At 41.3% G+C, this 144,179-nt stretch overlaps 2 protein-coding genes across 2 annotated transcripts; one reads left to right on the top strand and one right to left on the bottom strand.

The window, feature by feature from the left end:
- Window positions 1–41,689: 41,689 nt before the first annotated feature.
- On the top strand, window positions 41,690–85,991 carry fancl (FA complementation group L). Its single transcript, XM_060926062.1, has 14 exons — window positions 41,690–42,063; window positions 42,229–42,287; window positions 46,529–46,589; window positions 46,855–46,911; window positions 47,070–47,167; window positions 56,393–56,489; window positions 59,975–60,043; window positions 81,219–81,369; window positions 81,454–81,537; window positions 82,490–82,535; window positions 82,646–82,727; window positions 83,564–83,680; window positions 83,824–83,895; window positions 85,321–85,991. The coding sequence occupies exons 1-14, from the start codon at window positions 41,977–41,979 to the stop codon at window positions 85,354–85,356; spliced, it is 1,116 nt and encodes a 371-aa protein (XP_060782045.1). The 5' UTR covers window positions 41,690–41,976; the 3' UTR covers window positions 85,357–85,991.
- On the bottom strand, window positions 85,226–103,459 carry vrk2 (VRK serine/threonine kinase 2). Its single transcript, XM_060926061.1, has 13 exons — window positions 103,051–103,459; window positions 100,011–100,066; window positions 97,107–97,176; window positions 96,469–96,556; window positions 96,267–96,375; window positions 95,682–95,774; window positions 95,339–95,471; window positions 89,458–89,578; window positions 88,955–89,013; window positions 88,000–88,160; window positions 86,293–86,397; window positions 86,056–86,214; window positions 85,226–85,823 (listed from the first exon to the last, which is right to left on the bottom strand). Exons 1-13 carry the CDS (start codon window positions 103,175–103,177, stop codon window positions 85,437–85,439), a joined length of 1,668 nt encoding a protein of 555 aa, XP_060782044.1. The 5' UTR covers window positions 103,178–103,459; the 3' UTR covers window positions 85,226–85,436.
- Between the last annotated feature and the right edge of the window lie 40,720 nt (window positions 103,460–144,179).

Below are 144,179 nucleotides of genomic sequence, written 5' to 3'. Positions count from 1 at the left end.
AAAAGGGGAGAAAACACACACACACACACTTGTATTTATATGCATTTATACCTGTACTAACTCCTGCCCTGCAGTAAAGACCACGGAGCAACTGTGGAGGAAATGTGTCCTTACTGTTCATCAAATTACCCTTATGTCTGTTTAGCAGAGACTGAGGGGTGTGTGTGTGTGTGTGTGTGTGTGTGTGTGTGTGTGTGTGTGTGTGTGTGTGTGTGTGTGTGTTTTCAGAATCACCTATTTATGCCCAGTAAATATATTTTGAATTGGTACAGAGTAATTCTGTATGCCACTGTCACTGCTTTGTAGCAAAATGTTATTAAACGATGATATCTACCTGCCTCACTTGCATGAAAATGTCCATTTATTTTATCATAGTTTATTCTATTCTATTCTTTTTATTGCATCCTATTACCTGTATCCCGTATCGAATCCTGAACGATATCCTGTATCGTTCTATTCTATTCTATTCTATTCTATTCTATTCTACTGTTTTCCATTCTGTTCTATTAATTTTTGTTCCCTCCAATTTCACCCAATTCTATTTTGTTCTATTCTATGATATTAAATCCCATTTTTATCCATTTTAGCTGATTGTTTTCTATTCTATTCTATTGTATCATATTTCATCATATTCTGTTATCCATCCATCCATCTGTAGCCGCTTATCCTGTGCAGGGTCGTAGGCAAGCTGGAGCCTATCCCAGCTGACTATGGGTGAGAGGCAGGGTACACCCTGGACAAGTCACCAGGTCATCACAGGGCTGACACAGAGACAAATAACCATTCACACTCACATTCACACCTACGGTCAATTTAGAGTCACCAGTTAACCTAACCTGCATGTCTTTGGACTGTGGGGGAAACCGGAGCACCCGGAGGAAACCCATGCAGACACAAGAAGAACATGCAAACTCCACACAGAAAGGCCCCCGTCAATAGAATTATCTCTGTTATTTCCTGTTCTATTCTATGATATTATACATCTTATATTTTATTCATTGTATCCCTTTTATCCTATTCTATTGTTTTCCATTCTGTTCTATTTTATCATATTTTATCATATTCTGTCATCTATTCTATTCTATTCTAATACTGTATATCTTCCATTTTATCATTTTTATTCTATTCTATTTTATTCTATCATTTTCCAGTCCATTCTATTCTATTCTATTACATCATATTGTCATCTCCAATTCTATTCTTTGATATTCTAATATATCTCTCATTTTATCCCTTTTAGCCTATTCTATTCTCTTGTTTTCCAGTCTATTCTCTTCTCTTCTATTGTTTTCCAGTCTATTCAATTATATCATATTTCATCATATTCTGTCATCTCCTATTCTATGATATTCTAATATATCTCACATTTTATACCTTTATTCTATTCTATTGCTTTCCAGTCTATTCTATTCTATCATATTTTATCATATGCTGCCATCTCCTATTCTATTCTATGATATTCTAATATATCTCCCATTTTATCACTTCTATTCTATTCTATTCTGTTTTCCAGTCTATTCTATTATCATATTTCATCATGTTCTGTCATCTCCAGTTCTATTCTGTGATATTCTAATATATCTCCCATTTTATCCCTTTTGTCCTATTCTATCCCATTTCCTCCTATTATATTATGTAATATTCTATTCTATGATATTAAATCCCATTTATCCATTCTAGTCTATTGTTTTCTTCTTCTATTCTACTCCCTACAGACTATTTCCCACTATTTTGTTATGTCCTATTCTATTCTATGACATTAACTCCCATTTATCCTTTATTCTATTCTATTGCTGCAAATAAAAGGCATGCCCACTATAAACAACACATAAGTAAATACCCAGTGACAGCACTAGCACTGGACAGCACCAGCTTTAGAGAATGATCAAATGTGGCAAAAGCCATCTGAAGCTTGTCCACTCTATTCAGAACCTCAGCCACAGTGCAATGTTCGGCACTGGCAAATGTCACTGGCAAGGAGAAGTGATTCTATATTGTTTCTCTCTCTTCAGCTTTTCGTCAGCTTGTCAGGGAGCAGTCTGGTCACTCTAAATGGAGAAATTCCCTGCTTACACATGCATACCACTGGCAAATTGTCCCCCTCAGATCCTGGCCCTGGCGTGTGATTTGCACTAGACAGCGTGACACAGAGAGTCTCTGCCTCATTGGAAAAGGGCAGCACAGAAATAGACAAACTAGTCCAAGAGTTGCATTTGAAGAAAATTGTATCTTTCAGAACTAGGCAGCGCGCTGGAGCAGGAAAGAAGACACCAGGAGAGGAGTAAGATGCCTTTTAGTGTTGACCTTGGCAAGGGAGTGGGTGGCCAGCAGCATTTGGAAAGGTTTCACTGAGGCTGTCGTGCATGTTATTGTCATCATACTTTGAATTAGGAGGTGAGAGAGAGAAAGGAGCCAGGGAGAAAAAGAGCGAGCAAAATATCAAATAACTTTCACAGAGGTAGCAAATAAGCGCTATCTGATGAGATGCTTCACCAAACTCCAGACAATACTGTATACGGAAACAAACTGGACACCATTATTCAAATAAAGTGTTGCTGAATGGATACTAAGCAAAACAGTGAATCACGTATATCATATCTGTCCATGTGGAATGTGTAGAGGAGAAACTGCATGATAAGGCATTAATGGGACACCCACCAACAGCCTCTCATTTACATTAGGTGAGTGACTCTGTGCAGAACAATCATCTTTAATATTAATAATGGCTTCATGCGCCCCCTATGGACCATGTGATTTCCATCCGTGCATGCTCAGCCATGCTGCGCCACTGCAAAACAGGCAGGTTATTAATGCTTTTACCAACTTTGCCTTCAAGATCATCTGTAATAACAGAGAACACACGTTAGCGGTGAATTAGATCAATGAGACAGCACTCTTAAAAGAGGTTATGGAGCAATTCATAAATTGAGCTATAAGGGAAGGGGAGATGCCTTATCACGCAAAAAAAAAAACCTCATCTATGTCACAGCCCATGAATAACAATGAGAAGGTATCAGCTGGTATAACAGCATGAGATCACGTCGAGACCTGTTGAGAGCTTCAGCTACAGTAGTGCTAAGATAAACTTCTGGCTTGTTACTGATGAGAGGAAAGCAAAATGCAAAAGTAAAAGTACCCACATGTATAGAAAACAGTGTGTCCACACACACACCTTCAGCAAAAGCTGCTTTTTAGCTTTCTTCTGTGTGGGTGTGTGTGTGTATATATATATATATATATATATATATCATCTCTAGCCGCTTTATCCTTCTACAGGGTCGCAGGCAAGCTGGAGCCTGTCCCAGCTGACTACGGGCGAAGGGCAGGGTACACCCTGGACAAGTCGCCAGGTCATCACAGGGCTGACACAGAGACAAACAACCATTCACACTCACACCTACGGTCAATTTAGAGTCACCAGTTAACCTAACCTGCATGTCTTTGGACTGTGGGGGAAACCGGAGCACCCGGAGGAAACCCACGCGGACACGGGGAGAACATGCAAACTCCACACAGAAAGGCCCTCGCCGGCCCCGGGGCTCGAACCCAGGACCTTCTTGCTGTGAGGCGACAGCGCTAACCACTACACCACCGTGCTGCGCATATATATATATATATATATATATATATATATACACACACACACACCGATCAGCCATAACATAGTGACCATTTAGAGGTGAAGTGAATAATATTAATTATCTCATTACAATGGCACCGGTCAAGAGGTGGGATATATAGACAGCAAGAGAACAGTCAGTTCTCGAAGTTGATGTGTTGGAAGCAGGAAAAATGGGCAAGCGTAAGGATCTGAGTGACTTTGACAAGGGCCAGATTGTGATGGCTAAATGACTGAGTCTGAGCACCTCCAAAATGGCACATCTTGTGGGGTGTTCCCGGTATGCAGTGATTACTACCTACCAAAAGTGGTCCAAGGAAGGACAACCGGTGAACTAGAGACAGGGTCATGGGTGTTGAAAGCTCATTGATTCGCATGGGGCACGAAGGCTAGCCCATATGGTCCAATCCCACAGAGGGCTACTGTGGCACAAACTGCTGAAAATGTTAATACTGGCTAAAACAGAGGTGTCAGCATTAACTTTTTCAGCAGTTTGTGCAACAAATATATATATAAAACATACACACACCACATAGGAAAACGTTGCCTCTTTTTTTCAAAGTGTGCAGCTTTCTTGCCATAAATTCCCCAACAGAGAGATCTGATACATCACAAACCACATTAAACATGTTTACTTTGGGAAGAACTCTGGCCTGCAGTAGCCAAACTTTTATTTCTACTCTCCTCTTTAATCTCTCAGCCAGCGTCTGGTAGACAAATTATCACAACAGCTACTGACAACTCTGCTACATTTTAGATCACTGATAAAGCTCACGAATAACTGAGAATTATCCTCCAAAGAGAAAACATTTTATTAACAGATGCTTTGAGGAAAACTTCTTCTTCCTGGCCCGGTGACCACACCAAAGAGACCAGCTGAAAATGTTCCTCTCCATTTGTGCAGAAACACCACAATATTATTACTAAAGCCTTAACTAACAGCAATGGAACCTTCCAGGACTTTTTATATCCATCCCCTGAATTAAATCCTGTAAGAAATACAGTATTTTACTCCTTATGATCAGTGTCTCAAAACTATACACAAAAACTGTTCTAAGATACACTTTCGGAAAATAAAGGGAACTAAACTGTACCTTTGCTTGTCACTGGAGTGTTGCTTTATTTTAATATTATTTACGCTTCTTCAATTATTATGAAACGTACACTATAATCATGTTGACAAGTGAAAGATACAAATTTAAGGTACACAAGGTGCAGGCTTGAGGCTACCACCCCAGCAAGCAGGAAAGTACTGATGTGTTTTGTTTTGGGCTTTATTTTCTGCGAGAATAAAGTTAGTACTGGCATAATTTTAAAAATGTTTTCATTGTGTATTTTTTTTGTATGTACTGACTTTGTGCTATTGTCACCTTGTTTACTTTTCCTCTTGTCTGTTGCTATTTCATGTTAAGTGTAAGACTATGATTAAATCTATGATTCTGGGAGAACGATATTTAATTTTGAACATTGCATGACACGAATGACAAAAGAAACTGAATTTTAAATTGCGACAGTTTGTCACTGTGACTCATCACAAAGGTTCATGGGTATGCTCTAATATATTGCAAAGGATATCACCATTTTAGCGAGCATCTATATAATAGCAACCTTTGATTTCTGTCCAAACTCCCAACCCTACAATAGACTCTAATAAGACTGATTATATAGGCTGTTTTCTATTTAGCGCATTAAGGAACATCCCATTGACTCACCTCTGCTGGTTTTATAACAAACTCTTTGGACAAATTCTTCATATATCCTATGTCCACCACATTCATTCGAAAATATTTGTGCTCATTTGAGAAATTAATCCATTCACATTCAAAAAGTTTCAATAGTCACTTTGAGTTCAAGTCTGAGGCCTAATTCAAAGACTAATCCCTACCTACAGTAGAAGTTAAATAGTGCTATTGTCTCTGACTATCCATGTGTCCACTCATTTGAATATCATGACTGGTGTATCATGTCTGAAGACGTGGCAAAATATAAATAAACAGTAAGCGTGATACCATGACGCCTGCTTAGTCCACTTAACACACACTGCAGGCTGACTAATTACCATGGGGCTGTGTGTAGCAGCAGCCCCCCCCAATCTGCCCACCCCAACACACAACACCTAACACTCTCCGCCCGAGCTCAGCACACCCCCACATCCCCCGCGGCCACGGGACACACTGACAGTAATCTCACAGTGACAGCGCGTGGACGTACCGTCATTAAGCTGCCTGTGTTATTGAGATGATAGCCCTGAGAACACGGCCACCATGCCAAAGACACTGAAGCTTCGAGCTCTTCCTCTCCCAAAGACAATGCGATAGAAAGAAAAAAGGGGAAGAAGAAGAAAACACAGCAAAAACCCCTTCCTATGAGCCACACCGTCCACACACAGCTCTGACTCTGTGCCTTGAAATGCAACGTTGCCAAGGGATATTCTACCGTCTGTACGTTGGATTTAATTAAATATAAAACCAAGTTAAATATATCTCTGACTGGATTTCTTTTCTTTCTTTTTTTTTATCTGGCACCAAGACGTGGAACGAGCTTGGACAAGCCAGAACGATTTAAGCATGCGGGAGAGCTTGCTGTGTCCCTTCTACATAAATTTAAAAAATTCACATCCTCCCTGAGCAAAACAGAAAAAATATGTATGATCAGAAGAAGAGAGAGAGAGAGAGAGAGAGAGAGAGAGAGAGAGAGAAGAAAAGAGAAAAACTTTCCTCCCCCCACCTCCCTATCTCAGAGTGGCCTGACAGGGGAACAGATGGCAATTTAAGCGGAGAATTTATGAGCGCCACAATCTTAATGTTGCATAAAGAAAAGAAAAAGACTCGCATCAAACCCACTGACAAATGTACTTGCTAATATTAATGCGTTCCTCATTCATCCAATATGCTTCCTAATTGCTTTTCTGTACACAGTAATATGGCACCTGCTGCTCAGCCCGTGCTCCGGCGTTCGGGAACGAGGCATGGCGGCCGGCGCCACCGGCCCTCTCGCCGTGATGAATGCAGGGCCGTGCATCACGCACTGCGCCTGTCAGGCAGCGTAATTAAAATTTTAGACTTACAGCCGTGGGGGGGGGGGGGGGGGGGGGGACGGGGGGGGGGGTGTAGCACAAGGAGCAGTAAACAATCAACACACAAACACGGCCACTGCTCAGAGACATCTTTACAATTAGACCACTCACTCTGTATGTCTCAGGAGCAAAGACACACACACACACACACACACACAGAGAGAGAGAGAGAGAGAGAGAGAGAGAGAGACTTAAAAATATATCCAACAAACGACTTAAAATAGCCTGCACTGAAAGTTGAAAGTGTGCAAACTGCAGAAATTAAGATCTGCTAAAAGTAAACTTGTGAGTGCTTCTTGAAGTCTCACTTAAAAAGTCATTTTTGCCATCACTGTACCAGTTATAAAGCTGTTACGGTTCACCTCCACTCACTTACAACACTTTCTAACCTACTGCAAAGAAATACATTCATTTAACCCAAGAAGCCATTCATAGTGATGGCCATAATTAGGATTAGGCATCAAACGAAGAAAAAATAAAAGGCTGAACACCCCCCGTATGTCTTACTATGCACACCAGATTTACAGTAGACATCGGGTCCTTTGACATTTCCTGAATTAGGCCTCATAGTTAATATGTGGAATTACACCTTGTGCAGAGTCATTTGGGATCATGTGAGCGACTCCCTATAGCTCCTGTCATTAACTCTATAACAGCTGCTGTTAAATGCACTAAATTGTAATATAATGAGCATGTGAATTGCAGGCAATTACAGAGTTAAATTGAATAAATCCTTAGAGCAATAAAGTGTCCTTTTCCTTTAACATCAAGCCTAATTGATGCATATTCGTACATGCATTCTGTTCACAGGGATAAGATAGCACATAACAATGATGCTAAGTCAAGGAAGTAATTTTGACATGCTTGTCACAGTGTAGAGATTTAGTAGATATTGATCTATCAGTGATCTTATTATTGCTTATTGGAGGTGTATGTTGATATATATATATATTTCTATCCACATTCACTGGATATGAGCAATCGCGCACTTTGGTTAGCTACTCTACTACTAGGCTATCAGCTCATATACCATGAGTAGAGAAAAACAAAATGGAGGAGCGTGTTGCTGAACCAACCGAGGACGAAATAAAACCTCTACTCGAAAACAAAACCCCAAAAAATACAAAAAAAGCAACAAAATATGGAATGAAGGTATTTGATGGGAAGAACGTATCTTTTTTATTTTTCAAGAATTATTATTATTATCGCATTTTTCACAAATTGCTGCTGTCATTTCACCGGTTTGTTTAGATTCTAAGCGGAAATTATTTTGTCGGATGTTTTGTATAAAGTTTTTATTTATCGAATTTGCAAAAAAAATAAAATAAAAGTGCTCTGTTTCTCAAAATCCAGTGAATGTGGATAGAATAAAACATTTATTCCACTCAATATCATCGTACATGGCTTATAGCCAACTCGGCGCTACACGCCTTATTGGCTATCAGCTCATGTACAACTCAATTTCGTGGAATAACACACACGCACATATATATATATATATATATATATATATATATATATATATATATATATATATATATATATATCACTCATATTTTTCATACGAACTACATCTGGGACATGGAGTAACTTTTTTTTTTGTTTGTGAATGTGTCTATATAATAAAAAGAAAATCACATGTTGGCTTGAAGATACTGTATGAAGTTTATCTTCTTTCATTGAAAAACACATATTTTTCATACAAAATACATTGCGGATCTGAGTGACATATTTCCCGATATTTCATGCCGATGACGTCACTCCCAGTGTTTTCCCACTGACTGGACACACATTGTTAAAATGGCACATCAGTTCAAAGTTAAAATTCTTTTGATGAGCTCATCAAAAGAATATATCGCTCCGTTCACTCATGAAATATGCCTTCATCACTCAAAGATAAACTTCATATCTTCGCACTACCGTGTAATACCCTCTATATCTAACTTTTTTTGCACTGGCTAAATACATTTGCAAATTAGTTATTAAAAACATACGATATATATCATGTATTTCTTTACTTTCTATATTCAAACACCACGCAGCAAATTCATCATTGTTAAATTACGTATTATTACATATTGTTATTTAGCATACTTATATATTATCTAGATTAGCATATAGCATATTTATTTTTGTATACCTCAGGTACACGTCTCATACATGTCAACCTATACGGAATGTCCGTATTTTATATGGATTTGATTCAATAAACATAGTATACGGGCGTATAAATAAAGTTATACGGATTCTTTAAAAAAACTTCCATATTTATTTAGAGCTATAATCAATTCCCACGATGATAAAAGAGCGCATAACATTTACAAACGTACTGTACACCACAGACAGCCAGTAAAGAGTCTTATGAAATCATGCGTTATCTTGTGGTAGCGAGACTTCATTCCACTTTTGATCATGCGCACACCGCATTGCGAGAATCCCGCCAACTGTGAAGTCATAGACATATAAACATAGCGTCTATGTTTATATGTCTATGACTTCACAGTTGGCGGGATTCTCGCAATGCGGTGTGCGCATGATCAAAAGTGGAATGAAGTCTCGCTACCACAAGATAACGCACGATTTCATAAGACTCTTTACTGGCTGTCTGTGGTGTACAGTACGTTTGTAAATGTTATGCGCTCTTTTATCATCGTGGGAATTGATTATAGCTCTAAATAAATATGGAAGTTTTTTTAAAGAATCCGTATAACTTTATTTACGCCTTCTGCGTAGAATCATACGTCATCCTCGCCGCCATATTGGATGTGGCAAAGTGGAGATTCTTCAACCGTCTCTGGTATAGCATCTAGACAGTAGCCGAGAATAAAGATGCCTCATTCATGTGCTGCGTTTAACTGTACCAACAGGTTTACCGTCCAAACGAGATCACATGGGATTACCTTTCACAGGTGAGACTGGAAAAATACTTTTCATTGTATTTGGTCATTATAACTTAATTTTACGAACAGATTTTCCTGACTTTGTGGCTAATATGAAGTCTCGTGCATAATAGCCGCTCGGTGAAACCTGTCTCCAAACAACGAAGTATTTCCTTCGTAACTACGCTGATAACACTTTGTGTTTTTGTCAAACATTGGAGCTTTGTATTCATTCTGAAGGTTTATTGTTATTAATATTGAATAAAAAGTAACTGGGATATATCATTGTTAATTATCATTCAAATTTTAGTTAAATTATTTTAATTTGCATCTTATACGGATTTTATAAGGGAAATACAGATTTTGGAGGTTGGTTATGCAGGTTTGATTGACCAAAGGTTGACATGTATGATGCCTTTTCTTGTGCCTTGGATACTATACCTGCTTCATTTCATTGTAGCAGCACACACAGTGAGTGAGGGAGTTAGTGAGTAAGTGAGAGAGAGAGAGAGAGAGAGAGAGAGAGAGAGAGGCTTGTACGCTGTGGCGGGGCATGCTTGTTGTAAGGGAGGAATTGTGTTAGGCATGTAATGGGGGGTGTTGTGCACCTGAAGGCACATGTCAACACGGGATCCCAGGAGCTGGCAGCAGCCAAGGGCCTCAGCTCAACACATCTGCTCTGCTTATTTCCAGTGGGCAAACTGCACATGCGCACACTGACACACACACACACACACACACACACACACACACACACACACACACACACACCTCCTGCCCAGATATACCACTCACCACACAATCTGTATGACAAATAGCACTTTCTAATGATTGTCTTGTTAGCATCTACGTCAGACAAATGTCTAAAGTTTAAATGCTGGCTACACCGTACCCTGTGTGTAATGTGTTTCCGAATGCAGGAAATGTTCAGTAGTTTGTTAAAGTGCCCTGTTAATGTGCATGTAGTCAGCGTCTGCTTGGTTGCAGTTCTTTCTTCAGCACCTGAAAAGCCCGGCACACAGCAATTATGCATGCAAGGAGTCAGAAAACCTCATGTGCAGCGCATTCACACCAGCGTACAGACAGCATTTAACACAGCATGAGAGCTCACACGCGAGCCTCAACACCATCCATTACTGCACTCATCCGCGTGATCCACGTCGCAAGACAGCTGTGAGTTCCTCCCTGCTTTTGCCTTGTTTTGCTCATCAAATGCAGCTCTTCTCGTTCAATGTCACTCCGAATCCATTGCACACGCGCGTGGACCTGCCCAGGGCCTGCTGCAGCCACGTAATAATTGGGCTGTATTTTATGGTTTGTGTATTTTAAGATTGTGAGAAATGGCTCCACTGAATAAATCATTCATACATTTAGAGTGATTACCGGAGCGGGAAGTGGGAAGCTGGATCGCCCAAGATAGATTACCCATAATGCATTTCAAGAAGGCAACTAATTAGCAGAAGAAAGGTCAAGTAAAACCAGAAAGTGATTAGAGAGAGGAGAGAAAAAGGAGAGAGTGGCAGAATGAGAGAGTGCCAGGGAGAGAGAAAGAGCATGCTCACATACATTTAGTCACTTTTGGAAGGATGCCAAATGTCTTTTTTTCCGCCACTGTAACTGAAAGCGCTTGCTTCAATATTTAATGAAATGCTTATGTTGCGGCACCTGGACACATCCGCAGCTACACTGAACTGTTGCCTCCCAAGTGGGTCATTACTGTAGCCATTTGCAAAGGGCGCGGGCCTCTCTCTGCCCGCAATGATGCCAGGCTTCAGGAATCTGCTGCAAAACAGCAGGGGACAGTGGGAGGGAGGCGGTGCTACTGCTCACCTACAGGGAGGACAGAGTGCAGGGTGAAAAACAAGCTGCAGAAAAGAAAAAAAAACCTACAGCACAACACCATAACCTAGGCATACCGTAAGCTACTCCCACAGAGGCCTGCGATTGCAGCGCCTGCAGCCAGACCCCTGCTAGCGGGGACATCCGGAGCCTGCAATCCTTTCTCCAGAAGGTCTGTTTGATGCAGAGTTTTTTTATTTTTTGCATCTTAGACCTTCATTTTCATTTCACAAACCCCCCCCACACACACACACCCTCCACTCCCTGTTAATGATTGAATGCATCAATACCATCAGCCATCAACGGGGAGCAGATGTCCTGTGTTAGCGCACGTTTCTCCAGGGCTGCAAGTGGCGCTTTAAAAAGCATTAGTGTGTGGAGTCCTGGCTGGCTCGCTCACTATGGCCTGCCACACGCTTCCACACACAGGTAATCCCAGGGCCTAATGGAATTTAATTACTCCAACCACATTAATCATGCCTACAGTGGAGCACCCACTATTTTATCATCGCTCTAAGGGGTTATTAGTACAAATACACTGTCAAACTGCATTATGCGGCCAGCATTTTAGGTGCCATCCCTCACACATTTATTAAAATCTATATCAATATCTATCAGCAGGCACTTTCTTCAAATGTGCATTAAGGCTTGTGAGAAAGTTTCCTGCCAGCAGGTGACTGTGGCCTGTGAAAGTTTCAGTTCATTAACTTTTTTTCCTGCCACTTCTGCCCATCACCAGCGCGATTGATGGGACGAGACTGGCAAGGACAGCCATGGCAGAGCTTAAAGACAACACTCTGAAATGCATTAGCACAGAGGAGTCCAGAGCATTAGTCAGTACATGCCATTAGAGATGATATAAAGGTGAACAGTTTTTCCGGTTGCCATTTAACTCTGCCAAAGTAGCACAGGTAATGTTTCACAGATAGAAGTTAAAAACCACAGCAATGGCTTGGTATCTCTTATGAAGCAGTCATTTACTTTTTTTTTTCTTTTCCCAGGAATTTTACTGAAATATGAAGTGCAAATTACAGGCAGAAAAATACCATGTGATGCGTCATTAATCCATTAAATGTTTCAGATTACGGCGCAGTATGAATTCAGCTGAGAGGGATCGTATTCACACTTCTGTATTGCCCTTCCATATGAACCGCTGTAAATTTACACACCAAACACATGTCCATTCCAAGAGAGCAAGAACGATGACATTTATAACTTGAACAACTTTATATTCATCCCTAAAGTCACTAACCTAAGAACCAGGTGTCGGTTTGTTCTGTTTTAATTATTATTTCAAGCCATGAAATGAAAATCAGTAAGTGGGTTCTCGGGTCCCTCGTTATCCTGGTGCACATATTTTATAGTAAAATAAAACGGTGCAATAATAAAGTGTGGAATTTGAGCCCTGCTGCTCTGGATACTCAAAGGTCAGGGAAATTAATTTTACAGGAAATAATGGAAGGGGAAAAAAGAAAGAAGTAAAGCCACAATAAAAGGTGTGTAATAGGAAACATTTCAAGCAGCAGGTATTTCACTTTTCATCCTGTCGCATGTAATCTTCATTTCCAGTGAACACGGGGTTTACCTGCACAGCAGTCAGGTTTTAGATTTTAGCTTATCGGAAATAGATATTAGAACATTGCTTTAGATACAGAGTTTTGCTTCTTAAATGAACCAACAGCAGTCTTTGAAGTGATTTTTTCCCCCCAAGGCTTTAATTTATGATCACTGCTTTGACTTGTAAGAAGTTGTGTTCGGTAATTCCGTACATTTTACTAAAGTAGATTTAACATAAAACATTCTCAAAAGACACCAATAAGGATTCAAATCAATCTTTCTGGTTTCTGGGCAAGTATGTACGATGTACTGTACCAAAGCACAAAAGATTATTGAGCTTGACATAAAATCTGACTGCATTCAAAACGGCGTAGACGTAACCAAAAAAACAAGCATCAATGCAAAGGCCTTCAGCTCTGCTTTGATCTGGATACAGCTATCAATATGAACAAATACTGTAATCTGGATCTGAAGCCTAGTTAGCCATCTTGCAATCAGTAAACACTGAGCCAGGCTTCGCCGATGGCATGTGCAGAAATAAGATGGGTACTTTTAACAGAAGTGTATGAGGAAAAAGACATGAAGAGTCAAGCTCAAGGCTATAGAACTGAGATTATTGGTGCATGTATGAGGGAGTGTGTTGGGTGGGTGGAGGGTGACAAACATAGTTGGGCTGTTGCACAAGCAGAGGATTCTGCATGTGAGAATGTGAGGAACTGTGAGTGGTGGAACCCTCTGGATCTCTGCCACTCATCTGGCCACCTTCCTAACCAGGGCAGAAAATCAAACAAGTAGGAAAGAATTAAATAAAAGCGAGAAGAAAAATGATTTCTTATAAATAGCCCAGTTGGCCAGAAGGCATAGGAAATGAGAGCAGTGAGACGCAGGAGACGAGTCTGAGCTTGACACGGGTCTTAAAATCGAGAGGGGGCGGAATCAGGGACCTACTGCGCAAAATGGCTCCAACCAAAGTGAGGATTAGTGTTTCTGCTTCCATGGCCAAGATTCTCCAGAACAACTAATCACCAAGTTCTCTCCTGTTTTTTTCTTCCTCCTCCCCTCTCTCTCTCTCTCTCTCTCTCTCTCTCTCTCCTTGTCTCCGCCTCTTTTAAAGTATCATTTCACCCCTCTCAGTCATTATGGCTAAAATTAAGCAGGGAATGTTCTGCCAGCGTCGATTAGACCCATCTCTGGCTCGGAGCTCGTGTGTTGGGTGTTGTGTCAGTTAGTGCCGAGCAGCAAATTCGCTCACCGGCATCAACGCAGGCAGGCGGGTAAAAAAGTGGGCACATCTGTGCCATGCTGTCTCACTCTCCTCTTCCTACTTACACTGGTGAGGGGAGAAAAAAAAAACGTATTGATGAGGTGGAGAACAAATAACCAGCAGCCATTAGAAGTAGAGAAAGACTCACTACACAAAAGCACACAGGCTGCTTTGTGTGAACGTGGTAACAGATGCCTAGCACTTCGGCTGACTGCAACGCAAGTCGAGTTATAAATATCAAATGAAAATTGGTGCGCACACAAACATAAGACAATTAGAAACACTGCGGGGGAAACCAACTCATGTTTACAACCTTAAAAATGTTGTACTAATAAAAATGAGTCTGAATGTATTCGAAGCAAAAGAGCAGATTTCTGTATCAGTGATGGTGTGTACTAAACAATTAGCTTAGAAACACTGGAAACACACAGCTCTTTGTTGTTGCTATTTACAACAACACAAAATGTCTGGATCAGCAAATCTCCGCAACAAATATTCACACTGTAACCCAGTTATGGGGGGGGGGGGGGGGGGACAGTGAAGAAAGAAAAACAAGTTTGGAATGGGTTATTGCAGGGAAGCATTAAAGTTGAGCAGTTTGCATTCATAAACAGATCAGGGGATAAACACACACAGTGCAACACACTTAATGCAACATTTAGCAAAACAAGAATAGCATCTAGCACGCACACACACACACACACACACACACACACACACACACACACACACACACAGAGTACTGTGCAAAAATCTTAGGCACCCTATTTTTTTTTTTTATTACAAACTTTTTTATGCCTTCCACATTAACATATTAGTCCAAAATCATTTTAGATTTCCGAACATTAGCTTTTCACAGCACAAAATTAAATGTTACAGAAACAAATGTTTGTATGTCAGTAAAGAAAGCAGCATTTTATCTAAGAGACACTTTTCACATAAAAGAACGGAATGAAGGCTGTTGGATTTTGCTGTAAAAATAAGAAGCAAGTGTGACAAAGTGTCCAGAAAAACTGTGGCTGGTTCTGTAAGATGCTCAGTAAAACTTAATAGATAATTTCTTTTTAAAGTGTACAAATTGTACTTGAACCTAATATTTTTTAAAGCAAAGGGTTGTTTCACACCAAATATTGACTTTGTTTCGTTTATTACTGTTTACTGCTCTTTATAGTATTTTTTAATGTAGAAATATTTCATTTCCTTCTATTTGAAGGCCTCTTTGCTCTACAGCATTTATTTGCATGTGCCTAAGACTTTTGCACAGTAGTGTGTGTGTGCGCGCACGCACACACACACACACACACACACACACAGATGTACTATATATTTTATTTATGTCTCCAGCAATGGAAAAAAAAATTAAGAGACCATTTTGAATGTTGACCACTATTAAAAGTGGTCTCTTAGCTTTTTCCAAAGCTGTATATATAAACGAAAGCACAGAACTCTACATCAACCTCTCTCCAACACGGAGAGCAGAGAGTCAAATGAATCAGACCACACTCACAAATGACTGGCAAATATGCAAGTAATTTACCGTTAAATTCTGTAACAGGAAAGCCTAATTGTACAGCATGTCCAGCCTAATTGAATTGTGCTACATTGTGCACTGCTGTTATGGAAGTAAAAGTGACAGGAGTGATCCCAGATTAAGAGCCGGGTGAGGGAGAGTCAAAAACATATAGATAGATAGATAGATAGATAGATAGATAGATAGATAGATAGATAGATAGATAGATAGATAGATAGATAGATAGATAGATAGATAGATAGATTTGTTGTACAGAAATCAGGAAAATATGGTTACTATCATCCAAAGAAAATGGATCTGAGTTGAGCAATTTGTTTTGTCTCAACTGTATTATTATTATTATTAGTAGTAGTAGTAATAATAATAATAATAATAATAATAATACGGTACTAATAATAGCAATAATAGAATTTACTGTGAAGGAGAAAAAGTTCTAGTTCAGTTAGCTTCATGGTTGCGTGTCTGAGGAGGCCTCCCTCTATCGGCTATTCACTGAAGTGCACTAGATCCTCTAACGCTCACTGATCCTGCAACAACTTCTACCAAAATAAGACCACCATCTCGGTAAGAGGTACGTTTAACACACACACACACACACACATACACACACACACGTTTGTCTCACTATCCTTGTGAGGACCTTCCACTGACATAATTATAATTGCAGTTAACTAATGCTGTGCCTGCACCTAAACCTAACCCTAACATCAGTAATGAAAAGGAAACTTTTGGCTCTTTTGTTTTTTTTTTAATCACAACAACAGCAGTTTCCTAGTGGGGACCATCCAAATGTTCCCACAAGGTTGAAATTGTCAGGTTTTACCATCCTTGTGGGGACATTTCGTCCTCAGTAGTATTTAACATGCACACGCACACACGATTGTCTCACTATCCTTGTGAGGACCTTCCATTGACATAATTATAATTGCAGTTAGTTAATGCTGTGCCTGCACCTAAACCTAACCCTAACATCAGTAATGAAAAGGAAACTTTTTGACTCTTGTATTTTTAAATAAATAAATAAATAAAAACAGCAGTTTCCTAGTGGGGACCATCCAAAGTCCCCACAAGGTTGAAATTGTCAGATTTTATTATCCTTTTGGGGACATTTCATCCTCGGTAGTATTTAAACACACACACACACACACACACACACACACACACACACACACACACACACACACATGATTGTCTCACTATCCTTGTGAGGACCTTCCATTGACATAATTATAACTGCAGTTAGTTAATCCTGTGCCTAAACCTAAACCTAACATCAGTAATGAAAAGGAAACTTTTTAACTCTTGTATTTTTAAATAAATAAATAAATAAAACAGCAGTTTCCTTGTGGGGACCATCCAAAGTCCCCACAAGGTTGAAATTGTCAGATTTTATTATCCTTGTGGGGACATTTCATCCTCGGTAGTATTTAAACACACACACACACACACACACACACACACACACACACACACACACACACACACACACATGATTGTCTCACTATCCTTGTGAGGACCTTCCATTGACATAATTATTATTGCAGTTAGTTAATGCTATGCCTGCACCTAAACCTAACCCTAAGCCTAACATCAGTAACGAAAAGGAAACTTTTGGCTCTTTTATTTATTTATTTATTTATTTATTTATTAAACACAACAGTAATTTCCTAGAGGGGACCATTCAAATAACCACACAAGGTTGAAATTGTCAGATTTTGCTATCCTTGTGGAGACATTTCATCCTCAGTAGTATTTAAACACACACACACACACACACACTCACACTCACACACACACGTGTTTCCCTTACTATCCTTGTGGACCTTCCACTGACAAAATTATTAAAGCAGCTTATTAATGCAATACCAATACCTAAATCAAACCCTAAACACAGCAATCGAAAAGAAACCTACTGTATTGGGAGTTTTGGTAAAAGCAAATACAGTTTTCCTCATGGGGATTAGCCAAATGTCCCCAAAGCTGTAAGATGTTCCTATCCTTGTGCAGACATCTGGTCTCCACCAAGACATACAAACGTGTACACACACACACACATACACACACACTGAAAAATCCACCTGAGAATGTCTGGACTAATTCAGCACATCTTTATGATTGTATCTATCTCCCCGGTTTTCATGCAGCGATATAAGCAATACAGAAATGCAGCACTTTTATGACTTTCTGCTTATAATCCTCAGCTGTGAAGATGATTTCTCATTTATGAAGATGGTTTACAATTCAAATTATTAAGACTATTCTTAAGCCTATTCCCTGCCAATCAGTGAAGTGATTTTAAACTGAAACTGTTTTTTCTTTCCTCGCAACACATTATAATATTATCATCAGGATCTCTGGGAGCAGCATGATGAGTGAAGATGTCTGTTCTCCAGGAGACAGGTGCTTTTAATGTCCCCTTTGTTTTTATTTGGCTGCCACCAGGGCAAGGTCCTTTCATAGACACCTTGACTGCGGAGAACTTTCTTCCAGCACGCGAGATCTCACACTTGTGACAATAGCCTCCTTTGTTGCCAAGCGTGCAGACCTGCTTTGAACCTCAGACTGACGGCACAGACGAGCTGTTCCAAGTGCAAATGTAAATTATTGTTACTTACACGTTTAACCTGCCATCTACAAGATCGCTCGGGCAAGCAGAGGAATTCTGCAGTCATGTTGCCCTCTTTTGGTTGGTATGTGCAACTGCAGCTGGTTAGGAGGGCTTTTTTTTTTCCTAGCAAGAATTTCAAAAGCTGGCAATTGTGTGAGAACAATAATATTCTTGTAATAAATATACACTAAACATACACCGTTGCTTTGCTTTTTTTTATATAAATACACCACAAATCTCAAGGGCAGTGTGGAAATGCAATCCCAGTGCAATAAATTCAGCAGGGAAAAGAAAATGATGCATGTCCTAAAAATTAAGCTAAGCGGATAAATCAGCAAAAAAAAAATGCAAGAGAATTTGACACATACAGAGAAGTAGAATCAACACTGCTGAAATTACACATTAGTGAAAGAGAGCATCACGTTCCAAAAAGCAGTACAATTATAGCTGGCTTATCAAGATGACCTGAACCTTTTGACAGCTGCTTCTCGACTGGTCTCAGCTCCTTGATAAAGCAATCATATTGTGTGGAATATTCCCCTCTCTCTCTCACTCCCCTCCTGTACCCATGCTTTCCCTTTGTTATTTCATACTCACTCTCTCTCACTCACTCTCTCTCTCTCTCTCTCTTGCTCGCTCTCTCTCTCTCTCCCTCTCCCTCGCTCTGTCTCTCGCTCCTCCTCAGACCTGCGGGTCACTCCAGCAGGAACAGGAAGTAGCCGTCCTCCATTGCAGAGCTCACCTCTCCGTCGGTCCCTCTCGGAGCCCTCGCTGCTTTGATTTCCCCCTTCTTCTGCAACGAGAACACACAAAGCCTGGCAATGTAACTCGCACTGTACATCCCTTTTCAGCCTCCACACCTATCTGCTTTGCTTTCTCTTTTTTCTCCTTTTTTTTCTCCTCTCGGAGCTCGGCGAAGAGAAGAGGTGGGTAGTTTATTCAGTAATCTCCAGAATGACTGTTCTAAATAAAGATGCTCTTCAAATTCCATTATATGTCTAATGGTCTATCACTGAGGGAGCACTACAGATCTGATTTAGGCTGGGAACAATGCGGAAAGGAAAAGGAGGGGAGAGAAAGACAAAGCTTTCTTGGGTGACAGGTTTCACTGGTGAGAATTATGCTCTCATATTTCATGCTGGTTGGGAAAAAAAAAGACTTTCTGAAAAGGCCTGGGCTGTATAACAGGCAACAACAAATTATAGCAAATATCATCTCCACAATAAACCCAATTAAGCAAATCTTCATCTTCATAGCACCTTGGAGTGAAATCAATACTGCCTATGCAGCATATTCTTAATCTGCAAAGTGTAATAATTACTTGTGTTATTAATCTCGTCTTAATATGAGCGTAATGTGATGGGTTTTCGGCTTGGTCGAAAATAAGCAAAAATAATACAATCACAGCTGCATTTCTCTGAAAAATCGATTCGAAGAGACAAGCAGACTCCAATTTCTATATGAATTTACAAAGCTCTCATACCATCGCACAACAACAACAACATTCTTCTCCACTCATCTGACCGGCATATAAATACATAAATGGCGTCACAGGCTTTTTTTTTTTTCTTTCTCCACAGAACAATATGGATTTTTATTTCCTTGCAAACAATTTTAATAAAAAGGTATTGATGGGCTATTGATTGGTTGGCCCACGGGCACTGCTCATAGCTCATAGAGCCAGTTCACTGCGATCATTATGTCCTGAACTCTTGCATTCCTTTTCGCACTGTTGGTCAATACAAGCTGCATACGCTTCAGGCCTTTTTACTGCATCACTATACTGTTTTTTCTTTCATCCCTGCCCAAAAAAATCAAACTCCATCATCAAGAAGTGCAGCAGGCTTCACCGCTCACTGCTCACAACACTACCCAGTACAGTACACTGGACTTAGTTTAAGGTCATGAGATTTATAAGAAAGAGGATGTTTTGCGTCTTGTGTACTGGAACACAACTGCTGTAGTGAAGCTAATCATGCATTAAAGATGTGATGGTGAGGACAAAGCATCATTCAAGAATCCCCAACATGTCTCCAACACTGAACATGCTTTATAAGATTATTTATCTTTCTGTCACTTTGTAAAATCTTTATTCCTGTGAACATATCTTTTAAATGTGAGAGCCTCTGGAGTAATGGCAATAAAAGGTTGGAGGGAGATCAATGCAGAACGCATTACTCTGCACCGCAGAAGCTTGGCTTTAATAATCAAAAAATTGATCCATTAAGTTGAACCTAATTCTTTGACAAAATGACAGAGTCGCTGAGTTTCTACATGTGGTTACATGAAGAATAGCAATATCTCTCTGCCACTCATATGAAGACCATATTGAAGATGAAATGGCCTCATTAATCAATAAACATTTCTTTATCTCTGCTTTACTTCATGCTGCCTTAAAGGTGCTATTTTACACTAAACAGAGGTTTACTGCTTTTGTTTGTGTGTGTGTGTGTGTGTGTGTGTGTGTGTGTGTGTGTGTGTGTGTGTGTGTGTGTGTGTGTGTAGGACATGCAGCATGGAATAATAATAACTGGAAAATGCAAAAACAAGTTGTGAATTGTGATTTGCAATCCACATCACCACCAAATTAAGATTGGCTGCTTAAAAGAAATAAAATTATATATATATATATATATCTTCGAGTGGACGGCACAGTGGTGTAGTGGTTAGTGCTGTCGCCTCACAACAAGAAGGTCCAGGTTCGAGCCCCGTGGCTGGCAAGGGCCTTTCTGTGCGGAGTTTGCATGTTCTCCCCGTGTCCGCGTGGGTTTCCTCCGGGTGCTCCGGTTTCCCCCACAGTCCAAAGACATGCAGGTTAGGTTAACTGGTGACTCTAAATTGACCGTAGGTGTGAATGTGAGTGTGAATGGTTGTCTGTGTCTATGTGTCAGCCCTGTGATGACCTGGCGACTTGTCCAGGGTGTACCCCGCCTTTCGCCCGTAGTCAGCTGGGATAGGCTCCAGCTTGCCTGCGACCCTGTAGAACAGGATAAAGTGGCTACAGATAATGAGATGAGATGAGATATCTTCGAGTGGTGAATATTTTCACGAGTGAGTAAAACAAACGAGTAAAAATATTTTCAACACGAAAAGATAAACTTCATATCTTTGCACCATTGTGTAATGTTTGTTTGTCGCATCTCATCTCATTATCTGTAGCCGCTTTATCCTGTTCTACAGGGTCGCAGGCAAGCTGGAGCCTATCCCAGCTGACTATGGGCGAAAGGCTGGGTACACCCTGGACAAGTCGCCAGGTCATCACAGGGCTGATGTTTGTTTGTTTATTTATTTATTGTATAGACAGATCCACAAAAAATGCATAAGTTAATCAAAAGAATTTTGAACCGGTTTGCCATTTTGACAACGTGCCTCTGGTCAGCGGGAAAACACTGGGAGTAACATCACCGAAGTGAAATATCAGAAAATATGATACATACAGGACACTTTTTCAATGGAATAAAAACGTGTCCTATTCCCTTCTAGTGGGTTTCATTAATTTGGTTTGATAGCATGCAATATTGTTAGCATATCGCTTATCCTATGTGGATTATGTCACTCTACCTAATGGAGAATGAGCGTTGAATATGGTTTACGATATTCCATGGTTGTCAAGACAACATGATGTCATACCTCGGAAACATAAAACTTCTGCACTAGTGAGCAACTGTGACAATTTGTAAACAAACATGGCCGCTAGGTTTGCTTCATTAAATACGGAAGATTTTGAGAGAATTTTGAAAAAGAAAGACGTGTTGAACACCCAAAAGGAATGTCAAGTCAAGTCAAGTTTATTTGTATAGGGCTTTTAACAATAAACATTGTCGCAAAGCAGCTTTACAGAATTTGAACAACTTAAAATATGAGCTAATTTTATCCCTAATCTATCCCTAATGAGCACGGCTGTGGCAACGGTGGCAAGGAAAAACTCCCTCAGACGACATGAGGAAGAAACCTCAAGAGGAACCAAACTCAAAAGGGAACCCATCCTCATTTGGGCAACAACAGACAACATGACTATAGCATTAACAGTCCCAACATAAAGTCAGCTTCATAGATGCTATAAACCCCCCACCGACGGAAACCCGAGTACAAAACTGTTCACGACCACTGCAGTCTCAAAGTCAGCAAGTCAACTGCAGTACCCAGCCACAAAAGCACCACTGCAAGAGTCCAGAGTGTCCTCCAGGCGTGACCCCCAACTGTCCACATGGGGCCGCCCTACACAGTAGCAATGCGATGAGACTCCAACCAGACACAGGGCACTAGGATGGATCAGGCAGGTCCAAGGAGCTCATCTCATCTCCCATCTCATTATCTGTAGCCGCTTTATCCTGTCCTACAGGGTCACAGGCAAGCTGGAGCCTATCCCAGCTGACTATGGGCAAAAGGCGGGGTACACCCTGGACAAGTCGCCAAGTCATCACAGGGCTGACACATAGACACAGACAACCATTCACGCTCACATTCGCACCTACGGTCAATTTAGAGTCACCAGTTAACCTAACCTGCATGTCTTTGGACTGTGGGGGAAACCGGAGCACCCGGAGGAAACCCACGCGGACACGGGGAGAACATGCAAACTCCGCACAGAAAGGCCCTCACCGGCCACAGGGCTCGAACCCGGACCTTCTTGCTGTGAGGCAACAGCGCTAACCACTACACCACCGTGCCGCCAGTCCGAGGAGCTGTGTATGTATAATAATAATAATGGCTTTTTTTCATGGTATATCAGATATATTCCATTCAGCTAGCATGATACTGAACTCGTCTTTGACTTATTCAGTATCACGCTAGCTGAATGGAATACATCTGATATACCATGAAAAAAAGCCAACCAATATTATTTAAACATATCACTTATATCTGTGATGTATTTTGAAAAAAATGCGACTTTTTCAACACAAGAAGATAAACTTCATATCTTCAAGCCAACGTGTGATTTTCTTTTTATTATAAGACACATTCACAAACAAAAAGGGCCCAAATTCATTAAAACAATTTGATTTCCTCATGAGTGACATATAGAGATTTAGGTCACGGTTTTAGTTCTCCATGTCCCGGATGTAGCTCGTATGAATAATACAGGTGGCGTATTTCCCAGTAAAACACTCGTGTCCATAGAATACACACACACACACACACACACACAGCAATCTCTAAAAATCATAATCAAGAGCAACGACTGATACATAACAAGAACTCACTCTTCACAATATAATGAGATGAAGTGCACTTTGAGGCTGCCCTGTGCAGTCTTTAATCAGCTCTTATTATCATCTATGGCTAATAAATCAATTAGAAAATGTACTTCATGTAATTAATAAAATCAACATACCTTTGATCTTTGTCAGGTCTTTGTTTCTGACAGATAAAGGTGTGCTTGTAATTGCATGTGCTTTTGTGATAATCATATGATACGACATGACATGAAATATGACATATGATATATGATATGATAGATGTAAATGTGTCCAAAAATTTCGATGAAACAAATTCATTTTCAGCTCAGCTCATTTCACAAATACTCCTGGCTAGCAAAATACTACAGAATAGACAACATTTGTTTTCTTTTTGAAGAATTTCTAACAGTGATGCAGTATTTATTTACAGACTTTCTTACAGTATCGAGTGGCTGTGTGTCAGTATAAAGCTGAGTGAGTAGGATATCATAAGCAACGGAAATTGGTCAGTGATCTGCGTGGGTTTCTTCTCAGTTCTCAGGTTTCCTCCCACCTCCCAAAAACATGCCAGTCTGCATTGGCTCAGGTGTGTGTGTGTGTGTGTGTGTTTTATATACTACTGATGACCAAATGTCCCCACAAGGATAGTAAAATCTGACAATTTCGACCTTGTGGGGACATTTGGATGGTCCCCACAAGGAAATTGCTGCTGTTGTGTTTTTAAACAAAAATTTAAAAATAAATCAATAAATAAAAGAGCCAAAAAGTTTCCTTTTCATTACTGAGGTTAAGGTTAGGTTTAGGTGCAGGCAAGGTCCTCACAAGGATAGTGAGAAAAACGTGTGTGTGTGTGTGTGTGTGTGTGTGTGTGTGTGTCTTATATGAGCCATTCCACTGAATCGGTGCCATTTCCGTCCCTAGAAAATTATATGTACAGGTAGTCGTCGACTTACGACCTATGCGACTTACAACCGATCGACTTTACGACTGTCTGGTTATGACTGGCAAATGTTTCCCAGCTGAGCATATGACAGTTTCCGCCCCAGCTCCCAGCAGCGCCTCTCGCTGCAAACAACAGTTTCCGCCCCAGATCCAGGCACATGCGCAGTCTCTCTCGTGCTCCCTCGCGCACTCCGTCATACAGTTTCCGCCCCAGCTCCTGGTTTATGAAACGAGCAAATGCTCCCGCCAGCCCGAGCGCTGCAACAGCTGATGATGATGTAGACGACCCACAGCCAAGCACCAGTGATGCCAGTGGTGACTAAATTTTGTATTTTGCTATGTTTTACATTTGTATTTTAGTATGTTTCAAACTAAAATTTTTCTATTTTTCACACCTGTATTTCATATTTTTTGTTTTGCACATATTAAACGAATTGTACTGTACGCAGTGTAGTATGCAGTGTTTGACTTAAACCAAATAATGAGCCAAGGTAATGAAATAAGAAAATGTTGATAAAATAAGACTTTAAGATGATTACAATATCATTACACATCACAATATACTTACGTTCATTTAACATAGGCTGACTTACGACCAGATCGGTTTACGACCGGTCAGTCGTAACCAAACGCAGTCGTAAGTCGACGACTACCTGTATAAATGCACATAAAAATGTACTTTAAAATACATTTCCTTATTACGCAGAATGTCCTGCACATTGATCTGATTTCAAATTGAAGATATATAATTGTAAGGATTAATAAAAACTACCTAAAACACTGAAAAATAGCATGTGTTACCTGTCCCCGCACTCTAACTTTATACTTAACTATGAAATATTATGATTAAAATCCTTCAGAAACAGTATTTCTTTTGCACTGCTGTGTGACTCCATATCCTACCGTATCCATGGTTTAAATATATTTTTTTCATAAGAAATCCACAATATCTTAGTTAAAATATACATTTTAGTCATGTCCCTGGGTTTTCACTCAGTCCTGTTACCCAAACATATTACCCCATCTGACAAATTTGGAACATTCCATAAATCACATGCTCAACAGGAAGTTACATCAGTTGTGTCTTCTGAAGGCCATGGGAAGACCAAAAGTTAGTTCTCTCATTTACTTTTCTGTATATTTGATGATTTTTTAACTTTGACTGATAAGGTCAATGTCAACATACTGTCCTGTTACTTACATTATTTCTTAGATGATATTTGTTTATTTTAAAAATACAGATTTTTGGTAAATCACTAGAATGTGCTAAGTGTGGTCATGCTATTAGCGATGACGCCATGTGGCTTAATTCCATGTATTAGCTAATCCTAGGCTAAAAACTCAGTCCTGTTACTTTCAGAGTTTTGGTAACAGGACTGAAAAAAATGCAGCCATCTTTGATTTCCAAACCTTGTAACGTAGCCTGAGGTTGACCAATACACATTTTGAATAGTTAAATATGTGTGTTATTATAATCAGTGTTGAAAAGATATAACAAATTAAGTTTAATTTGGGAGTGGTACAACAAGCAAATGGCACCCATTCGGTGGAATGTCCCATATACTACTGAGGATGAAATGTCCCCACAAGGATAATAAAATCTGACAATTTCAAGCTTGTGGGGACATTTGGATGGTCCCCACAAGGAAACTGCTGTTGTTGTGTTTTAAAAAAGAAAAAAAGACCCCAAAAGTTTCCTTTTCATTTCTGAGATTAAGGTTAGGTTTAGGTTTAGGTGCAGGCACAGCATTAATTAACTGTAATACTAATTATGTCAATGGAAGGTCCTCACAAGGATAGTGAGACAAACATGTGTGTGTGTGTGTGTAGTGCACTGTGATGGACTGGCGTCCCATCCAGACTGTATCCTCATCTCACACGCAGTGTTCCTGGGACAGGCTCGGCATGCTGACCAGGATAAAGTGATTACAGAAGATGAACGAATGAATGAAACCTAAATGGAGGCGCCAGAAAAGAAGAAGACAATAAATCTTGGCTCGTGTGTGAACCCTGATGGAAATTGACTTTTTGAACAAATAATATTTGTAGTGTATTCTCTGAAAATGCATAATGTGAGCAGGAAAGTGAGAAAAATGGAAGAATTTCTTCTGCAACATTAGAAAAGTACTGACAGCAACAGCAATATCTTAGAAGAGGGGATCATGCCGTATAATTTATTGCGATATCAATATTGTATCGCCGTATTGACCCAGCCATACTATAGATTACACAAAACTTATGCCCTGAAAAGGAGGAAGCTTGAGAAAATGAAATAAAACCAAGTCTGTGTGAGTGTGATGAGCTGCTTTTGGAGTGTTTGTTTCTGCTACACTCAACAGAAGCACACGGCCCTTCTGCAGATAAGCAAGAGGAGCCGAATCACAATCAGATTTACTGGCCAAGTAAGATATCACTTACAAGGAATGTGAGTTGGCAGTTTCTCACTTTGGCACACACAATTTAACAATGTTTTGATCAAAAATTAAGGGCCATGGGGTAAAAAAGAGTTAGTTCAATAAATATATATTAAATAGTTGAGGGATTGGAGCTGAAAAGGGAAACAATGAAAGCTTCATCTGGCACAAAGACCTGTACAACCACCAGATGTCTGTTTCAGGCACGACAGTGTTGAGAAACACACACACACACACACACACTCTATGTGCTGTATCCTTGAGTTGCAGCTATAACTCAACACTGTGCTATTGATCCTCAAGCCTTTGGCCATCTACCCAAACCTTGGCCCTTTCTGATATTTACCCTATGAGATGTTCGCCCTGCCCACAAGACATAGGGGGTAAAAAGTCAATTATATACAACTTGCTTGCTTTCCCCTCAGGGATGGAATCCACACGCTCTAATCCGATCAATCCGTGTTCGACAGGAAGCTGGGTTCAGTGATATCTCGTAGGTCCTGTAATCCAGGCTAAGTCTTCACACCACCTGCTTTCATTCGGAGGAAAGCGTTCGGTCTGGTGCGTGACACAGAAAATTTGCCACGTTTGTACTTTCACACCCACTGACATGAGTGCCAATGTGGTAACAGCTGAGCGTAACAGGGTGAAATGCAGTTACTTGTCTCCTGTGACACACAGTCCTGTAAAGCTGCTGCGTGTCAGTGACTCTTGTGTAAAGCGCTATATACATACAATTGAATTGAAACCGTGGCACGGTGGTGTAGTGGTTAGCACTGTCGCCTTACAGCAAGAAGGTTCTGGGTTCAAGCCCAGTGGCCGACGAGGGCCTTTCTGTGTGGAGTTTGTATGTTCTCCCCGTGTCTGCATGGGTTTCCGCCGGGTGCTCCGTTTTCTCCCACAGTCCAAAGACATGCAGGTTAGGCTAATTGGTGGCTCTAAATTGACCATAGGTGTGAATGTGAGCGTGAATAGTTGTTTGTCTCTGTGTATCAGCCCTGTGATGACCTGAAGACTTGTCCAGGGTGTACCCCGCCTCTCACCCATAGTCAGCTGGGATAGGCTCCAGCTTGCCTGCGACCCTGCACAGGATAAGCAGTTACGGATAATGGATGGATGAATTGAAACCCGCTGGGATGAATTCCTTAGAAGTGTTCAACAATTTGCTACAGCTTATACACATTTTCAGAATGTATTTTCAAATTTTGATCATATTTTGAAGTTAAAAAAAAACCCTCATTTTATACGTGTGTTTGTAATTTTAGATACTTTGCAGTCTTATAAGACATTGTGAAATATGGTCTAGATCATATGGTCATTAAAACTGTGTCACTGTGTTATTACCATGTTATTATTACCATATAGCGCAAAATACAGTTGGATTTATATTACTATATCAGTGTAAATATTTATTAGGTATGAATTTCCTTCAGTACAATTAAGATTTTTAAGAAAAAAGTTTATTTCTAAATTTGACTGCACTTTCCATCATTGCACATTGTTGCCATTTTGCAACAATTTACCAACTAGCCCCGTTTAAAAAAAAAATCAAATAGAACAATTTCAATTTTTCCCTTATTTAAGCCATATTAAGTAATAATACATTAAAATGCTTTAATGTCCAGGGATTAATTCATGCAGTAGAGGGCTAGCAAGAGAAAACAAACCTGTTCACTAATTATCAGTGGATGTCCTACTGACCCAGGTCATCGATTGGATTTTAAAATGTCTCACCTTTATCTCACTTATCAACAAAATTAAAAATATGAATGAAGAAAAGTATGAGCCCTGTGATGACCTGGCGACTTGTCCGGGGTGTACTCCACCTTTCACTCATAGTCAGCTGGGATAGGCTCCAGCTTGCCTGCGACCCTGCGCAGGATAAGCGGTTACGGATAATGCATGGATGGATGGATGGATGGATGGATGGATGAAAAGTATGAAAATAGACACACAGAAGGTATGCTTCTGATCATGAGAGGGGTGTTGTTTGATACATTGGGTTCAGAATGCAGTGTCAGATGCTAGGGCATTGGTCTATTTTTTTCTGTTATTTTGTCCTTTAAAAACTGTCAAAAGGTTAGGGACCTAATAATTATATCAATGACATGAACATAATATGATGATAATAATAATGAATAATGTGAGCCACAAGCTGTTGAGCCTCAGCACATGCTGTCAATGATGGGGAACGAGGAGAACGGCCTGGGACACATTTACGTCCTCTGACATATTGTGCTTCATGTACAGTGCCAATGGCTCCATAAAAAAGGGCTGAATCCAGGACCATAGCCAAATTTCTGACATGCATGGCATCTCTGGTCAGCCCTGAACTAGGTTTGATCCATTTCATTCCATCATTACGTGATGCATTCAAACCACATGAAGAAAAAAAAAAAGAATGTTCAGATATTCACTGTACAGGATTACACACACAGCCAATAACAGTGTAATGTCAGTAGTTCTGTATATAACGATATAGTAGAATATCAACCTTCTGTTATATAGAAAACTGCAAACATAATATGATAAAGTTTCTACTGCATGAGCTAAACAAGGAAAAAACTGATCCATCTCTTCAACCCAGGTAATAAACAATAACAGCTGAAAAGAGTTCCATGAATATAAAACTCAATTATACATCCGCAATACAGTGCTTTCTTTTAAGAAATAAGTTAAACTACAGTTGGTGCACTCTGACATGAACAATGGTCCCCTATTCGTATTCACATGCACACAGAGAGAGAGAGAGAGAGAGAGAGAGAGAGAGAGAGAGAGACATGATAAACCGGCACCCCTGCTCTTCTCTCACTTCAAAGGAATCTCTTAGAGAGAGAGAGAGAGAGAGAGAGAGAGAGGAGGAGGGAAAAATGCAGGGAGCAAGACCCACACGACGTAGTTCCAGCCAATTGCATTCCAGAGAAGTGACCATGGCTGGCGATAAACAAGACACAATAGATCACTCTGCTCAAATGCTATAAACAAACGCTAGACGTCAGAACCGAAGAAGAGCGCAGAGAATAGAAATAGTGCACACTATTCAGAAAAGGATAACTGCATAAACCTTTAACTCCAAAATGCCATTTGACTTACACCGTGCACAGCTGTAACAATCTGCATGTCAGGGTGAGGGAAGCATTGCTGAGTGATCCAGGCTTACCCTCACAAAACCAGAGCCCAAGTCGCCTTAAATTGTTCCCCGCTGCAGCAAACAAAAAAGGCATTTAACACTCACCCGTCACGCAGGGACCGAAATCTCTCAACCATTCTGGCACTACATCAGCACAAGCCCACATATCCCTCCACTGATATGTAAACAGCCCACTAAGATTTCTTTGTTTGGATTTGGAAGCCGGGTAGGTTTGCCTTTGCTGCAGCTGCTTTTACAGCTTTGAAGCAGGTGGATGACAAAACATCAATCTCTCCAGGCACAATGTGTAGCATACACGGCTGACACACTCCTCGCAAGCAACAGCATATACAACAGCACTCTCTTCACTGCTTGCCTATAGAGATAATTAGACATAGTATATAGCTTTAACACTGCCAGGAGATTTAAACGCATTTGCAAATAAAGGACAAAGGGATTCGAGGTTCCCAGCAATTGCAAAAGGAAAAAAAAAAAGATTAGAATGAATATCAGAAATTTACGCGGAGTAGACTGCATGTTGTAATTGTTCTAATGCTGTATGCTGTAATGTGGACATCAGTTGTGCAGTCCAGTCCAATTAGCTGGTGTATTGTCAATAAACACTGCAATTAAAATTGGATTGATTTAAAAGGAAAAAGAAGAAAGAAAGGTGGCATAAAAACTAATGTATGCATAGATACGTTTAAAAATGTTTTTTATAAAAAAAAAAATTCGAGACACTTCAGTAATGTGTATATCTTCAGTAATGTTTCTCCTCTGTGTCACAGGTATACTGTCATTATAATTATTTGAATTCAAACAAACCAGTTAAACAAACAACAGTACAACTAAGATAGACATACACATCAAATCTAACTCATTAAAACACGCACCCATACAGCCGGTTCACCCTTCCCAGAATCCAATTCGTTGTTTTTATTTTGAAAGAATGTGACAGCTACCTGTTAGCTCTCTGTGCAGCAAAACCTCTGCAAATTCATTGTTAGTGATCCCTTTGAAACCGGTCTCGAGCTTTTTTGTCAATGTGTCATAAGGGGAAGCTGTGAACACAGTATACCTTGTCTTTTCTTTCCTTCGTGGCTGTCCATGAGATGGCTAAAGCCGGTTCTGGTCCATTACAAAGAAGTAACCATATGAAAATGGAGCAGATCAGGCAATAGAATTTAAAATATAGATGCTTTGACAAAATATATTCAATTTCATGTAACAGTTAAAGGGCAGCCATGGCTTGAAGGTTAAAGAAGCAGCCTTGGGCCCAAAGGGTCGCTGGTTTGATTCTCAGAACTGGTAGGAAAAATGTGAGGGGAGTTGAGTGAATGAACAGCACTTCCCTTCCCTCTGTATCATAACTTCATAGCTAAAGTGTCCTTGACCAAGGCACCTAAGCCTCAACTGCTCCCTGGGCACTGTAGCATAGCTGCCCACTACATGCACATGCATGTGTGCGTGCATGCGCGCACACTTGTTTCTCACTTGTGTGTGCATGTGTGTGTTCACTGCTTCAGATGGGTTAAATGCAGAGGTTAGATTTGAGTGTACATGTGACAAAAATAAAGGTTTCTTCTTATTATCTTAAGATTTATGGCCGAGATTGTTGCAGATTGTTTTTGGAACATCACGAGCATCAAAAATGACAACTCATTACTTGCCACAGAGGATTCTGGGAAGGGACAGCTGGCCCCTTTAAACCATGGCACGATGATGATGACGTTTAAATCATAAATACTGTGAAGAAGAAGAAGAAGAAGAAGAAGAAGAACTTACTGAACAAGAAAGAAAACAGATGTTATATACGGTATGTGAAATTCTGTGATCTGAGTAACAGGTATCTTGTAATGTTTTCAAAAGAATATTACGAATAAATTTTTATAAACAAAATTTTCATTTGAGTCGGTAATTGTTGTGTAAAACATTGCATGCTATAATGTGGATCAATATGGTCTGAGTCGCAGGTAGCAGGGAAACTACTGTCAGTACAAATATTTCACATCATTGTATTTAAAATCCCTGGTATGTATGCATGTATGTATGTAAAGTGCTCAGCGTAAATGAGTACACCCCTTTTGAAAAGTAACATTTTAAACAATATCTCAATGAACGCAAACAATTTCCAAAATGTTGACAAGACAAAGTTTAATATAACATCTGTTTAACTTATAATGGGAAAAAGTAAGGTTAATAATATAACTTAGATTACACATTTTTCAGTTTTACTCAAATTAGGGTGGTGCAAAAATGAGTACACCCCACAACAAAAACTACTACATCCAGTACTTTGTATGGCCTCCATGATTTTTAATGACAGCACCAAGTCTTCTAGGCATGGAATGAACAAGTTGGCGACATTTTGCAACATCAATATTTTTCCATTCTTAAACAATGACCTCTTTTAGTGACTGGATGCTGGATGGAGAGTGATGCTCAACTTGTCTCTTCAGAATTCCCCATAGGTGTTCGATTAGGTTCAGATCAGGAGACATACTTGGCCACTGAATCACTTTCACCCTGTTCTTCTTCAGAAATCCAACAGTGGCCTTAGACGTGTTTAGTCATGTTGGAAAAGTGCACGACGACCAAGGGCACTGAGTGATGGTAGCATCTTCTCTTTCAGTAGAGAGCAATACATCTGTGAATTCATGATGCCATCAGTGAAATGCAGCTCCCCGACACCAGCAGCACTCATGCAGCTCCACATAAGGACACTGCCACCACCATGTTTCACTGTAGGCACCAGGCATTTTTCTTTGTATTCCTCACCTTTGCGATGCCATACAGTTTTGAAGCCATCAGTTCCAAAAACATTTATCTTGGTCTCATCACTCCAGAGTATAGAGTCCCAGTAGTCTTCATCTTTGTCAGCATGGGCCCTGGCAAACTCTAGGCAGGCTTTTTTGTGCCTGGGCTTTAAGAGAGGCTTCTTTCGTGGACGGCATCCATGCATGCCATTCCTCTGCAGTGTACTCCATATTGTGTCACGGGAAATAGTCACCTCAGTTTGGCTTTCTACTTCTTTAGATAACTGCAGTGAACTCGCATGCCGATTTTCTTCAACACTTCTCATCAGAAGACGCTCCTGTCGAGGTGTTAACTTCCGTGGACGACCTGGATGTCTCTGTGAGATGGCTGCAGTTCCATCTTTCTTAAATTTTTGTACCACTTTTGCTACAGTATTCTGACTGATAAGTAAAGCTTTGCTGATCTTCTTGTCGCCTTCACCTTTGTGGTGTAAAGAAATTATTTTCTTTGGGGAATTCTGAAGAGACAAGTTGAGCATCACTCTCCATCCAGCATCCAGTCACTAAAAGAGGTCTGAAGAGAATGGAAAAAGATTGATGTTGCAAAATGTCGCCAACTTGTTCATTCCATGCCTAGAAGACTTGGTGCTGTCATTAAAAATTATGGAGGCCATACAAAGTACTAGATGTAGTAGTTTTTGTTGTGGAGTGTACTCATTTTTGCACCACCCTAATTTGAGTAAACTGAAAAATGTGTAATCTAAGTTATATTATTAACCTTACTTTTTCCTGTTATAAGTTAAACAGTTGAGCTTATAGGACTTGATGGTACAATCCCTTAACTAATCAGCACTTGGTGAGTGGTTAGGGCTAGAGGGGTAAATGCTTCACGAGGGTCTTCAGGTGGGCACCCTCCTTCATTGGTGTTTCGTTGAAAGGCCCACGACACCTCCAAAGGGTTCAATGGCAACATCTGGCATCCCAGATGTGCCCCCCTCTGCTTTTACCCCTCGATGGTCATCTTGCAGCCCAGTTGCAGTCCTTTCTCTTCATCCATATCCAGTTGCTGCTCCTTTCAGCAGCTCCTGACAGTGACTTGACAGCTTGTTGGAAGGCTTGTCCTCTCACTCCCATTACCTTCAAAAGCTTGGTTGTAGATGTAGCAACAAATCCTCTACAGCCAACCTCGACAGGAAGCACCTGGGCATGCCACCCACGTTGTTCGGCGTCGGCTATTAAGTCGGAATACTTCAGTCGTTTCCGCTCATATGCTTCACCAACTGCACCTTCCCAGGGTACAGTTAGCTCCACAATGAAAACCGACTTCTGTGAGGTTGACCATAAGACCAGGTCTGGCCTGAGATTAGTTGTAACAATCTCAGGTGGAAAGATGAGTCTCTGGTCCAAGTCAACCTGCATTCTCCAATCCCGGGCACTATCCAAGAGGATTAGTTCCACTCTTGCTGCAGGTTTTGCTGGGAGTTGTCCTGCTCTCACAAATGTTGTGGTAGTTATACGTCCAGGCACTGAGGGAGGGAGGGCGTTGGTGCTGATTCTCCTTCCTTCCAGAGAGATGGCCAGTTGTTGTAACACCTGGTTGTGTCTCCAAGTATAGCGGCCCTGGGCTAAGCTGGATTTACAGCCAGTGAGGATGTGCCTCAGAGTTGCAGGAGTTTGACAGAGCACACAAGAGGGATCTTCACCAAACCACTGGTTGAGGTTTGTGGGTGTGGGAAGAACGTCATAGGTGGCTTTGACGATAAAGCTGATTTGGCTCCCTTCCATTTCCCAGAGATCCCTCCAGTTGAGCTTCCTATGTTCCAGGCTGTCCCAGCTAGTCCACTGGCCCTGTTTGGACTGCGAGACTGCCTTTGCGCATCTGTCTGCCTCCTCTTGTTGCCACACCTCGGCCACAACCAGCTTTCTCTTCTGGGTTGACGTTGCTTTGTGCCATGTGGGTCTGCTTGTCCCAAGCCCAAACCCACCTCTTCCATGCTGTATCTGGCCTACAATGTCTCTATGCCTGAGAGCAGATTTCGCTTGCTCTACAGCTTCAGATGGGATCCATTTCCTCCCAGTTGCCAATCTGGGAGCAGCCAACTGAATCCTGTCATCTTGGGAGTCGATCAGGGTCATATTTAGCCTCACTTTGGTGCATTTAAACTCCTCTGTGAGGCTAGAGATGGGCAAATCCAGGGCACCATGTCCATATAAGTTGATGTTACTGAGGCAGCGTGGGAGGCCAAGCCACTTCTTGATATATGATCTGACTGTCCTCTCAAGCTTCTCAACTTTGGTAATGGGAATCTCATATACTGTCAGGGGCCACATCAGGAGAGGGAACAGTCCAAACTGCAGGCACCACAGTTTTAACTTCCCAGGAAGCAAGGTCTTATCTATGCTGGCCAGGCCTTTGATGGTTTCTTTCCTCAGCTGGTCAGCCTGGTCAAAGTCTTTTAGGCTGGCATCGTACCAGCGCCCCAGGCTCTTCACAGGCAGTTCTGATACCAGCGGAATGGGTGTCTCCTTGATGTAAAACCTCTGGTCCACAAGTTTTCCCTTGACGATGGATATGCTCCTGGACTTACTGGGTTTAAACTTCATCCGTGCCCAGTCAATGTTGACCTGAAGTTTTCCCAATAATTGCTTTGTACATGCCACAGTCGAGGTCAAGGTGGTCAAATCATCTATGTATGCATGAATGGGGGGTAGCCGATGTCCAGATTGCAGACGTTCTCCTCCAACAACCCATTTGGAGGCTCGAATGATCACCTCCATTGCCATGGTGAAGGCTAGAGGGGAGATGGTACATCCAGCCATTATTCCCACTTCCAAGGATTGCCATGCTGTTGTGTATTCTGTTGTTTGGATACAGAATTGCAGATCTTGGAAGTAGTTCCTCACCAGGTTTGTGATGGTATTTGGGATGTGGAAGAAGTCAAAGGCTGTCCAGATGAGAGAATGGGGGACAGATCCAAAGGCATTGGCAAGGTCCAGGAACAGGATGTGCAGGTCTCTTCCTTCCCTTCTGGCTGATTGGATCTGGTGCCATATCATGCTTGTATGCTCTAAGCATCCTGAGAACCCAGGTATCCCAGCTTTCTGCACAGATGTGTCTATCATGTTGTTTTCATTCAGGTACATTGTCAATCTTTTAGCAACAATGCTAAAAAAGACCTTTCCTTCCACATTTAGCAGGTTAATCTGCTGGAACTGGCCGATGTTTGAGGCATCCCTCTCTTTGGGAATTAGCACTCCTCCTGCTCTTCGCCATGCCTTTGGGATGGTCTGCTTTGTCCACATCACCCTCATTTGTTTCCACAGCAACCGCAAGACGTTTGGGGAGTTTTTATACAGCTGGTATGGAACTCCGTTAGGTCCTGGAGCTGAGGCTGCTCTTGCCTTCTTCACTGCTTCCACAACCTCACCCCACCTAGGGGGACTATCGTCAAGTTGGTATCCTGGTTGAGGAATGGGCGTCATGTCTGGTGGTATCTCCCGCTGTTCAAACCTTTGGCTGTCTGTGTGAGTTGTTTTCAGGTGGTCTTCTAACTCCTGTTTGGGGACCATTAGTGACCCACTCTTCTCCTTTGTGAAAAGCCCTTTCACAAATCTGAATGGATCACTGTAGAATGATGTTCTCGCCTTTTCCTTCCTTTTGCATCGAGTTCTGAGATTTTCGGCTCTCCGCAATCTTCCCAGGCGCCCCTTCAGGTCTATTTGCAGGAAGTCGATGCCCATTCTCTCATCTGGTGACGTTTTCTTCCAGCGCTTCCTCAGCTCCCTTCTTTCTCTAACTAGGAGCTGGATCTCTTTTTGCCGTCTGGACATGGGAGGGATTATTGATGTCCTATTCTTCTTTCCTTTCACTTTTGTTCCAAACCTTTCTGCTCCGTAGAAGTAGATCAGATCTCCCATTTTCTCCAGTTTCTTTTCCACTGTTCCGCTGGTTCCGTCAAGGATCTTGATTAGGTCTGCATCAATTGTTTCCCACTCTTTCTTGCTGTTGGACTTCGGCCACTTAACCTGAGGTTTGTAGCCTTGAATGTTCTTCTCCAATGCTGGTTGCAAGTGACTTGGTTCCAAGTTCTCTGATGTTGTGCTTGAGGTACATTCAGCCTCTGGGGTACTGATGCTCATTGGACTATGGGTTGAGTCCTGCCGCTGAGCTTCACTCGCCTGACTTGACCTGTCTCTCAGAAGATACTGGTCAATGCGAGGTCCCGGACTCACATTCAAGCACTTCATCCGCCCTTGATGTATTCTTAGGCCTCTGATAGATGTTACCTTGGACCAGCCACAGCTACATACATGGAGTTCTAGTCCTTCAGCTGATAGTACTTGTTTTGTGCTGATTCTTTGATTCGTCATCTTGTTCATTCCAGGGTCATGTACCGAGCTGCCAGCCGATGAGTCTTCTTCCGCCCCCGCTCTCGCAGACTCTGGGGGTGTTTTCCTCTTTGGACTTTTCGTAGCAATGAAGGGTGGCCTTTGTTCACTTAACAAGTGACGGAGCCTGCCGTCATGGATAGCTAGTCCATGATAGCCCCGTGGAGTCTTTCCTTCCTGTCAGCTGTCTTTCCAAGCCATCACATGGTCTTTCCCTTGTTGTCAGCTGCCCTTTCACAGCAGTCACTGGATTTCTCCAGCTTTTCAGTTGAGCTTATAGGACTTGATGGTACAATCCCTTAACTAATCAGCACTTGGTGAGTGGTTAGGGCTAGAGGGGTAAATGCTTCACGGGGGTCTTCAGGTGGGCACCCTCCTTCATTGGTGTTTCGTTGAAAGGCCCACGACACCTCCAAAGGGTTCAATGGCAACATCTGGCATCCCAGATGTTCCCCCCTCTGCTTTTACCCCTCGATGGTCATCTTGCAGCCCAGTTGCAGTCCTTTCTCTTCATCCATATCCAGTTGCTGCTCCTTTCAGCAGCTCCTGACAGTGACTTGACAGCTTGTTGGAAGGCTTGTCCTCTCACTCCCATTACCTTCAAAAGCTTGGTTGTAGATGTAGCAACAAATCCTCTACAGCCAACCTCGACAGGAAGCACCTGGGCACGCCACCCACGTTGTTCGGCGTCGGCTATTAAGTCGGAATACTTCAGTCGTTTCCGCTCATATGCTTCACCAACTGCACCTTCCCAGGGTACAGTTAGCTCCACAATGAAAACCGACTTCTGTGAGGTTGACCATAAGACCAGGTCTGGCCTGAGATTAGTTGTAACAATCTCAGGTGGAAAGATGAGTCTCTGGTCCAAGTCAACCTGCATTCTCCAATCCCAGGCACTATCCAAGAGGGTTAGTTCCACTCTTGCTGCAGGTTTTGCTGGGAGTTGTCCTGCTCTCACAAATGTTGTGGTAGTTATACGTCCAGGCACTGAGGGAGGGAGGGCGTTGGTGCTGATTCTCCTTCCTTCCAGAGAGATGGCCAGTTGTCGTAACACCTGGTTGTGTCTCATTTTTGCACCACCCTAATTTGAGTAAACTGAAAAATGTGTAATCTGAGTTATATTATTAACCTTACTTTTTCCTGTTATAAGTTAAACAGATGTTATATTAAACTTTGTCTCGTCAACATTTTGGAAATTGTTTGTGTTCATTGAGATATTGTTTAAAATGTTACTTTTCAAAGGGGGTGTACTCATTTACGCTGAGCACTACATGTATAAACAAACAAAGAAACAAACAAATAGCATTAATCTGTACATAAACATCAAATGTTACTTATTTAAACCCAACTTCAAAAATGAATAGAGTAATTATAATAATAATTTGAAGTGATAAACACATTTGGGGCGGCACGGTGGTGTAGTGGTTAGCGCTGTCGCCTCACAGCAAGAAGGTCCGGGTTCGAGCCCCGTGGCCGGCGAGGGCCTTTCTGTGTGGAGTTTGCATGTTCTCCCCATGTCCGCGTGGGTTTCCTCCGGGTGCTCCAGTTTCCCCCACAGTCCAAAGACACACAGGTTGGGTTAACTGGTGACTCTAAATTGACCATAGGTGTGAGTGTGAATTGTTGTCTATGTGTCAGCCCTAGGGTTGCCACCCATCCCGTAAAATACGGAATCGTCCTTTATTTGGCAATTAAATCTTGGGTCCCGTATTGAACCAATACGGGACGCGATTTGTTCCATATTTTCATAAATGTCCAATACACATGTCTATCTCACACATATCAACACTAAATCTAACAATAATGAACAAAATAAAACAGGAAATACTACGTTGCGGGATCTACCCAGGACACAAACCCCTCCACTCTGTGTCACGCTCTGTGCGTCTGTGCCTGGCTGCCTGCGTCACTGCGTGTGGCCCTGTCACGGTTGCCTAGAGACAGACAACACACACTCAAAAAACCCGGGCCTTTTAAAAATGTCTGCTGCACCCGGGACTCTACCACGTCCTCAAAAGCGTAAACGCTTACAAAAATACAGACGTGAGTGGGAAGAGGCACATCCTTGGCTGGACAGCGTGAGTGGAGATGACTACAGAGCAAACTGTAAAGTCTGTCGGTGAGTGTTTTCAGTGGCGTACGGTGGGCTGTCTGACATTAGACAGCATTCGTCAGGAATGATGATCCAGTGGATCCCAGCATCCACTGGATATGTGGAAAGGGTATTTTCAAGAATGGCCAACAAATGGAGTGTCTGCAGGAACAGGTGCTCCATGGAGCTCATAAGGAGTGAGCTCCTGATCACTCTAAACTTTGAGCAGTCCTGTTCAGAGTTTTACAACAGCGCTTTGAAAGACAAAGAGTTACTCAGTGCAGCAAGGAGTAACAAGAAGTACACTTGGAAAAAGAAGTGAGGGAAATCTGTTGATTGTTTAAATCTGGTCTACTCCACAGACAAGAGAAACACATACATGTCAACCTTTGGTCAATCAAACCTGTATAACCAACCTCCAAAATCCGTATTTCCCTTATAAAATCTGTATATGATGCAAATTAAAATAATTTACCTAAAATTTGAATGATCATTAACAATGATTTATACCAGTTACTTTTTATTCAATATTAATAACAATAAACCTTCAGAATGAATACAAAGCTCCAATGTTTGACACAAACACAAAGTGTTATTAGCGTAGTTACGAAGGAAATACTTCGTTGTTTGGAGACAGGTTTCACCGAGCGGCTATTATGCACGAGACTTCATATTAGTCACAAAGTCAGGAAAATCTGTTCATAAAATTATGTTATAATGACCAAATACAATGAAAAGTATTTTTCCAGTCTCACCTGTGAAAGGTAATCCCATGTGATCTCATTTGGACGGTAAACCTGGCAGCGAGGATGACGTATGATTCTACGCAGAAGGCGGCGTCTATGTTTATATGTCTATGACTTCCCGGTTGGCGGGATTCTCGCAATGCGGTGTGCGCATGATCAAAAGTGGAACGAAGTCTCGCTACCACAAGATAACGCGCAATTTCATAAGACTCTTTACTGGCTGTCTGTGGTGTACAGTACGTTTGTAAATGTTATGCGCTCTTTTATCATCATGGGAATTGATTATGGCTCTAAATAAATATGGAAGTTTTTTTAAAGAATCCGTATAACTTTATTTATACGCCCGTATACTACGTTTATTGAATCAAATCCGTATAAAATACGGACATTCCGTATAGGTTGACATGTATGGAAACACAACAGTTCCTGATGAACTCAGGACTGTTGAGGGAAGGAGTAATGTTTTGCACTTTCTTGTTTTCTGCATTCTTGAATAAGCAGACATACATGTTTGTTGTGTTTTTGTTCTCTTTTTTCCTCTCTAAGTAAAAATGTCCTCAAGGTTCACAAAGAGAGTCCCTACACCAAGAACAGTTATGCACTTACATTTACAGTGATATTAAGTTCTCAATATATTTAGATTATCTCTCATCTCATCTCATTATCTCTAGCCGCTTTATCCTTCTACAGGGTCACAGGCAAGCTGAAGCCTATCCCAGCTGACTACGGGCGAAAGGCGGGGTACACCCTGGACAAGTCGCCAGGTCATCACAGGGCTGACACATAGACACAGACAACCATTCACACTCACATTCACACCTACGGTCAATTTAGAGTCACCAGTTAACCTAACCTGTATGTCTTTGGACTGTGGGGGAAACCGGAGCACCCGGAGGAAACCCACGCTGACACGGGGAGAACATGCAAACTCCGCACAGAAAGGCCCTCGCCGGCCCCGGGGCTCGAACCCAGGACCTTCTTGCTGTGAGGCGACAGCGCTAACCACTACACCACTGTGCCGCCATATTTAGATTATATTTTAAAAGTTCATTGTTGCCTACTTGTACATTATACATTTTTACAGCATTGGCAATAAAGCATTTCAAGCTTTAAGTATGAGTAATTGCTTTCTTGATCACGCCTTTACTAAAAACACCTACAAAATAAAGCCTACCACTGCTGCGGGCAGCCCACCCCATGGGAGTCGTGCCCGTGGTGGTCATGGCCCCAAGGAGCCGTGGTGGGCATCCCTTATTTTCATTTCTGAATGGTGGCAACCCTAGTCAGCCAATTTATGATGACCTGGCGACTTGTCCAGGGTGTACCCCGCCTTTCGCCCGTAGTCAGCTGGGATAGGCTCCAGCTTGCCTGCGACCCTGTAGAACAGGATAAAGCGGCTACAGATAATGAGATGAGATGAGATGAGATGAAACACATTCAGGCCGACCATCACTGCTCCATGACCTCAGCCTAGTGTGTTCAAAATAAATAAAATATATAGTTTATATACTTATATTTGTAGGCAACTACAAATTTAATTATTTTAAGACGTCTTTTTTTTTTTGCATGACAGTGAGAAAACTTTTCATTTCAGCTGGAAAAAAGCGCCATGTATTGAAGCTTTGTTGAAGCGTTTTAAATAAAGTTTTGTAGTGAGGGAGTGATGACGTAGCGCTGGTTTGATTCCGTTTTGCGGGAAACAGCTGCAGTAACTTTTAGTTTCATGTTCAGGAGAGAAATCAACTTTATGCCTGTAGAATGTCGGAACCGAACAATAGTTAGACGGTTTTCCGTCTCTGTTTGCTTCTCTAACGAGTATTAGGTGTAAAAATCGGAGTGGCTATGAGTGAGTTAGCAGGCTGGCTAGTTTAGCAGTAGCAGCACTGTAGTAGTGTTTAGCTTGTTAGCTTCATTCAGTGGCACAACATCAGCTCATTCACTTGTTTGTTTGACAATGACTCAAGGCTTGCTTAAAGAGTTTCCTTTATTAGTTGCGCTGGATAAAGAGCAAACTATTTACGATGGCTTTGTCTCAGTACAGGTAAGCGATTAAAACTGATATAACTGATAAAAGCGATTAAAACTGGTACCAGACAAAAGTTTGGACATTTCTTCTCCTCATTAACTTTTTCTTTATTATTGTTTAAAAACGCTTCATGTATAAAAGCATGTGTATCCAGAATTATAGCATTGTGTGTTTTGACAGGAAAGAGACTTCAGGTTAAGAATAACGCTGCCTCCAGACCATCAGCTGAAACAGGCAAAGTATATATATATATAAAAAACAACCTTTTTTAATTTAACCTTTATATATTTTTAAGTGCCCCTGAAATCCAAAGGACATTTTATACCTGTCTCCACATATTATGTACATCAATATTATCGTATGTCTAGAAAATTTGATTTTATTTATCCTTTATTTTACCAGGAATGTCCCATTGAGATCCATTATCTCTTCTTTCCAGGGAGTCCTGGCCAAGGTGGCAGCAAATAAAGTTTCAATATACACTACCGTCCAAAAGTTTGGGGTCACCCAGACAATTTTGTGTTTTCCATGAAAAGTCACTTTTATTTCCCACCATAAGTTGTAAAATGAATAGAAAATATAGCCAAGACATTTTTCTGGCCATTTTGAGCATTTAATCGACCCCACAAATGTGATGCTCCAGAAACTCAATCTGCTCAAAGGAAGGTCAGTTTTATAGCTTCTCTAAAGAGCTCAACTGTTTTCAGCTGTGCTAACATGATTGTACAAGGGTTTTCTAATCATCCATTAGCCTTCTGAGGCAATGAGCAAACACATTGTACCATTAGAACACTGGAGTGAGAGTTGCTGGAAATGGGCCTCTATACACCTATGGAGATATTGCACCAAAAACCAGACATTTGCAGCTAGAATAGTCATTTACCACATTAGCAATGTATAGAGTGGATTTCTGATTAGTTTAAAGTGATCTTCATTGAAAAGAACAGTGCTTTTCTTTCAAAAATAAGGACATTTCAGAGTGACCCCAAACTTTTGAACAGTGGTGTACATAAACAACATACACATAGAACATGCAATATTAAAACACATAAGCGCACAGGCATTCCGAAAAATGAAAATAAAATAAACACAGACTAAGCACATGACATCTGGAATGTCTAACATTCCAGATGTTGTGGACAAAAAAAATAAAAAATGAATTAAAGATATAAGGGTTAAACATTCTGAAAAACAATGGCACTGTTGTGTGAGAACTGAGTTTAAAAGGTTTTTAAAGACATTTAGGGAGGGTAGGGAGTCCAAATTTAAAGTACTTTTGTAATGTATTCCACTTGTGCTGCGTATGAACTAAAGGCAGATTTGCCCGGTTCTGTCCGTGTAGGTGGAGACTGAAGGAGGAGTTTTACTGATGAACGTGTACTGTAAGTGTTAGTGCAGAATGTCAGTAAATTGCATATGTACTGAGGTAGTTTACCCATTAAAGCCTTTGCAATAAATACTAGGCTGTGAGATTTCCTTCTAAGCTGTAGTGATATCCACTGCACCATGTCATATAGATTACAGTGATGTGTTCCTGCTGCAGCACCAGTTACTCAAAGCAGAATGATAAACAACATCCAGCTTTTTCAGATAGGATGAAGATGCATGCATGTATATTATATCGCCATAATCTAATACATAAAATAAATACGAAGGAATAATATATACGTGTGTGCGCGCGCGCATATTGTTGCCTCACAGCAAGAAGGAAGCAAGTTTTCTTCCAGGATAACCTTGTACATGGCTTGATTCATGTTTCCTTCACCAACATAAATCTGCCCCATTCCAGCCTTGCGGAAGGCCCCCCCCAGATCCTCCACCAAACTCCACAATGGGTGTGAGACACTCGGTGCGTTTACATGCACATAGAGAAAATCGAATTTCTGCCGTTGCTCAGTTCAGTTCAGTTGGTCGGGTTCAATGCCCGAACTGATGATCACATCATCAGTTTTTCTTTGGCTAATCAGACACAAGGTACGCCACCACTCTTGCCAGAGCGGTTGGGGGTTAGGTGCCTTGCTCAAGGGCACTTAAGTCAATCCTGCTAGATTTCTCGGAATCAAGCTACACGACCTAGATTATGCGATTTCTGCCGAGCTACTTATTGCATGTAAACCCTGTTGAGCTACGTATTCGAGCTACTTACTTCAGCACTGCCCCTTCCGGAAGTGACGAGTGACGAGACCACAAGCGGGAAGCACAACAGCCTCGGTCGGCATGACAACGGCATGAATCTTTTCTTTTTGTGGCATTGTTTGCACTGTTAAAATTTAGCTCACTTACTGTATCACCAAATACATCTGTACAGCTGTTGCATAGCTGTGAATTGTGTACATAAACAAGTCACTGTATTTGTGTGTGTGTATATATATGTCCAACATCTGAACAATGTCAATAAAAACAAAACAATTGAACTTTGTGTGTTTATTAAGACACAAGTTAAATTGTAAGCAAAAAATGGACTTTAGAAAAATATACAATTGTGCAAAATAAGTTGTCTTACAAAACAGTGGTCTGCACAGGACAGTTTGTAGCCATACAGTCTGTTAGAGCAAGCCTAACAGCTTGAGCACGGAACTTGTGAACACAGAACTGCCAGTGTTGCCAGATTGGGCGGTTTCAAGTGCATTTTGGCGGATTTGAACATGTTTTGGGCTGGAAAACGTCAGCAGTATCTGGCAACACTGCTGATAACTTTGTTTATACTCTTGAATAGCTCTTCTTCATGACGACAACCGGAAGTGTACCAACACGATGGGGCGTGTAGCGCCACCTGTGGCTCGGGTGCACAATGCACCTCACACAATAGCTCGATTTCATTGTGTGCATGTATGATTGGATTTCTCTGGCACCCTGCTGGGACCTTCAGCTCGATTACCGACAGCAGCTTGATTTGGATGTGCATGTAAACGTAGTCACTGTGGCTTGTAGGCCTGTCCAGGTCTCTGTCGAACCATTAGAAGACCAGGTGACGGAAAAAGCTGAAAATTGGACTCCTCAGAGAAGATGACCTTCCTACAGTCCAATCCTTATGGTCTTTAGCAAACCTCAGCCTGGCTCTTCTTTGCTTCTCATTGATGATTTTTTTTTCTAGCTTTGCATGACATCAACCCTGCCCGGAGGCATATGTTTCGAACCGTTCTTACCGTGCACTTAACCCCAGCTGCCATTTGCTATTCTTTTTGTAGTCGCTTGATGACCTTCAAAGGAGCTGATGATCATACCGGTCAGTGGAGAGACGTTTTCACCCTCTGCCAGTCTGTAACTTTGTTGCCCCCAATATCTGCTTCTTGACCTTGTGTTTTTTATTTATATATATATATATATATATATATATATATATATATATATATATATATACACAAAAAAAAAATGAAAAAGTATGTGGACACCTGACCGTCACAGGTATATATGGGTCTTTTGGTCATACAGAATGTCTTTGTATGTTGTAGCAGGACAATTTCCCTTCCCTGGAACTAAGAGGCCCAGATGTGCTTCAGCATGACGATATCACTGTGCACACAGTAAGCTCCATGAAGACATGGTTTGCCAAGGTTGGAGTGGAGGAACATGAGTGGCCTCCACAGAATCCTGACCTCAACCCCACTAGACTCCTTTGGGATGGACTGAAACACTGACTGCACCCCAGACCTCCTTGCACAATGTTTAAGGACTGACCTAATGCTGTTGTGGCTGAATGAGTGTAAATCCCCACTGCCATGTTTCATAATATAAGCCTTCCTCAAAGAGTGGAGATGATTAGAACAGCAAAGGGGGCTAAATCTGGAATGGGATTTTCAACAAGCACATATCGGCGTGATTGCATTGTCTGCAAAATTTTGGCTATATGGTATATTCTGTATGTCCTGCCCTCGGGAGCAGGTCTTGCTCAACAGTAGCAGCTTGTTTGTAACAAACATGGTTCATTGACTGTGCATCTTGCCACACGCTGTTCACTTTTCCAAGCGTCCCTTAGTGGAGGGGGGGGGGTTGCAGTTTATTCATTTGGAAGACGGTGAATTTTGTCCAAGGGCAGTTCACTGGTGAAATGTCTCACTACTTTACGCTGATCAAGAATGTGATTGTGTCTTTAGACGCTGTCAGGGCTTCTCTATCAATAAGAGTAAGTAATATAATTTTATCTACCACGTTGAAGTGTCCGATGCCCCCCAGTGATGACCCTATGGCTCTCCATGACCATCGGTGCCACTGACGGTCAACCTCAGCACAAACATGCGTCCATCTCGTCATTGCAGATATTGTGGTGCATCGTTATTGGCTGTTGTGTAAATCAGCCAAGCATTTAAACATGGTATGACTGATTCTTGTTTCAAAAGGAAATGCGTCAACATACAGAATCAAATCAGCTCGTAAGTCATTTCTTGGGCACTTTAAGCAGGAGCTTTATCGATATGATTTTATGGAATAGCTGGGTGTTAATGTTGGGTTGTGAAAATTGACCATGGTTGCTGCTTTACAGACTGCACTGCTGCTGGGAACTGAAACAGCTGCTGAAAAACCATCAGCACATCCTAAAGCAGGTCTGTATAATCACAAGGCTTGACATTATTGTTAAATTTTTCATTAGATCGGTTGATGGTTTAATTACTTTCCAATATTTGATAGTGATACAAAGCTCACTGATGAGCTGCATTTAGGCACATTTTGTTTTTAGGAAATCTTTGAATAAGCTCATTCATTAATGGTGAGGACTATGCTCATTAATCATTTGCCAGGGTTGGAGTTGCTGTTGGGTTACAGCAATAATAATGATGATGATTATTGATTTTTATTCTGTTTCTACAGAGGTTACAGCATTCTTCAGATTTGTTCGGGTTTCTTCTGGAGCTGAGGACCATATTGGTAATTTATAGTATTTTTATTTTGCCACGTTTCTCGTTTCACTCGTCATATCATTGCTACATGTTGACATTATCTCATAGTGAATGCATGAATGACTGTATAAACATACTGTTTTACCTTGTTCTGAATGTTCCTTTGTTTTCATTACTTTTGATCAGGAAGTGGCACTGAAGAGCCAGCCAGGCTGGCCGTCCATCCCACCACCTCAGTACTATTCACAGCTCATCGCAGAGATCGAGAGTTTAGGATGGGATAAGTATGACATGCTTGCATCTTATTATTTTGGACCCTGTTTACATCTGGGTGTTTCATGCATCTTGTCCCTTAGTAAGTTTCTAACCCAAGGGTGTCGAACCCAAGAGTGTTCTGTCTGGGCCACGTTGGCATTTTTGTGAGCCCTTGCAGGGCTATAAACTAAGGTCATTATGTGTGAATCTATTCTCTAAGCTTCTTTACTGCAGCAGTAAAAAAAAGAAATTAGTCAGGCTTATCGTTGCCGAGAACATGCATGTCCTTCATCTCCTGCCGCTCTTGTTTTTGTTCATTTTTATCCCCCACTGGTCGAAAGGCCCAAAGGGGGATTACGTCATGGTGATGTCCGTCTGTCCGTCCATCCCGGGAAGGGTACTCACCTTCTGAAATCAACTCCTCTCACAGTTTTTGGAGGAATTTCAAGAAACTTGACAGGATTCTTTGTTATATTTTGGTAATACGCATATTAAAATTTCGTTCAACTCAGTCGCATTTTACCGGAGTTATGGCCCTTGATTACCAAACTTGTACTTTGACAATTTCATGAGGGTGTATTAAGCATTTCTAGTATAGAGAGAGTTGCCAGTGGGGGATATTGTGCTCTCTGAACACTCTTGTTGTAGGTTACTACACCGGTCAGTGCATTTTAACATTTGGAGTCGGTCATTATAACGAAGTTCAACTAACACCAGACATGTTTCTGAAGTGTTTTAGACCAATATGAAAATAAGATAAGATGCGTATAAAATGCAAGCCCGTGAACCCAGTTGCGTTTGTTTTACACTTAGCTGAATATTTAGACACAAAATACAAATATTAGTTCTTTGATACAATTTTGTGATTGTATTTTATGTACAGCGGCTCTGTCTTTCACATTTCTGTTTGTGGCGAAACATGGCGTATCTGGTACCTTAATAAATATAGTTTGGTTCAAGATACCAACTTCATATTTTGTGAAAATATTAATGAAGGCATGCTCTTTCCAGTGGTATAATTGTTTTTATGGTTGACCTTGTCATACATGAGCAATATAGGTGTGAAATTATTTTTTTTAATGCCTCATAAATCAGAATTTTATTTCTTTTTGAAAAAACTTAGTACTATAGCATGAGAAATAAATGCCAAAATTTGAAAGATTGTGCTTCAATGTGGAAATACAGAGGGCCAAAACTGCTCCAAAGCACAAACGATTTTTTTTCTTTTTAAATACAGTATTCAGCAAGCTATAAACTGACAAATATGCAATTGTGGATCTTAATTAAAGACATCTAGTACCTCAGAACAACTCCTGAAAATTTCATGCATCTAGCATGAATAGTTCAAAAGTAATGACTTATTGAACTTTAGCATCTTTTTTCTGTACCACTCGTTTTTACAGTAAAATCAGTGTAAGGCTGAAATTTTGTATGGTGTTTACTGGGAATAATAACATTAGTTTGTGAAAGTATGAAGGAAATCGGAGATGGTCAGTCGGGAGGCCTCCGGTGATTTCATATGGACTGATCCATGTTCTCATTCTCATTGTGTCTCAGTGGGTCCCCCCTAGCCTGGCTAACGCGACTGCAAAGCTCTACGAGCTATTGGTCTGGCAAAGATATTAAGCCCAACTGTTTCCCAGAGCCCGTGGTTGACCCGCCTCCCTGAAATGCCTCAGTTTGCTACTGGTCGAAGCCAGAAAAGGCTGTGACGAAGCTTAAACCACATCACTCTTTCCTCTGACGTATGCGACGCGTCGGGGCTAACTGGTAGATTAAACTCTTACCGAAGCCGGTTGGGAGCAAGGCAAAAACGTCCTTCCTTTCAATAAATACCTCCAGGGCTGCTCTTTGCTCCGTTTTCAATGAGAACTTCCCGTTGAATGCTTTCAATACAGCACCTATGCGTAATAGATGCGGAAGCGTGAATGAAGCGCTTCCGGCATAGATTCTGCAAACAATCTATGGCTTCCGGTCGCAGTTCTACTACGTCAGTGCCTTGAACACGCCTCTACCCAGGGCCGTTGGAGATGCTCAAAGTTGATTGGTTCCCAATTTTTCGGGAGCTTGGAAGAGCTGTAGATAGCTTGCCTGGCCAGACTAAGCTCGCAACAGGCCCTCATGTTGCGTCACGCTTAGGATGGGCGGGCCCAGGCTAGGTCCCCCCCCCCACCCCACCCCGGGTTCTCTGGATTCTTCCCTGAATTAAATAAATAAATATTTTATTTTATGTCATATTTCTAAGTGAACTGTATGGTAACTGTATGGAACTGTATGGTCCAACATCATTTCTCTGCATGACTCCCGGATGTGAGCTGGTCGTATGCTTGAGCATTATTGTTCTTTATAAAAACGGAACACGTACATGTGCAACGTAGATTAGACGTATTGCCGCTATACTCTTACGCAGCGTGTCCGGAGTGAATGCTAGGCAATGCTGCTCTTGTGTGAAAAATATTGGCTCGGAGTGAACTCCAGACAGATTAGATTAGATTAGATTAGATTAGATTAGATTAGATTAGATTAGATTAGATTAGATTAGATTAGATTAGATTAGATTAGATTAGATTAGATTAGATTAGATTAGATTAGATTAGATTAGATTAAACTTTATTGATCCCTTTGGGAGGGTTCCCTCAGGGAAATTAAGAATTCAGATTCAGTTTGTTGATATTTGCTCCATTTGGCTCACAGATAAGTTTGACATCTGTGTGTTAACTGCACTCCTTTACAGTTGCAGACACAGTAACGGTGGAATATGCAAATTAGCTCATTATTTGTTTGACCGCCAACAACTTCTTTTTTTTTTATGCTTTTTTCTGTCTTCTGTTCTTTTATGCAAACCATGATTTATGATTCAAAAATTGCAGATTTCTGTGCTGTTGTTCATCAGGTATGGAAAATGTGAGTTCGGATGAAATATAGCAGGTAGGTTTGGTTATTAAACGTGGCCTGGAGAGACAGCTGCATTCACACCTGTGGCTATAATGCATCTCAAAGTATTTGGAAATTAAAACGGGGTTGGTTTTTTTATTTTTATTTTTTGGGTTGATGATCCCTAAATGAGAGAGAATACTGAAAAACAAGATGCATGAAACAACTGCATGTAAATGTGGGCTTATACTATATGCCAACCCCAGCACTTCTTGACTATTTATAACATTTTTGTATTTCATTTCTGTGATTGAAATATCCTGAATGGAGTTGTAGAGCACATACTGTACACTGATGATAGCTAAGATGTTTATCTATATGATACAGATGTGTACTTCAGCTATGTAGTTCTCCCTACACAGAGACCGTTTGTGGCTTGCGGACCATGTGTCACATTTTGATTCTTTCTGTTAATGGTCAGAGATGTAATTATGATATTAGCAAATGCAAATTGGTCTGTTTGGGCACCCACTTTTAAGCTTAATGGGGAAGTGTAGGAGTTATGAGCGGGAGATGAGACAAGGTGCACATTTCCATTTTTGACTGCTGAATTGTGGTCAGAAGTATTACACAGCAGCTCTATCGGTAAATGTACTTGAGATTAATTAAGATCCTTAATTTGTATTAGTGGTTATAGCCTCAAGTCTGACATGGTAGTGAACTGTGATTGGATTAGGTAAGGGGGGTACGCTGCAGAACCTGGTCATTTTAATGAGTTTTAGTTGCCTTAAAGAAGGCACATTTAGTGTTAATTGCTGTAAAGATGGGGTCACTTTTTTCACTATGGTTTTATCCTCAAAAACAGCTTAAAGATATCAGTCTTTAAGACAAATGATCACTCCTTTTGATCACTACTCAGCTAGATTTATTAAAAGATGCAGTGTAGGGTATGCAATAAGGTGTTGCGCTTCTTTTCCTTTCTTTCTTTCTCTTCTCCTTTCTTTTCTTTCTTTTTCTTTTCTTCTTTCTTTCTTTTTCTTTTCTTCTTTCTTTCTTTCTTTCTTTCTTTCTTTCTTTCTCCTTTTTTTCTTTCTCTTTTCCTTTCTTTCTCCTTTTCTTTCTTTCTTTCTTTCTTTCTTTCTTTCTTTTTCTTTTTTCTTTCTCCTTTCTTTTTCTTTCTTTCTTTTCTCTCTCCTTTCTTTCTTTCTTTCTTTCTTTCTTTCTTTCTTTCTTTCTCTTTTCTCCTCTTCTTTCTTTCTTTCTTTCTTTCTTTCTTTCTTTCTTTCTTTCTTTCTTTCTTTTTCTCTTTTCCTTTCTTTCTTTCTCTTCTCCTTTCTTTTCTTTCTTTTTCTTTTCTTCTTTCTTTCTTTCTTTCTCCTTTTTTTCTTTCTCTTTTCCTTTCTTTCTCTTTTCCTTTCTTTCTTTCTTTTTCTTTTTTCTTTCTCCTTTCTTTTTCTTTTTTCTTTCTCCTTTTTTCTTTCTTTCTTTTCTCTCTCCTTTCTTTCTCCTTTCTCTCTCCTTTCTTTTCTTTCTTTCTTTCTTTCTTTCTTTCTTTCTTTCTTTCTTTCTTTCTCCTTTCTTTCTTTCTTTCTTTCTTTCTTTCTTTCTTTCTTCCTTTTTTCTTCCTCCTTTCTTTTCTCTCTTCTTTCTTTCTTTCTTTCTTTCTTTCTTTCTTTCTTTTCTTTGCACCAGGGTCTTCGTGGGAGGTTATCACTGCTTTCACATTATACAACAGATAGAATCTGAGCCTCTCTATAGACTTTTAACACCCCACCAGGGTAATGACACTTGAAAATGCTTCCTATTGGCTGCCCCCTTGCCATCTATATCAAACTGGCACTTTATACTTTAAAACCCATGATCTCTGGTGTCACCTCAAAAAATGGAATAATATTCTCTCTTTTTAGCACCTGGTTCCAAACTCCTGGATCCTTGACCATATTGCAGCTTACGTTTTTATGCTATATTTCTTTCAGCCAAACGTTTTATACTATTGTCTCTTCGTCCATGGGCTGTTTGTATGCATACACACCAAATGTTCCGTCCAACGTTTATGAGCGCCGCTGATTTTGTAGTTGCAAATGTAATGTTCTCATCAATCCTCCCAGCAAGACATCAAGCTGTCAAGCTGTTTCAATCATCTGAAGTGAATGCCAGCAAGCCCCAATACTTCGCTCGGTGATCTCAGTGGAATGCAGAACAGAAAGGGTTTTCTGTTTGTCGGAAATGAAAGAACCGTATGTTTTAAGGCATCAGTTCATGTGACTGAATGTAATATGTATCCTCTTGCTTGATTGAATGTAAAGGAAGGTGCCTAAGAACGAGAGATGAGACTATTTGGAAAATGTAGGAATTCTGATTACATAATATTACAAGATGAGAATGTTGATGAGAGGTATAGAATGTGGTTGTGCTAAAGGTTTCAGATAAAAGATTTTCAGCCTTTCTAGACAATAGCAAAATACCTGCTGGTTCTGTGCTGTCATGAGGAAAATTAATTAGTCTCAGACGTTCTATGTTCGAGTCTAGGTAAAGCTCAACTGTTAGTAAAAAAAAACCACTGACAATCTAAATTCTGCCCTGTAATTCCTTTTATCAGTGAACCTTTTCCAGAAAACCTGCACCTGAATAACAGATTAAAGGAAAAACCGATATAAGGTCTTAGCAAGGTATTGGGCCACCATGAGGCACCAAAACTGCTTTAATACAAAGTACCTGTCAAAAGTTTGGACACATCTTCTTCTAATTCAATGTTTTGTTTTTTGTTTTTCTTTCTTTTCATTAATTAAAAGACCCTTCATGTCTTCAAGGCAAGTTTATTTATATAGCACATTTCATACACAGTGGCAGTTCAATGTGCTTTACAGAAGTAAAAGCAGAACAGTAAACAATAGAAAATAAAATTACATAAAATAATTGGAGTAAAGTAACAATGGATGTTGTTTCTCTTTACTGAGTCAGAGATGTTCACAAGCGCCGGCGACCGACAGATTGCTCCGCCCACACAGACGGTCTGTGCCGGCTACTCGATCCCAGGAAAAATAAAAACTTGCCTTTCAATGTTCAAGCAATTTATATCATCTCTGCTGTCCATAATTTGCTGCAAATCCAATTATTCCACCACAAAACTGTCTTCGATTCGGGCTTAGCATGACCGGAAGCGGCGCCATAGTTGTTGATCGATTCTTGCGCTCTGATTGGCTGAGCCGGACCACGTGACCACGCTGTAGCATATGTAGTTATGTTACAGAGCCACGCAGTGTACTACAGAGGGTAACGGAGAAAGCCAAGCCCCGCATGCATCTGGAGGGAAATTTCATACATATTTTGCAAGTAGGGCAGCACGGTGGTGTAGTGGTTAGCACTGTCGCCTCACAGCAAGAAGGTCCGGGTTCGAGCCCCGTGGCCGGCGAGGGCCTTTCTGTGTGGAGTTTGCATGTTCTCCCCGTGTCCGCGTGGGTTTCCTCCGGGTGCTCCGGTTTCCCCCACAGTCCAAAGACATGCAGGTTAGGTTAACTGGTGACTCTAAATTGACCGTAGGTGTGAATGTGAGTGTGAATGGTTGTCTGTGTCTATGTGTCAGCCCTGTGATGACCTGGCGACTTGTCCAGGGTGTACCCCGCCTTTCGCCTGTAGTCAGCTGGGATAGGCTCCAGCTTGCCTGTGACCCTGTAGAACAGGATAAAGCGGCTAGAGATAATGAGATGAGATGAGAAATTGCACTAATTAACTTTTGACGAGGCAGACCTGTTGACTGAAAAGCGTTCCAGGTGACCTCATGAAGCTGGTTAAGATAATGCCAATAGTGTGTAACGTCATCAAAGTAAACGCTGGCTACTTTGAAGAATCTAAAATATGAAACACATTTTGTATTTAGCACTTTTCTTTGGTTTACCACATAATTCCATATATGTTCCAGATGTTATTTCATAGTTTTGATGTCCAGTCGTGTTCTCCAGTGTAGAAAATACTGAAAAACCTGTGAAGGAGTCGGTGTGTCCAGACTGTTGACTGGTACTATATGTTATAGATTCTCTGGAAGTCTGTAGTCATTGTAAATACACTGGAGGGAAGAACACCATCTTTCTAAAAGATCTTCCCTCATTTGGTGTTTTGATGATGGTGGTGGTAGAGATCGCTGTTTAACACATCACTCCAAAATCTCTTACTGGTGTTCAGTTGGATTGGGATCTGGAAACTTTGTAGGCCGTAGCGCATGATTTACATCGTGTTCATACTCATTAATCATTCAGTGAGCCCTCGTACACTGTGGATGGGGGTGGAATTATCCTGGGGTGAACTGCTTCCATCAGGATTGAAATGTTTTGCATTGATCCTATTATGAACAGTCATGGACCCAAACCATGCCATCAAAATTCCCCACAGAGCATAACGGAGCCAACACTTTTCTCCTTTACTTTTTCACCTATCTGTGTTTGTTCTACAAATTAAGGAAAGCCTTGTATCTGCATGAGGCCTCTTTAAGGATACGTTTAACAGTTATTCCACAAAATCGAGTCATACATGAGCTGATGGCCGATGAGGCGTGTAGCACTGAGTCAGCTATAAGCCATGTATGACAAGATTGAGTAGAATAGCTGTTTTATTATATCCATATTCAGTGAATTTTGAGAAATGGAGCATTTTTATTTTATTTATTTATTGCAAATTCAATAAATAACTTTTATACAAAATATCCGACAAAATCATTTCTGCTCAGAATGTAAACAAACCGGTGTAATAACAGTAGCAATTTGTGAAAAATGCAATAATAATTCTTGAAAAAAAACGAAATGTTCTTACCATCATTTTTATTCCATATTTTGTTGCTTCATATTTTTTGGGGGTTTTGTTTTCAAGTAGAGTTTTTATTTCATCCTTGGTTGGTTCAGCAACACGCTCCACCATTTTGTTTTTCTCTACTCACGGTATATGAGCTGATAGCCTAGTAGAAGACTAGCTAATCAGACTGTGCGATTGCTCATATCCAGTGACTGTGGGTAGAATAATTCTAGATGTGCATAATGGACACTTTTTTTCAAGAAAAACCTTAATGCTGTATGGTTTTACCTGTTAAAAAAAAAAAAGAAGCAAGTGTTGGGCTTGACATTTAACTTTTAAACTCACGTGCCCTGGGGGGGCAAGTGGGGGTTAATTTCCACTCCCCCCCCCCCCCCCCCCAAATATTAGCACTTGCCCCTATTTTGCGAGTACTATTTTTATTTGATTTATTTTTAGGAAAACCATAGAATAGTTGTGAATTGGGTTGAAGTTCTTATTAAGTTTGGTTATTGGTTACTTTTTACTTGTAACAGACAATAACAATTTTATCCGAGATAGTTTTTCCTGCCTTAGTCGGTTTATTTCCATTTCACATGCATGCAGCTGTCGTAAAGTTCAGTGTGTTTGTGTAGAACTCTCTCTGACTGTAGATTCAATCCTCGATAATGTAGAAATCTCTAACAAAGTTTGCATGAATGCCAAGACTTTTGAACAGTACTGTTTGAGAATATATATATATATATATAATTTATTTTTATATATAAAATTTATTTATTTTTTTGTTATATCATCCACCTCTAGGTTGAAAACAAAAAAAAAACCCGCGATACGTCATGGCAGACAGGATAATGTTTGAGTTTAAAATTATTGTTTAGTGTGTAGGTTGTGGGTGTTTTTCTACAGACCTGGCAACCTGTAACTGAATCGGCGTCTGTCATGAAGCAGTGCGCTTTTTTTTTTTTTTATTTAAACCTAGAGGTGGATAATATAAAAAAATATATATATATAATTTTTTTTTTTTTTTGCACAGGATTGTGTTCCTCTGATAACAGAAACAAAGCTCAGCTTTCTCTGCTCTTAATCTGTTCTGTTCTTTCAGGATTAAGAAAACAGCCAAGACATAATGGTGGATGCGTAGTGAGGGATGCTTTTAGGAACTGAAATAAAAGATCAAAAAGCCTAATTTTTGTGGTGCTAGTTCGTAATATATGCTCATTCCAAATTGCCCGATCGGGCATGTCGGGGACATATCCCACTTGCTCAAATGCGTGTTTCACTTGCCCCGGGCAATCGGGCAGTCCTTAATGTCGAGCCCTGAAGTGTGACAAAGTTTCTGGAAGAAGTGTAGCAGATTGTACAGCCTGCCTTGAAAAAGCTCAATCCAGTACACACGTACTGTAAAACTGACCAAAATGTACCGATGCATTTTTCAAGACAAAGGATTGTCCCACCAAATATTGGCTTTGTTTAGGTTTGTACTGTAGTACTAATTATTTAATTCTAAGCTGAATCCGGGCTACTATTTTACTGATGAATGATTTAGATGTAACTGCATGAGCATTCCCAATCACACTTCCTGTTATTGTGTTAAATTGCAGGCTGATGTTCATCGACACTGACTTCCACACTCTTAAGTTGAAGGCAGAGGACTCCTCTCATCGTCAGCATGTCTTTACAGTCATGCTTAAACCAAAGGTGATGATGCAGAGCAAGCTTATCTTTCAAAACCTACATCACATTCATTTCTTTTTTACTTGCATTTCCTAAATCTTGGATTAACTGATGGGTTTGCTAGAAAATTAAACTTTTGAACTCAAAGCTATATCCGTCAGGTGGATTCAACCCTAGACTGAGAATTAATCGTGTTTGTTTATATACTAAATTTGGTTACGTTTATGTGATATCCTGTGATTTGTAAGAGTTTTTTTCCCCCCCAGAGATCTGAAAATTTAAATGAACTAGCCCTATAAGAGAGAGAGAGAAGCTGAGATGTGCGAAGGGAGCGATAAGGCCATAAATGATCTCTCTAAAATGATTACAGGGGCCACAGCAGAAGCAGAAAATTGAGCAGTTGCAGCATAGTATTTCAGTGAGAGAAGCAGCTCCGGATTTGGAGCAATAGTGGGTCAGAAATGCCAGTGGCGGGTCGCTAGCACCGTGCAGGGTCCTGATGAGATTCAGCAGGGCGTGAGGAACACTTCTTACCCACCTACTTGCTGAGGGTTAAAAATAGCAGCGAGGCCCCTGCTTCATGTTTGCTCACCCTCCCAGGGGAAGGCGTCTCTCTGTCAGGACCTCCAATAGTTGTACCTCCGCTTGGAGCTACGCTGCTGACATGGATACAGTTAGATGACCTCCGGTTTAACTTTAACGGCAAGGGAGTTGTATGAAAGTAGTAACGTGAAATTCCTAGCATTTTCCAACACGTTCAACAAAGTCGTTGGATTATAGTTTTTCATTTTAGGAGTGTGTAACATAAATTTCAAGTACATACAGTATTTCCTATCTAAGCTGCCTCTCTCGTGTGTGACTGTAAGAGCATTTTAATGCCAAATATATACTTTTTTCAGAATTTCACTGCATTCCTTTCTGCATTATAGGCTCTTCTGTGGAGGAACTCTATTTACAGTAGAAGTGACCTTAGGAATCGGATCCTGCGTGAACCTACAAAAAAAAAGTTTCAGGAGTGGGCAGTTTTTACATTTATGTAGACAGCGGCAGGCAGGCAGATTTAACGCCCAAGAGACAAAGCAAGCCATTAATATGGGAGTTGAGTGGATAAGACTGGTTGCTCACATGGTGCCGCATGACATGTTTACTTCAGCTGAATGAATGCTGTAAATACTTCCTGGTCAGACTCTATAGCCCCTTTTACACAGCCTTTTCAAGGTGGAAATTTTACGCCTTTATCCCACCTCGCGTTCTCTATAAGATGTCCGAATGAGGGGTCCACCTCTGAGCTGGAAATATCGGTAGCAACAGAGCCAGAATCGACGTCTATGTAAAAGGTACAGCCGGCATAGCGGGACAGCGTGTGATGGTTTTGACATTGACGGTCTTCTTTCCGAGATCAGCGTGAATTGAAATGTCGCCATCTAGAGCGTCTGAGATCTGCGCACCCTTCTGCCTCAAATTGTTAACTACTTCTCTTCATGTTCTCTTCAGCATATTTCTGATCCCACAAATTGCTTGCATAAGTCTCTACACTCCTCTCTTCCTCGTTAATTTTTACTCTGATTCCCTCCCCCCAATTTGCAATTGCAGTTTTCTGTGACCTTTTTTTTTCTTCTTCCCCAAAAAGCCGGCTCGAATAAAGGACACAAGCACAGTCTATAGATTGAGGCAGTTACTTCCCTTAAACGTGAATTAGTTAATGGAAGTGATTTACATGTTGCGTATGATGCTCAGCAGCTTTGCTTGTGTTTTGAAGAGTGGTATAAAAGTGCACAGCTAACAAAAGCATCTCAACACTCAGTTCACCCGCCGCTGTCTTGAAAGCAGCACAAGTATGCTCGGGGTATTTGTATTTCTGATGCGTAGATACGTCACCCAAGACCCTGATGCTCCATTGTGATGCATCATGCCTCTGGTTGCGGAACATCAATGCAATGTAGAAAAATACGCTGGCTTTTTGTCAGCTTTATTTTGGTTCAGTGTAAATCACTAAAGCTGGAATATCGAGTTGCTAATATTACAGGATATCTGTGTAAAAAGGGCTACTGTAGCTTAAGTCGGTTGTCCTAAGAGTCAAATTTAGTTCGTATTAGTTTTTGTTAGTAAATCACAACCCACCATTATCAGATTTACTGTATTTACACTACCGTTCAAAAGTTTGGGGTCACCCAGACAATTTTGTGTTTTCCATGAAAAGTCACACTTTTATTTCCCACCATAAGTTGTAAAATGAATAGAAAATCTAGTCAAGACATTTTTCTGGCCATTTTGAGCATTTAATCGACCCCACAAATGTGATGCTCCAGAAACTCAATCTGCTCAAAGGAAGGTCAGTTTTATAGCTTCTCTAAAGAGCTCAACTGTTTTCAGCTGTGCTAACATGATTGTACAAGGGTTTTCTAATCATCCATTAGCCTTCTGAGGCAATGAGCAAACACATTGTACCATTAGAACACTGGAGTGAGAGTTGCTGGAAATGGGCCTCTACACACCTATGGAGATATTGCACCAAAAACCAGACATTTGCAGCTAGAATAGTCATTTACCACATTAGCAATGGATAGAGTGGATTTCTGATTAGTTTAAAGTGATCTTCATTGAAAAGAACAGTGCTTTTCTTTCAAAAATAAGGACATTTCAAAGTGACCCCAAACTTTTGAATGGTAGCGTATGACCAAGTTCTTTAAACTAGTAGCCTTTGCTGGTCATTTGAATTGAATGAATTTAATACAAACGTCAGTAAGGCAAAAACAATACACGTTATTTTCTATTATGAATTTCAAGAATAGAAAACACTAACTCCAATAATATCTGTATATTTATTAAGCACATTAAAATAATGGATAGAGGAGTCTGTTTAATGTACTGTATTTTACAGTTAAAGTGGTCTCCAGCTACAAGAATCTTGAGAAACTCTGGTTTAAATTATATATTTATTTACATTTTGGGAAATAGAACTAAAACAAGTGTTGCCAGGCAAAACAAACCTTGCCCGGTAGCACTTATTTTTTGTTTTTAAGTGCAACTAAAGAGTGATTCAGAGGCGCTAAGATTTCCTTACATACAATCGTAGTAAATCTGTAATAACTATGATTTTGACCTTTTTGGTGACCTTGACCGGATGACCCTTAAAATGTTGAGGTTCTGTTTGAGACCAATGCCCATCTATCCTGAAAGTTTCATTAAGATCGGTCCAGGCGTTTTCTCGTAACGTTGCTAACAAAGAAACAAACATACAAAGAAACCCCACCGAAAACAATACCTCGGCCCAGGTGGACTCCGTCCCGGGCGAGGTAGTTAGTGCATTCGAAAATATTGTGGGCAGGTGTAAATAATAACTGTAGGATGAAGGGCAGTATTGAGGAGACTTTCTGCGGGTGAGTGTGGGGTTTAAAAATAAAAATTGCTCCTGCATGCACCACTAACTTATAACTTTAATGACCATCAATCACAAGAAATGAAGAATTTTGTAGTAATGTTGTTTCCCTGTATCCTGCTGTTCTCAGTACCCAGCAGAAGCTCCAGAATGTTCCGCAGATCTGCCTGTCCCACTGGTCGTTCCATGGACTCCACAGGTACAATGTTTTGGTCAAACACCGGATCTTTAAAATGCATTTTTTTCCCCCCCCATTTGATGTGTGAGGCACTGCAGCTTATCCACACCCTTGTGTATTCTGCGGAGATTTTTATTTATTTATTTTTTAAATTGGCCTCTTTTTACTCAACAATGCGAACACAGTGGTGCTAATTACTTTAAGGTTGGCAGTTGAAGACATGTTTGTGTTGATGATGAAAGGTGTTTTTGTACAGAAGTGTTGCTTTTTTTTTTTCTTGGAGCTTACAGCTCTCGGAGGCTTCAGGTTTGCCAGATTTGAGAGGACAGATGAGCTGGTGTGATGAAGGAAAACAAAAAAAAAAAAAACACTAAGAAGACATTACTACTAAGTCTCATAAAGTAGAAGTTTGCATAAACTTCTGTGCATAAAACTAAAGAATTGTATCACAATTTTATATTTCATAATCAGGCAGCACATGAGAGGATTCTACAGTAGCGTAGTGTAAAGCGGTGAAGGTGAGAGAGAGAGCTGGATTGTTTTGTTGCATGTGCAGCATGGCAGTAGTACACAGCTCTCTGACTGTGAAGGCCAGCTCAGCACCTTCTGCTTCCTGCTGCCCTGCTGGGATGCTGATGTCTTGATGTATCTTCTCTGTTCTGAGAAAAATCTGCCTCCTACCTTTTCCAGCTGATTTAGATGAGTAATTATACTGCATGTCATCGCAAGGCCATAATGCACGCTTGTGTATGATAGATCTACAGTCCTGATAAGAGGCTTTTGCTCTTCTGGGCTCTCTGTACGACGGCACATGCAGCAGTGCAGGTGTGGCTCTGCAGGAACACGGCTCAGTCAGTCACCCAGCCAGCGTCCTGGGGACTCGTTCATCAAACTCAACAAGCCTGAGTGCACACGAAATGTGCCATAATTGTGCATATGGTAATAAAGACTAATATTAAAAGTGAAGCTTGTGATATTGCCTCAGAACTGAAGCCATGCATACACACTCTTCTTTCTCATTCCTCTCAGATTAATCAAGTACGCCATTGGGTGATTAACACAACTATATACTATGGCAGATATTAAAGGGTATGGTTAGGAGCCCAAGGTACAGTACTTGCATTAATCCCTTAGTGGTTTTAAAGGTCTCCTTGCATCGTTTTTTCATTAATTGTGCGGTGGTCTCTAGTATGAATGAATGCCCTGTGAGCTGGTTTTGGTGAAAAAAAAAAAATGCTGTGGTTCTCCTGTTTCAGGCTGTTCTAGTTTGCTGGAGGAGTGGGTGGCGGGAGAACGACAGGATTTCAGCTCTTACTCATTAATATTCATGACGTAAACGTGTTACCTCTGATTGGCTAACAGCACTGTGACGCTACCTCCAGTGAGTCAGAACAAGCGGATGTGGGTGTCTTACTACGGCGAGAGAGAAGGAACAAACCGCGAAGGGAAAAATACTGCGCGCTGACGTCATTGAGGTGCGACGCGAGGAAATAAGAAAAATTCAACAAATCTTTGGGTTTTTACTGAACAAACAAACGAATAAAATGAACGAGTGACTTAAAAAAAAAGTGGGTGTCTTTGTAAAAACTGTTTTGATTGGCTATTATGGTCTCGATGTCGATGTTTTGACCAATAACAATGTAGAGAACACGAATTTTACATCACATTCAACGAGATTTAAATGAGACTAAAGATGCCGACTTACAAATAATGTGTAAACATCGTTGGAGTTAATAAAGTTTGAACAGCATGAAGGAACATACCCCCAACCCCCCGAAATTAATTAAAAACAAATTTCTCAACGGATTTGGCATAATATAAAAAGGTCGTTTTTACTCAGAAAAAGCGGAAAACTCTCATCCCTGCCTAGCTTGTGATCATGTCATGCATGCTAATGTGGAGAATATGAACATGCTATTTTGTAACAAAAACCTTCGAGCAAAAAGTTTGTTTTACTTACAGCTTGTGAGCTGGCGGTCGATCGTCTTGACGGCGCAGATCCAGGGATTAAATGCAACCTCGAAGCAAAACCACTACTGAAGGCGCCGAAGTTTGAAAAGTCACTGTGGTTGAAATGATCAAAACACAGTACTAACGCTGCATTATACTTCGCTGGTGGCGTTCCAAAGATAAATTCCAACCATTTATTCTTCACCTCTTCTATCTTGGGCAAGAAATGCAATGCTGATGTCTTACTGTCACAAATAACACAGGCACGAACTTGTTCAGACATGTTTTCAACTTGCTGTTAGGTCCTCTTCGTTAGCTACTGACGAGATGGGCTCTGCTCAGTGTTGCCAGATACTGCTGACATTTCTCCAGCCCAAAAGATGTTCAAAACCGCCCAATCTGGCAACACTGGCTCTGCTATCTCTCCTCGCGCTTAAATCCGAACTTCCTTCCCGTGGGCGGTCGCAAGCCAAAGTGGGCGAGGCCATGAATACTGATTTACGAAGTGACGTAAGATCGTATGGCTTTTTCAGATCCGCTCGTTTTTCCGATGATTTTCTTTCATAAGCTAATACAGGGAATGGGGGTAGAATTACATTTTCACATGCAGCATGCATATGCAACTTGGAGTGAACTATGGTATTTCAAAAAGAGCCAGTATTAAACGTTTTTGGTGGAAGGGCACCTTTAAATTTCTAAGTGCTTACATCCAGCACACGAATTAGAAGATGCACGGAGTTACAGCTAATAAAGAAGGAAAATATTACCAAGCTGTGACACACAAAAGAACTTAACTGGCCACTGCGAAGAACATGGAGACTGACAAGATTACATAATTACCATGTGGATTTGCTTCTATCCATACAGTTTAATCAACACTGTGCTGACTGCTTTTTGAAAACATACCATTGTGACCACTGTGGCGTGATTGTAAAATTTGTATTTTCCGTCATGGCTCATGAGCTATTTACTTTCTTTTATTTACACTTGATGTCTTTCTGTATTGTTTTGTATCTTTAAAGCTTGATGGCCTTTTGATTTCAGAAAGTCTGTGAAATTTAGTTCCCTCTGAAATTTGGTCATTGTGAGATGTATATTTCTGCAAAATCTAAATAATAATAATAATAATAATAATAATAATATCAGGCCATTCTGTGGCTGGGAAGTTATTTAATTTGAGGGGATTCCCAAGCAAATAATGTGCATGAAATCGCTCGCTTTGCACAGTCAAGCAGACAGAGGAAGTCCGTATGCGCAGGGTTACCTGCTTCTTCTTCTTTTGGGTTTTACAGCAGCTGGCATTCACAGTTTTGCATTACTGCCATCTACAGGTTTACTTGACCGTGCACTGATAGTTACATCATTCTGTCGCTAAATGAACAGCTGATTACACCGAGGTGCTCACTGACCGCCGATATTTATTAGTTTGGTCCGGCCTTTCCTTTCCTTCACAACATATCTTTTCTTCTCGCTTTCCGTTACTGTAGTCAGTCCTTCACATTTCATTCACACACTCGTCTTCCATTTTCCTCTCCTGTTTGATATTTGAATCCCACAATGCCTTGTGTGAACAGGGAAAGCCCACCACGTGATGCATGACGTAGTATCTTGAATTGGGTCATAGTGAAGCAGGAAAAAATAGCAGAGAATTTAGGGTCATGTGGCTCCAAATTCATTAATTGTTCTATTTAAAAAAAAAAAAAAAACTAATAAAATTGGAAGTCTGTGATTTTTGAATTTGGTAGCTTTTGGTCCACTAAACAAAAATAATTGGGTGTCAGGGAAAATTCTTTTCATGACCTAAACTTGAAAAATCTGAAAGGCAGTCTACCTTTAACTCTTCACATGCCTTTGCCATTAACACAATCATCTTATTTGGGTATCCTTGTGGAAAATAACTTTGATAAATGTTTAAACTAGGTGGGGGTTAGGACATTTTCAATTTAAAGGTTTTTTTTTTTTTGGCTCAGCCTTTGGCTGAAGCCTACAGAGGCACCTGTCTGTATGTGTATGTTTAACCGAGTTCGAACATGTTTAAGAGTGTAAGATGGTCATTGGTGTGCCAGCCTCAGATAGCACGACTTTATTCATCACACACTTGTGAAATTCCTCTCTGCATTTAACCCATCTGAAGCAGTGAACACACATACGTGAGCAATGAGCACACACATACTGTATACCCGATTCCACAGTCGTGGTGTGGCGCCACTGCATACTGTCTATGTAAGCACCACATTACATAACCTCAGTTCATGATGTAATTCTCCGTGGCCAAGTGGTCCAGAGCGCTGTCCAGGAAAGGAACAGATTTTGCAATGGCTCGAACCCTGGCGTCAACGTATTTCTGAGTCGGAGATGATATATAATATATTTTTAAACCCCCCCCCCAAATTTATGTGCCTTTGCACCAGTTCCCAAGACTTTCCCCCCATGGGAAGAATTTACTGTACTAAGTTGCTGATGTTGTCTTGCACTGTATAAAGCCTTGGTCATACCACTGTGTTTCTATAACCTTCTAGAGCAGGGGTGTCAAACCTGATCCATAAAGGGCCTTGTGGCTGCAGGTTTTCATTCCAGCCATGCAGCAGCACACCTGACTTGGCTCATTCAATCAACTGAACTGTCTTCACACAGTCAAATACTTGCAGCCACACCCACCCTTGATTAAAGGGTGGGTGTGTCAGTTGATTGAATAAGCCAAATCAGGGTGCTGCTGCATGGCTGGAATGAAAACCTGCAGCCACACGGCCCTTTATGGATCAGGTTTGACACCCCTGTTCTAGAGCCTCTAACATAATTATATATCCAGTCTCTTAATGTACAACCCCGATTCCAAAAAAGTTTGGACAAAGTACAAATTGTAAATAAAAACGGAATGCAATAATTTACAAATCTCAAAAACTGATATTGTATTCACAATACAACATAGACAACATATCAAATGTCGAAAGTGAGACATTTTGAAATTTTATGCCAAATATTGGCTCATTTGAAATTTCATGACAGCAACACATCTCAAAAAAGTTGGGACAGGGGCAATAAGAGGCTGGAAAAGTCTCATCTCAATATCTCTAGCCGCTTTATCCTGTTCTACAGGGTCGCAGGCAAGCTGGAGCCTATCCCAGCTGACTACGGGCGAAAGGCAGGGTACACCCTGGACAAGTCGCCAGGTCATCACAGGGCTGACACATAGACACAGACAACCATTCACACTCACATTCACACCTACAGTCAATTTAGAGTCACCAGTTAACCTAACCTGCATGTCTTTGGACTGTGGGGGAAACCGGAGCACCCGGCGGAAACCCACGCAGACACGGGGAGAACATGCAAACTCCGCACAGAAAGGCCCTCGCCGGCCACGGGGCTCGAACCCAGACCTTCTTGCTGTGAGGCGACAGCGCTAACCACTACACCACCGTGCCGCCCACTGGAAAAGTTAAAGGTACAAAAAAGGAACAGCTGGAGGACCAAATTGCAACTCATTAGGTCAATTGGCAATAGGTCATTAACATGACTGGGTATAAAAAGAGCATCTTGGAGTGGCAGCGGCTCTCAGAAGTAAAGATGGGAAGAGGATCACCAATCCCCCTAATTCTGCGCCGACAAATAGTGGAGCAATATCAGAAAGGAGTTCGACAGTGTAAAATTGCAAAGAGTTTGAACATATCATCTACAGTGCATAATATCATCAAAAGATTCAGAGAATCTGGAAGAATCTCTGTGCGTAAGGGTCAAGGCCGGAAAACCATACTGGGTGCCCGTGATCTTCGGGCCCTTAGATGGCACTACATCACATACAGGCATGTTTCTGTATTGGAAATCACAAAATGGGCTCAGGAATATTTCCAGAGAACATTATCTGTGAACACAATTCACCGTGCCATCCGCCGTTGCCAGCTAAAACTCTATAGTTCAAAGAAGAAGCCGTATCTAAACATGATCCAGAAGCGCAGATGTCGTCTCTGGGCCAAGGCTCATTTAAAATGGACTGTGGCAAAGTGAAAAACTGATCTGTGGTCAGACGAATCAAAATTTGAAGTTCTTTATGGAAATCAGGGACGCCGTGTCATTCAGACTAAAGAGGAGAAGGATGACCCAAGTTGTTATCAGCGCTCAGCTCAGAAGCCTGCATCTCTGATGGTATGGGGTTGCATTAGTGCGTGTGGCATGGGCAGCTTACACATCTGGAAAGACAGCATCAGTGCTGAAAGGTATATCCAGGTTCTAGAGCAACATATGCTCCCATCCAGACGACGTCTCTTTCAGGGAAGACCTTGCATTTTCCAACATGACAATGCCAAAGCACATACTGCATCAATTACAGCATCATGGCTGCGTAGAAGAAGGGTCCGGGTACTGAACTGGCCAGCCTGCAGTCCAGATCTTTCACCCATAGAAAACATTTGGCGCATCATAAAATGGAAGATACGACAAAAAAGACCTAAGACAGTTGAGCAACTAGAATCCTACATTAGACAAGAATGGGTTAACATTCCTATCCCTAAACTTGAGCAACTTGTCTCCTCAGTCCCCAGACGTTTACAGACTGTTGTAAAGAGAAAAGGGGATGTCTCACAGTGGTAAACATGGCCTTGTCCCAACTTTTTTGAGATGTGTTGTTGTCATGAAATTTAAAATCACCTAATTTTTCTCTTTAAATGATACATTTTCTCAGTTTAAACATTTGATATGTCATCTATATTCTATTCTGAATAAGATATGGAATTTTGAAACTTCCACATCATTGCATTCCATTTTTATTTACAATTTGTACTTTTGTCCCAACTTTTTTGGAATCGAGGTTGTACCATAGCTTCTATCTCCCAATTCTCCCAATCAGAAAAAGGCTGACCTCAGACATGCACAGGTATCTAGGGGTGGTTTTTTAATATAAAAAATTTTGTATTTAAATGCAAATTTTTAGAATATTACTGAAATAAACATCCAGAATTAAATCAAATCAAATCAAGTTTATTTGTATAGCGCTTTTAACAATAAACATTGTCGCAAAGCAGCTTTACAGAATTTGAACGACTTAAAACATGAGCTAATTTTATCCCTAATCTATCCCCAATGAGCAAGCCTGTGGCAACGGTGGCAAGGAAAAACTCCCTCAGACGACATGAGGAAGAAACCTCGAGAGGAACCAGACTCAAAAGGGAACCCATCCTCATTTGGGCAACAACAGACAGCCTGACTGTAATATTAACAGTTTTAACAGGTCTAACCCTCAACTGTCCTCATGGGGCCGTCCTTCACAGGAGCGGTGCGATAAAACTCCGACCAGACACAGGGCACCAGGATGGATCAAGCAGGTCCGAGGGGCAGAAGAGGCCAGCATCTCAATCCCAGGATCAACATGTAACTCAGAGGGATTAATTACTTGTTTTAACTTCAGGCCATGGCTCTTTGAATTTAAAATTGTTTGTTTGACACTCAAGCAAGGTAAAGGAATTCTGGCTCAGTGCTTGCAGAACTGAAGCACTCTCAGAGACAACTTCTCTGCATGCTCACTTCACTGCTCCATGTTCCTCTGTGTGTGCATAATTCACAGCACCTTTCGTTCATTTTTAATGCTCACGTCTACTGTTCTGCACACTCGTATATTATGGGAAAGTTGCCAGTTATTTGTAACATGCAGACATCTTTTGATTTAAATAAATTGAGCTATTTACAAAAGGTGATCTAATTGCTGAAACTTTTTTTTTTTTAACTAATAAAATGTTTTCCTAACTTGAATAACCTTGACTTGGTGTACATGTTCATGAATGCAAGTTAATTTGGAAAACAAATGTCATCGTCATTATGAGTTAAAGATGATCACAGTGCATCAGTGGATGAAAACAATTACACCAGTGCTACTTGGAAGCTCGCGTGCAGTGTAGAACTAGTTCTCTGTCATTTTAGGTCAGGAATATTACACCTTATCTTTCTAAATGGAATGCTGTCCCTTTGTATCTACCTTGGGCTGGAGAATGAACAAGTCTTAAAGGTGACCTCTTATACCCCTTTTCCACAAGTTGACACCATTCCCTGAGGACATAATGAAGTTCCTGTGACATGGTTTGGTCAAAATACTACAAGGATAAAACACCACAGTTCCCTTCTCACTCAGTGCGTTTACATGCACATAGAGAGAATCGAATTTCTGTCGTTGCTCGACTGAAATCGAAGTTCTAAATGCCATGTATACACCTTAATTCGGCTGAAATTGAACTGAACTTGATTTCTCGGACTCGAGCTACACGACCTAGATTATGCGATTTCTGCCGAGCTACTTAGTGCATGTATACCCTATCGAGCTAGTAGTCGAGCTACTTACTGCCCCTTCCAGAAGTGACGAGTGACGAGACCACAAGAGGGAAACACAACAGCCTCGGTCGGCATGACAACAGTAGTAGCGAGCAGCAGAAGAGGTCAGGAGGAACAAACGAAGAAGAGAAAATGGCGAGCAGAAACGTGCACTTCTGGAGCAATGAGGAGACAGAGTTCATGCTCATTCAGCTTAAGGAGTTGAATATATTAAAATTCATGGACGGGAGAAAAACGCAATGGAGAACACGGAACTGATAACTTTGTTTACACTCTTGAATAGCTCTTCTTCATGACGACAACCGGAAGTGTACCAACACGATGGGGCGTGTAGCGCCACCTGTGGCTCGGGTGCACAATGCACCTCACACAATAGCCCGATTTCATTGTGTGCATGTAGGATTGGATTTCTCTGGCACCCCTGCTGGGACCTTCAGCTCGATTACCAACAGCAGCTCGATTTGGATGTGCATGTAAACGTAGTCACTCTGTTGAAACAGTCCTGTTCAAAACGGCTGATTCAAGTGTCTATTCCTTTAAATGATAATGAGCCGTTGCTCACTCCACCCCCTCTTCCGCCAGCCAATCAGGTCACATTTTCCTCATAAATGTTCATCCACAAAGGCAGTTCTCATGCCATGAGTAGAGATACTCAGGTGAAGAGATGGGGATAAGTTTAAGGAGCTCCCCTTGTGACATAGAAAGGGGAGTCAAATCTGAACAAGCAAACGTTTTCTGAAATAGACACCCAAAAGAAACTGACCAGGCGTATTATTTCTGAGTTTGTGGTTTGGTAGGCACACCGAATACCCAAATATATGTGCACAAGCACTGAAAGTGTTTTTTTTTTCACAACGTGTCCCCTTTAATACTACCTAAAACTCCCTTTTTTTTTTCTTTAAATAACATTGTGGTGCAATGATGTCTGTGTTGGCCATTACACATGATGTGTGTGATTTCAGGTAGCACACAAGTTTGCAGAGTAGAGCTACAGGGTCGAGATCAGGCGATTTGGCCGTTGTAAATACATGTCTGGATGAATAATGGTGACCTTTCTAATCCTGTTCAAGCCAATTAAAAGAAGACGTGTTTTTGCCACAAGCTCTGTTTCTGGTACTCTGCTCCATTTATCTAGTCTGCGATGAAGCCAGAAATCATATCTATGGCAGAGAAGAATGAAAAGCTCATAACCTGAAAAGACTGACTCTGCCTTTGAAACTTTCAGTGTAGTTTTGCACTAAACACAATTCTCTGCCATTAGCTTGTTTGAGAAAATTCCTTCAGGGTTTTAAGATGCAACATCATGTGGTTCCTGGCTTTTATTTATTTTTCTCACCTCATACTCATTCTCTTTCAAAGCGATTTTATGAATATGCATTGTTGACCATTATGAAAAGACTTAATTAGAATAGTTAACAGTGTGGAGAACAGGCTCACCCTATGAAGCATGGATCTTTGTGCCACTCTGCATTTTATGCTTATTTCCAGTCAGAATTCAATTACAAAGAGATTTCATTTGGACCATATATTGATATAAGCATAACTGTAATCGCACAACTGGCATTAATTGGAAAGTAATTGCGGAGTTTTTGCACCTGTGCAATGTTAAATTGTGTGCACTCTGCTGGCACAGTGACCCATCATTTCTGGTTCATTTTTTTAATTTTTTCCCCTCATGCCAGGATGCTTTTCTTTTCTTAGGCTCAGTCACATTAATGCATTCTACCCTATGCTGTCTTCTTCACCTGAACCCACACCGCAAGGTTTTCTTTTCTCTTTGACTGAACAAACTTGATTCTTTTTTCCACCTTTCTTTTCTTCATTGCCCTTATTTGTGTTACATATTATATACAGTGGTGCTTGAAAGTTTGTGAACCCTTTAGAATTTTCTATATTTCTGCATACGTAAATATGATCTAAAACATCAGATTTTCACACAAGTTCTAAAAGTAGATAAAGAGAACTCAGTTAAACAAATGAGACAAAAAATATGATACTTGGTCATTTATTTATTGAGGAAAATGATCCAATATTACATATCTGTGAGTGGCAAAAGTATGTGAACCTTTGCTTTCAGTATCTGGTGTGACCCCCTTGTGCAGCAATAACTGCAAATAAACGTTTCCGGTAACTGTTGATCAGTCCTGCACACCGGCTTGGAGGAATTTTAGCCCATTCCTCCATACAGAACAGCTTCAACTCTGGGATGTTGGTGGGTTTCCTCACATGAACTGCTCGCTTCAGGTACTTCCACAACATTTCGATTGGATTAAGGTCAGGACTTTGACTTGGCCATTCCAAAACATTAACTTTATTCTTCTTTAACCATTCTTTGGTAGAACGACTTGTGTGCTTAGGGTCATTGTCTTGCTGCATGACCCACCTTCTCTTGAGATTCAGTTCATGGACAGATGTCCTGACATTTTCCTTTAGAATTCGCTGGTATAATTCAGAATTCATTGTTCCATCAATGATGGCAAGCTGTCCTGGCCCAGATGCAGCAAAACAGGCCCAAACCATGATACTACCACCACCATGTTTCACAGATGGGATAAGGTTCTTATGCTGGAATGCAGCGTTTTCTCCAAACATAACACTTCTCATTTAAACCAAAAAGTTCTATTTTGGCCTCATCTGTCCACAAAGCATTTTTCCAATAGCCTTCTGGCTTGCCCATGTGATCTTTAGCAAACTGCAGACGAGCAGCAATGTTCTTTTTGGAGAGCAGTGGCTTTCTCCTTGCAACCCTGCCATGCACACTGTTGTTGTTCAGTGTCCTCCTGATGGTGGACTCATGAACATTAACATTAGCCAATGTGAGAGAGGCCTTCAGCTGCTTAGAAGTTACCCTGGGGTCCTTTGTGACCTCGCCGACTATTACACCCTTGCTCTTGGAGTGATCTTTTGTTGGTCGACCACTCCTGGGGAGGGTGACAATGGTCTTGAATTTCCTCCATTTGTACACAATCTGTCTGACTGTGGATTAGTGGAGTCCAAACTCTTTAGAGATGGTTTTGTAACCTTTTCCAGCCCGATGAGCATCAACAACGCTTTTTCTGAGGTCCTCAGAAGTCTCCTTTGTTCGTGCCATGATACACTTCCACAAACATGTGTTGTGAAGATCAGACTTTGATAGGTCCGTGTTCTTTAAATAAAACAGGGTGCCCACTCACACCTGATTGTCATCCCATTGATTGAAAACACCTGACTCTAATTTCACCTTCAAATTAACTGTTAATCCTAGAGGTTCACATACTTTTGCCACTCACAGATATGTAATATTGACTCATTTTCCTCAATAACTGAAAGGTTTCTTCACCTCTGGCCCTCACCATCTCGAGATCAGTCCCCCCGTGTCACCCAGACGTCTGGGGGTGAGTCGCGAAAGAAAGACAGGAACCCCATGAGTTCGCGATCTTTATTCACAAGTCCCCCATGAGACGAGAGAATACAGGAGATTTTATGTGTGTTATCTGTGGATGAAGTGACATCACTGTTTGAGATCTGTCTGTGTGTGTGTGCGTGTCTGTGTGGATATGCAGCTGTGGGTGTGTGTGAGTGTGTCTATGCTATGTGTGTGCGTCGTAGGATGTCAGACTATGGTGTGATGGTATGATGACGTAGGTCAGTAAACCTTGGACTGAGCAAAACACATCTTAATTCCATCAATATGTATGTGTGTGAGTGAAACCTTGGATCAATCATGAGCAAAATGTCCTGTATACATTTCATATCAGCAGATGTTCTTAACGACAATTTTTAAACAAAGACATGTTTAGTCTAGCAAAGAAGTGTCTTCTCCCCTGGGCGAAGGTCACACAGTAACTTGGTCAAGTTACACAGGAATAGTTTAGAATCACTGTTATAGTATATGTAATAGTTTAAAATAATAAAGGATCTTAAAAAGCTCTAAAATATTAAAATCATAAAGTCTTAACACTAAAACTATAAAACTAACTTAAGTGATCTCTTAATGCAGCTTTAAATCTACATTAAATCTAACATTCAATCATTTCAATTTCAAATTCAACACTGGTTAAATCTAACAATCAATAAATGACCAAGTATAATATTTTTGTCTCATTTGTTTAACTAGGTTCTCTTTATCTACTTTTAGGACTTGTGTGAAAATCTGATGATGTTTTAGGTCATAGTTCTGCAGAAATATAGAAAATTCTAAAGGGTTCACAAACTTTTCAAGCACCACTGTCTGTCTGTCTGTCTGTCTATCTATCTATCAAAACAGAAATGGAATGTGCTCAATGTAAAAAAAAAAAGTATGCTAATCATATCTTACCTACAGTATACTTGGGTCTTATATAAAATAAAAACAAATATTTCAAGCTAAACTGAGCTTAGTTCATGTTAAAATAATTTAGTTATGTCAAATAAAATGAAAGTTGCTACTCATACTACAGTATACTGATTACAGGGTTCACAAGAAAAACTGTACTTTGTATGGATTTGAATTAGATACAGTCAAACATGATCATTTAGAAACTGATACAGAAGCATAAGGCAGCTACTGTGTGTGTGTATATATATATATATATATATATATATATATATATATATATATATATAATCCCTGAATAATTATCGCTGAATATCTCAGAACCTTTATAAATGGCACCACAGCCGCTGAGGGAAAAAGGTTCACAAACTTTTAAGCACCACTGTGATCATTCTCTCATCATATGTGCATGGAGTTGGGGTGTTTTTTTTTTTTAATCGGTCTTGCTCAACATGAAGTCACTGAGCTATCTATTTGTTTTGTTGTGGCCAATTACAGTCTCTGGGTGTTGTTTATGTTCTGTCCCTTCCATTTAACATGTATAGAAATGTATGAGAGAATCAAGCACATAATCAACGGCCACTCCAGTACTCAAATTATGTAACAAAAGAAAAGGAGATGCTCAAAATTGCGTCCCGAAATATGGCTGTACTTCTCCCTAAAATCTTTCTAAATTGGCTGCTTTATGTGGTCACGTCACGGGTATTACAATGGAGCAAAATGAGGCTACTGATGACAAGGGTGATTTTAACATTTACCCTTCTGCCTAGGTTCATACTGAAGTCAGTATGTTTTGTGCTGGGTGGTTTTTTTTTTTTCTGTTCCTAAAAGCTCTGGTACACTGAAATCCAGGTGCATCATACTTGGATGTGAACAAATTATATTTTTGGATGGTGCAGTGCACATTGCTGTTCATTCCTTCATCTTTCATTAACCACTGCATCCTAATCAGTGCCTCAGTACTAGTAAATTTCTAATAGCTTTTATGAAAAATATGCACAAATGTCCACCATAATGTGTTCACATTGTTGCCGAAATCCCTACATTTCTTGCAGTTGTACATTGAGAAGTGTTGTTCTTAAACTGTTGGACTGTTTACCCACACAGTTTTTCACAAAGTGGTGAACCTCGTCCCATCCTTGCTTATGACCGACTGAGCCTTTTCAATGATGCCCCTTTCATACCCAATTAACCTGTTTACCTGTAGAATGTTCCAAACAGGAGGTTTTTGTTTGTTTGCTGTGCTGAGTTTCCCAAAAGCCTCTTAATACTAAGAGGGTCTCAGAGGGTCTTAACCAGGAGAGAGCACGTTCATTGTGCTTGCTTGCCCCCCCCCCCTTCTTTTTTCCTTCCTCCCTTCTTCTTTGGTAAAGCATTCTATTTTCCCAGTCTTTTGTCGCCCCTGTTCTAACTTTTTTTTTTTTTGGAATGTGTTCTAGCCATCAAATTCAGAGTGAGTTTTTTTGTAAATATACAATCAAATGTGTCAGTTTGAACATTAAAGGAGAACTGAAGGCAATTTTTTTTTAAATCAAAATTCTCATCTCATTTTATTAAATAGGGCGGCACGGTGGTGTAGTGGTTAGCGCTGTCACCTCACAGCAAGGTCCGGGTTCGAGCCCCGTGGCCGGTGAGGGCCTTTCTGTGCGGAGTTTGCATGTTCTCCCCGTGTCCGTGTGGGTTTCCTCCGGGTGCTCTGGTTTCCTCCACAGTCCAAAGACATGCAGGTTAGGCTAATTGGTGGCTTTAAATTGACCGTAGGTGTGAATGTGAGTGTGAATGGTTGTCTGTGTCTATGGCCCTGTCCACACGGCAACAGTTTCAGGTGAATCTGATAAAATTTTTTATCGTTTCGGCCTGGCGTCCACATGGCACCGGCGTTTTGGGTGCCCCAAAACGATATTTTTTGAGAACGGGTTCCAGAGTGGAAAAATCTGGCAACGGCGCCGTTGCGAAGTCGTCTGGATGAGTAGAACAGATGTGTTTACGATGACATCACAACCACATGACTAGAACAAGCAGCACTCTCGCGCGCATCATTCGTAACAACAGAAATTGAAATTGTTTACACATTAACCTGACTGACCTGCCAGACAGACAATTTGCACCTGCTTTGATGAACAGAAAGTACAGCCTTCCACACAAAGCAACAGTTACCTGACTATAATGGAGGCAGAGGGGAAAAGGGTCAGAAGACCCTTCAACAGACTGTTTTGTATGAACCACTGCATTGCATTCACTTTTGTATACAGCTTTTCTTTTAAATAAACAAGTAACTGAACCATTTCTTGAATTTCTTTTTTATTGGATAAGACTGCTTTTCAAAATGTTCACACACAATATAAAGTTATATAAATTATATAAAAATCCTTTTCAAAATGTTCACACACAATAAGAAAATTAAGTTATATAAAACTATGCACACTAATAAAACTAATTTGTACACACAGAAGGCATGATTTCCTCGCGTAGTCGCAGCCATCTTCTTGTTGTGTGTTTGTTTCTGTGAGTGCTTCACGCCGGGTAGAAGAAGGGGTTTATGCGTGTAACAGACGTTGCGTTGTGTTGTTGACAAATACACTGCTGAGGACGAGCTGCAAACGTCCAGTGGCATTGGCGCTTACATTTCCAAAACGAACTGAAAGAGGCCAGCACCTCGTTCCCATAACTACCTGCGCTCTTAAAGGGCCAGTGCAGAATTTCCCCACCACTACACACAATGGCAAGTGGAAAAAATAAACCTGTTACATGCGCATGAGTCCTACTTCTTCTTCTATTGTTCTGGTGTCTCCGATGGGACCGTCTTACAGCGCACGTAGAGGTGTGGCATGTGTATTGCATCGTTTTCAGCAAGCGTTGCGTTGCCATATGTACCTGATATTTTACTGATCCGTTGCCCATGTGGACGCGATATTTTTTTTTTACCCGCTAAAAAAAGAAATCTCGTTGCCGTTGTCGTGTGGACTATATGTCCTATGTGTCAGCCCTGTGATGGCCTGGCGACTTGTCCAGGGTGTACCCCGCCTCTCGCCCATAGCCAGCTGGGATAGGCTCCAGCTTGCCTGCGACCCTGTAGAACAGGATTAGCGGCTACAGAAAATGAATGGATGGATGGATAGTCCTAAATGACAATTGTAGCCATCTTCATGGTTCCTTAGTGCATCTTTAGCCTGTCCATTTGGGGCCATCCTAAGCAGGTACAATTGTAGCCATCTTCATGGTTCCTAAGTGCATCTTTAGCTTGTTTATTTGGGGCCATCCTCAGCAGGAGTGAGGTGACGAGAACTCCAACCAGAAGTAGGGCATCAGGATGGATCAGGCAGATCTGGAAAGCAGGAGGGGTCACTGGTATGTCAGGAAGTGATGAGGACTCCAACCAGAAGTAGGGCATCAGGATAGATGCCACCAAATACTTTTATGAAAGTATTCGGACACCACAAATGGCCAACATTTAATACTTGTTGGCAATTCCAGCTTCAAGACATTAATGTTACGAAGTTAGCAGATTTTTATGGCATTGTGGTTCAATTTTGGCCTGTTCCTCTTGGCAAATTGTCTTCAAGGTTGCGGGGGTCTCTCTGGTGGACTCGCAGTTTCAAAATCCTCCATAAATAAAGTCAGCACCTTCACTTTTTTAGAAACCAGTCTCAAGTTATTTTGGCTTTGTTTTGGGTTGTTGTCAGTTTCTTGGCCAATGAGATTAAAATCTCCTCTACTAATGGTACTATGCTCCATTTATGTTGCCTTCCGTGATGTGTAATGCCCCAGTACTGTTTGCAGAGAAGCAGCCCCACACCGTGCTCCCACCTCTGTACTTCACTGTGGGTATAGTGTTCTGGGGATCATGCACATGACCCTTCTTTCTCCAAACATGTTGAGCTGAATTATTGCCAGTGTTCTATTTTTGTTTCGTCCTTTGTTCCAAAAGTGTTCTGCTTGTGTGCAAATTTTAGCCTGTGCTTCTTTTCCAGCAGAGGAGTTTTGCATTAAGTTTAGGACCAGAGACAACTGCAGTGCAGTTCATTGTTTGTTTTCTCTGTAACTGTCCTTTGTGCTGCTTTCAGGTCATCCTGCAACTCTTTTCAGGTGACTTTAGTGTCTGAAGACTTTTCCCCCCTATTAATTCTGTTTTTAAACAGAGCTTTGTTTATGCTCATGAATACATACTTTTTTGTGTGTATCTATAAGAACAGAGATGACGTGCGTAAACTTAGAGTGGATATATGCAGTGCAAGTATGTTAAATAACCAAAAATCCTCTGTATTGAGCCATGGATGGCAAGAGCTTGTCACATATACTGCTCAATAAACACTCTGCATTTCAGAGCGTGGTGTTTGTGCATTAGTGCGAGTTGTATGGAAAAATTGACCAGCTACGTAAAACGACATGAGGAAAAATGTAGTAAGCTTGTAGTGCATAAACCTCTCATTGCAAAGACAAATGCATATTTGAGAGTTTAGTGGTGCAAAATCTGTAAACACCGGTCTATGGAGATGTGAAAAAAGTGATCTGGTCAGATGAGTCATCCTTCTTGACAAGTAAGTCATATTCTTGACAAGTAAGCGAGTGTATGTGTAGCATACACTGAGAGGAACTTAATCTGGGAACTTTGTGTACGACAACTAAAACTTTTCCCTTAAAGTGTTAGTGTGGCCTATTACAGAGATAAACCAGCGGTCTTGGTTTTTTGCAGAAAGGATCTGGTGTCCAGACCAAAGCTCTCTGTGGGTTGAGATTAAAGACTGTGCACTGGAATTATGATTCTTTGAGCAGATCGCCACACTCAACCTGCATTTACTCACACTGACAGCACAGAGTGAAGCACAGCCAACCACCATCAGCTATCAATCAGCAGCTATGATTTATGAGCTGCCGTCCTTAAACTGTAACTTCTGCCTCACAGCTGAGCAAGCTCCACAGGAACGAGAGCCCCTAGTGTGTTGTGTATGTTAGAATGCAGAAAACTGTAATGTAGAACCTTAAATGAGCTGTCTGGTGTGCAGTGATCAAAAGCTATCGTTCACGTTCGCTTGTTTGCAAATGCATGGGATACATTCTTCCTTTCTCAGTCAGTATTTTTATTAGTAGGTTTCTCATTTTGTTCTCTCATCAGTGAGTTGTTGATGGAAAGCCAGAGTGACTTCAGAGAGGTGTTTTTTTTTTTTTCTAAATTTGATAGCTGTTCTTGGCTAAAGTGTTCTTTGAAAGCTCTTACCCAGACTTTGGATTGTATTTATGCTTGAAATTGCAGTACTGTAGATGTATTAGCAAAAGACAAATGCATGATTTCAGGTCTGTAATTCTACTTAAAAGCAACTTGCTAAAGAAAACGTTGTAGCACGTTTGATGACTGCAAGTGATATATCACACACACAGTGGCATGCAAAAGTTTGGGCACCCTTATTGAAAATGTCTGTTACTGTGAATAGTTAAGTGAGCAGATGATGAACTGATCACCAAAAGGCATAAAGGTAAAGACGAGACATTTCTTTTCAGCGTTTTCTGCAAGATTTGTGTATTATTTTTGTTTTGTACAATTGGAGAGTGAAAATAAAAAAGGAACACCATGCGAAAGTTTGGGCACCCCAATACATTTGAGTTCTCAGGTAACTTTTACCAAGGTTCCAGACCTTAATTAGCTTATTGAGCTGTGGCTTGTTCAAATTCTTCGTTAGGAAAGGTCAGATGATGCAGATTTCAAAGCTGTATAAATTCTCTGACTCCTCAAACTTGTCCCTAAAATCAACAGTCATGGGCTCCTCTAAGCAACTCCCTCGCATTCTGAATAATAAAATAATTGATGCTCACAAAGTAGGAGAAGGCTACAAGAATGTAGCCACGTGTTTTCAGGTAGCTGTTTCCTCAGATTATAATGTTATTAAGAAATGGCAGTTAACAGAAACAGTGGAGATCAAGGTGAGGTCTGGAAGATGAAGAAAACTTTCTGAAAGAACTGCTCGTTGGATTGCTAGAAAGGCAAATAAAAACCCCTGTTTGACTGCAAAAGACCTTCAGAAAGATTTCGCAGACCCTGGAGTGGTGGTGCACTGTTCTACTATGCAGCGACACCTGAACAAATATGACCTTCATGGAACAGTCATCAGAAGAAAAGCTTTCCTGTGTCCTAGCCAAAAAATTCAGTGTCTGAAGTTTGAAAATGAACATCTAAATAAGCCTGACGCATTTTGGAAACAAGTCCTGTGGACTGATGAAATCAAAATAGAACTTTTTGGCCACAATGTGCAAAGGTATGTTTGGAGAAAAAAGGGTGCCAAATTCCAGGAAAAGAACACCTCTCCAACTCTGAAGCATGGGTGTGGATCGATCATGCTTTGGGGTTGTGTTGCAGCCAGTGGCACAGGGCACATTTCATTGGTCAAGGGAAATATGGATTCGAACAAATACCAGCAAATTCTGGAAGCAAACATCACACCATCTGTAAAAAAGTTGAAGTTAAAAAGAGGATCCAAAACACTCCTCAAAATCTACAATGGAATACCTCAAGAGGCACAAGCTGAAGGTTTTGCCCTGGCCCTCACAGTCCCCTGACCTAAACATCATTGAAAATCTGTGGATAGATCTCCGAAGAGCAGTGCATGCAAGACAGCCCAAGAAACTTGTAGAACTGGAAGCCTTTTGCAAGGACGAATGTGTGAAAATCCCCCAGGTAAGAACTGAAAGATTATTAGCTGGCTACAAAAAGTGTTTACAAGCTGTGATACTTGCCAAAGGGGGTGTTACTAGGTACTAACCATGCAGGGTGCCCAAACTTTTGCTTTGGGCCCTTTTCCTTTTTTGTCATTTTGAAAATGTAAAAGATGAAAATAAAAAAAATTGTTTTTGCTTAAAATATAAAGGGAATGAGTCATCTTTAACTTTATGCCTTTTGGAGATCATTTCATCTTCAACTTGCTTAACCGTTCACAGTAACAGCAATTTTGACCAGGGGTGCCCAAACTTTTGCATACCTGTGTGTGTGTGTGTGTGTGTGTGTGAGAGAGAGAGAGAGAGACAGACACACACACACAAAATATGTATGTAGGTAGGGTGTGTGTGTGTAAAAATAAATATATATACTTTTTTTGTGTACATAGCATTGCGATCACTGTTCTCTTATGATCCTTTAACTAATTTTGTAAGTTTACATTTAATTATTTTTATATTAGCAGTGTGGACTTGTTTGTGAATGACAGCTCGTCCACATTTGAATTATATTACAGGCATTTAGCAGACACTCTGAATAAGAGCAACATGCAACACACCCAGAGCAGCCTGGGAAGCAGTTGAGGATTAGATGCCTTGCTTAAGGGCACTTCAGCCATTCCTACTGGTCCAGGGAATCGAACTGGCGACCTTTTGGTCCCAAAGCTGCTTCTCTAAGGCCATGGCTTCCTAGCCTGGCTAATGCGACTTCAAAGCTCTCCGAGCATTTGGTCTGGCCAAGATATTAAGCCCAACCGTTTCCCAGAGCCCGTGGTTGACCCGCCTCCCTGAAATGCCTCAGTTTGCTACTGGTCGAAGCCAGAAAAGGCTGTGACGAAGCTTAAACCAATCACATCACTCTTTCCTCTGACGTATGCGACGCGTCGGGGCTAACTGGTAGATTAAACTCTTACCGAAGCCGGTCGGGAGCAAGGCGAAAATGTCCTTCCTTTCAATAAATACGTCCAGGGCTGCTCTTTGCTCCGTTTTCAATGAGAACTTCCCGTTGAATGCTTTCAATACAGCATCTATGCGTAATAGATGCGGAAGCGTGAATGAAGCGCTTCCGGCATAGATTCTGCAAACAATCCATGGCTTCCGGTCGCAGTTCTACTACGTCAGTGCCTTGAACACGCCTCTACCCAGGGCCATTGGAGATGCTCAAAGTTGATTGGTTCCCGATTTTTCGGGAGCTTGGAAGAGCTGTAGATAGCTTGCCTGGCCAGACTAAGCTCGCAACAGGCCCTCGTGTTGCGTCACACTTAGGATGGGCGGGCCCAGGCTAATGGCTTCCCCCATTTACTGCCTTATTGGTACAAGCTGAAAAAGCCTAAGTCCTAAACAGGCCTAAAAAGCCTAATTGTATTTATCCAGCGAACATACTGAACGCAAGCAGAGAATCATGTGATAACCTATAACTACAGACAGATGGACAGACTGATCCTCCACCTCCACTCTCTCCGACTTTGTTGGCATCTGTGTAAGGGAAAAGTTTTTCCTTGTTCTGTTATGTAAGATTTTATTTCCTTTGTGCTGCTTCTTGGGTGATCTACAGAAACAATATCTAAAACATGATTGTGTCTGTTCATTCATTTATTCTAAATGATGCCAAGTTTCGGCCGAGCAGATTTTGTGCCAAGAGTGCTTTTCCAACAGGTTTATGAGATTCCGATTTCATATAATGACACTGTGAGACTTTAACAACTTTAACTCTCCACTTGAATGTACCCAATAAATTGAGGTTTGAGCTGTAGCTGTGTCATGTATGGCCAGGAGAGTCTTTCATTCTGATCTGGTTTCCAATGTTGGGTGTGTGGCTATTTTTGTGATGGAGGCTATAATGCATGCAAGCATGATTTGTCTGTTTAACATATGGAGCAGTGTAGTATCTGATTACATAATAAACATAAATATCCTATCCTCTGTTACACACAGAGCAATTTAGCCCACATGCATAGCCAGTTCCTGCTGATTGTGGAGGCTTTGGCTGAATTCTGGGCAGTGATGGATGAGATTGATGAGCACACCTGGGTGCTGGAACCTGAAAAACCTAGCAGAGCAGACACGATGAGAAGGATCGCTATTGGTAATCTCCTGCCATCTTCATTGCCTGTGGTTTAATAAACCAACAGTATATTACAGCAACTGACCTTGGCCTTATTGTACCTAGGAAACAACATCTCCATAAAGGTTGAGATCGACCCCAGGCACCCGAAGATGTTGCCAGAATGCTGCCTGCTTGGAGCGGAGCATGGTGGGTATTTTTAATATCTGCAAATGTCCCCAACTTAAATTTGCTCATACGGTTAAAACGACCTGTTTTGTTCTTGAATGGCATTTCACATATGAAAAGTCCATATCCGTCAATTTCATAGATCACCTCGTATTTTCCAGTTACTTCTCTTCATAAGTGTACATCACATGAAGGTTTTATTACATTTAACACAGAACTGCTACAGCAGGATTGGCTGACGGCGAAAATATGTAACGTCCTTCTAGATTTAGAGAGCGATTTTGCTAGAATGGAGGTCAGTTTGCACTATTTAAGCCTCTGTGATTGTTTCTTTAAATCCAAGGTCATGCTTGGCTGACAGTGGTGCACAGAACATATTGTTGGTTGCCTAGCAATGTTATTCATTGATATTAAATCCACACTTCGATAGTCAAGACAGTGGCAGACGCAGACCCTCCGAGCGAGGGGTCAGACAGAAATATTGCTTTTTGCATTTACAAATGACAAACGGAGCGAGCAACTCACATTCCTCGCAGATTGATCTCTCAGGGTGGAGCAGCCATGATGAGCACGTTTTATGTGAATTATTTGAATACTTCCCTCCCTGTCAGAATGTTTGTCACAGTAGGAAGTGCCTGGCTCTACTGTGGCATTTCTAAGAGAGAGGAGAGATTAGTGGTAAGAAATGACACGACTGTGCATTGTCTGTCAGTGCGCTACAATCAGGTTGACGGGCACTGAATGAAAGATGAGGTGCAGTTAATTGAAACTGCTTTGCTCTATACTACAAAGCAAGCCCCTTTCATATAGAACATTCCCTCGGGCTTGTTTTGCTACTCTCTTTGAATGGGCCTTTTTTTAAATCATTTCGAGCTCATTTCTTTACAATATATATATATATATATATATATATTTAGTATTAATTTAAAACGTTCTAGCTGTATGGTACAAGTCAGTGTTTATTATTTTGCAGTGGTAACCCCCCTGAGGAGCAAGCTGAACGCTAACATGCATTTATGGTAAGGAGACAGTAATTAATTGCTTCTTTGTCCTGATCTCCACAGACGTTACACTACCATATCCACGTTTTCGTATTTTATGAGTGAATATAGGTCTCCCATTCTCTCAGGAACCCCGACTGCAGCGTCCTGCAGAACATGAAGGATGTTATGGAGATAGAATTCCCGTCACCTGCCACCCACGAAAAATCTGTACGTTGCATTTTCATGTCACACCACCACTTATAATTAGTTGCACATCTCAGTAACATTTGGGCTTTGCAGGATTTTATTATTTTTTTTTAATCGGTAGAGGTGGATCCAGAATTCCTTTAATTGGGTTGTTTACAGATAAGATCATTACAATAACAAAGGTGGCAGAATCCTCAGCACTATCAAGAGCTGTTTAATCATAGATTCACAAATTATCTTTTCCCCCCACCTCAGCGTGTGTGACTGCTGGTGGGTTGAAAGGGCGCCGTGTTTATTCACAGCCTGCACCACTGATTAATGCTTGGCCATCATTAACATTCGAAAGAGTGAAAAGTTTACTTGACCAGATGTTTAAATTTTACCTGCCATCCTTTTAATGGATTGCTTGGGGGGAAAACCTCTAATTATCGGAAAGGCAACATGCAAAAACACAGAGTAGAGTGGAGAGGAGTAGAGGAGAACAGAAAAAGAGGGGGGAATAAGGGGAAGATGTATGAAGGCTCTCCAGACTCAGTTTGGCGTCTTGCAAAAAAGGAGGATTCTGTGAAGTGGAGGTCAAGTATACACAGGGTTGATGAGCACACCTGAGTCTTCTCACCCTAGTGGAAACAAATATGAACCTCCATGCATTACAGCCTCTTAGCCAGCAGGGGAAGAGGGATAAGTAGATGCAGAATTTGAGATGGGAGGTGAGGTGTGTTGTAAAATCAGGCCCAGAACAGATATGAGCAAGAGACGATTGGTTTTCGATGCTGTTCTGTTCAGGGGTATAGCTGGTATTGTAGCCAGCCATCAATCATCTTCATATAAACGATCTGATTTTGTTTTTGCGTCAGAGTTTTAGTGTGGAGTGCGGCATTTGCTATTCATATCGGCTGGACTCTGCCATTCCAGATCAGGTGTGCAACGATCCACGCTGCGGGCAGCCTTTTCATCAGGCCTGTCTCTATGAGGTGAATACACTGTGATTTATCACTCGTACACCCTTTTAACCCATCATTACTCATCACATACCATTTTTAATGAGCACAAACGATTAGGACGCGGTTGTTTCTCCCTCACATTATCGACTGAGTTCATATTATTGTCATCTCAGTGGCTGAGAGGTTTGCCCACCAGTCGCCAAAGCTTCAACATTGTGTTTGGAGAATGTCCTTACTGCAGCAAGGTACTAATGCCATATTATTTCAACTCTTTGGTACTTGGCTCGCTGTCTCTAAAGCAGAGTTATTTAACCCTTGTGTTCTGTCTACTAGGTCAAAATGGGCGTTAAAATTTTATTTCAAGCGGAACACCCCCCACCAACATGAAATTTGTTTGCACTTAATTTTTACTGAAAATGAGCCTGTTATACAGTACCTACCCTTCATATTTATGTTACACAGGTTATATTCAGGTTCTGTTTTAACCCAAGAATAAAAATTGGGGGGGGGGGGATTCACTATGTTGCATTTCCTCCATGTCTTATTTGTGCTCACCTGCTGCTTGGAACATCCCATGGCATAAGTAGTGGTTTGAGTCTTTTTTTTTTTTTTAAGAAGAAGCAGCAGCCTTTATTTGTCATACATACACTCAAGCACACAGTGAAGGTCCTCTTCTGCATTTAACCCATCTGAAGCAGTGAACACACACACATACCCAGAGCAGTGGGCAGCTACGCTAGTTGTGGGTTAGGTGCCTTGCTCAAGGGCACTTCAGCCCAACCTCAGGCCATGGCCGCGCCATGTTAACCTAACTGCATGTCTTTGGACTGTGGAGGAAACCCACACATGCCCCTTTTCCACCAAAGCAGTTCCAGGGCTGGTTCGGGGCCAGTGCTTAGTTTGGAACCGGGTTTTCTGTTTCCACTGACAAAGAACTGGCTCTGGGGCCAGAAAAACCGGTTCCAGGCTAGCACCAGCTCTTTGCTGGGCGAGAGGAAAGAACCGCTTATGTCAGCGGGGGGGGCGGAGTTGTTAAGAATAACAAGACCACGAAAAATCGCCATTTTTAAGCAACGAGAAGCAGCAGCTGTACAAATGCGAAGTCATCCATTATTATTGTTGTTGCTGCTGCTTCTTCCGTGTTGTTTTTGCTTCGATGTTCGCGCCAAGGTTTATGCAAATGTAGCGACGTAACTGACGTATACAGCGACGTAATGACGTATACAGCAACGTAATGACGTGGCTTCCCTTAGCACCGCGAGCTATGGAAAAGCAAACTGGTTCTCAGCTGGCTCGCAAGTTGAACGAGTTGTGAACCAGCACACAGAGAACATGCAAACTCCACACAAAGACCCCCGTCGGCCGCTGGGCTCGAACCCAGAATCTTCTTGCTGTGAGGAGCCGGTGCTAACCATTACACCACCGTGCCACCTGCGGTTTTGTGTCTTTTACTGTTCCCTAAAAGCATAGATGTAAATATCATCGGCGTCTCAGCTATCTGAAGTTAATATGACCTGTGAACAGTCAATTCCTTGCTGATTTAGTCAACAGAACACAAGGGTTCATATACAATCGTTTCTTTTAAGACATCATGATTTATTAAAAAGTTCATGGAATTATACATTAAATACATTTTAATCTCAATTTCTCTTTTTTCTTCCTCTCCTCAGCCCATCACAGTGAAAATGGCTTTACAAAAACCATGACCACTCTGTAAAATGGCTGCCGTGTTTCAGGAGAAGAAAATCTGTTCTTAATGCTGGAATATGAAAACCAAGCAGCATGTTCAAAACACAGTAAAACCAACCAGAAAAAAGAAGAGTGCAACAGTAATGATGTAGGCATAAAATTTACAGCTCCACTGTATAAAAGGTTGGACTTGTGAGTTCTGTCCATTGTTCCTGTTGCTCTGTGTGAAGTAGTATTTACTGTTTACATCAGCATTCAACTGATATTCATTATAAACAGTTTCTTCACAGCAGTTATATTTTGGTTTGCCCCAGTAGTCGTCCCCTTCCCTGGTTCTTGTGCAGTAGTCTTCCGACGAGTGGTAATTTCTTCCCCAGTGTTCAGTGACATCAGGGCTGAGATCCTGACGCTCCGTCTTATCGTGCCATTTCCACATTTGCAAACCATCCTCGTCTCTGTTCCTCATTCCAAACGCTGGAGCCAACTTTTTTTTTTTACCAGAAATATAGTGTGCATTGCAATTTTTCCCATGTCAGACACAGTGGATAATATAATGGTGATTTTCTTCTTGTTTATACTTAACTTCAAACATGCAATATAGATTTTCCTATATGTATATACAGAACATGATTAAAATTTGTTTGTTCAATGATGCATGCATAAAACTGGAATCATTTTGTTATTTATTCTTTGTGTTTGTGAGAAGCATGCATTACTTTTTCATGTCGTTGCCTTTGCCTTGCACCTTCTCGTGTTTTGGGGTGGAATCTCGGTGGCACAGGATCGTATTCGTCTTCCTGGTCTTCATCATAGTTACTGGCAACAGGCCTAGACCTCGCACGCGTGTCAGCTGCAGAACTGACCTTGTAAGGTTTCTATGGTGGGAAAAAGTGCCAAGTAAGTGACTGGTATCAGATTTTCCCCCCCCTCTAGGGAAGGAATTTGTCCCTTACCTGTTCTTCTGTCTTTGCTTTCTCTTTGGTTCTGTAGTGAAGTTTATGGAGGTCTTCTTCACAAGTCGCAGGTTTTGGCTTAGTTGACCTCACTGCAGGCTGGGCCTGACTCGGTTTTTTTTTTTAAAGAGGGAACAAAGTGGGGGGAAAAAAAAAGATTTAGAGAATTTCAAAAAGTTGGTAAGCTACTTCAGACAAAAGGGCTGACTGGAACCCTTGATAACTCAGCATGAGCATACATAAGTCCTTGAGTTTGGCTGTACATTTTCTTTCTCGCTCTCTCCCTCACTCACACACACACCCTGACCTGGATCCTGAGAGTAAAGCACCTCTCCTGATTAATGACACCCAATGCTCTCCCTGAGGTGGCAACACTCCAAACTAAATTTGGCCACAGATCACTGCTGAGGTCAGATGTAGGCAAAATAAACTCCAGGAACGTCAGAGTGGCGTTAGAAGAGGTATACCTCTCTTGGCCCGATGCCGTTACAGTAGAGGTGAGACACAAGGGTAACACTGATGATTTGATTTTTACATTTTATTTAAAGGAATCGGTGCTTGACCCTCCACCAGGAGATGAACAGAAATCATGGAGAAAGTACTACTACAAGGAAAAGGTCGGATTCAAAGCTTAATGCCCGTATTGTTGACGCTGATCTTTTCCATCTGTGCAGGAGGTTTGGCCAAGGTCAGAGATACTAAAGTTCATTCACCAGCTCTGTATTCCTCTGTGAGCATTCTGTGAATGTGTGCGCTGTATACTGTTTGCGAACAATGCAATGTCTTTAAGAACCCACATGAGATCTGTATGTTACAGGAAAAAGAAAATATCGAAAGTTCAAAAGTAAGGACAAGAATGTGCTGTAAGGTTATGATATCAGAACACAAAGACAATTACAGCCAAAACGTTAGGACTTCAATACTGACACATACTCTTTTCACCGTAGATCAGACTGCTGGCTGGTTTCACATGGAAATGAGAGGCAAAGCAAAATCCACTGTAATTCTAAGTGGTGATCTTTTGGCCTTAGGAAAACAAAATGTCCATTCAGTAGCCTTAAATTGCCCTGCTTGGTCTTTTATCGAGTTCAGTGGCTCAACTTGGCACTGAAGGGTGGTAAAGTGATTCTTACAGAATGAACACACCTACGCCGTTGCCTCTTGACAGAATTAGTAGAGGTTAACCTACGACACCAAGTTTAGATGCTCTGCATCATTTAGCCATACAGTGAGGGCGGGGGGGGGGGAGCACAGTTCCTATTTCTTTTCACTATAATTCTTTATGTTAAAGAGCTGCGCAGAGAATAGTAATTTGGGTCAGAGATGTGCAAAGCACATACATCTGTTGAAATACTATCTCCAACATGTATATGATTCCTATAAATAAGAAGGATTTCATGAAATTGCTCCCTTACGTTCCTGAAGCTGTTTTAAGCTGTAGCTTCAAGCTGGAGGCTTAGACAGGTCCGAGACTGTCACCACTCTGTAAATCTCCACTCCACCCTCCTCTGCACTACCTCCAATAGGAGTGGGAGTGAGCGTTCGTGAGAAGAGGTCAGCAGAGGTTCTCTCAAACCTGAGCATCTTCTGCTCTCCCAGACAGATAAATCTACCGCAGCCCACTGGCTGCTCTTTGCACTCCAGCTTTTGCTCATATGGTACCTATTAAGACAGGAACTCTTGTGGGCCAAAGTATTTCATGCTCACCCTGTTTGCTGCTGACCTGGATGGCTCCGCTGCTCTCGGTCTGGAGAGGTCCAGTGGGCCTCGGGGCCTGACATGTGATAGTACCTTCCTCAGAGCATCGTAGTCTGGTTTTTCTTTGTAGCCCAACGTTCTCACAGCAAGCAGGAACTGGGCTATCTCGGCTGAGGGAAAACAAATCAAAGAAGAAACAAGGCTAGTAGGGAATTTTTTTTTTTTTTTAAACCATCAATGATCCTTCAAATCATTAATCGCATACAGTAGTGATCCCTTGAAGTAGTGGGCAGACTGTTAAGGTGCCTACTTTTCATGTTTTTGAATGCATTATGCCAGTTCTAGGTGACTGGCAGCTCAGCTAGTTGCATATGACATGTGATATGGATCACCATCCAGTGCGTTAACAACATGCTGCATACAAATCATGAACCCATGGTCCTGAAGCCAGAGCCAAGTGTCACTGGTGCATTAGTGCACTACATTTTTATTTTAAAGGAACAAAACAGGGCATCGTACCAGTACATGGACCCTGACAATAACACAACAGTGAACGAGCCTCAATATTCAAACATGCACGCAGAGGTGTGTCTAATATAGCTGCTTTCCATTCTTCAGTGTAATAAATAAGCTGCCAACAGCACTAGGCCAGTATGCAGCATCTCTCTAAAGGAATGTATATCACATGCATGGCAGTGATGCATGTTGGAGGCCTTATCTCTCTGGTCCAGCTGCAGTGAGTTTCTCAGGGTTGGGCAGAATAAGACCTCATCATAATCATAGATCACAAAGCCTCTTTTCGGGAGACATGCTTGCCCTTTTGCTCCGTGTAGGGAATCAAGATAATGCATGGCTGGTATGGGCTGCTGATGGAGGAAAAGCAGGGTGGCGCAGTCACTTAACCACACCTTGTTGATCATTGTAAGTGGGCTATGCATGCACAAATAAACTCGTTCTTTCTTACCTAGACTGATACCAGGGGTGGACATTTGGATCACGGAGTTTGGTAGGTTATCCATGAGCCTATGGTCAACAGAGAGTAAAAGGTTAGCCAATTCCCCCCCCATTTTTGGTACAGGATTATAGAATTTGCAATAAACTGTTAGTCAAACCATACGCACTATAGTTTTAATAATTTTAGACTTAGAACTGTATTTTAACTGAAATTTGTAGATATCGTCTAGAAAACTACCCCTTTGCGTTTATTGTTCATATAAAATTTTATTTTGATATGAATCTCTCAAAAGTTACGTTTCAAAGAAATTGGAGGAAAAAACTTTTCCAGGCAATAAAGTCGTCCACGTATTCCGCCAACTACACTTTCAACACTTTTACGAAGCAGTTCACAGAACACTGGACAATGTAGAACCACAGCAGCCGTGAGCCTGTGATCAACGGCCACCACATACATGGCAGAGTGCTGTTTCTGGACCTCTGAAAGAAGAAGGAAAAAGGAAGTGTGCGTACTTGGCCTTGGCCTCCTGGACCTGTACTGGATTCCTGAGCATTAACAGCCAGGGGAGAGTTCCACACTGCCAATGGAGCAGGCAGTAGCCCAGCACCTCCAGGTCCCCTCGTCTGGATGGGGCTGCCACAGGGAGAGAGGAGCACAGAGCAAAAACACGGTATGGGGTGAGAAAAGAGGGAAGGGGAGAGCTAAAGGAGAATAAGAGAGAGATGAATACCTGGCGTGATTTCAGTTTTAAAAAAAAGGAATCCTTTGATTAAATGGTCTGTCGTTGGCCACTGAAATATGCCCTTATAAAAAAGACAGAAAGGGGGCTAGCAATGAAGAGGAGTATTTTGTTTTTTCAGCTGGTGCTCTTGCCTAGCTAATGGACAAGCAGGGCCCTTCGAAAAGAGGTACAGATTCAAAAGAGGAGGTCAGTTTCCTCTCGTCTGTCCAGCTACCCCCCACGCACACACATTCGTCTGGTCTGGAGGATTGTCCCAGGAACCCGATACTCGCGGCCTCTGACACGATCCAGACGGCCCATGGCCCGGACCGACACTTTCTCCACCACAGAGCCAGGCAGTAAAACAAAGAAATAAATGTCTGAGACCAAATTGTTCCCACATGTTACTGGATTCCGTAGGCTGTGCTGGCCATAAGAGAAGACCCAGAGATCAGCAAGTACGTGTGTGTGTGTAGGACCTCCTCTGCACCTTAACATCAGCTAGACCACATTACACAACTGCCATCTAGTGTAAACACACTTCTTCACACATGCACTAGAAATATTTTAACCGGCTATTTCTTTCTCGCGTTGCAGAGACGTTGAGACGACGTTGCCTTCATCACCCTCTCTCTTATTTAATCTCCCAGAACTGACCATGTTTAGTCTGACCATATTTTATTCAGTTCAGCATGCTAGAAACTTGCAGGATCAACACATTTCCTCTCAACTTTGAGAAGAGAGATGACAACTGTGCAGTACAGTCTTCTGTGAAAATTAAGGAAAAGGATGAAAAGGCCAAATAATACTTGCTAGCATGGAGGATTTTAAAAGAACAGAAAACTGGAAACAACATGACAGATATAAAAGGTTGACCCACACGGTTAAATATACAAGCTATTTAGTAAATAAGTGTGACTACAATTAAACTTGACTACTTTACCTGCCTTGGTTAAATATATGGGTTAACATAACATTAAGTGGGTCCCTTCATGGAAAATCGCCAGTTTCATTTTGTCAATAAGGGTAAATTAAAGCGCACGGCTTGTTCGTGCCTGGAGAGTTTATCAACTCAATACTGTAACTGCAGTCCATCTCCAGAGAAATTACCTATTGATGGCATTCATCAAAGAGGAAAATCTCAGCATAGATCCATGCCTGCCATTGATCTCGCTATGCCCATTAGGTGATCTTGCCTGCTAGCTAATCTCATAGCCAGGCCCAACAGGCCACAGAGTTATAGTTTTCCCCCTTAATAAGCCTGTAATTTAACAAACACAAAATTGTTTTTGATCTCAAAAGACCTAATACGTTATTATGACCTTGGACAAAACAATAATGAATTCTTTCTGAACCATGTTGGCCTTTGTACTGAGACACTGGCCTTTGGTGCATTAAAGATGCTGCTTACTCTATTAGCACCGTGGTATGATTTTTACAAGAGGGGAAAGGCGGCTGCCTGGGTGGGACTGAAACCGAATCGGTTTTAAAATGAGCATCCGTGAGAACAAGGCGTTCCAAGCCAGACACAACACCTTCCATCAGTGCCAGGCTGTTGTTCATAATTATGGCCCATTGTTATTCAAATTACCTAAAGTGCTGTGTCAAACTCTTGAACCTCTCCTTCTGAATTTCAGCCATTTCTCTTCAGCCCTACAGGTGATAATTAGGCCTTTAGCATGGAGTTCAGCGGGAAGCAGAGTGCCTGTCTCCTCACTCCTCACCATGGTAACACATCAACATCTACGTAGGGTGCCAGGGGCCATGAGCAAAGGAACACTCCATAATCTGCATTCATCTACGGGGGCGATTCGACGCTAACGACCTACACAACAGCTGTCAGATCATGATGAGAAGTCCACCACTGTGACATCAAAATCAGGTTTGTCGCTTCAAGGTTTTGAGCTGAGCTCAAACAGGAAACTATATATTTCTTGCCAGTTCTTATTTATTCCATCCTATAATTATCATCATGACACGATTATAATAGGCTACTTTATGCAATAAAATTCATGGACCCTGACCACCTATGCATCCAACGAACAGGATATGGAATGAAGACCATATGTAAAACCCTGAACATGTGCAAATTACTAAACTGTCATGTAGTAAGAACATGGGTTTGCTCCAAAGAGTACAGACCCCAGTTTGAACCTAAAGGTGATTTACTTTCATTCTTACAAAATATCATGTACTTTGAGTCTACATCATAACCACAGTGGTGTTCCATGGAAATACTTTTCATGTGATCACGTTCAGAGTTTTGCCATGTCCATGATCATTTGTAATACTACCCTGGTGTATATACTGTACCTTGCATCACCTGAGACATTAGGAGGAAGTTGGTGTAAAATAGGTATGCTAATTAGGCATGTTCTCCCCGTGTCTGCGTGGGTTTCCTCCGGGTGCTCCGGTTTCCCCCACAGTCCAAAGACAGGCAGGTTAGGTTAATATGGGACGGCCTTGGCCTGAGATGCCCTTGATGCAGTTGAGATGCCCTAACTCCCAACTGCTCCCCGGGCGCTGTTAGCATGGCTGCCCACTGCTCTGGGTATGTGTGTGTTCACTGCTTCAGATGGGTTAAATGCAGAGAGGAAATTTCGCAAATGTGTGATGAATAAAGTTGTGCTTTCTTTCTTCTTTCTTTAAATACACTACCGTTCAAAAGTTTGGGGTCACTTTGAAATGTCCTTATTTTTGAAAGAAAAGCACTGTTCTTTTCAATGAAGATCACTTTAAACTAATCAGAAATCCACTCTATACATTGCTAATGTGGTAAATGACTATTCTAGCTGCAAATGTGTGGTTTTTGGTGCAATATCTCCATAGGTGTATAGAGGCCCATTTCCAGCAACTCTCACTCCAGTGTTCTAATGGTACAATGTGTTTGCTCATTGCCTCAGAAGGCTAATGGATGATTAGAAAACCCTTGTACAATCATGTTAGCACAGCTGAAAACAGTTGAGCTCTTTAGAGAAGCTATAAAACTGACCTTCCTTTGAGCAGATTGAGTTTCTGGAGCATCACATTTGTGGGGTCGATTAAATGCTCAAAATGGCCAGAAAAATGTCTTGACTAGATTTTCTATTCATTTTACAACTTATGGTGGGAAATAAAAGTGTGACTTTTCATGGAAAACACAAAATTGTCTGGGTGACCCCAAACTTTTGAACGGTAGTGTAAGTCGAACATATGGTTTGGGTTCTAACTATTCAATGACATCAGGACTCCAGTAAAGATATTAAAACTGGCATTCTTCAACTTCTTTACTGCCAAATCAGCATCTTATCATTCTTTTCATGCACTGGAAACTCTGCTGTCAGTTCCCAGAAGTATGGCTATTAGCTTCCTAACTTCCCTTTACCTTGGTATGGATTTAGTATCGAACCTCTCTACTGCCTGCACTACTTTGCAGGCAAAGATATTGGCTTTGAGTCCCAGTCTAACAAAACATCAAAGTTTTAATTAATGGTAAATGCAAACAAGATGCAGGTTATCACTTGGACTATTTAGGGAATTGTTGAATTAAGTCTGGCCAGGTACACACAACCAAGTCAATCAATAGCCCATAAAAAGACTGTATGCAATTTACGACTTAATGTGTTTCCAATATCTCGACCTGGCATTAAGAGCGTGATATTCTGGACGCAGTCGATGTACACTGGGCTTGATGCAGGGGGAAGTACGTGTACACACGCGCACACAGAGTAAATACAAGTTCCATTATAAAAGATTATCCAGAATAAATATAAATCTTAGTTTTAAGTACAGTGTCTGCCTTCTTGTGTCATGTATGGTGACCAGAGAAAACCCTTCACATGATCTAACTGATATTTAACTACATACTGAAAACTATACGTTTATCTGTTATATGTGCCTCACTCACAAGAAAAAAAAAAAAGTTATAGAATTTTAAAGTCAGGTTACTCTCAAAAGTAACAAATGAGAAAAAAATTGCATTTAAAGATTCCAAATATAACCCAATTTACTTATGGACACCAAAAAAATAAACCCACACCACACAAATATTACATTAATGGCATTTAGCAGATGCTCTTATCCAGAGAAGCCTGGGTAGGTTAGGGGGTTAGGTGCCTTGCTCAAGGGCACTTCAGCCATTCCTGCTGGTCCAGAGAATTGAACCGGTGACCTTTTTGGCCCCAAAGTAAATTATTAAATAATTTAAGTTTACCATGGGAAATGAGTTGTTACTTAGATGAGGGTTGTTTTACAATCAGGGTACAAAGTTTGTCACAGGGGTCCAAAATTCAAATTGATTCAAACTGGTTCTTGTTCCAGTTTTTAAGTGAAGGACAAGTTAAAGAACAGATTTCAGGTAATTTTTTGACATGTGTGTATGGTAGTTTTGTGTAATCTGCTGTAAGATAAAGAAGATTAAGTGTAGCTTTAATCAGGGCTGGGAGAAACAAATGAAGTGATTCTTGGAGAGGACTTTTTTTTTTGACAGTTCAGAATCCACTACTTCCATAGTGCTTTTAAATATAAGGCTGTAAGCTTTGTGTTAGTTGTCTCTAATATTTATGTCCCAATATCTTGACCACATTTTAGGATGAAAATAATCATTTTAGATATGTTATTTTATATTGAAAAATTAGCTGTCTTGGAGAGGACATTTTTTTTGACAATACTACATACTAATTTGATCAAAATAGTCTGAAAACTTACTGGCATTCAACATTAAAACTTAACTATGTTTCCAATGATATGGAACCAAATATGTGTTTTATGGTATAAAGAATGATTTAAGTGCATCCCTTTTGGAGCTACCTGTGGTCAAAAAAGCACTTTTTCTAAATGACACGAGTAATTTTGCTAAATATGACATATATTGCCATACATTCACCAAAAATAACGTTATCACCAAATTATTTTTTTTTTTGCATGGTAAAGAGAGCTATCACAGGGCTACAATAAACAACCAAGTTTATTTAGTCAAGCCTTTTGATATTGAAGATAATAAGGGTTAAATGTGATTTTTAGCTTGCGTACCCTGATTGTAAAACAACCCATAATCAGGATTATCCAGCTCAGTCTTTGTCTCATCACCCGAGGTAAAAAATGGTTCGCGGGATTTGACAAATCGTCATCTCTTCACTCCAGTGATCACGTGTTAATGTTACATCGATGCTGAAATAATTCATTCAGTTCTGTTGACTAAATATCTTGTCTAAATATTAGTCATTTAATACATTTAAACGTCTGTAAAGAGGCTGCAAGGACACGTCTGTGTTCTGATGATCTGACTGTGACCTTTTGACCACCGGTATCTGATTAAACTTAGTCCTGTGTCTGTTCAACGATGGCTATAGATATCCAACAGCAACCAAAGCCCAACAGTCACTGTATGGGGAAAAGTGCACTACACTGCTAAGGTTTTAGACATCTTTAGATGGGCTACATTTGTTGAACTGGCTCCTTACCCAACGTGATCTTTGCAGGCAGAAAGTCAACAATTTCTGTGTCGTTTTGGTAAGTTCTTAAAACAGAGCTGTCAAAGTACACTATTGACACAAAAACTATTTGTCAATACAAGATTGCATTGTTGGCTGTTTATTTTTCCAGCCACAGTGACATCCAACAGGTTTTCTCAGACCACCACAAATATTTACAGATAAAACAGGAGATAAAATTAATGCATGCATCAGCTTTACCTACACCTCTGTGAGCATCAATGCTCGTATACTCAATCGTGCCATTGTGTCCTTTCTTTGGGTTCTCTTTGTAGTCTTTATGCTCTCCATTAGGACAGTATCTGTATGATAGACCATAGTCAGCCAAATACACCTGCAAGAGATAATGAAACGACAGGTCATCTCCCACACCAAGCTCTTCTCCGGATGAAGAAGCTCATAACACGAGTGAGTCAGGCTGAAAACATGGCCCTGCCATTTTGCTGCTTGACAATTAAAAATGATTACCTGTGAAGTAAAATCCATACAGTGCAACATTTCTTTTATTAGATAAATGCTAACAAATAGGCAAAAATTCACTAACCTTGTCTGGGTCTCTGTAACCCAGTAAGAGATTGGCAGCCTTAATGTCAGCATGGACATATTCGTTGTCATGAATATATTCCAGGACATCCACCTGTTGAGGACAAAGTGACAGAGGGTAAGGTTAACAGATTAATAATTTAACCTATTCAGAAATGACCCTCCGTAATGACCGCTGACAGCATGTACTTTGTGTGGGTGGACTCGAGGGCTGTTCACTAAAATCATCTTCAAAAATTTTTACAGTGACGATGTTAATAGTATCCAGTTCAAATTGCCGGAGCATGACCGTAATGCTGTATATTGTGATGGGGCTAGATGCCAAGACCATTTTGCTGTGATTCATATCTTATTAATGCTGTCGTGGTTTGGAGAGAGAACTAGAAGTTTTACACATCATGAACAATAAGGTGATACAACAAACACAGCACAGTCCAATCTAAGGGGATTCTTTTGGCAGGTTGATGTCACTTTTAATTAGCGTTACTAATGAAGAAGCTTAGCGAACCATACCAGCCAAGTGCACCAAACTTTTCTATTTTCTTGCTGCTAGACGCACTGAATCCACACACTGATGTGGCCATACCATGAGGCAACCCAACTGCAACACTGTCTGCTTCTTCAGCTGTTCAGAGTTTTCCACAAACACCTTCTGCAGGTCAGTGCCCAGGCGGTCCATCACCATGAACCTGTACCTGCTCGCAAAAGATACATATTGAGAGCTCAAATAAAGGTCAGCGTTACTGTTTTCATAGCCATTCTCATGAGTAGCACAGACCGGATCATACCTTCTTCCATTATGTTCGGAGAGTCCAGAGCCCCAGTAGGTTGGGATCCCCAAAAAATCAAGTCCTTTGACTCTCTTCCATTTGCTGACTAAAATAGTGAAAGAAATGAATATTAATAGACTGCATATCAAGTGTGCTAATTATGTTTCTCTCTCACACACACACACTTTTTGTGTGTAGTTGCGAAGGAAATTTAGACTGGTGATGCACCAGACTGACAGGTGGCCATAAACCCTTTTGGAGAAATCATCTTAATCTGCAATTGGGTCACTCCACAACAAGGGAGGGCTTACGCTAACAACCGCAGAGGTGCATGTTTGCTTTGGCTTATTAATTCATCCAGTGAGGCTAATTTACATCCACAACCACTTCATCAGTGACATGTACTCCAAGTGTGAGAACTCTCAGATGAAGTGGTCTGCAGCACTTTCATTTCACAACACTCTCAAGAGTGCATCTCTTCACATTCTTTTATTTCGCCATCGCTAAACCCAAGCCAGTGAACAGATTCTGAGTTGAAATACAAGTGACTTGATTTAAAAAATTAAAAATGTTGATTACAAATGTGTACGCCAGTACTTTATGTAGACAATCCCATATTATTTAGACCTTGTCCATGCATGTAAATAAGTACTCACTGCTTTCAGGTTTTGCTGCTCTTTGATAAAACTTCAGCTCTGAGAACAGAGGTCCATTTTCATGATATTCCTGACAAAAAAAGACCAGTTATTATGAGCAAAACAGAAAGAAAAAAAGCAGTAATACATAATGAGAATTAAGACACTGGAGAATTTTATTAGTGGTGACTATTTAGGCAATATTTTATAGAAGTGTACCAAAAACCAAAAAGAATAAAAAGAAAAATGCCAATGTGAGAGAAACAGACATGGGACTATAAGCTACAGTTTATGCAGGAACTTTGAGATTTACCATATGCTCCCATCAGGTGAGATAATTCTGATTCCAGCACAGTTTTGTTTCATCATTTTAGATGCAGTGGGGAAAATAATTGATTCCCTGGTGATTTTCTAACTTTGCCCGGTTACAAAGAAATCTCATCTCGTTATCTCTAGCCGCTTTATCCTGTTCTACAGGGTCACAGGCAAGCTGGAGCCTATCCCAGCTGACTACGGGCGAAAGGCGGGGTACACCCTGGACAAATCGCCAGGTCATCACAGGGCTGACACATAGACACAGACAACCATTCACACTCACATTCACACCTACGGTCAATTTAGAGTCACCAGTTAACCTAACCTGCATGTCTTTGGACTGTGGGGGAAACTGGAGCACCCGGAGGAAACCCACACGGACACGGGGAGAACATGCAAACTCCACACAGAAAGGCCCTCACCGGCCACAGGGCTCGAACCCAGACCTTCTTGCTGTGAGGTGACAGCGCTAACCACTACACCACCGTGCCGCCCTACAAAGAAATGAGCAGTCTATAATTTTTATGGTACTTTTATTTTAACAAATGGAGACAGAATATCAACAAAAAAGTCCAGAAAAAAAAAAAAAAAACGCATATAAGAGGTTATAAATTAATTTGTATTTGATCTAACAAAATGAGTATTTGAAACCCTACAAACCAGTAAGAAGTCTGGCTCCCACAGACTAGTTGCTGTATGTGCCCATGAGGCACACAGATTAGTCGGTCACTTTAAGAAAGTACTCCTAATTTCTACTCATCATGGTTATAAAAGACACCTGTCAGCAGAATCAACCTCTTCCAACCTTTCCACCACCATGAGCAAGAACTTTCAAAGGACATCAGGGACAAGATTATAGACCTGCACAAAGCTGGAATGGGCTACAAGATCATCAGGAAGAACATTGGTGAGAAGGAGACAACTGTTAGTGCAATTATTAGAAAATGTAAGAAATACAAAATGACCATCAATCCCCCTCGGCCTGGAGCTCCATGCAAGATCTTGCCTCATGGAGTGATGCTGGGCATACACTGTGCAATTTTTGGCCCGATTTTGACACGATTTTCACTCGTGCGACTATTTTGGAGATCGGGCCGAGTTTTGGCTCAATCGTGCGTCTCAGATCATGTAGTATACATGGGGTAATGACAAGTGATTAACACCTCATGACCTCCTCCCGATCGATTGGATGAAAATCAAACCTGTTTGAAATCCTGAGCATCGCATCCGAGCATCGGATCGTATAGTGTGAGAACAGGAATCGTAAGCTGCGTGCCGTTTACCCCTGCGATTCACTCGTACAGTGTGAGCAGCAGCTGAATAGCACGATTGAAAAAAATCGCACAGTGTATGCCCAGCTTGAGGATGATCATGAGAAGGGTGAGGGATCAGCCCAGAACTACACGGGAGGAGCTTGTTAATGATCTCAAGGCAGCTGGGACCATAGTCACCAAGAAAACCATTGGTAACATACTACGCCGTAATGGATGGAAATCCTGCAGTGCCCACAAGGTCCCCCTGCTCTAGAAGGCACATGTACAGGCCCATCTGAAGTCTGCCAGTTAGCACCTAAATAATTCAGAGACGGCTTGGGAGGAGGTCATGTGGTCAGATGAGACCAAAATTGAACTCTTTGGCATCAACTCAACTCGTCATGTTTGGAGGAAGAGAAATCCTGAATCCAAGCCCAAGAACACCATCCCCACCGTCAAGCACGGAGCTAGAAACATTATGCTTTGGGGCTATTTCTCTGCTAAGGGTACAGGACGACTTCACCGCATTGAGGGGCCGATGGACGGGACCAGGTACCGTAAGATTCTGGAAGAGAACCTGCTTCCCTCGGTCAGAGCACTGAAGATGGGTCGAGAATGGGTCTTCCAGCATGACAACAACCCAAAACATACGGCCAAGGCAACAAAGGAGTGGCTCAAGAAGAAACACATTAAGGTCATGGAGTGGCCTAGCCAGTCTCCAGACCTTAATCCTATAGAAAATTTGTGGAGGGAGCTGAAACTTCGAGTTGCCAAGCGACAGCCTTGAAACCGTCAGAATTTGGAGAGGATCTGTAAAGAGGAGTGGACTAAAATCCCTCCTGAGATGAGTGCAAACCTAGTGACCAACTACAAGAAACGTCTGACTTCTGTGCTTGCCAACAAGGGTTTCTCTGCCACGTACTAAGTCATGTTTTGCTTAGGGACCAACTACTTATTTCACTCGATCAAATGCAAATGAATTTATAACCTTTTATATGTGGGGTTTTTTTTTTTTACTTTTTTGTTGATATTCTGTCTCTATTTGTTAAAATAAAAGTACCATAAAAATTATAACACTTAATTCTTTGTAACTGGGCAAACTTAGAAAATCAGCAGGGGATCAAATAATTATTTTCCCAACTATATGATACTGATATCAGACCTCGATACTAATATTTTCATTCTAACTCATTCCTTCTGTTTTAAAGTTATGTGAAACATCACAGATGTGACGGAGACTTGCTTTAACATAATCTGTGTCCTGTGTTCTCATACAAGATCTGTGTTATGTCTAAGATTTCAGCTCTGAAAGTATGTACAAATCTGGTCTGATACTATGGTTGGAAGGTGTACTTACAACTTTAATCACATAATCGGTATCCTCTGTCACAGGTGATTCCACATGGTCTGAAGCTGTAACACAGGAGAAAGGCCACATGTAATCTAATTTACGGGATCATACTTGACAGGTTTATTAGTAGCTTATGAAGACTATTCGAGCCAGGACCTCCAATAGTTCAGATTTCCAAAAGTGGACAATCTAACTATCCAAAATCAAATCATATTTATTTGTATAGCACTAATAATAATATTATTATTATTATTATTATTATTATTATTATTAAGTGTTGCCAGGCAAGGCAAACCTCACCCGGTAGCACATATGATGAATATGAAGGAAAATGTCGCGAAAAAATGATTTTGACCTTTTTGGTGATCTTGATTTTGACCTTGTGTGTCATGTTTGATCAATAAACATGATTCTGATTCTGTCGCCCCCTGCGACAGCGTGTGTATGTCAGGCTCGGTTTGGAGGTTTCAGTTTCGAAAACTGTAAGAGGTTAGCGTAGAATAATATAAAGTACAGACAGTGGAAGCTCAGTGAAACACACTTCCCCTCTGTAATAAGCATAAACATGTCTGAAAGCGATTTCTTTAGTCTAGTCCATTCATTTATAATTTATATTTATAGTAATAAATCAACAGAGTGGGGAAGTTTTTATCAATGGGGTTTTAAAAGTGGGCGTGGACAAAACACCTTCCTTTGCATATGTAAATGAACCTAGAAACCATCCAATGACAGCAGCGTATGCAAGTGAGACAGGTAGTGATCCAATTGGCATGTTTGTGGGCGGAGTCTTTCCAAGGCAGCACTCCTGCAGTCTGAGCTCAGAGCTTTTTTTTTTGGACTTTGGCCAGAGGACCTCCAAAACTTGAGGTGCTATTTGAGAGCAATGCCCGTCTATCCTAAAAGTTTCATGAAGATTGGTCCAGCTGTTTTCCCATGACATCGTTTACAAAACAAACAACACACCCAGATAGCACACCTACATTGGTCCCGATGGTCTATCAGAGGTATGACCAGCAGGCCTTTATCAGGCCAACGTCGGCAAGCCGATAAAGGGGAAAAAAAAGGATGCAGATATTCACTTTAACTGTTCTCATATTTGGGCAGCACGGTGGTGTAGTGGTTAGCGCTGTTGCCTCACAGCAAGAAGGTCCTGGGTTTGAGCCCACCGGCCGGCGAGGGCCTTTCTGTGTGGAGTTTGCATGTTCTCCCTGTGTCTGTGTGGGTTTCCTCTGGGTGCTCCGGTTTCCCCCACAGTCCAAAGACATGCAGGTTAGGTTAACTGGTGACTCTAAATTGACTGTAGGTGTGAATGTGTGTGTGTGAATGGTTGTCTGTGTCTATGTGTCAGCCCTGTGATGACCTGGCGACTTGTCCAGGGTGTACCCCGCCTTTCGCCCGTAGTCAGCTGGGATAGGCTCCAGCTTGCCTAGGCTCCAGCTTGCCTGTGACCCTGTAGAACAGGATAAGCGGCTACAGATAATATATTTTTATTCAAAAGATTATTCAATTATTACAACAGCAGCGTAGTATTGTAACTTTTCATTTTCAGAATCTGCGGAATATTTTCAGAATCAGGTGGCCCGCTAGCGACAATGAGTGGCAAACACATCTGGTGGTCCATTATCGGACCACCAGCAGCTCGGGGGTGGCAAGTCATGCGAGAGTAACAAGATCTCATTTTTTGTTGTTGTTTTTTCCCCCTTTATCGGCTTGCCAATGTCGGCCTGACGAAGGCCTGCTGGTCATACCTCTCATGGACCATCGGTGCAGCTGACGGTGGGCCAACGTTGGGCCGACATAGGTGTGCTACCTGGGAAAGAAACCCGACCGAAAACAACTGGCGGACTCTGTCCCGGGCTTGGTAATAAGAATAAGATAATAATAATAATAATAATAATAATAATATAGTTATACCAATATAGTTATACCACCGTGGCGGCACAGTGGTGTAGTGGTTAGCACGGTTGTCTCACAGCAAGAAGGTTCCGAATTCGAACCCAGTGGCCGGCGAGGGCCTTTCTGTGCGGAGTTTGCATGTTCTCCCCGTGTCTGCGTGGGTTTCCTCCGGGTGCTCCGGTTTCCCCCACAGTCCAAAGACATGCAGTTAGGTTAATGTGGGGCGGCCTTGGGCTGAGGTGCCCTTCAGCAAGGTACCAAACCCCTGACTGCTCCCTGGGCGCTTTGGTGTGGCTGCCCACTGCTCTGAGTGTGTGCGTGTTTTCACTGCTTCAGATGGGTTAAATGCGGAGGATGAACTTCACTGTGCTTGAAGTGTGCATGTAACAAATAATAATGATAAAGGTTCTTCTTCAAAGTGCTACACAGGCCTGAAATCTCATCTCATTATCTGTAGCCGCTTTATCCTGTTCTACAGGGTCGCAGGCAAGCTGGAGCCTATCCCAGCTGATTACGGGCGAAAGGCGGGGTACACCCTGGACAAGTTGCCTGACACATAGACAAACATTTACACCTACGGTCAATTTAGAGTCACCAGTTAACCTAACCTGCATGTCTTTGGACTGTGGGGGAAACCGGAGCACCCGGAGGAAACCCACGGGGAGAACATGCAAACTCCGCACAGAAAGGCCCTCGCCGGCCACGGGGCTCGAACCCGGACCTTCTTGCTGTGAGGTGACAGCACTAACCACTATAATAACAAAAAGAAAAGAAAAAAAAAATCAACGTTGATAAAAATTAACAAAACATACCAAAATCTCCACTACTATTAGGTAAGGAAAGAGATTTTTAAAATAAATGTTATGATTGATTTTTATTATCCTCCACCCAAAAAAAAAGGATGCTAGTTAAACACATTGTGTAGATGTAAAAACTTCTTAAGCTTAATGACACACCAAATCCTAGAATCACCCAGCTGTTACGTCCAGTAAATAAGAGACTGACTAGATGTCTGTCGTAACCGCTTTCAGAAAAGGGAAATAAGTTACACAAAATAAATGTATAAGCCTGTTTATGTGAGATGTTTAGTCTAAACCCACGCATCTCCACGGAAGCTTATGATGTAAAGAGATCACAGGCATCGAGTTACCCAGGTAAATGAGTCCGAATCCTCCTTTCCCAATGATTTTGCCGAGACGCCACTTTCTTTTTTCTGTGTCTGTCAGGATCCATCCTTCAGGCAGAGGGCAAGGCAGTGCTTTCTTCTTAGGAGCCATTGATAGCAGCAAGCTATGGTTACACAGCGTTTTAACTAATGAAACGAAACTAGAAACTTTTGGAGATGTAGGGATTTCCCATTCACTAAGGTCCAAGTTAAAACTGACCGAAGTGAAAGAGTCCCTGTAGAATCCAGCCAGGCAAGTCAGACTTGTTCACTAAGCTAACACTTAAAATAGTTAGATGATGTTTTGAAACAGAGCGAAACTCTGAGTAAAACATTTATGTTAGACAAACTTAACTTGTGAATATCAGCGAATGGCACAGACAGAAAACGCTTCTTCCGGTAGTCTCTGAGGTCAACCAATCAGAGCACGCGTTATAATAACTCTGCGTACGACGTCACAAAACCGGAAATCCGAACTTGGAACATCTCAGGGTTGAATTAAAAAAAAAAAGTGCAAATAAAAATACAAATAAATTTCATAGATAATTTGTGTACTGATTCAACAATATCAAAAGCTCTTGCCGGTAGTATTTTATCTAACAGTGTGGTGATGTTCAAATAAAATGTTTGATATATATCTCATCTCATTATCTCTAGCCGCTTTATCCTGTTCTACAGGGTCGCAGGCAAGCTGGAGCCTATCCCAGCTGACTACAGGTGAGAGGCGGGGTACACCCTGGACAAGTCGCCAGGTCATCACAGGGCTGACACATAGACACAGACAACCATTCACACTCACATTCACACCTACGGTCAATTTAGAGTCACCAGTTAACCTAACCTGCATGTCTTTGGACTGTGGGGGAAACCGGAGTACCCGGAGGAAACCCATGCGGACACGGGGAGAACATGCAAACTCCGCACAGAAAAGCCCTCACCGGCCACGGGGCTCGAACCCAGACCTTCTTGCTGTGAGGCGACAGCGCTAACCACTACACCACCATGCCGTCTTCTTTTTTCTCTTCTTAATTCAATTTTATAATCATATACTGTATACATAGATGTTTAGCAATATAGGGTACTGATTTGGTAGACCTTCGGGCCCGGCGCGATGGGCGGGCCTTTGGGGGCCGGGCCCGCCCATTTAGTCACGTGGGCACGCCCTAGTGTGGGCCCGCCCGCCCTGTCATAGGCTAGGGCCAACAGCTTAACACAATATTTAAAATAAATAAATAAATCACAGGCTACTACAATTAAACGCTTTTTTTTTTTTTTTTTTAAAGGGCATCATATTAAAGAAAAAGTCCTTAATTTAAAATGTGTTAAAACTATTTGTAATCATCTGATTGGTTATTTCGTAATGATCCGGGTTAAACATGACACACTGTTTTCTTAACGTTTCGGCCTGCGCCCATCTTGTCAGCCCTGCGCTGTCATGCACTTGGCGTTTGATTTGCAAACTAAGCACTGGAGGTAAGAAACTGGTTTTGACGGTTTAGTTAACCTACAACACACATCTGTATTAAAGATTAATGTTGTCATGCTTCACAAAACTAGATTTGAGACATAAAACTTTTAATGTGCATGGTTTCACTTAGAAGGGATTCAGTGACTGCAGTTAGGCTTTGTGCAGGGAGGATGTATGAGTGTCACGGGGGTATGAGTGTGATGTAATCTTCTGTTGCGCACTCTTAATTGTAAATATCAATTTTAATTTGCTGTCAACATTGATCACAATCATCCGTTTGCGCATTCAGTGTTGGGTATTCGGAACGAGTTTACAACATGACTCGTGCGCAAACGGAATACTGCCAATATTCCGTATGAAACGGAATATTCCCTGCAAATGCGCTCAGTGACGGACAATATGTAGCAGCGGAAAAGGGTGTCTGAAGAGCTCAAAATACACCATTTTAGAGTGTTTTTTTTCAAAAATTTCTTCCGGGTGAGCATGCCCCCGGACCCCCTTAGTAAAATTGGGTTCGCCGATGCGTGCCCACCCCCAGCCAGTGCAATGCCCGGCTACTAGACCGCTTCTGCCGCCGGGTCTGTAGACCTTATAAGTTCTTACCCCACCCCCACCCCCCCAAAAAAGGAAAAATAAGGCTGTTACAGTAAACTGGATATACAAAATAACTCTAGGTCTCCTTATATTTAAATATACCCTTGATTTATCGAAGTTCACTCAACATGGCTCCCAGCAGCATTGAGGGGAAAAAAACTTGGATAACTGAACAAAAATACAATATTTAATATGGATCTAGGAAGAAATATGTTCACTTATAACATTTTGGGAGTGCGTAATGACTTCATAACAAACTGCGATCAATAGTTGGCATTTGTCATTTCAGATAATATTAGAGGCAAAGTCAATTAATTTGGCATTTTTATGTTGTGATTTCTTACAAGATGTTCCGCTTCCGAACAACCAGGAACAATGCCTATGGGGGAAAAAAAATTCTATCACCTTTGACAAATCCTTACTTACTTTATCTTCCACCCGTACTCTAGGGTGTCGTGGGGAGGCGGAGACGGCGGTCGATGGCTTGACGGGATGCTTCTGTAACAGACAGGCCATGAGACTTGAGTGTTTCTACCACACCCTCAATCCAGTGCCTGCGTGGTTGTCCTCTGGCTCAGACACCAGAGCTCTTGAGGTTGTATGTTCTGAGTGCTGGCTGGTCAGGTGCCATTCTTATCAACTGATCAAACCACTTGATTCTCTGATGCTGGATGTGCGTGGACTGGTGGTGTTCCGACTATTTCTCGGATCCTCTCGTTTCGGATCATGTCCCTTCTTGTCTTGCCTGCTGCTCGTCTGAGGCACCTCATCTCACAGGTTGTGATCTTCCTCTCCTGGGCCTTGATGAGTGTCCATGTCTGGCACTGGTAGGTCAGCGTCTGCAGGAAGATTGTATTAATAAGCCGTGCCTTGGTGTCCATGGGGATATTGGGGTGTTTCAGGAGGGGAGACAGCTGGAAACTAACATTGTTTGCTTTTTGAATGTGAGTCTCAATGTCTCTGTCTAGCTTTCTCAATCTCTCTGTCTGTGGGAAAGCTTTGACAAATCCATCCATCAATTATCTGTAGCCGCTTATCCTGTGCAGAGTCGCAGGCAAGCTGGAGCCTATCCCAGCTGACTATGGGCGAGAGGCGGGGTACACCCTGGACAAGTTGCCAGATTATCGCAGGGTTGATACATAGAGACAAACAATCATTCACATTCACACCTACGGTCAATATAGACCCACCTGCATATCTTTGGACTGTGGGGAAAACTGGAGCACCCAGAGGAAACCCACACAGACACGGGGAGAACATGCAAACTCCACACAGAAAGGCCCCCGTCGGCCACTGGGCTCAAACCCAGGACCTTCTTGCTGTGAGACGACAGCGCTAACCACTACACCACCATGCCACCCCACCTTTGACAAATGATGTCCAAATTTGACAGATGGACAAATACTCGGTTTTCCCACGGTGTGACGTAGTATGCAGAGTTATTTATGGCACATGCTCTTATTGACCTCAAACACTACCTCAGGTAGCCTTTCTCAAAGGGTACCTGAGGTAGTGTTTTCTGTCTGTGAGCTACCGTGCTGCCTGCCCTAAACTAAGGAGATACTTTAACTTCCTGAAAGTTAGCATTTAGACACTACCACTAGGTGATTTGTAAAATTACAACCAATTGGAATTAAGGACAGGTGTTCATTCATGTCACAACTACCAGTCATTTGCATTTGGAGGCGGGCGCTGGCTGTGACACCATGGGTTGAAATCAATGTCAATCGATCATACAGTTAAACTCCCAAGCACAGTCTGCTTTTTTCCCTTCTGGAAGATGATCTCAACATTTTATATCCAAAAGATATGATACCGGGCGGCACGGTGGTGTAGTGGTTAGCGCTGTCGCCTCACAGCAAGAAGGTCCTGGGTTCGAGCCCCGGGGCCAGCGAGGGCCTTTCTGTGTGGAGTTTGCATGTTCTCCCCATGTCCGCGTGGGTTTCCTCCGGGTGCTCCGGTTTCCCCCACAGTCCAAAGACATGCAGGTTAGGTTAACTGGTGACTCTAAATTGACCGTAGGTGTGAATGGTTGTCTATGTGTCAGCCCTGTGATGACCTGGCGACTTGTCCAGGGTGTACCCTGCCTTTCACCCGTAGTCAGCTGGGATAGGCTCCAGCTTGCCTGCGACCCTGTAGAAGGATAAAGCGGCTAGAGATAATGAGAATGAGATGAGATATGATACCGTAGCTCTTAAAGTTTATTAGGGTATTTTTGAGGTACAGTTGGAGATGATATATAACAGTGTTCATTTTATATAAAACAAAATTAAATAAATTCTACGAACCCCCTCAGTACATATTTAATTCCAACTCTGTTCAATTGAATGTAATTTCAGTTTTATTTGCATACTGCTTTTAATGATGGACATTTTACAGAAATACAGTTTTACACCAGATAGTGGGATTATAAATCATTACAATTCCACATCTGTGTATTATAAAGGCAAACAGTACTACAACCCCGATTCCAAAAAAGTTGGGACAAAGTACAAATTGTAAATAAAAACGGAATGCAATACTGATATTGTATTTACAGTAGAACATAGACAAAATATCAAATGTCAAAAGTGAGACATTTTGAAATTTCATGCCAAATATTGGCTCATTTGAAATTTCATGACAGCAACACATCTCAAAAAAGTTGGGACGGGGCAATAAGAGGCTGGAAAAGTTAAAGGTACAAAAAAGGAACAGCTGGAGGACCAAACTGCAACTCATTAGGTCAATTGGCAATAGGTCATTAACATGACTGGGTATAAAAAGAGCATCTTGGAGTGGCAGCAGCTCTCAGAAGTAAAGATGGGAAGAGGATCACCAATCCCCCTAATGCTGCGCCGACAAATAGTGAAGCAATATCAGAAAGGAGTTTTACAGTGTAAAATTGCAAAGAGTTTGAACATATCATCATCTACAGTGCATAATATCATCAAAAGATTCAGAGAATCTGGAAGAATCTCTGTGCGTAAGGGTCAAGGCTGGAAAACCATACTGGGTGCCCGTGATCTTCGGGCCCTTAGACGGCACTGCATCACATACAGGCATGCTTCTGTATTGGAAACTACAAAACGGGCTCAGGAATATTTCCAGAGAACATTATCTGTGAACACAATTCACCGTGCCATCCGCCGTCGCCAGCTAAAACTCTATAGTTCAAAGAAGAAGCCGTATCTAAACATGATCCAGAAGCGCAGACGTCTTCTCTGGGCCAAGGCTCATTTAAAATGGACTGTGGCAAAGTGGAAAACTGTTCTGTGGTCAGACGAATCAAAATTTGAAGTTCTTTATGGAAATCAGGGATGCCATGTCATTTGGACTAAAGAGGAGAAGGACGACCCAAGTTGTTATCAGCGCTCAGTTCAGAAGCCTGCGTCTCTGATGGTATGGGGTTGCATTAGTGCGTGTGGCATGTGCAGCTTACACATCTGGAAAGACACCATCAATGCTGAAAGGTATATCCAGGTTCTAGAGCAACATATTCTCCCATCCAGACGACGTCTCTTTCAGGGAAGACCTTGCATTTTCCAACATGACAATGCCAAACCACATACTGCATCAATTACAGCATCATGGCTGCGTAGAACAGGGGTGATAGCGTTCCGGCGCCACGCCGGATTTCTGGCGTACCGTGGCTGGGGAAAAAAAAAATCTAGTTCGCCCATTGTCCTGTGTCATTCTGAGATGCGCAGATAGACAGTAAAGGGAATTCGCATGATATGGAACTAGTGGGAAAAAAGTGCCGTCACGGCACGAATTAGACCCAGACTAGAATCCTACATTAGACAAGAATGGGTTAACATTCCTATCCCTAAGCTTGAGCAACTTGTCTCCTCAGTCCCCAGACGTTTACAGACTGTTGTAAAGAGAAAAGGGGATGTCTCACAGTGGTAAACATGGCCTTGTTCCAACTTTTTTGAGATGTGTTGTTGTCATGAAATTTAAAATCACCTAATTTTTCTCTTTAAATGATACATTTTCTCAGTTTAAACATTTGATATGTCATCTATGTTCTATTCTGAATAAAATATGGAATTTTGAAACTTCCACATCATTGCATTCGGTTTTTATTTACAATTTGTACTTTGTCCCAACTTTTTTGGAATCGGGGTTGTCAGTCTGTTGAATGCATGGTTAGTACAGTATGAACATCACAGACTTTATGATTACAGCATCCAGGTGAGATTACACATTGAAAAAAGGGTGAGATTGGTATAAACTGTTTTTGAGAAGTGCAAACTTTATGGTATCCATCAAAATACCTGAAAGTTGCTCAAAAATATAATAATCAATCATTATCTTTATTCCTGAAAAGTTGCAAATACAACAGCTTTGAAAATGGTAGGTTGTGATTTCCACCACTGTAACTTAAAAACCACCAACCCCCTGGCTAATCTTCTTGGACCCCGAAGGGCCCCAGGATCTCACTTTGAGGATCACTGTGTGTGTGTATACACACACGAGGGTAAGTCGAAAAATTCAAAGACAGATGTTATAATTTCAAAAGAATTCAAAAAAGGAATACAAAGAAGGAATTCTCCGATGGAAACATTGCTTGCGGAAGTGTTTAGACTAAAATGGAGGATATGTAGAGAAATATCTTTATTTTCATAAATAAAGATTTTTTTCATTTGTCTTACAACTTTATGACTTCCCCTCGTGTGTGTGTGTCTGTGTGTGTGTATATATATATATAGGGGCGGCACGGTGGTGTAGTGGTTAGCGCTGTCGCCTCACAGCAAGAAGGTCCTGGGTTCGAGCCCCGGGGCCGGCAAGGGCCCTTCTGTGTGGAGTTTGCATGTTCTCCCCATGTTCGCGTGGGTTTCCTCCGGGTGCTCCGGTTTCCCCCACAGTCCAAAGACATGCAGGTTAGGTTGACTGGTGACTCTAAATTGACTGTAGATGTGAGTGTGAATGGTTGTCTGTGTCTATGTGTCAGCCCTGTGATGACCTGGCGACTTGTCCAGGGTGTACCCCGCCTTTCGCCTGTAGTCAGCTGGGATAGGCTCCAGCTTGCCTGCGACCCTGTAGAAGGATAAAGCGGCTAGAGATAATGAGATGAGATATATATATATATATATATATATATATATATATATGTGTGTGTGTATTTTATACATACGGGTCTGTCTCAGAAACTGGTCTCTCATTTGGGACATTATGGTCAAAAAATAAATGTTCTAATTTTACTTTTTTTTTTTGCATTTATCTAACACTCAATGTTTCTTTTGTCATGTTTAATAAAAATAAAGATAGTATCTTGCTTTATCTGGCCTCCACTGTGGAAATTTTTTTTTATTACAATTCAAATGCATTTGTAAAGTTGATTTACATATAAAATAACTACATCATGAAGAATTAAAGCCCCTCCTTCACAGATGAGTGAAAATATTGAATAAATTTCCTCTTTTTGATTGCTTGGGTTAAAAATGCCAAGTTATGATGACTGAATTGATTATTCACTTAAATATGAATAATATGATACATTTTGGGTATTTGATATGGCGAAATAGGACAATAGGACACAATGGAAAAATCAAGAACACACCGGAAAGATGAGAATAACGGCTGTGGTAAAAGAACAGCGACTGTACCGGCTGAAGGTCGCGTGGGTCTCTGCTGTGGCGCACGAGCAACGGGACATCACTACCGGACCGGATGGAGCGGGGCCGGGGCAAAATGACTGGCCGGAGAGTGTGGGTGCAATCAGTTAATTATTGATATTAAGTGATCAATCTCATTAAATCAGTCTCATTAAATTTTGAAGGTTAATAATTAAAATGAATCAATCCCATTGAATCATTTACTTTGACTCGTTTGAATTGAATCATACCATAGAATCAGTCTCATTCAATGAATCATTTAGTGAATCGGTCAATGAATCGTTTAGTGAATCGTTCAATGAATCATTTAGTGAATCATACCATTAATCCTGGTGCTTAATAATAAATTACCAAACAGCTACATTATGGTATATTTCCAAATTATTACAATCACTTACCACATTACATAACTTTTATATGCACCCTTTTGAATTCGAGGGAGATTGGGGACTTCATGTATATATTGTTGTTCACACAAACACAGTTTGTTTAATAAATGAATTTATTATACAAAGATAAAAAGAAAAATAATAAATCAATATATACAAGCAGTGAGGGGTGTGTGTGTGTAGGACTTGACCATGTGTTTAGCCTCGTGTATCTAACTACACGTGGTGGAGGCCTAGCTTGTTGGTAGCTAAACAAAAGAATGTTATCTAAACAGAACAAAGGATTAGCTCTGTGCTTAGCCTTGTGTTGCTAGTGTGAGTTTGCTAAAGGCCCTATGGCCTAGCTAAAGTGTGTTTGTTAGGCCTGGTGAGGCCTACTGAGCACGTGTTGCTAAAGACAAGGGTATTAGCCGTAGCTAACTAAAGCTAGCTTGTGGATTTCTAGCTGAGGTGTGGTTTATCAGGCCTGATGGCCTGCTGAGCACATGGTAGGCCTTGATTAGCTTTGTGTTGCTAAGCAGACAAAGGGAAGCTGTCTATTAAAAAAACAATTGAGAGAACATAGAACCAAAATAAATCAACACGCTGCGTGTTTTAACAGTGTAACAATAAACCTGGGTTTAAATTCACACCATTTCAAATAAAAGCAAATTCCTAAGACTATCCTAATTATGCCCAAATGCCAAAATCTTACTTAATCCTGCCTTTAGCAAGATATGAAGAACTATTCGCCGGTGTAGCTTCAGGCCTCGCCGTGGGAGCACGTGAGCCGCTCGTGATGGAGGCGCAGAAAACTTTCGGGTCCAGCGGAGCACTTGGGTGGTTCCCGTGGAAAGCAGAGGATTCTTGGTCCGAATCTCAGCGTTCGTGAGGAAAAGTCTCTGATCAGAATAAGATGCACAGCGCTTTGAGTTAAAAAGGATTCAATCGCTTCTTAACTTTTAACTGCCTGGGCTGCAGTCGTGACGTCACTTCTAATGCAAGTTAACCGGTTGTAACTCAGGTTGAGTTTAAAGATCGCACGACTCTAGAGTTTACCTTTGCCAAGGGTAAGAAAGAAAATCGCGCTGAGTGATGGATCTTGCAAGAAAGAAGACGTCTTTCTGGATGGAGAGTGCCTCTTTATACGTCCAGATTCATCGGAAGCCAGACGTGAGAGACAAAGATGGTGGAGCTTCCGCTTGGATTTATGCGTGCATGGCAGACTGACGTAGGTGATCCCGCCCACGCGTGACGTAGGTCACACGGAAGTTGCCTGGGAATTGTAGTTCTGACATAAGATGGCGGCATGATACCTACAAGAGTCTATCAAAAGTTCAATCTAAATTGACCATGGTTGCAAAATATTGGCCAAAAATACGCAAACACTACGAAATATGAAAGTAAGATGAAAAATAAACATTCTATTGCCTTATACTGCAAGACTAAAACAAAAATAAAACTGTCAAAACTCACCTTTTCAGTGATAACGTCCAAACAGATCACCCGCGTAACAGAGAGACTGCAAATGGAAGCACGATCAACTTCTAAAGGCCTCTGCATGCTCTTGTGACAAGGCTTTCGCAGATAGCTTTTCGCAGACAGTTGTAATTTATCGTTGAGTGGGGAGTAATAGGCATGCGCGATGTTATTCACCGGCACAACGCAAGGGGGCGCGAAGTCGCTAGGAGTAGTTGGTGGGTGTGGTTAGTGGAGTGTTTATCCTCCGGTTACTTATAATGACTAGAACATTTTTTTTAATAATGACTAGAACTGGAGCCCCCCCGACGGGAGAAGAAATCCGCCACGACCATCTGCGCCCCCGGCCTGTGGACCACCTTGAAGTTAAAGGGCTGGAGTGCCAGATACCAACGGGTGATCCGCGCGTTGGCAGCCTTCATGCAGTGGAGCCACTGGAGGGGCGTGTGGTCCGAACAGAGGGTGAAAGGGCATCCCAGTAGGTAGTAGCGGAGGGCGAGGACCGCCCACTTGATGGCCAGGCACTCCTTTTCTATCGTGCTGTAGCGGCCCTCATGCACTGACAGCTTCCTGATGTACAGCACTGGGCGATCATCCCCCTCCACCTCCTGGGACAGAACAGCCCCCAGCCCTCTGTCCGACGCGTCCATCTGCAACATAAAGGGGAGAGAAAAGTCAGGGGAGTGTAGCAGTGGCCCCCCACACAGTGCAGCCTTTACCTCAGAGAAAGCCCGCTGGCATTGCTCCATCTACTGGACCGGATCTGGTGCCCCCTTTTTAGTGAGATCAGTCAGTGGGCTGGTGACATCCAAATAATGAGGTATAAACCTACGATAGTAGCCAGCCAGCCCCAGGAACTGTCTCACTCCCTTTTTGGTCTAGAGCCTCGGGCAGGCCGCAATCGCTGCTGTCTTATTAATTTGGGGATGCACCTGCCCATTGCCCAAGTGGAAGCCCAGATATACCGTACTTCCACCCGCCCAATCGCACACTTTTTCGGGTTGGCTGTGAGACCCGCTTGCCTCAGCGACCTAAGGACGGCCCTTCCGTGTTGTAAATGCCATGGCCAGTCATTACTATAGATAATATCGTCCAAGTATGTAGCCGCATAGGTGCCGTGGGGGTGGAGGACCCTATCCATAAGCCGCTGGAATGTAGCGGGCACCCCAAACAGCCCAAAAGGAAGTGTGACAAATTGGTGTAAGCCAAACGGTGTTGAAAAGGCTGTTTTCTCTCGGGATAATGGAGTGAAGGGGATCTGCCAATATCCCTTTGTCAAATCCAGTGTCGAATAAAAACAAGCTGTGCCTAGTCGATCCAGCAACTTGTCAATATGAGGCATTCGGTACGCATCGAATTTAGGCACCGCGTTGACTTTTCTGTAGTCCACACAGAACCGGACCGACCCGTCGGCCTTGGGAACCAAGACCACCAGGCTGCTCCAGTCACTGGATGCCCATGTCGAGCATGGCCTCAAGTTCTTCCTTAACCACCTTTTTCTTGTGTTTTGACAACCTGTAAGGGCAGCTGCGCACTACCACCCCCGGGGGCATCTCAATGTGGTGTTCTATGAGGCGGGTGCGGCCGGGCAGGGGCGAGAACACGTCCGAAAATTCGGTCTGCAACTGGGCAATCTCCGTGAGTTGGGTCAGGGAGAGGTGGTCTCCACAGGGGACTGGAGAGGTAAGCGATGTCAATGTTCCCTTTTGAACCTCTGGCCCCAGCTCCACCTTCTCCAGAACCAACGGCACCAACACCACGGGGACCTCCTCATTCCAAAGTTTGAGCAGGTTGAGGTGGTAAATCTGTAGCGCCCCACCCCTGTCCGTTTGCCTCACCTCATAGTCGACGTCCCCAACTCGCCGTGCGATCTTAAAGGGTCCTTGCCACTTGGCGATCAATTTGGAGCTCGACGTGGGCAACAGCATGAGTACTTTATCTCCCAGTGCGAACTCCCTAAGGCGCGTGCCCCTGTCGTACAGGTGGATTTGCCATTCTTGGGCCTGCCGCAAATTCTCCTGGGTTAGGTGTGTGAGTGTGTGGAGTTTTGTGCGCAGGTCAATTAACGTATTGAATTTTGTTTTTGCTCGTTGAAGGTCCCTCCTCCCAATTTTCCTGCAGTACATCTAGGATGCCACGCGGCTTACGCCCATATAATAATTCGAATGGGGAGAACCCCGTGGAGGCCTGTGGGACCTCTCGCACTGCGAATAACAGGGGTTTGAGCCATTTATCCCAGTTGCGTGCGTCCTCGCGTACAGACTTTTTAATTATGTTCTTGAGGGTGCGATTAAACCATTCAACTAAGCCGTCCATTTGTGGGTGATAAACGCTGGTGCAGATTGGCTTAATTCCCAGTAACCCATACAGTTCGCGCAGTGTGCGTGACATAAACCTAGTGCCTTGATCAGTCAGAATCTCTTTGGGGATTCCGACTCGGGAGATGACGTGGAAGAGCGCTTCTGCAACACTACGTGCTGAGATATTGCGAAGAGGCACTGCTTCCGGATATCGCATTGCATAGTCCACCAGAACTAAAATAAAGCGATACCTTCGTGTTGAGCGATCTAATGGCCCGATGAGATCCATCCCAATTCTTTCGAACGGGGCCTCGATTAATGGCAGAGGGCGCAAAGGCGCTTTTGGAATGGCCGCTGGATTTACTAACTGGCATTCGCGGCACGCCGTACACCACCTACGGACATCGCCACAAATCCCTGGCCAGTAGAACTGGGCCATTATTCGGGCTAGTGTCTTATACTGCCCCAAGTGTCCAGCCATGGGATTAAAGTGAGCCGCCTGGAATACCAATTCCCGGCAGCTCTTTGGGATCAAAAGTTGTGGCTCCTTAGTCTGAGCGTCCTGTGTCACTCGGTATAATCTCATCTCATCTCTTTATCTCTAGCTGCTTTATCCTGTTCTACAGGGTCGCAAGCTGGAGCCTATCCCAGCTGACTAGGGGCGAAAGGCGGGGTACACCCTGGACAAGTCGCCAGGTCATTGCAGGGCTGACACAAAGACACAGACAACCATTCACACTCACATTCACACCTCTGGTCAATTTAGAGTCACCATTTAACCTAACCTGCATGTCTTTGGACTGTGGGGGAAACCAGAGCACCCGGAGGAAACCCACGCAGACACGGGGAGAACATGCAAACTCCACACAGAAAGGCCCTCGCCGGCCACGGGGCTCGAACCCAGGACCACTTTGCTGTGAGGCGACAGCGCTAACCACTACACCACTGTGCCACCCTTGGTATAATCTATCCTTCATAATGGAAAAATAGGGGAAGAACGGGATGGAATTTGGCTGGAGCGTTTGACCATCGATTACTCTCACTTGGTCAAACGCATGCCGCAGAGTCTTGTCTCGCGACTGCTCTAACGGGAAATCTGCAAGGGATTCCCCGAGAGAGGGAGGAGGAGCCTGCTGCTCCTCACTCTGATGCGATGACATAGATGGCTCTGTGACAGCTGTTCCTGCCAATGCCACACCGGGACCTCCCCCTGCTGAACTATGGCAGGCCCCACTCTTCACTAAATGAGTCATTAATTCCCAAAATCCCGGCCAATCAGTCCCCAAAATTATCGAGTGGTTAAGGCGAGGATTAACCGCCGCCTTTACACTAAATTTCTCCCCTCGAAATAGAATGTGGACTGACACTAAAGGATAGTTGTGAACATCCCCGTGCACACACAACACCTTCACCAATTGTGCTCTCCCCAATGCCTCGTCTTGCACCAGGCTTTGGTGGATTGAGGTCTGATTACAGCCGGAGTCCACCAAAGCCTGATATGTATCCCCTTGGATACTCACCGGTATGCGATACGCTCTGGCCCGATCGAGGGCGGTCCCTGGTGTGTTGGGGATCTGGACCACCGCGCCCACCTCTGTTGCCGAGCACTGATGCTGGAGGTGCCCCGGCTCCCTGCCACGCCAGCAAACCGGCCCGGGCTCTCTCTCTGCACTGGCGTTCTCGGGCTCACTCACCTGAGGGGGGGAGAGACAGACACAGAAGTGAGAAATGGGAGGGCACCGCGGGTGCGGCAGGCCGGCTGGGGTGGAGCCAGCCCCCGCCTCCGTGGTGGGGGAACGGGGCGAGGACGAGGAACAGAAGGAGAGGGGGAGAGAGAGGAGAGGAGAGAAGAGGAGACATGCTGTCCTGCCGTCGGAACAGCCGCCAAATGGACCTCCGCCAGCTCGATGGCCTGATCCAGCGACGCCGGGCGATGGCACTGGACCCACTCCGTGGTCCCTTCGGGAAGTCGGGCGATGAACTGTTCTGGTACCACCAGATCGACGATTCCCTCGGCGTCGTGGTTGTCAGCCCTCAGCCACCGCCGGCAGGCATCCCGGAGTTGCTGGCCAAACGCGAACGGCCGGCCGACCTCCTCTAGGCGCAGAGCACGGAAGCGCTGTCGTTGTTGTTCCGGGGTGTGCCCCACACGCTGGAGGACGGCCCGGCGGAGGTCTGTGTAGACCAGCTGGCTGTCGGCGGGGAGCTGTAGCGCGGCCAGCTGCGCCTCGCCCATTAGCAGGGGGAGGAGGCGTGCTGCGCGCTGTTCCACTGGCCAGCCCCAGGCCTCTGCTGCTTGCTCGAAGAGCGTGAGGAAGGCCTCGGGGTCGTCATGTGGGCCCATCTTCGTTAGGGTGAGGTGGGGAGGGCCCGCGCGGTGGAGGTGGTGGACCCCGCTGACGCGAGGAGGTGCCAGAACGCCTGATGATCTTCCTGCTGCGCCAGCACCAGGGCCTCGAACCTTTGCTCCTGCTCCTTCCGGAGGGCGACCAGCGCCTGGTGCTGGCTCTGTTGGGCCGTGGCGAGGGCATGGATCAGGTCCGCGAAGGGGGAGGACTCCATGGGGCTGTTCTCATCTGTGCTCCGAGTCCCGGGTTTCGGCACCACTGTCGGAATTCGAGCGGGTGGGTGGAGCACAGAAGTATGGCAGGCCAGAACTGAATTCCAAAAACTCTTTATTTGCACTTTTCAGTGATTATTTTACACTCTCCCAGCTACACACGCACGCGCGCACACACACACACACACACACACACACACACACACACACACACACACAAGTCGTCTGGTTGGGGAGAGAGCTCTCTTCCTCTGCTCTCTCTCTCCTTTTATAGAGTGTGGTCACTGGGGAAGACACACACAGGTTAACTAACATCAGGTGCAGTGATTCTGCCACTTACCTTCCCTGACTCCGCCCTCCGTTCACAGACCAACGCTTGACCACACCCCCACTGCCACAATAGACCACAACTCATTTTATAGCTCAGAAATTCATACAAGACCAGCTACCATTGTAACATATTCTGTAAGAAACATATTCTATACCTAACGTTCAGCTTTCCTTTTAAAAAAACAAAATCGCAGATTTATAACTAAATTTTTATATGGTGTAGTGATTTTAAGTTACTACTTTTGGTGAGGTAGTGACCTTGACCCTGAGGCTTTCCGTTTAGATCAAAACACACAGTCGTATTGGTTTGGGGTATACGGAAAATGGAGTTACAACGGTGATCAAATATTTTGCATGATGTTTTATTTCAGTTATGATTATTCTGTGAGCGCAGCAATCTTTAGGTGTATAAAGTTACAACTTAAAATACAATTAGTGATAATGGTAGACTTTTCAGTGGACTACAACCTTTTTAAGGGAATGCGATGTCGTCAACCATTTATCATGTCCCAGATCAAGCTGCCATTTTCCACAAATTTGCAGAATTTTTGCCAAATTCTGAATAGAGTATTCACATCAAAGATTTAGTTTTATCTGTATTATTTCTTTCATCATTTTATTTCAAATTAAAACCAACATCACCATTCAAAACCGTATAGTTTATTGACTGTGAGTATATTTAGTGGGGTTCCCCCACAGTACCCAGTTTCTGAGACAGAGCCATATATAAATAAAATATGGACTGGCATCCCATACAGTGTGTGCATGGATCCTAGTGTTCCTGGGATAGACTCAGAATCTACTGCAATCCTGACCAAGATAAAGCAGGTAGGAAAATAAATGAATGAATAAAAGCACTTTAAAAAAATAAACACTCAACTAATAAAATGATATTTTTGGATCTGCAGCTATCCTCCCTTTCCTTGCGAAGGATTCTGAAAAAAGAAAAAAATGGAGAATTAGCCTACTTGTTGTTGTTGTTGTTGTTGTATGTTTAAAAATACTCCAACTGAGTTATGTACTGTATGTACTATGGTTCCAGCAAACCAACAGTGCCAGTTACAGACACATGGAATAACTGGACAAAGGAACAGATTTGGGTTTTGTACAGGTCATAGTGCTGATATCTCAAACTCCTTGCTAGTTCAGAGATCGGTGACACCAATCTTGATGGGCCATGCCACCATTTTCCATAAATGCCCCTTATGATGGAGATGCTGTAATTGTGGTAATTAGGGTGAGCAGCTCAGGGTGGCATTGCAGTGACCCACCCCAGCCCAGGTCCATATGGTCTGAAATAGATAATGAGTCTGTTAATGTGCTATGTCCATCAGTAATACAAGCTCAATATGGATTACGAGCTGTTATTTTCACCATAGCCATCTAGTGCTGACAGATTAGCTCTGGTACGACCGTCTTGACAGCGCAGAATGCTCTCTCTCCCTCACACTCACTCACTCACACTTTCTCTCTCTGTCTCTCTCTTTCACACACACACACACACACACACACACACACACACACACACACACACACACACACAGTGTGCATTTTATTTTGTTTCTTACATATTACATGCAAAAATATTTGACTACACATGAAAAACTGTTTGATTAGATGTGCACATGCAAGATAATATTTTTTTTTCTCTCTTCCCATAGAAATGTCAGGGTTTTCCCACTCAGTATATTTATCTGCGACGCAATTATGCTGAAGTTTTCATGTGTTTTTTCAGTTGCTGTTCTGAAGAACACAGCACAGTTGAATCCGTGTCTTTGAGCAGGGGGAAACGCCACGCTGTACTCGACAAGAATGAGATTTTGGAAAGTCTGCACTACATTATTTCCTTTTGCATAAATGTTTCCTCTCCAGAATAAGGTGCTTTCTGGAGGTCTTTACCATTTATTGCCTACGTTCAACATGTCATTATCACTCATTATGTTCTTGCCAGTAAGACTGGCCATTGCTCTGTCTCAAATGCTCTTTAGATTGCAGCATTATTTTGGTCTGTGTATATCTTTACTGATTATATAAGCCATTTTCAAAAGTAGGACATTAGTAATCCATTTTGCAGCCTCAACACTACGCTCCAATTACAAATCATTTTGCTCAGAGTATGTTCTGTCTTCACTACATTATTGTGCTTTCAGACCAGTTGTTATTATTATATAGTAGATGCATTGCTGTTGCAAATATGCATAATGCGAATCTAATGACTTGTAATAAGTGACTTTTTTGCCTTTATAGAGAGACCAGAGAGATTCTAATAAAGCTTGGGTCTGCTCCAGGGAACATGCATTGACCAGGGTTTGCATTAAGGCCTTAAGATATGAATTGAAATTTCAGACCCCAACCTAAAGATTATTTGGTGTTCCACTGTATCTACTCAAAAACCCTGTGCAGTTTGGTACCAATTTCTCTAAAGTTGTTGACTGAAGGCACTCTGGCCTTGAGGCACACAATATGCTAGGTTTTGCAAGACTGATAAAATGTTCATGCATGTTAAAGTTGGCTTAGAATTATCTCTCTCTTTTTTTTTTTTACATTATTATGCTAAATGTTACAGCTGTAAATAAATTCCAGTCCTATAATAAGATGCTGTAAGAAGTTTATTTTGCACATAATATTAATACAAACAGCAATTAATTAAGAGCTACAAAGCCGCTAACTACTGGATTTTATATTCATACTGTGGGGGTTTTATAGCAAACGCAGTTACAGATTGTATTTATGATATTATCTAACTAAACTAAAGCATAAACTACTTTAACTACATGCTAAGGGGAGGTAGCGCTGTTGCCTCAAACCCCCCGAGTCCCCAGTTCCATCCTGAGCTCAGCTTACTGTCTGTGTTTTTGCATGTTCTCTACATGTCTGTGGGTTTCCTCTGATTTCTCTGGTTTCCTCTCACCTGTGAATTGTGTGTGTTTCATGCCCTATGATGGACCGTCATCCTATCCAGAGTGTTTTTCTGCCACACAACAAGTTTTCCTGGGACAGGCTTTGGCTCCACTGTGACCCTGACCAAATTCAAATTACGAATGAATTTTATATATATATATATATATATATATATATATATATATATATATATATATATATATATATATATATATATAAAAACTGTACACACTATTGTATAAATATAGTTATTTCTTAAAGTTGTAGTAAATTTAACACTATCAGCACTGATTCTTAGCCAATTCTAATGTGTAATTAAATTCTTTGCAAATCCTAAAGGCTATGAAATTGTTGACCGATGAATAATCTACCATAAATATCTGTGGCTATAAATAATAATTAAAATATACATTAACAGTCACAAGTTTAGACACACCTTCTAATTCAATGGGTTTTCTTTATTTTTATGAATTGTCACTTCATATCTTAAAGTAATGATGGACGTTGTTCCTCTTTACTTAGTTGAGCAGTTCTTGACATAATATGGATTACTACGGTACAGTTGTGGAATAGGGCTATTTACTGTATTTTTATTATTCATTATTTACTATTTGATCTCAAACACATTAAGAAAGCAAGAAATTGCACTAATTAACTTTTAATGAGGCACAGCTATTAATTGAAAAGCGTTCCAGGTGACTACCTCATGAAGCTGGTTAAGATAATGCCAATAGTGTGCAAAGCGTCATCGAGGTAAATGGTGGCTACTTTGAAGAATCTAAAATATGAAGCATATTTTGTTTTTTTAACGTTTTTTTTGTTTACCACAGAATTCCATATATGTTCCAGATGTTATTTTATAGTTTTGATGTCTTCAGTATTGCTTTAGAATGTAGAAAATAGTCAAAATGCAGAAAAACTCATGTTATCTATCTACAGTAGTGCTTGAAAGTTTGTGAACCCTTTAGAATTTTCTATATTTCTGCATAGATATGACCAAAAACATCATCAGATTTTCACACAAGTCCTAAAAGTAGATAAAGAGAACCCAGTTAAACAAATGAAACAAAAAATATTGTACTTGGCCATTTATTTATTGAGGAAAATGATCCAATATTACATATCTGTGAGTGGCAAAAGTATGTGAACCTTTGCTTTCAGTATCTGGTGTGACCCCCTTGTGCAGCAATAACTGCAACTAAACGTTTCCAGTAACTGTTGATCAGTCCTGCACACCGGCTTGGAGGAATTTTAGCCCATTCCTCCGTACAGAACAGCTTCAACTCTGGGATGTTGGTGGGTTTCCTCACATGAAGGGCTCGCTTCAGGTCCTTCTGCAACATTTCGATTGGATTAAGGTCAGGACTTTGACTTGGCCATTCCAAAACATTAACTTTATTCTTTTTTAACCATTCTTTGGTAGAACGACTTGTGTGCTTAGGGTGGTTGTCTTGCTGCATGACCCACCTTCTCTTGCGATTCAGTTCATGGATGGATGTCCTGACATTTTCCTTTAGAATTTGCTGGTATAATTCAGAATTCATTGTTCCATCAATGATGGCAAGCCATCCTGACCCAGATGCAGCAAAACAGGCCCAAACCATGATACTACTACCACCATGTTTCACAGATGGGATAAGGTTCTTATGCTGGAATGCAGTGTTTTCCTTTCTCCAAACATAACGCTTCTCATTTAAACCAAAAATTTCTATTTTGGTCTCATCCGTCCACAAAACATTTTTCCAATAGCCTTCTGGCTTGTCCACGTGATCTTTAGCAAACTGCAGATGAGCAGCAATGTTCTTTTTGGAGAGCAGTGGCTTTCTCCTTGCAACCCTGCCATGCACACCATTGTTGTTTAGTGTTCTCCTGATGATGGACTCATGAACATTAACATTAGCCAATGTGAGAGAGGCCTTCAGTTGCTTAGAAGTGGTGTTCGAGCGATGTTGCTGACGGCGTCACGGCGGCGGTGCTGGAGATGTGGGACTTGTTTTTGTGCGCCTTTTGGTGGGACTGTGGCTGCTACACCATGGGAATTACATCCTGACCCCTACTTGGTGGACTTTTTACTTTTTATTATATTTTTATTTATTTTTATTTTATTTTTTTTTCTTTCCTTGTCTATAATTATAAAGCGTCCTTGGGTTTTTTGAAAGGTGCTATATAAATTTAACTTATTATTATTATTATTTCTCCTTGCAACCCTGCCATGCACACCATTGTTGTTCAGTGTTTTCCTGATGATGGACTCATGAACATTAATATTAGCCAATGTGAGAGAGGCCTTCGGTTGCTTCGAAGTTACCCTGGGGTCCTTTGTGACCTCGTCGACTATTACACTCCTTACTCTTGGAGTGATCTTTGTTGGTCGACCACTCCTGGGGAGGGTAACAATGGTCTTGAATTTCCTCCATTTGTACACAATCTGTCTGACTGTGGATTGGTGGAGTCCAAACTCTTTAGAGATGGTTTTGTAACCTTTTCCAGCCCGATGAGCATCAACAACGCTTTTTCTGAGGTCCTCAGAAATCTCCTTTGTTCGTGCCATGATACACTTCCACAAACATGTGTTGTAACGATCAGACTTTGATAGATCCCTGTTCTTTAAATAAAACAGGGTGCCCACTCACACCTGATTGTCATCCCATAGATTGAAAACAGCTGACTCTAATTTCACCTTCAAATTAACTGCTAATCCTAGAGGTTCACATACTTTTGCCACTCATAGATGTGTAATATTGGCTCATTTTTCTCAATAAATAAATGACCAAGTATAATCTTTTTGTCTCATTTGTTTAACTGGGTTCCCTTTATCTACTTTTAGGACTTGTGTGAAAATCTGATGATGTTTTAGCTCATAGTTCTGCAGAAATATAGAAAACTCTAAAGGGTTCACAAACTTTTCAAGCACCACTGTATATCTATCTATCTATCTATCTATCTATCTATCTATCTATCTATCTATCTATCTATCTATCTATCTATCAAAACAGAAATGGAATGTGCTCAATGTAAAAAAAAAAGTATGCTAATCATATCTTACCTACAGTGTACTTGGGTCTTATATAAAATAAAAAATATTTAAAGCTAAACTGAGCTTAGTTCATGTTAAAATAATTTAGTTATGTCAAATAAAATGAAAGTTGCTACTCATACTACAGTATACTGATTACAGGGTTCACAAGAAAAACTGTACTTTGTATGGATTTGAATTAGATACAGTCAAACATGATAATTTAGAAACTGATACAGAAGCATAAGGCAGTTACTGTCTAGTCGAACTATATATATATATATATATATATATATATATATATATATATATATATATATATATATATATATATAATCCCTGAATAATTATAGCTGAATATCTCAGAGCCTTTATAAATGGCACCACAGCCGCTGAGGGAAAAAGAGATGTTCCACACACCTATTTTACGCTGTAGTGGCTGTATAGTGTACATGTATTTCTGAAATCCGAAATCTCAAACACAGCTGAGAGCTGTCATTCAGCTACAGCATAAACCTACAGTATACTGAGATATCTGATTTACCTTTAGATGTGGAATGCCCCAAACCTCACAGTAAAGGTAGAACAAATATCACTGATACAGTAAAGTGGTTTATCATCAGTGAAAAAAATGTTTGAAGGATCTTCTTGTTGGATTGGCTCAGCGATTTATCTACAGATCCCACAACAATGCTACAGTATATCCCTGCTCTAGATTTGGAGAAGATCTCCCCTCCTGGTTTCTGCAAACATTTCTGTATTTTATGATTTCCCTTCGAAAAGAGTACAAATCTTAATCATGTTTCGGAATCGAAGGATTATTTTAATAGTTGTCCAAAAATGTGTTTCATTATTAAATCCTAAAGGAAGCAGAGGACTAGTGAGGACTATTTAAAAAATAAAAGTCCATTATTTCAATTATTAACTCTGCGTGTCTCTAGAGTGTGCTTTTTTAATCTTCAGCATTTTCATATATTAATAATCTAGACCAGCAACTTATTGTCCGTTGCCTTCTGTCCAGATGTGCGGTTTCACAAGATGCTCATTGAGCAGGGAATAGGGCAGGAGGGAGCATAAAAAAAAAAAAAAGTGATGTGAATTAACACTTGGCAGTCAGTTCTGTGCCAGTTTCCTCTTCCAGCGCACACAGTGAGGCCTTACTCTGACCTGGAGTCAGTGTAGCGGGCAGATGTAGCGCTGAGGTAATTAAGCTGTCTGATACTGAGAGGCTTAAAGCATATGGGGTGTGAGAGAGGGAGTGTTCAGCACTTTCAGCCCAGAAACGACCATGCTGACAACATGGCTAGCTTTTTGCCCTGTTAGATTCATCTAGCAGAGCGTCAGAACAACCAGAGAGTTCCTCCAGAAATGACATTTTATTGGTTGAAGTGTTTTCACTCGTGTTATTTATAAATCATTTTTAAAGTCCTAATGTTTATGAGAGTGTGTGAGTGAAAACCCACCTCATTTTTCATGCAGTTCTCTACTGATGATGCCCTCACCTCATGTTTTTGTTACCTGCTATTGTTCATGTCAAGTTCATATTCAGTCAGTATGAAGGTCTCCTGTGATTTGTGGAGGCTTGTCACTGCTCAGTGAGATGCAAACAATCACAGACTGTGGAGCTGGTGACTCATTTAGCTGATCAGATCCTTTGTGTGCTGTGAAGGTTTCACCTCTCTCTCTCGCTCTCTCACCATCGGCCCCTGCCTTTCAGACTTTTGTCGATGATCACCTTGGTTACAACCTTTTTTCTAGCCTTTTCCAAGAAAAAAAAATCTTCCAATTAATCCATGATGTTTTCCTTTAAAATATTATCCGTCATACAGCAAAGACATGTGATTTACTCCGGATTACTCCGGTTCATTCATGTGTCATCAGAAACCATTTAATCTTGATCAGGGTTGCAGTGGATCCTGGGATGAAAAGTGGACAAATTCACCCCAGGCAGGACTCCAGTTCATTCCAGGGCATCATCCATCCATTAAGTATCGCCAATATCTGCATGTATTTGATCAGTGTGAGGAAGCCAGAAAGAACCCAAAGGGAGAACATGTGAAACCATTCAGATGTAACCTGAGCTCAGATTCAACCTGGTTATATCCAAGACGACGTACCTGGCTCTGGAGTACCATTCATCTCATCACTGCAATTTAGAGTGACACTAGCCAATCACGAGCATCAACAAGCTCATGTATACTGAAGAGGGGGATTAGTGCTCTCCCCCAAGTATGTTCAGCTGCCCCATTAAACTGTATGAACAGCAAACACATAACCTGTTACTACAGTTTTAGTGTATTGGAAGAAGTGTGTATTAGCCTTCACTTGGAAATTGGCTACAAATTGGGTTATCTGGTAGAAATTGGGTTAAAAACAAGAAGTTTAGAAACAGAACCTAAAAAAAAAAGTATGAACCTGTTTCAAAGCTTTACATAGGTTCATTTCTTGTTTCCTTAGAGTCTTCATACAAACCTAAATCTGAACTTGGATCTAAGAAATGAACAGTATTCCCCCTTTGCTTTCATCAGGAAACATAACAAGCTTTGAGAATTGCACCAGAATACACATATGTCAAATCCAATGATATTATTTGTTCAAAATTACCTTTCTCTTTCATGTTCTGCCTTAATAACAATGAGTGCTTGGTCCCTGAGGTGTTATCTCAGGTTCTGTTAATTATATGAGCTATTATCATTTGCATTTGCTCATCCATGTCCATTGCATTTTTACACACACATGCGCACGCGTGCACACCGTCTCATGGATAAACAAACACACAGCTGTTCAGATAGATTGGGTATCAATGAACTTCTCCTGTGCTTGAGATAACCATTAAGATTTTTCCTAGTTACAGTGACATTTTGGACATTAAAAATTCTATCATATATTCTGTCATATTAAATCCTCTTAAAAAAATCTAATCTATCATACTGAAAATATTTTCTACAAACGTGAAGTATGTGCAGCCGAATGAGAATCATCAGCGTTGTTGGAAGTAAAGCTGGCTGAGTGTGAGGCTCCTTTGCTCTGCATTAATGCCCTCATAAATGCCTCTCAGTACTAAGTCTATTTTAGCTTCATCAGTTTATAACAAGCCATTAGATGCCATTACACATCAAGTGTGGTGTAGTTTTGAACCTCATAAGTTAACAGTACCTTTTAATTCATTCTCCAGTGGCTTATTAAGAGCAGGAATTGACTAAGTGAAAGAGAAGCACGTGGACTTTGGCATCTCTCTCTCTCTCTCTCTCTCATTTCCTAACTCGCCCTGTCCGTGTCTTACATTTTTCATCACAGTGTGGTGAATTCAAAGAAAATGAAAAACAGAATTTACTTTAAGTAATATTCAGGTTCAACACACTACATTATTCAGATGTATTTATGATTTTTTTTATTTATTTATTTATTTATTTTCAATCTCCTCCTTTCCAAGTGTCTACCTGAATGCTAAAATCAGTTTTGTATTCATGACCGTTCCTCAGCCAAAAAAAAAAAAAAATCAATCTCAATCAAAGCAGCTAAGTTTATCATAAATTATCATGAAAAGGGTTTCCACTGAGTAGATGCTTAATTACAATCTCATTTGAATAATTTTGCATATTAATGAACGTGGGATGAAAATCATTTTTGGAGTTCTAACTTAAGCTCGGAAACCCACCGAGATAATGGCAGGCCTTTCAAACATATGTGATCTTATTACCAGGAGGAAGCACTGCCGTCTCTCTCTGTACACAGTTGTGTTATAACTTCATTAATGGACTTGTATCTCTGACATTAATAAACTATAACCAAATTAAAGCCTCGGCTAGACTTAACTTTGACCACATGAATATCTGCATCTTGAATAAAGCTCAGTGTGATATCCAAACCTCATAGCTCAAGAGAATTAGATGAAAAGTCAGAAGGTAGCCAATTTTAGTTATTTGTTTCCAGAGCAATTAAGTGTGTTTACGTAATTACTTTTAACTTCTCTCATGTAGCGTTGCATGCAGATATTTATAATGCATTTTATGTATCACGGGTTACTGAACGTTACTGTACAGTAAGTCTTGGCTTTGTCTTTGTGTCTTTCTATACTTTACAATTCACAATACAATATAAATCAAGAATAAACCGAGTCAATCAAGAACTTCTCATTTTGGTTTCATTGCTATTTTCACGCAGCTAGGCCACAGGATGTATAATAAGCACAGGTGGTGGAAAGATGGTTGTGCCCACTTATCCATACTTTTTTTTTTCTGCTCTAAGCTCTAAACACAATGTCCTAGAAGACCAGAGGTGCAAAGCAGAAGCTCAGTGGTCCGAAGAGCAGTTTATCCGTACGTCTCTCTCTATGTATTGTATACGTACACTCCATGTGAAGTATGAAGGCAGAACTGGGAAAAGTGAAGCAACAGCAGAGACTAGTGGTGAGATCAGAGCTGGGTGCTAGAGTTCATTCGTCCTTTCCTCCAGCACATCTCTGTTCTCCTTGTTTTAAGCCTTGACCTTTCTCACTGTTTGCTCAATTATTAAAGATACAATAATGCCAGATTAAGTGTTCAGGGGAATTGTTTAGGGAGTTATAAAGGAAGTTTCTACATTAATGAAAGACTGCTGGATCTAAATTCCCATATTAAAGTTCTTTAATGGACTGTATTGACTTGTCATTGTGTGATGAACTATATTAAGCATTGTAATACTGAAGTAAATCTTTACACTTTTATTATATCTGAATTAATGAAGGTGTATAGCCATAATGCAGCATTAGTTTATGATTAGACTAAACATTCTTTGATAGTTTTCAGCCAGCCATAAATTAAAAAAAAAAGACCACATTTGATAGTGGTTTAATACACCATGTCACCACGACAGTCAGTTTATCAATAAATGCACCCGTCATGTAAAAATCAACATATGGTTTGTCAATCTAATTTAAGTCTTGTGAAAACAATTAAAGGGTGCTTTTGCAGGATGGCTGGTTGAATTTATTTGCTTATGATTTGTTCACAGGAGACCGAGAGAACTCGCAGTCTTGCCAGTCATTCTGTCATTATATCCATTTAAACAGACAACATTAACTCGGTGTCAAACAGGGGTGCAGATCCGATGTCAGGATTGGGGGGGACACAAAAGTGATTTTTTTTTTGCCCGTATGCAACTCATACCATGCGACCATAAATCACAACTTCGTAGAGGCTCGCCACATCATTCAAAAAGTACTGCACAGTGAATCATTTGTCTGAAAATACATTTGTTTGTACAATTTTTAATAATTTAGGGCAGGGGTTTTCAAAATGTGGGAGAGTCAGCCCCCCTCAGAGAGCAAATAAACAACAGCGCCCCCCCCTTACAATTTTTGTTGTTGCTATACTTAATGTTCCATTCGTATTTTAAAAAAATGGTTGTTGTACACATTTTTATTTTTTTCTTTTACACATTTTAAACATCTGTGCTTTTTGAAAACATCTTTTTTTTACACATTTTAAACATCTCGTAGCATCATTAGCTAGCACTTCTTGGCAGACAACACACTGTGGCAGTGGAGCATCTTCAGATCCAGTCCATGAAAATCCAAACTTTAAATAATTGTGGTCATACTTCCTTCTTTTTTGCTTGGCCCAGACTCTGTCTCCTCACTCACTGTAGCTTTAGGTACTAAAAATCGATCCATTTTGTCTCTGGCAAAGGCTAGCTGAAGTTCGCTAAATGTCCGCAATAGTAACTTATTCTGGTTTATTTTTCCTCACGTTGCGCCCCCCTGAAGAACTCTGGCGCCCCCTAGGGGAGGCGTGCCCCACACTTTGAAAAGCCCTGATTTAGGGGATTTTTATTGGGGGGGACAATTCATGTTTTTCAGAAATTGGGGGGGGGGGGGGTCATGTCCCACCCCCCACCCCGGATCTGCACCCATGGTGTCAAAGACAATAACTCACTCAGAAGTAGGCGAAATGAATGCTTTTCAAAAAACTTTAATTGCATACTCTCAAACTTGACATAATAGAATCTTTGCTCTCTTTCTCATTCTCTGTCCTTTTAAGCAAACACATGAGATAAAGTAAGGCTTTAATTAGAGTTGTGTCATTAAAGTATCCTCTTTTTTTTCAGAGGGGAGTTGGGGGAATCTTGTGGATGGTTGGCTGGGTATTAACAAGTTCATAGATCTTATTACTTCCCCCCTCCATCGCATGCTGTCAGCTCCTAGGGATATGATATCCGATGGCTGGGCTCACATTTACAACAAGTTCATTACAGTGCGGCGGCGGCTCTGGCTGCTTGGACCCAGCTGGTTGGAGGGGTCTATGTTTTAATTAGTGCTGAGGGTGTGCATATTAATTACAACATGAATGATATTTACTGTACCTAAGGAACACAGGACGGGCTAAAGACACTGGCAAGCCTTAGCTAATAAAGCAAGCCATGCTAATGAGCAAAGAGAAGCCATAAAAATAGACGCCGGTGAGATAATTCATAAAGTTTATTGATCTCTGAGTAAAGACGTTAAGCTCCGATTAAGGCCACAAAAGTAGAGGCATCACACTTTATCAAGTAAATAAGCCGTGTGGAGAAATGTGAGCTCAGAGACAGATTGTCATTAAGTAGGTCACGTGACTGCTCGCCTCCAGAGAATGAGCACATACGTTCACGCAATAAAATAATAAAGAGAGGGTGAGAGCCAGAGGAAATGACAGAGAGAACGTCTTGAATAAATTCATTGAAAGCAAAACTCTTGGTGTTTTGACTGAGGGAAGACATAATGATTTATCGTTGTGGATTATGCATAGCAATAACTCTACACTCTCCGTAATAGTGCAGGGTCATATGTTCTAGATCCACCACGAGGTTATTAATTTTCCATTCAACCTCCTTGAGTCGTATCCATATTGTGTCACGTTTGTGGCGTCCTGACATTGTTCTAATGTGATCAATCACCACAGGGGGTTCATACCGTATGAACTAAGAGTAAAAATGTACAAGATGCTGTTTTCGGGTGTGAAATGGAACACGTCGCCCATGTCGGACTTTAGTGTTGGGTTTACGCGTAAGGAAAACCTTAGGGCTGATTTTACGGATTGACAAAAAAGCAGCTGAAACAGATGCCATGTTAAATGGGGAGTGTGTGTAGGGCACACTTAAGCAGTTTGTGTGAGTGGGATTGCACTGGCAGCTCTCCAAATGAAGACTGTATTGCGCACACCAGGGAGAGAGGAGGGAGCGAGAGGGTGCTCGATGCTTCATCTTGAGTCATGTCTGGTATTAAGGCAACACACTTAAAACAGCAATTTGTTTCCCTTGCATCCAATAAACAGCTCATTCCTTTTTCAATCAATCACCTCAAGCAGAAAGATTAAAAGTAGGGGGGAAAAGACTCCAGGCTGCAGGTTGGTGTGTAAAATCAGCAGTGGCTCCTGAAGGCAGTCTGCATCGCCCTCTCATAAAACAATAACAACAGAGCAGGAATTTACTCATTTTCACACAGCTTGCTTTATTACTGCAGCAGTTATGAAGGGCTACAGTGCACAAAAGATATAAAAATAGCATCATTTGAAAATCCCTTAAATAAAGTAGTCCACCGAACTACATGAGCGAATATTTGTGGCATTACGAAGTCCTGCTCCAACCTTTTGTACATTGTGTGAAATTAGTAATGAGCAATGCCACAGTTTTGACTATTTACCAAAGATTATTCAAAGCATTAACTTCCTGGTTTGCTTTCCATGGCCAACAGTTGCACGCACCTCCATTTATTAGACCAGAGTTTGTATTCAGCAGGTAAAATTTTAAAAAGCTACTCAAACACCTTAGATCTGACAGTTGTAAATGCTTTCACTAACTAACCATTCAGTTATTTCTGTGTTGTGCGGTATTTGTCTTGATTTGCTTACTTGTTTTTGTATTTTAATCTCTTCAGTGTTATATATGTTTTGTTGAACCTGTTTTTATGTGCTCCGTTTCTATGTTTCGTCATACTTTGTGCAATGTCTATATGTCTGTATGTCAGGGCTCCCTTGTAAAAGAGGCTGAATGTCTCAATGGGACTCACCCTGGTAAAATAAAGGTCAAAAAAAAAAATCAGCAGGTAAAATAAAATTCACATAAGCTACCAATCATCACCTCTAACATTTGAAAAAAATTCCATGCCAGTGCTCTTCTCGACATATTTAGCAATGAGGTTTTGGAGAGGTTGTGTTTAGAAAAAGCTTGAAATAGGAACCTGCTACAGCTACTGACTACTATCTACTTGCAGGGATACAGATGCAGTGGCCTATGCACCAGCCTTGGAGGGAAAAAAACTGCACATAAAGGCTACAAAGCCAACCACAACATGTTTGCAACTTACTTGTAAATTCCTAAGCATTCAACAATAGCAATTATTATACATACGGGCCACTTTTTCCATGGAATAAAAACATGTATTCTGTTCTCTTCTAGTGGGTTTATTGATGGCATGCAATGTTGTTATCATATCGTTTATCCTCCATGTATTACCCACTCTCCCCAATGGAGAATGAGCGTGCAATATTGTTATAATCTTGCACGTTGTCAAGACAACATGACATCACACTTCGAAGCTCACGCGAAGCTCTAATGACAAAACTTTTCTGCTGCACGTGCGCACAATCATTTCTTTGTCGGCCGGGAGAGAGAGAAGACGGGGTTAATTCAGTGCTCGCATTAAGCACGAAATAAATAAACTAGGCGGCACGGTGGTGTAGTGGTTAGCGCTGTTGCCTCACAGCAAGAAGGTCCGGGTTCGAGCCCCGTGGCCGGCGAGGGCCTTTCTGTGTGGAGTTTGCATGTTGTCCACATGGGTTTCCTCCGGGTGCTCCGGTTTCCCCCACAGTCCAAAGACATGCAGGTTAGGTTAACTGGTGACTCTAAATTGACTGTAGGTGTAAATGGTTGTCTGTGTCTATGTGTCAGCCCTGTGATGACCTGGCGACTTGTCCAGGGTGTACCCCGCCTTTTGCCCGTAGTCAGCTGGGATAGGCTCCAGCTTGCCTGCGACCCTGTAGAACAGGATAAAGCGGCTACAGATAATGAGATGAGATGAGATAAATAAACTAAAAACTGAAACTAAAGACGTGCTGAACATCTGAAAGGCTACCAAAACTTCACTGGATATTCTTCACGCATATTTACAAGAGAAAAACATATCAATGGGCATTGAAAAACTGGAAAAGAGAGTAATAGCGGAAATATTGTCAAAGTTCTACTTGGAGGTGAGGAAAAGTGACGGAGACTTTTACAAGAGGACTTCACTCGTGGATTTCACTCAGTAAAGCCCTTTTGTTTTGAACAACTGTAATGTAACAATTAACTACGACCAAAAATAACTTTGAACTTGAAATGTCTACCTGGATATAGCTTGTATATAAAGCCTAGGTCACAACCGGACATACGATTTTTTGGCCGTGCTATTTTTGGCGTTTCCCAAATCGCTGCTTTTTTTTTGTTCGTGGAGAAAGACGCACGTTGGCCGTAAGTTTGTCTTGCAACCTGAAAACAAACATAAGCGCCCGTAGAGTTTGTTTGACATGACAAAGAACCTCTGCGGCCGGTCTGTGGCCAGTCTACGGCTCGAAAATCAGCACGTCACACGCGCGCCCTCCGTGCGTTTCTTGCGTTTTTTGCACGTAGACCGGCCGTAGGAGCACGTATGGCCGGTTGTGACCTAGGCTTAAGTTGGGTTGTTGTTCAGGCTTTTTGGACTTGTACTGTACTGTTTTTATTATGAGAACGTTGACTTTGTACATTGGATTGACTGAACATTGAATTACATTCGATCAGAATCAGCATTCAATATTGGTCAGTTACTCCCCTGTTCTTAACGTTTTGTAAAATCTATAATTGTTCCATCGAATGCGTATGTATAATAATAATATTGGCTGGCTTTTTTCATGGTATATCAGATATATTCCATTCAGCGAGCATGATATTGAACTCCTCTTCGATTCGTTCAATATCATGCTAGCTGAATGGAATATATCTGATATACCACTCAAAGCCAGCCAATATTATTTAAATATGTGGGGAAAAACACTAACTGCCGTGATATGAGTCAGAGTCAAATGAAATCTTTAAAAATTCTACATAAATCAGAGATACAATATATTAATCATGTAGTTGCAAAAGTAAAAATCTTCTACTGGTCCATTGTTCTCAGTAGTCCCTTCTACTGCTACCTTAAATGTGATACACTTTTGTGGCACCGATTTGCAATAAACTGCAATAATATATAACATTAAAACAAAGAAACAAACAAAAACCAAAATAAAATGGTTTGGTCTGTTGTTGTACCATCTCCAATTCATGGTAAATAAGTCCTGAACAAACTGAAGTGAGGTCTTGAGATTGTGTGATGCACTTGTAGCAATTACACAGCTAGTACTGTCTAACAAAGGACAAAGTTCTGTGTTTATTTTATTGGCAAACCCCAAGTAAAAATTTACCCAAAAAACCCACCAAAATATTGCTTAAAATCATAAACCAAATAAGGATTAAAAGTGACGTCAGTAACACTATTTGAATAGTCTGCTTTAAACAATCTACAGTACAAATCATCTATAAATATAGATAAAATGGAACAATTAAGTCAACAAGACATGAATTTGAAACTGTGATTGGACTAACGGAGAGCTGACATGCTGGTTGGTAGGTTCTATAGATGATCTACTATACATCAAGAGCTATAAACTAGACTGTGTACAGATTATCTATTAAAATTTTAAACATCAGTCAGCATTAGTTAATAGGCTGGTTGATGACGGGCACTTAACAGAACTATATCCATGACATATTTAACAGTTATTCCACGAAATCGAGTCGTACATGAGCTGATAGCCGACGAGGCGTGTAGCGCTGAGTGGGCTATAAGCCATATGCGATGATATTGAGTGGAATGACTGTTTTATTCTATCCACATTCACTGGATTTTGAGAAACTGAGCATTTTTATTTTTTGCAAATTTGAAAAATAAAACTTTACACAAAACGTCCGACAAAATCATTTCCGCTTAGAACGTAAACAAACCAGTGAAATGGCAGTAGCAATTTGTGAAAAATGCGATAATATTATTAATAATAATAATAATAATAATAATAATAATAATTCTTGAAAAATAAAAAAGATATGTTCTTACCATCAAATACTTTTATTCCATATTTTTTTTTCCGAGTAGAGTTTTTATTTCATCCTCGGTTGGTTCAGCAACCAGCTCCACCATTTTGTTGTTGTTCTTCTTCTTTAGGAATTTTTTTTTGGCAGTTGGCAAATCAACTTAAAGGTACATTACTGCTACCAACTGGGCTGGAGAAACAGGCGATATTGGAGAAAAAAAAAACTGTGTTCTTTTCGCAATTTCTGTTTCTTTTAAATACTTGATAACAAAGCCGCCATTTTATTTTTCTCTACTCACGGTATATGAACTGATATCCTAGTAGTAGAATAGCCAATCAGAGTGTGCAATTTCTCATAGCCATTGAATGTGGTTAGAATATTTAAATAATATTATCTGGCGTTGAGTGGTCTATCAGATATATTCGAGTCGAAGAGGAGTTCAATATCATGCTAGCTGAATGGAATATATCTGATATACCACAAAAAAAAGCCAGCCAATTTTATTATTATTACACATACACATTCCTTTTGGGTGTTCAATGTGTCTTTCTCTTTCAAAATTCTCTCAAAATCTTCCGTATTTAATGAAGCAAACCTGGCAGCCATGTTTGTTTACAAATTGTCACAGTTGCTCGCTAGCATGGAAGTTTTACATCTCCAACGTGTGACGTCATGTTGTCTTGACAACCATGCAATATCGTAAACCATATTTAACACTCATTCTCCATTGGGTAGAGTGACGTAATACACGTAGGATAAGTGATATGCTAACAATATTTCATGCTATCAAACCAAATGAATGAAACCCGCTAAAAGGGAATAGAATACATGTTTTTATTTCATCGAAAAAGTGTCCTGTATGTATAATAATTCCTGATATTTCACACCAGTGATGTCACTCCCAGTGTTTTCCCGCTGATTAGACACGCATTGTCAAAATGGTGAACTGGTTAAAAATTAAAATTCTTTTGATTAACTTGCATACTTTTTGGATGTGTCTATATAATAAAAAGAATATTACACGGTGGCACGAAGATCTGAAGTTTATCTTCTCATGTTGAAAAATATATCACTCGTTCACTTCAGTCACTTGTGATATACTATATATATATATATATATATATATATATATATATATATATATATATATATATACACACACACTCACCGGCCACTTTATTAGGTACTCTTTGCTTGTACCGGGTTGGACCTCCTTTTGCCTTCAGAACTGCCTTAATTCTGCGTTCTGCGTGGCATGGATTCAACAAGGTGCTGGAAACATTCCTCAGAGATTTTGGTCCATATTGACATAATAGCATCATGAAGTTGTTGCAGATTTGTCAGCTGCACATCCATTATGTGAATCTCCCATTACACCACACCCCAAAGGTGCTCTATTGGATTGAGAGCTGGTGACTGTGGAGGCCATTTGAGTACAGTGAACTCACTGCCATGCTGAAACCAGTTTGAGATGATTTGAGGTTTGTGACATGGCACGTTATCCTGCTGGCAGTAGTCATCAGAAGATGTGGTCATAAAGGGATGGACGTATGGTCATAAAGGGATGGACGTGGTCAGCAACAATACTCAGGTAGGCTGTGGCATTTAAATGATGCTTAATTAGTACTAAGGGGCCCAAAATGTGCCAAGAAAATATCCCCCATACCATTACACCACCAGCAGCAGCCTGAACCATTGATACAAGGCAGGATGGATCCATGCTTTCATGTTGTTTACGCCAAATTCTAACCCTACCATCCGAATGTCACAGCAGAAATCGAAACTCATCAGACCAGGCAATGTTTTTCCAATCTTCTATTGTCCAATTGTGGTGAGCCCGTGTGAACTGTAGCCTCAGTTTCCTGTTCTTAGCTGGCAGGAGTGGCACCCGGTGTGGTCGTCTGCTGCTGTCACCCATCTGTTTCAAGGTTCGATGTGTTGTGTGTTCAGAGATGGTCTTCTGCATACCTTGGTTGTAATGAGTGGTTATTTGAGTTACTGTTGCCTTTCTATCATCTCGAACCAGTCTGGCCATTCTCCTCTGACCTGTGGCATTAACAAGGCATTTTCGCCCAGAGAATTGCCACTCACTGGATATTTTCTCTTTTTTGGACCATTCTCTGTAAACCCTAGAGATAGTTGTGTGTGAAAATCTCAGTAGATCAGCAGTTTCTGAAATAGTCAGATCAGCAATGATGCCACGTTCAAAGTCATTTAATTAAATCACCATTCTTCCCCATTCTGATGCTCGGTTTGAACTTCAGCAGGTCGTCTTGACCATGTCTACATGCCTAAATGCATTGAGTTGTTGCCATGTGATTGGCTGATTAGATATTTGTGGCTATGAGCAGTTGAATAGGTGTGCCTTATACAGTGGATATAAAAAGTGTACATACCCCGTTAAAATGATAGGTTTTTCTGATGTAAAAAAAATGAGACCACAATAAATTATAAACTTTTCCCACCTTTAATGTGACCTATAATCTGTACAATTCAATTGAAAAACAAGCAAATCTGTTAGGGGGGAAAACATTAAAAAAAAACATACAATAAGCTGGTTGCATACAGTGTTATGCAAAAGTTTGGGCACCCCTGGTCAAAATTGCTGTTACTGTGAACAGTTAAGCAAATTTTAGATTGAAATGATCTCCAAAAGGCATAAAGTTAAAGATGATTCATTCCCTTTATATTTTAAGCAAAAACAATTTTTTATTTTCATCTTTTACATTTTCAAAATGACAAAAAAGGAAAAGGGCCTGAAGCAAAAGTTTGGGCACCCTGCATGGTCAGTACTTAGTAACACCCCCTTTGGCAAGTATCACAGCTTGTAAACACTTTTTGTAGCCAGTTAATAATCATTCAGTTCTTACCTGGGGGATTTTCACACATTCGTCCTTGCAAAAGGCTTCCAGGTCTACAACCCTGATTCCAAAAAAGTTGGGACAAAGTACAAATTGTAAATAAAATCGGAATGCAATAATTTACAAATCTCAAAAACTGATATTGTATTCACAATAGAACATAGACAACATATCAAATGTCAAAAGTGAGACATTTTGAAATTTCATGCCAAATATTGGCTCATTTGAAATTTCATGACAGCAACACATCTCAAAAAAGTTGGGACAGGGGCAATAAGAGGCTGGAAAAGTTAAAGGTACAAAAAAGGAACAGCTGGAGGACCAAATTGCAACTCATTAGGTCAATTGGCAATAGGTCATTAACATGACTGGGTATAAAAAGAGCATCTTGGAGTGGCAGCGGCTCTCAGAAGTAAAGATGGGAAAAGGATCACCAATCCCCCTAATTCTGCGCCGACAAATAGTGGAGCAATATCAGAAAGGAGTTCGACAGTGTAAAATTGCAGTTTGAACATATCATCATCTACAGTGCATAATATCATCAAAAGATTCAGAGAATCTGGAAGAATCTCTGTGCGTAAGGGTCAAGGCCAGAAAACCATACTGGGTGCCCGTGATCTTCGGGCCCTTAGACGGCACTGCTTCTGTATTGGAAATCACAAAATGGGCTCAGGAATATTTCCAGAGAACATTATCTGTGAATAAAATTCACCATGCCATCTGCCGTTGCCAGCTAAAACTCTATAGTTCAAAGAAGAAGCCATATCTAAACGTGATCCAGAAGTGCAGACGTCTTCTCTGGGCCAAGGCTCTTTAAAATGGACTGTGGCAAAGAGGAAAACTGTTCTGTGGTCAGACAAATCAAAATTTGAAGTTCTTTATGGAAATCAGGGACGCCGTGTCATTCGGACTAAAGAGGAGAAGGACGACCCAAGTTGTTATCAGCGCTCAGTTCAGAAGCCTGCATCTCTGATGGTATGGGGTTGCATTAGTGCATGTGGCATGGGCAGCTTACACATCTGGAAAGACACCATCAATGCTGAAAGGTATATCCAGGTTCTAGAGCAACATATGCTCCCATCCAGACGACGTCTCTTTCAGGGAAGACCTTGCATTTTCCAACATGACCATGCCAAACCACATACTGCATCAATTACAGCATCATGGCTGCGTAGAAGAAGAGTCCGGGTACTGAACTGGCCAGCCTGCAGTCCAGATCTTTCACCCATAGAAAACATTTGGCGCATCATAAAACGGAAGATACGACAAAAAAGACCTACCTGTAAGACAGTTGAGCAACTAGAATCCTACATTAGACAAGAATGGGTTAACATTCCTATCCCTAAACTTGAGCAACTTGTCTCCTCAGTCCCCAGACGTTTACAGACTGTTGTAAACAGAAAAGGGGATGTCTCACAGTGGTAAACATGGCCTTGTCCCAACTTTTTTGAGATGTGTTGTTGTCATGAAATTTAAAATCACCTAATTTTTCTCTTTAAATGATACATTTTCTCAGTTTAAACATTTGATATGTCATCTATGTTCAATTCTGAATAAAATATGGAATTTTGAAACTTCCACATCATTGCATTTCGTTTTTATTTACAATTTGTACTTTGTCCCAACTTTTTTGGAATCGGGGTTGTGCAATTTGTACTTTGTCCCAACTCTTTTGGAATCAGGATTGTACAAGTTTCTTGGGCTGTCTTGCATGCACTGTTCTTTTGAGATCTATCCACAGATTTTCAATGATGTTTCGGTCAGGGGACTGTGAGGGCCAGGGCAAAACCTTCAGCTTGTGCCTTTTGAGGTATTCCATTGTAGATTTTGAGGAGTGTTTTGGATCATCGTTTTATTGTAGGACCCATCCTCTTTTTAACTTCAACTTTTTTACAGATGGTGTGATGTTTGCTTCCAGAATTTGCTGGTATTTATTTGAATTCATGCTTCCCTCGACCAATGAAATGTGCCCTGTGCCACTGGCTGCAACACAACCCCAAAGCATGATCGATCCACACCTTCAGAGTTGGAGAGGTGTTCTTTTCCTGGAATTTGGCACCCTTTTTTCTCCAAACATACCTTTGCACATTGTGGCCAAAAAGTTCTATTTTTATTTCATCAGTCCACAGGACTTGCATTTTGGAAACATCAGGCTTATTTAGATGTTCATTTGCAAACTTCAGACGCTGAACTTTGTGGCTAGGACACAGGAAAGCTTTTCTTCTGATGACTCTTCCATGAAGGTCATATTTGTTCAGGTGTCACTGCATAGTAGAACAGTGCACCACCACTCCAGGGTCTGCTAAATCTTTCTGAAGGTCTTTTGCAGTCAAGCAGGGGTTTTTATTTGCCTTTCTAGCAATCCAATGAGCAGTTCTTTCAGAAAGTTTTCTTCATCTTCCAGACCTCACCTTGATCTCCACTGTTTCTGTTAACTGCCATTTCTTGATAACATTACAATCTGAGGAAACAGCTACCTGAAAACACTTTGCTATGTTCTTGTAGCCTTCTCCTGCTTTGTGAGCATCAATTATTTTATTATTCAGAATGCGAGGGAGTTGCTTAGAGGAGCCCTTGGCTGCTGATTTTAGGGACAAGTTTGAGGAGTCAGAGAATTTATACAGCTTTGAAATCTGCATCATCTGACCTTTCCTAATGAAGAATTTGAACAAGCCACAGCTCAATAAGCTAATTAAGGTCTGGAACCTTGGTAAAAGTTACCTGATAACTCAAATGTATTGGGGTACCCAAACTTTCGCATGGTGTTCCTTTTCTTTTTTCACTCTCCAATTGTACAAAACAAAAATAATACACAAATCTTGCAGAAAACGCTGAAAAGAAATGTGTTGTCTTTTTACCTTTATGCCTTTTGGTGATCAGTTCATCTTCTGCTCACTTAACTCTTCACAGTAAGAGACATTTTCAGTAAGGGTGCCCAAACTTTTGCATGCCACTGTAAGTGCGCACACCCTTAAACTAATACTTTGTTGAAGCACCTTTTGATTTAATTACAGCATTCAGTCTTTTTGGGTAGGAGTCTATCAGCCTGCCACATCTAGACTTGGCAATATTTGCCCACTCTTCCTTGCAAAAGCACTCCATATCTTTCAGATTGCGAGGGCATCTCTTGTGCACAGCCCTCTTCAAGCCACCCCCCAGATTTTCAATTGGATTTAGGTCTGGGGTCCGGCTGAGCCATTCCAAAACTTTTTTGGGGTTATTGTCATGCTGAAAGATGCAATTTCACATCCTCTTCAGCTTTCTAGCAGACACCTGAAGGTTTTGGGCCAAAATTGACTGGTATTTAGAACTGTTCATAATTCCCTCCACCTTGACTAAAGCCCCTGTTCCAGCTGAAGAAAAACAACCCCAAAACATGATACTGCCACCACCATGCTTCACCGTGGGTATGGTGTTCTTTTGGTGATGTGCAGTGTTGTTTTTGCGCCAAACATACCTTTTGGAATTGTGGACAAAAAGTTCAACCTTGGTTTCATCAGACCATAACACATTTTCCCACATGCTTTTGGGAGAATTTTTTTTTTTTTTGCAAAATTTAGCCAGGCCTGGATGTTTTTCTTTGGCCCTACCTCATAGTCCAGACATATGGAGAATATGGGAGATTGTTGTACACAACCAGCACTTGCCAGAAATTCCTGTAGCTCCTTCAGTGTTGCTGTAGGCTTCTTGGCAGCCTCCATGACCAGTTTTCATCTTGTCTTTTCATCAATTTTGGAGGGACATCCAGTTCTCAGTCATGTCACTGTTGTCCTGTATTTTCTCCACTTCTTGATGACCGTCTTCACTGTGCTGCATGGTATATCTAATACCATGGAAATTTTTTTTGTACCCTTCTCCTGACTGATACCTTTCAACATTGAGATCCCTTTGCTTTGTAAGCTCTCTGTGAACCCTGGCTTTTGCTGAGTAAATATCTGAACTTTATCTGGGGTTAATCAGAGTCATTTTAATTGATGGCAGGTGTGAACCCAAAAAGACTGAATGCTGTAATTAAATCAAAAGGTGCTTCAACAAAGTATTAGTTTAAGGGTGTGCACACTTATGCAACCAGCTTATTGTACGTTTTTTATTTTTTATGTTTTTCCCCTGAACAAATTTGTTTGTTTCTCAGTTGAATTGTACAGATTATAGGTCACATTAAAGGTGGGAAAAGTTTTGAAATAATTTATCGTGGTCTCATTTTTTTAAATCAGAAAAACCTATCATTTTAACAGGGTGTGTACACTTTTTATATCCACTGTAAAGTGGCTAGTGAGAGTGTGTGTGTGTGTGTGTGCATATATATATATATATATATATATATATATATATATATATATATATATATATATAATGACGAACATAGTGTTTTATACCCTTCTGCGCACAGTTTACAGTGGTGCTTGAAAGTTTGTGAACCCTTTAGAATTTTCTATATTTCTGCATTAATATGACCTAAAACATCATCAGATTTTCACATAAGTCTTAAAAGTAGATAAAGAGAACCCAGTTAAACAAATGAGGCAAAAATATTATACTTGGTCATTTATTTATTGAGGAAAACGATCCAATATTACATCTGTGAATGGCAAAAGTATGTGAACATTTGCTTTCAGTATCTGGTGTGACCCTCTTGTGCAACAATAACTGCAACTAAACATTTCTGGTAACTGTTGATCAGTCCTGCACACCAGCTTGGAGGAATTTTAGCTCATTCCTCCGTACAGAACAGCTTCAACTCTGGGATGTTGGTGGGTTTCCTCATATGAACTGCTCGCTTCAGGTCCTTCCACAACATTTAGATTGGATTAAGGTCAGGCCTTTGACCTGGCCATTCCAAAACATTAACTTTATTCTTTTTTAACCATTCTTCGGTAGAACATCTTGTGTGCTTAGGGTTGTTGGTAGAATTGAGCCAGATACTCGGCTGAAACGAGTATCCAGTATGGATAAAGCACTTTTGCCAAGTATGAGTATTATACGAGTAATATGAGTCAATATCTGTGCTCGGACTGAATGAAAATCCTCACACAGCATCACAACGCCCCTCCCCTACACACACCGCTCTGCTCACTCACACAGAGAACAGCTCTCTGTCTCTCCCTCAGTCACTTAGGTTCGCGGCTCTTTTCCGTTAACGTTTCGGGTTTCTTCAGCTTCAAGTTTGTTTTTATTTCAGTTTGTACTTACTTATAACCAGTAGAGTTCTGGTAAACGTGGGTTCATTCAGACGTGGTGCTTGGTAGAAAGCGACTCGCGTTGCATCTCTGCCTGTCGGAGATTTTTTTTCTTTTTTTAACCGTCGATTAAAAAATTTTTTTTTGACTTCATGCATTGAGTGTCTGACACTTTCTTGCTGTAACTCATGTAAAAATAAAGGTAGTAGTGGCATAAGTATTACAAAGTAAACTACACACACACACACACACACACACACACACACACACTCTCTCTCTCTCTCTCTGCCGGTCGTCGGAGAATTTTTTTTTAAACCGTCAGTTGGCTCTAACCAGTTTTATTTTACTTCACGCACTGAGTGTCTGACACTTTCTAGGTAGTAGTGGTATAAATAATATTACAAATTAAGTTACACACACACACTCTCACATACACACACACACACACTTGGTGTGGAAATAAAAAAAAATAAAAAAGAACCAAAAAAATCACACTGCTCATAAAAAAAATTAAAAGTTAAAAAAAGAAAGTTATGTTGAGTATGAAAACTCTTGTTCATTACATTTCATTTCATAATTACAACCGCATGTGTTGTATTCATTGTTGCAAAACTTGTTCTGTAAATAGTTTGTTTGCTATCGTGATCAAAACCACTGATCTGAAGCTCAGTGCTGATGCTGTCCTGTAATTAGTTTTCTAATCAGCTATAAATATAACAATTTCTGATCAACCCATATCAATTGCATGCTTAAAATAACATACTGGTTAAAGCCCCGCCCGTTTCAAGACAACCAGACCCACTTCCGGGTTAAATCCCGCCCACTTCCTGGTTAGGCCCCGCCCACTCCGAGTACGGATACGGATACAGATAATTCATATGGTTTACAGATACAGATAATGCTGTACTCGCTCATCCCTTGCTGCATGACCCACCTTCTCTTGAGATTCAGTTCATGGACAGATGTCGACATTTTCCTTTAGAATTCAGTGGTAGAATTCAGAATTCATTGTTCCATCAATGATTGCAAGCCGTCCTGGCCCAGATGCAGCAAAACAGGCCCAAACCATGATACTACCACCATCATGTTTCACAGATGGGATAAGGTTCTTATGCTGGAATGCAGTGTTTTCCTTTCTCCAAACATAACACTTCTCATTTAAACCAAAAAGTTCTATTTTGGTCTCATCCAGCCACAAAACATTTTTCCAGTAGCCTTCTGGCTTGTCCACATGATCTTTAGCAAACTGCAGATGAGCAGCAACGTTCTTTTTGGAGAGCAGTGGCTTTCTCCTTGCAACCCTGCCATGCACACCATTGTTGTTCAGTGTTCTCCTGATGATGGACTCATGAACATTAAC

This window comes from Neoarius graeffei, chromosome 7, assembly GCF_027579695.1.
Source record: "Neoarius graeffei isolate fNeoGra1 chromosome 7, fNeoGra1.pri, whole genome shotgun sequence".
Classification (NCBI taxonomy): Eukaryota; Metazoa; Chordata; class Actinopteri; order Siluriformes; family Ariidae; genus Neoarius; species Neoarius graeffei.
Note: the sequence above shows the minus strand (reverse complement) of the source record. Positions and strands in the feature narration are given on the sequence as shown.

What these genes read in the sequence shown, in the direction of transcription:
- fancl (XM_060926062.1), top strand. Translation starts at nt 41,977, where the DNA reads ATGACTCAAGGCTTGCTTAAAGAGTTTCCTTTATTAGTTGCGCTGGAT. An exon ending in GATGAGAAGGATCGCTATTG is followed by an intron (nt 81,370 to 81,453) that starts GTAATCTCCTGC and finishes TATTGTACCTAG; the next exon opens with GAAACAACATCTCCATAAAG. An exon ending in CTGCCACCCACGAAAAATCT is followed by an intron (nt 82,728 to 83,563) that starts GTACGTTGCATT and finishes TTTTTGCGTCAG; the next exon opens with AGTTTTAGTGTGGAGTGCGG.
- vrk2 (XM_060926061.1), bottom strand. Translation starts at nt 103,177, where the DNA reads ATGGCTCCTAAGAAGAAAGCACTGCCTTGCCCTCTGCCTGAAGGATGG. An exon ending in ATTCGGACTCATTTACCTGG is followed by an intron (nt 100,067 to 103,050) that starts GTAACTCGATGC and finishes CCTGTGTTACAG; the next exon opens with CTTCAGACCATGTGGAATCA. An exon ending in TGATGCTCACAGAGGTGTAG is followed by an intron (nt 89,579 to 95,338) that starts GTAAAGCTGATG and finishes TCCCTGTGGCAG; the next exon opens with CCCCATCCAGACGAGGGGAC.